General features: G+C 40.9%; 2 protein-coding genes and 1 long non-coding RNA gene across 6 annotated transcripts; 2 read left to right on the top strand and 1 right to left on the bottom strand.

The window, feature by feature from the left end:
- The first annotated feature begins 2,470 nt into the window (after positions 1–2,470).
- On the top strand, positions 2,471–36,507 carry FAM98B (family with sequence similarity 98 member B). Its single transcript, XM_004274016.3, has 8 exons — positions 2,471–2,625; positions 10,706–10,851; positions 12,002–12,136; positions 17,747–17,925; positions 21,042–21,122; positions 21,723–21,839; positions 33,274–33,441; positions 35,729–36,507. The coding sequence occupies exons 1-8, from the start codon at positions 2,555–2,557 to the stop codon at positions 36,077–36,079; spliced, it is 1,248 nt and encodes a 415-aa protein (XP_004274064.1). The 5' UTR covers positions 2,471–2,554; the 3' UTR covers positions 36,080–36,507.
- Positions 36,508–39,557: 3,050 nt separating this feature from the next.
- Positions 39,558–126,286, bottom strand: RASGRP1 (RAS guanyl releasing protein 1). 4 transcript variants are annotated; one of them, XM_004274014.4, is made up of 17 exons: positions 125,998–126,272; positions 121,366–121,550; positions 86,715–86,820; positions 70,617–70,679; positions 69,544–69,675; positions 67,465–67,618; positions 63,809–63,982; positions 62,694–62,810; positions 60,132–60,407; positions 58,562–58,642; positions 53,962–54,066; positions 53,035–53,144; positions 52,171–52,315; positions 51,408–51,444; positions 50,517–50,669; positions 49,298–49,683; positions 39,558–42,147 (listed from the first exon to the last, which is right to left on the bottom strand). In XM_004274014.4, the coding sequence occupies exons 1-17, from the start codon at positions 126,030–126,032 to the stop codon at positions 42,013–42,015; spliced, it is 2,394 nt and encodes a 797-aa protein (XP_004274062.1). In that variant the 5' UTR covers positions 126,033–126,272; the 3' UTR covers positions 39,558–42,012. The 4 variants fall into 4 exon arrangements, 3 of the variants coding, with proteins under 3 accessions (XP_004274062.1, XP_004274063.1, XP_049562877.1); XR_004485444.2 differs by lacking the exon at positions 39,558–42,147 and adding an exon at positions 50,154–50,324 and having other exon boundaries at positions 49,549–49,683; positions 125,998–126,286; XM_004274015.4 differs by lacking the exon at positions 53,962–54,066 and having other exon boundaries at positions 125,998–126,275.
- LOC117202912 (uncharacterized) lies at positions 92,808–99,081 on the top strand. The gene is made up of 2 exons (XR_004485445.2): positions 92,808–94,400; positions 95,062–99,081. It is a non-coding gene; the product is annotated as an uncharacterized LOC117202912 (long non-coding RNA).
- Positions 126,287–144,179: the final 17,893 nt, after the last annotated feature.

Here is a 144,179-nt window from a genome sequence, read left to right as displayed (position 1 = left end):
CTCGAGTGACTGTGTAAGTGCAGCTATCTGTTCATGAGAGGAATTGGTCAATAAATTCTTTTTAATAATGTCCTTATTGATGTTCATTTTAAGGTAATGTTCTCTTAAAAAGCATTGCAAACTACTACATGTTTTTCTAGTTTCTGGAAATGTTTGTATAAGGTTGGTGTTATCTCTTTCTTAAGGGTTTGGGGAAATTCATCAGGAAAACACTTTGGGCTTGGAGTGTTCTTTGTGGGTGATGTCTAATTTGTCATTCAATTTCTTTAATAGATGTAGAACTTTTCATATTTTAAATTTTCCTTGTATCATTTTTGTTAAATTGTGTTTCTCAAGGAATTTATCAATTTCATCTAAATTTTCAAATTTATTGGCATAAAATTATTCATGACATCCTCTTACTGTCCATTGGTACTGACCAGTACCAATGTCCCCCTTTTCATTCCTCATATTGGTTATTTGCTTCTTCTTTTGTACTTATTTTTTCTTGATCAGTTTGGCTAAAGGTTTGTCAATACTATTATCCTTGCAAAAAGACTCAAATTTGGCTTCATTTCTTTATTGTATTTTCCCTCATTTCGTTGATGTCTACTCTTTATTATTTCTATCTTTTTGTTTCTTTGAATTTAATTGGTTTGCTTTTTGGCTTCTTGAGATTGATACTTAGATAATTAATTTTCAATCTTTTATCATTTCTAATATTTGCATTTAATGCTATATATTTTCTTTTAAGAATGGGTCTACCTGCATCTTTCACATGTTGATGTGGTATTTTTTATCACCATTCAGTTCAAAAATATTTTCTTATATCCATTTGTTGTTTAATTTAATCCCTAGTTTAATTCTAGTTTAATCTGATTATTTAGAAGTGCATTGCTTAAATTCTGAACATCAAATATTTGGGGACTTTTTTAGTTTTCTTTTTTTTCTTATTGATTCCTTGTTTAATTCTAATGTGGTCAGAGAACATACTTTTTATGATTTCGGTCTTTGAAAGTGATGAAACTACTTTCAGTTACAGTATAAAGTCAATTTTATAAATTACATGTATGAACTTGAAAAAATTCATATTCTGAAGGTTTGGGGAGCAGTGATTCTTATATCACATTTGTAAATCATGTTTTCCAAGTCTTGTGTATGTCTATTGATTTCTTTCTTTCTTTTTTTTTTTTTTCACTGCTTATTACATCAGTTAATGTGTTTAAAATCTTCCTCTGTGATTGTGGATTTGCCTATTTCTCCTTCAAGTTTGTTAAATTTTTTATTTATATATTTTGAGGCTGGTTGGGTCCTATAACATTTAGGGTTGTTATAGCATTGTGTTGTCTTGACACATTTATCATTATGAAATGTCCTTATTGATGTCTCCTAAGGTTACTAAGAATAGTACTTTCTATGACTTCAACTCTTTGAGAGAGGCAATAACCACTTAGAACATACATTCTCTGCCTTTGGTTTAGAGATGAATTCAAATACATTAAGCTGCAAATAATTTTATACTTAAGCCTGGGTATATGGTAGAGGAGTCATTATTGATATTTGTTCAAATTTATGTGTAAGCTTCCCTCAGGGGATTTTACAAATTTATTGGTAAGCTTTTTATTTGTAACAGTGATTTGGGAGGTGAGAGCATTAGTGTCTTTAGTGCATTAGGGCCAGGGATGTTATGTATTCTGTGAGGCATGGGACAGTCCTTTACAAGGACCAATAGTTACTGTTTTGCACAACTTTCAATAGTTCATTTGGTTATTCATTTGGGTGATATAACTGTTAATAATTTTATGCTCTATGCTGACTCTTTTACATATGAACCCTAAAATATATCTTGTATTCTTTAGATAGACACTGAATTCTCCATAAATAGTACACAGAGGGACTACTGTGTTTTGTTTGTTTGGAGTTTTATGGAGAGTCAGTCACAATTTGGGGAAAGCACATCAGCTACCCTATTCTGCCCATGGAATTTTTGTTTTTTATACAACTCGCCTATATTTTGTCAGCAGTGCAACACATAGCCTGTATGTGTGTTGAAGAGGATTCTATAGATAGATGCAAGCATCTGATCACTTCATTGATCTTCTACATTTCATAATGAAACAATATTTTGTTATAAATTTCCTTCTCTATTTTTTCTTTAAAGTTGGAGCTTTGTTGTGTATATTCATTTAAAAATTATTTGTTTAGGTACATGATATTATGTACAACTTTAGCTCAAGATAATTAATATTTCATTTAGGGATTTTTGTTGTAAAAAGGGAAAGCCGGAATCTGATTGGTTGAGAACTTGGTAGAATCACGATGTTTGCTAAGACAACTCAAAGAAGTCTTTTTATTTCTACTATTTATTGTTATTATTATTTTTAAAAGTTAGCATTGTTACATAAGTTGGTTTTAGGCAGGAGAGCCAATTACCTCCGGGCCGGGAACGTTTTGTCCCCCAGTGCCAGAGGCACGCCTAGGCAGTCCAGGTTGAGAGCCGGCCGGAACCTTGGCGCCGCGACGCCAGTTTCCGGCGGGCTCCTTAGAGCGCGGAACAGCTTTGGGCCGAAGGACCATGAGAGGGCCGGAACCGGGTCCCGAAGCTACGATGGAGGGGGACGTGCTTGACACTCTAGAGGCACTGGGGTGAGTAGTCCTGGGGCCGCCTTTCCCCCGAAAACGTAAGCTGTACCTCCGATGGCTGCCTCAGTCTGCTCCCCGTGGGCCTTCGCTGAGCTCTTGAGCTCTTGCCGCTCGGTGCAGGCCTCCGTCCCTGCCTCGCTGTCTCCGGCGCGGACAGAGTTAAGAGAGAGGCGGGAGAGAAATCCGCTTGGGGGGTGGAGCAGGCCCGGAGAGCTGGGGCGCTTGTCCCCCTCTTCCGAACTACTTGCCTCGGAACTCCGCAGCCGGGACCCGCGGCGAAGGCGCGGAGGGGCCCGGCTGGCAGCACTCCTTTGGGGAATTAGTTGCTGCCCCGCGGGTGGTATTATTGTTGACGCTCCGGGGGAGAGGCGCTGGAAGCCGGAGCGCAGCTGTTGACTGTTGTCTCCTACCTTGTACAACCTGTGGATTAATTAGGGCGCGGGAGCGAATCTCCTGCTTCCTTGACCCGAGAAAGGGGTTTTAGTTCAGTGCAAGTCCATTCATTTCACCGTTTCTTCCATTCATTAACAACATATTAATTTGGTGTTAATCTGTATTTGTGTGCTAGGCCGAGGAGGAAGACAGTTTTCAGATTACTAGTAGGTTACCTAGTCGGGGACTATAAAGAGTCCACTGGTGTTTGCAATTCAGGATGGTTAAGTGCTATGAGAGCTCCTGGAATGATGTTAATACTTGCAGGCATGGGTATCAATACATGCAAAATAGTCTCTCCTTCAGCCTCATCCTGTTTTTCTTCACAGCCCTGGGGTCCCAATCCCAAATTATCTTGTCCTGAACATTTATTTATTGTCTCTTGAACATCCACCCTCCCCACCCTCCACCCGCTAATACACAAAAGTCAGCTCCAGGAGAACAGGTACCTTATCTGTCTTGTTCCCCAAAACATCCTACAACCAGATCTGCTACAATAAATAGTGGTTGGATGAATGGGTAAGTAAATGAAGAAAAGTTCAAAGCAGAGAGTGCACAGAGGTAAGCATAGGGCCAGATAGTTGCAAGTCAAAAAAATACACATTAATTAAAGACATTGGAGCCATCTGTAAAATTGTGTGCCCTGCCACATCTGGAGTTTCTTGGATAGGATAGGCTGTGCCTTTGCAGTACTATCGTGAAGCTTGAACCACCCTCTCGCCCCCCCTTTATTTTTCTTAAAACTGCACTTGCTCCTCTATCAATTGCTTCTTTGGGACCCTGATAGTACCTTCTTTGCAGTGACTCATTGTTACAGAGCCTTGCACTTACTAGATCCTGAATAAATATTTGTCAAGTGAAAGAACAGAGCCAGTGATTATTTAGGGGGCATTTTTACTTCTGTGAAATCCCGTGGAAATTTTCACGTAACTTGGTTAAGGAAGTAACCAACACAAAAAGTTAAAATAATTAAAGTGTTTCGGACCCAAACGGTTTGAGCTCCCAAGTATTCCAGATAAGACTAGTGGGATTCTATAAATAGTTTTTGAAAAATGGAAAGTCAGTGCTTTTTTTTTTCTTTCATTCTTTGAATTTGTTTATATTATAGGTGTTTTGAAAAATGAAGTTTGGTATAATCTTGGCTTTTATCAAGGAAAATTATTTCAGATTATTCACTATAGAAAGTAAAACAGTTTAGAACTGATTTAAAACATACTTTAGAACTGATTTTTCCTGGAATAATTAAGGACAAGATTTTGAAGTTTGAATTTTCCTATAATGATAATGAAAAGTGAAAAAAGTAATTGTTTATTTACAATATGTGTTGTAATTGAACATGCGTTTCAAAATCTCCATGTAGATTGTGAATAATGCATTTTCTGTTGTGATTAAAACACTTAGGATATCAGTGAAGGTACTTCAGTTTATCAGATAAAATAGGAAATTAAAGGGAGGAATTAAAAGGGAAAATCTATGTGAAAGAACAGTTTAGTGATGTAGTACGTTATAAACGAAAACAGTGTAGTAATAACTTAGTTTCCTAATCTGTGAAAGGAGCAGGCTGGATCAGATTTCAGAAGTCTCTTTTAGTTCTGACAATCTATGATTTTGTAGAACAGTGTATCTCAACCCTGGTAATACATCAAAATCATGTTTGGAGCTTGTAAAAAAATGTTTCAGTGTGGTATATACCACCAGCTGTGTGAAGCATGATCTTCAGGGGTGCGATATAGGCATGCATATTTTTAAAAAAGCTTCACAGCCTAGGTTGAGAAACCACCATTGTGGAGGGAAATTTATTTCACATATTTACTGAGCACAGCTCTGTATTGGATGCTGTTCTGAGAAGTCATTGGTGAGCAAAACAGACTTGGTTCCTGTCCCAATGGAGCTTGCAGTCTGGTGGAGAAAAAGACATGATCACACAAATATTTATAAACTAAAATAAGTGTTTCAAAGGAAAAGAACAGGGTGACATAATGTGGCAGGAGGACCTATGTAGTCTTAGGGGTTAGTGACAGATTACTGAGGAAGTGACATTTGAGTTGAAATAGGAAGGGTGAGTAGGAGTTAACTAGGTGAAGTTGGCTGGGAAAGGAGGACAAAGGTGTCCTTACAGTGAGGACAAAATATGAAAGACCTTAAAGTGGAAAGGATCTGCCATATTAGGAGAACTGGAAGGGGGCTGACGTAGCCGGAGGGCAGAGAGCAAGGACCAGTGTTAGAAGATTGGATCAGCGAGGAACAGGGCATGCAGCACCTTTCAGGCCATGTTGAGGATTTTGTTCTTTGTCATGACAGCAATACGACATGATTGAAGAATTTTAAATAAAAAAGGGAGTGATTAGATCAGGGGTCCCCAACCCCCCCGGGGCTGTGGGCCAGTAGTGGTCTGAGGCCTGTTAGGAACCAGGCTGCGCAGCAGGAGGTGAGTGTGGAGCGAGCAAAGCTTCATCTGCTGCTCCCCATGGCTCACATTACCGCCTGAACCAGCTCCCCTACTCCCCTCCCTCCGCCCCCTCTGTGGAAAAATTGTCTTCCACAAAACTGGTCCTTGGTGCCAAAAAGGTTGGGGACCGCTGGATTAGATGTCTAGTTTGAAAAGTTACCTCTGTCAGCAAGGTGGAAAATAGATTGGAGAATTAGTTAGTAGTCTAGGCAAGAAGTGATGGTTGCTCAGTGGCAGTGGATATAGAAAGAAGTATATTACTGGTCTCAGTGATTTGATTGGCTATTAGAGCTGAAGGAGATGACAGTATAAAGGATTCATTTCTTCAACAGGTGTTTATTGAGCAACAAAATAAAATGATACACTTTGGAATCTCAATTGGACAGGGAAGAAAGTGAAGACAGCCGGAAGCTAGGAAATGCAGAGAATGTGGAGGGACCATAGGAACTGAGGTAGAGATGATATTAAGTGTGGTCAAAAGAGCAAGCTGGAAGGATAGATAGTAGGCTATGGTCAGGGAGTGACATGTTCAAATTAGTGATTTCGGAGGTGACGTAGTTCCAGGTGATGGCATGATCTGGGTGTGGCTTACTTATGTGCAGTGGCAAAGGTTGGAAAAGAGGAGGTTAGGGAATTGAGAGCTCAGGGTATTGGAAAGGGTATACATATGGACTTCGAAGAAACTCAGTATAATTGAAAAAAATAGGAATGGAGAGGAAAAACTGAGCACAGGGAATGTTGAAGAGTGTCCAAGAGATTGATAGGTGAAAACCACGAGAGAAAGAGGGTGGCATATCTGACTGGCCTGAGCCTGGAGAGAGCGGGAGATATTTATAAGATAATGAGAGAGTCGATCAAAAAATGGGCAGAAGATCTAAATAGACATTTCTCCAAAGAAGACATACAGATGGCCAAAAAGCACATGAAAAGATGCTCAACATCTCTAATTATTAGAGAAATGCAAATCAAAACTACCATCACCTCACACTGGTCAGAATGACCATCTTCAAAAAGTCTACAAACAATAAATGCTGGAGAGGGTGTGGAGAAAAGGGAACCCTCCTACACTGTTGGTGGGAATGTAAATTGGTGCAGCCACTATGGAGAACAGTATGGAGGTTCCTTAAAAAACTAAAAGTAGAACTACCATATGAGCCTGCAGTCCCACTCCTGGGCATACATCTGGAGAAAACCGTAATTTGAAAAAATACATGCACTCCAATGTTCATTGCAGCACTATTTATAATAGCCAAGACATGAAAGCAACCTAAATGTCCATCGACGGAGGAATGGATAAAGAAGATGTGGTGTATTTATACAATGGAATATTAGTCATAAAAAAGAATGAAATAATGCCATTTGCAGCAACATGGATGGACTTAGAGATTATCATGCTAAATGAAGTAAGCCAGAGAAAGACAAATATCATATAATATCACTTATATGTGGAATCTAAAAAAAGAATGATACAAAAATGAACTTATATACAAAACAGAAATAGACCCACAGGACATAGAAAACAAACTTACGGTTACCAAAGGGGAAAGGGTGTGGGTGGGGAGGGGTAAACTAGGAGTTTGGGGTTAACATATACATGCTACTGTATATAAAATAGGTAAACAAGGACCTACTGTGTAGCTCAGGGAACTATACTCAGTATTTTTTAATAACCTATAAGGGAAAGGAGTCTGAAAAAAAAAGATATATATGTACGTATAACTGAATCACTTTGCTGTGCATCTGAAACTAACACAACATTGTAAATCAACTATATTTCAATTAAAAAAAAAGATGATGGGAGAGCAGTGATATGGATGCTGTATTTGGAAGCAAGGAGGACAAAAACCCCACCATTTGACCATCAGACACTTAAGAGTAAAATACCCAAAGCTAGAGGCAGTAGGGATAAATCTTTCTGAGAAGACATTAACAGAATAGGAGAGTTGTTTTTTATGGATGGAACATATGGAAGAGTTTGAGAAGCAGGAAGAAGTGGAGAGCTGGATCAGAGGCAAGCCAGTAGGGTGGGTAAATGACAAGGGGAAAGAAAGGGTCTTGTTGGCCAATGAAAATAGAAAACAGAAAGTAAGTTAGACCCCGGCTGTGTCTTTGTGAGGGTTTGCCAATGGCCCTACTGGACTGAAGGTTTGGTTCACCCAGCTTAGAGCAGTGTCAGATCAGCAACTATGGTTCAAGTGTGCATGGCCCTGGGGGAGTCTAGGCCTAGGGGAGGTGTCCCCAGTTACTACTAAGTTATTACTCTTTGGAGTTACTCTTTGGAGTAAGAGTAGCACTTTCCTAATTAAATAAGAATTTATAGAACAAACTAAGCATGATAATAATACCTACCTTATAGGATATTGTGACAATTAAATAAGGTAATATACATACAGCACATAGCATCTGGCCTAAGATTAGTTTATAAATGTTAGTTGCTATATGATTATGATTGTTATTAGATATTCAGGTTTGTTAAATGCATTTCTTTTTTTTTTTCTTTTTACCTATTTTGAGGAACTGAGGCATTAAAGCTTGTGTATTCAGGATTTAGTATTTTTGGTGATTTAGTAAATTTTTGCTGAATTTTAAAATTGGCATTTCAGTAAAAATAACTTACCAATAATATGAATTAGTTACATTTTTTCAGGAGCTTATGATTATTGCTTTATTGCAGAAGTGAAAGCAAGTAGGGGGAAATAAGATATTTACTGTTAAGTCTCAATGAGAGGTGCTGTAAGATATGGTTGAAAGGTAATACAGGGGAACCAGTCTTGGTTGGAGGAGCAGAGACTGGTTTAGTCCCAGCTGTCTTTACCTGGCTGCATTACCTGGCCAGGTTATTTACTTTGTTTCCTTATTAGTGTAGACAGAAGTTTGAGTTCACATGGAACATTTGGGGTCAAATCTGGATTTAAATCAGAGTGTCGTCATTTATCTTCTGATATTATCTTCTGTTCCTACAGAATTAGGATAATAATAACTTCAAATCATTGCTGTAAAGAGTAGATGAATTGGAATATTCATCTGGCCTGCTACTTAAGGCAGGTATCCTAACCTTGTTGAGCCTTAATTTCTTATCTGCAAAATGGGGCTTTGAAACTACTCACCCTTCGTGAAATATGACCAGAGAATTTAGAGAAAAAGAAACACAAATGGCCTTTAAACATATCAAAAGATGTACAGTCGTGCCATAAGAGAAATGTAAATTAAAACTATACTGAGATACCAGATGGTCAAAAATCCAGATGTTTGACATGAGTCAAATGTTTGGTAAGTTATGGGTAATGGATACTCTTCTACTTTAGTGGTACAACCCCTGTATAGGCAAATTTAACATTATCAGCAAAGTTGGATAGCCATTTACCCTTTGATCCAGTGATCCTACCTCTAGAAATCTATTCCAGATATACACTGACAAAAATTTGCCCAATTTTTTTAATAGCAAAGCATTACAAAAAACCAAAATGTCCTTCAGTGGGGGCATAGCAAATAAAATATGGTATATCCAGACAGTGTATACAACTATAAAAATGTTTGAATAGTATCTCTACAGATCTCTAGTATATATAAATATGTCTGTGCATGTGTATGTTTAAAAAAAGGAATAGAACAGTAGATAGTAGGCTGCCTTTTATCTAAAAAAGATACATTTATATATATATATATATATATTTTGTGTATATATATGTTTATATTTTAAAACATTATGGTTTGACAACCCCAAACTAATAAATACGGTTTCCTATGAGGAAGGGAGGAAACAGAGTACTAGATGGAACAGTATTAAGATTGCAAGCTAGAATTATCTGAATGTACCTTGTTTTGTTTTAGACTTTGAAACCGTATAAATGTTTTACATAATTGTAAAGCAAAATTAAAATGAAATCAAAACAAAAAAAGACAAATCCCTAAAAATTAAAAGCAAAATGAAAAAAATACCTATCAGTGTATTGAGTAGGAGGTTTGATCACATGGAAAGGAATTGTTTTTCTATACATCCTTACTGGAATCTATCCTAATGATAAAAATATAAATTGTTTTCATTAATTTTATTTTTAGTAATAATGCTGTTTTTTCTATTCTGAAACTATGTAATTTATGTTATTTTTATATTTACTAGGATTCTGTAAATGTCATAAAAAACAGAATTTTCATTGTAAGAGAAAAATAGATAAAAATGTAAAACAAAATAGGTAAAAACCCTATAATTCTAAATTTGAACTGGAAATAGCAGTGTGAACTCCTGATACAATTTCTTTTAAAAAGGTACAGATACAGTGATTAACCTTTACGACCAGATTGTGTATTCTAAATACCATTGAAGAGAATCAGGGCATCTTGGAGAAATGGTATAGGTATAGGGGAGGATTGATTACAGGTATAGGGGAGGAACATATTGTCATAGAAAGCAAGGAAAATATTCAAAGAATAATGGGGACAAATCAAAGGACTCATTGAGTAACATGAATGTGCTCCCACAAATCAGAGATAGGACAATTTGAGTATCAAAAGAAAAGTAAATGCAATGGATTAAAACCCATCAACTGTGCTAAAACTTACAAGTTTAATAATGTGGGGGAAAAAAAGGCTCAGTTACAGAAAGAACAGTAAAAGTAGAAAACTGGTATCAAATTCAATTAAGGTAATATATAAAAATGGTTTGAAAATTTAAGGTTCTACTCAAATACACTTTGTAGCAGGGTTTAAAAGTATAAAATTATAAAAGAAATGGTTAAGGTGAAAATCTCATGTCCTCAGTTTTAATTTTTTTAATTTAAATTTGCATCTGTTCTTTTTTCACTATATTACCTTTTTCTTATTCTTGTAAGAATAAGAAAAGTTATAGTTATTAGACTCTATTCTATTTGACTTTGTTATATGTAATATTTATCTTAAAATTGGTTGATAATTTTACTAAAAAATTTTAAAACAAAGTCAAATGTTAATTATACAGAGCAGAAATCAGCAAACTATTTCTGTAACAGACCAGATAGTAAAAACTTTAGGCTTTACTGGCCACACTGTCTCTGTCACAAATACAGGAAAACAGCCAGAGAGAGTTTGTGAATGGGTACAGTTGTTGGCTGTGTTCCAATAATATTTTATTTACAAAGACAGGCAGCAGACGTTGATTAAAAAGTATTAGGTGTATTAGGGTTTTGTTTGTTTGTTTGTTTTAACCTTTTATATCTTCCTTTCTAGGTATAAGGGACCACTGTTAGAAGAGCAAGCCCTTATAAAGGCAGCAGAGGGTGGACTATCTTCACCTGAATTTTCAGAGCTCTGTGTTTGGTTAGGCTCTCAAATAAAATCATTGTGCAACTTGGAAGAAAGTATCACTTCAGCTGGTATTGCTATTGTTTTATTTACTTTTCTGTTTACTAGTAAAATGAAATGATAGGTTATGATTTACAGTTTTATCTATAATGTGCTCACTGTACAAAGAAAAGTCATTACTACAAACAACTTCAATATGTGATTTAAATATCTTTGGATTAAATTTTATATTGACTAATCCAAAATTGGTTCTTAAATTTATATAAAATTATAAATAATTATTTATCTGCTGTCTTGAACTTAGTATTGTTCTTTAGAAAAAGAAGAGTCTGAATTTGGTTATTTAAAAAGTTTAAGTTTTGAATACTGCTTATTTTGAATTAAGGTGTTTTTTTTCCCTAAAGTATGCATATATTTAATCCCTAATTTAAGTTGTATTACCAAACCTATAACTCAGGACATGGATTCACATAGGAATACGTTTATAAAAAAACTCCTGTACTAGCTCACAAGGTTTATTTAATTCACTACTGTATTGGTAACTGGAGTTCTTGTGGGTCTTTGATTGGTAGAATTTCAGACATGTAATAAAATGAAAAATAAAATTTGTGGGGGCATTTGCTAGGAGACCAGTAGCCTTCCCTTCTGATGCTGTCCTTACTTTTAAATTGTTTTTTTCCTTGCCAAATCTAATAGAATTCACTTGAAGCTAAGTAAAATAAGCTGAATTCAGAACTTATGACACAAGTTCCCATATAATTAGATGATGAAAGAAAGATAAGCGCTGAGGCTTAATTTGATGATAGCATTTATTATCCAAATCCATAGAAATACAATAGAAATGGATCATTTGCTCTGAAGCCAATTAATAATTATAGCCATAATAATGCTTTTAATATTTCAGTTACTAACATAAAATATTTCCATTTTATCTGCTTTTATGGAAAGCCCATTGGAAGATATCAGAGATTTAAATATAAAAATATTTATAATTTCATGATTAGATACTTATGTTCTTGAATTTAAGTGTTGCTTTCCATATGTAGAAATATGTTTTGGTTACTTTGACCTAAGCTTTTGGGGTCACACATTTAAGGATTTAATGTCAAAGTGAAAATTTGGAATTGAATATAAAATTAAAATCAACTAGTGGTAGATTTGATAGTATCAGATTACATGGTAAATATTTAGTAAATGTTTTATACCTTTTCTTGTTTAAAGGGAAAGATGATCTAGAAAGCTTCCAGCTTGAGATAAGTGGCTTTTTAAAAGAAATGGCATGTCCATATTCTGTACTCGTATCAGGAGATATTAAAGACCGTTTAAAAAAGAAGGATGACTGTTTGAAACTTCTATGTAAGTTATGTTTCTTTGAACAATTTAAATGCATGTGTTTAATCTGGTTTGTGTTATTTTCAAGTCAAGATTTATGAACTTTAATTAATGAATCATTAGATATTTTGTGTATTAGAAAGTTTTTAATATTTGGCTTAAAATATGAAACTAACTCAGAGATTTTTATATAAATGTAGTATAAATTCTACTAAAGTACTCTTTAAGATTTCTAACACTTATGATTTATTTGGCCAATATAGAATGCCCAGTGTTTGTGACTTGTATGGTACTTCAGTAATTTTTCCTTCACCTAATTCATCTCTTTACATTTATGACTAATTGGCTAAAGTGGTGATCTCCAAACTGCTATTTAATCTTAAAACTCTCTGAAACTAGGCTGCTAAGCAGATGATAATGCTGCTAAGCAGATGATAGGCACTGAATGATGGTTCAAAAATATTCATTGATCCCTTTCTACTGTACCAGAAACTGCTCTAAGCATTAGGGATGTATCAGTTTAAAAAAAAAATTGTGCCCTTGTGCCACTTGAATTTTAGTGAGTGTGGCCTATTTTCATCAGGGGTGAATTTGGAGTACAGATTACCTATATCTAAACAATTACTATGAATAACATCCATTTATTTATATTGGCTCCCTTAAAATTTTTTTAAATTCAGTTAGTTTAATTTCATGCTATTTTGGAAGTTCTACAAGCGGTGACTATTTGAAAGAATTTTTCTAACATCTATTATTGAAGATTTCTATTTTAGGTTGTACCATTTATAAAAAGATGCATGTGATATATTCCTCTATGTTCTAGTGTTAAAATGTTAGTTTCATTAGAGCAGAAATCATGTTTATGTGTTTAACTACTGGTGGTGTTGGAAGTGTTGACATTTGAATTATCTTGTTTGTTTTGGGGAGGATAAAAATTATGTGCCCTTCCCCCATTTCTTACACTATTTCCTTGTCTTCCTCCCATTCAGTGTAAGTCACTGATTTAATGAACCATTGTTACTAATGGGAGGTCACAGTAACCCTTAGGTGTATTGGGACACAAAGGAAGGTAAGAAGCACTGGCCATGAGGAACTTGCATATAGATATAGGTAATCCTTAGATTACCTTATCCTTAACTTTAGATATAGGTAATCTGTAATTCTTTATGTTAGTCAGTGAGAACTGTGTAAATCATCATGTTTCCCTTTTTGCCTTTGCTTCTAAGAAGCTCAGCAATAACGGTAATATAAGTTTCTGGTCCAAATAAAAGTAAAGAGGAGATATAAGAGAGGTTGGTATAGTTTTTTCTGATTATAAACATACATGCTCAGGAGGTGTGGTGAAATGGGGAATTGTTAAATGAGTACAAAGTTTCAGTTGAGGAAGATGAAAATATTCTGGAGATGGATGGATGGATGGTGGTGATGGTTATACAACCGTGTGAATGCACTTAATGCCACTGTACACTTAAAAATAGAATGGTAAATTTTATGTTACATGTTGAGAAAATACATGCTCATCATAGAAATCTTACAAAGTAGATAAATATGAAAAGAAGAAAATAATTTATAATTTCACTCCCCAGAGAGGATCATGAATAACTTTTCAGTGTATTTCCTTTTCCTTCTCTTTTTCCTTTGTACACACATATTTAAATAAGATTTAGATCTGTTACAGATGTAGTTCCTGCTCTTCCTCTTCTTCATTTAATGTATTGTGAGCATTTTCCCATCACTTAGTATTTTTTGAAAAAATGATTTAAATTGGCTACATAACATTCTATGTTATGGGCATTTTTACTTAAGATTTCAAATTTGGGGGTATTTGGATTTTTCTAATTTATCTATCTATCTATCTATCTGTTTATGGCTATGTTGGGTCTTTGTTGCGTGTAGGCTTTCTCTAGTTGCGGTGAGCGGGGGCTACTCTTCGTTGCGGTGCGTGGGCTTCTTATTGTGGTGGCTTCTGTTGTTGCAGAGCATGGGCTCTAGGCATGTGGGCTCAGTAGTTGTGGCTTGCGGGCTCTAGAGCGCAGGCTCAGTAGTTGTGGCGCATGGGCTTAGTTGCTCCACTGCATGTCGAATCTTCCTGGACCAGGGCTTGAACCTGTGTCCCCTGCATTGGCAGGCAGATTCTTAACCACTGCGCCACCAGGGAAGTCCCAATTTTTCTATTTTAAATTAATTTTTTTGTTCATATTTTTGGTTACTTAGACAAAGATCATGAACATTTAAAAAAATTCTCTGGTCTAGATATATTGCCATAATTTGCTCCAGAAAGGTTATACCAATTCACAATCTTACTAGCATCTATTTCGGCTTTATCTTTAGTTTGACTACCTTTAAAACATACTGATATAATAAGCTTCTTCATGTTCTTTTAGAATTGTTTGCAACGTGTGTAAAATGAAAAGGGCCACATTCCTTACTATGTGGAGAGCTTTTATAGAGATAAAAACTCACTGGACTACTGAGCCTGCGCGTCTGGAGCCTGTGCTCCGCAAAAAGAGAGGCCACAACAGTGAGAGGCCCGCGCAACGCGATGAACAGTGGCCCCCGCTTGCCACAACTAGAGAAAGCCCTTGCACAGAAACGGAGACCCAACACAGCCAAAAAAATAAAAATAAATATAAATAAAAAAACTCACTGGAAAAATATGTAAAGTACATAAGGCATGAAAAGGCATTCTACAGAAAAAAGTTAAAAAAAAATTGCTTCTAAACATGAAAAGATGCACAGTTATACCCCAGAGTTAAAGAGTTACAAAAAAAAAAAAAAAAGGATACCATTTTTCACTTACCAGACTAGCAAATACCAGAAAAAAAAAAAGTCATAATACAAGTTTGGGGGGAGTAAGCCTTCTCATATACTACAGGCGTTGGAGTGTGGTGGGAGAGTAATTGGTACAATCTTTTGGAAAGGCAAATTTTCAATAACACAATTAAAATTCACCTGTCTTTTGACTTGGCAGTTCAATGACTAGGAGTTCATACTAACTGTACAAAAATATATGAAAAGAATGTTCATTATGGCATTGTTTGTAGTAGTTAAATAGAAATGGTACATCTTTGCAGTGATACCATTCTATAGCCATTAGAATGAGTAGATAAAATGTGTAAATATGGAATGATCTCTAAGATATATTGGTAAATAAAAAATATACAGAACATGTATCGTATGCTCTTGTTTCTCTAAAAGAAATAAAAGTGCATAGGTGGTAGAGACATATACTAAATATATATACACACACACACACACACACGCATGCCTAAAAATATGCCCAAGAAACTAACACTGCTGATTGCCTCTGGGGAGGGGGAATCTGAGGATCTGTGGTGGGAAGAAGACTTTTCACTGTATTATTTCCCATCTGTGAGGATTAGCATTTTAAATACTAGACTGAACTCTTGTTTGTACTGTTACATACAGCATGTTTCCATAGAACAAAGACAGACTTCAGCCATGATTGTGCACAAAATATAAATTTTTGAAGAACTGGTGATCTGCTTAATGAAGTTAAAAAATCAGAGGGACCTTGGCATAGTCCTCATGTGCAAAGTTTGATACATGTTGGTCTTAACTTTTTGTGGATTCTTTAGACTATCGTGTATAGATTACATGAAAAAATCTTAAATTAGTGGCTCTCGATCCTGCCTGCCCATGAGAGTCACCTTGGGTCTAAAACCACACAGATTCCTAGATCCTACTTCAGACCTACTGGTTCAGAATCTCTGAGGGTGGGACCCTGGTACTTGTACTTTTAAACAATTTCTCAGATATTTTTTCTGCTCAGCTGAAGTCGAAACTGTTGTATTAAATTGTGTGTGTGTATAACTTTAAACAAATAAAAACAAACCCCAATATCTTTACTGTTGTAAAAGTTAATTTTAAAAAAGACTGTAATGATTTAAGATAATTTTTTGCTTTCCAAAATGATATTTTTTAGGTTTTTTTTAATTGAAATAGAGTTCACATAAAATATTGTTAGTTTCAGGTGTACCACATAGTGATTTGACATCTGCATACATTATGAAATGGTCACCATGGTAAATCTAACCATCTGTCCCCATACGAGGTTATTACAGTATTATTGACCATATTTTATATTGTGTGTTACACCCCCGTGGCTGATTCCTTTTCTTTCTGGAGGTTTGTACCTCTTAAGCCCCTTCACCTATTCTACCCCACCCCCACACCCCTTCTTTCTGGCAACTACCTATTTGTTCTCTGTGTATATGAGTCTGTTTCCATTTTGTGTTGTTTGTTTTGTTTTTTCCATCTAAGATTTTTGAATGATTTTTTAAAATATGGCTGTTGAAAGGATGAAATAAAATGTTGACAGTGAAAGGACTTGTGAACAGCCTGGGGTGGTCTGTCTTAAAGGCAGTTTTTCAAATTGCTCAATCTGCTTAATAGATCAGTTAAAGCTATACATTCTCCCCTGGCTTGAGCTGTGCATATCAGAGAGAGAATATTTTATCAGTCTTACACATTCTTAAGCATTTTAAAATTGTTGAAGTACAGGTGGGTCTCTCCTACTAGGCTTTAAACTCTTTGCAAGTAGGCACTATTTAAAAAAAAAAATTCCTTCTGCCCTCTTTATTATTATTTCTTTTTGTGATAAGAATACTTAATGTAAGATTTACTGTCTTAGCAAATTTTTAAGTGTACAATATAGTATTGTTAACTATAGGCACTATGCTGTAAAGTAGATCTCTAGGACTTATTCATCTTATATAACCAGTATGTATCAAACTTTGCTTATGAGGACTATGCCAAGGTCCCTCTGATTTTTTAACGTATTTATTTTTTTTTGGCTGCGTTGGGTCTTAGTTACTGCGCGCGGGCTTTCTCTAGTTGTGGCGAGTGGGGACTACTCTTCGTTGTGTTGCACGGGCTTCTCATTGCGGTGGGTTCTCTTGTTGTGGAGGACAGACTCTAGGCGCATGGGCTTCAGTAGTTGTGGCTCGCGGGCTCTAGAGCGCAGGCTCAGTAGTTGTGGCGCACGGGCTTAGTTGCTCCGCGGCATGTGGGATCTTCCCAGACCAGGGATTGAACCTGTGTCCCCTGCATTGGCAGGCAGATTCTTAACCACTGCGCCACCAGGGAAGTCCTGGTCCCTCTGATTATAAAACTTCAATAAAACAGATCACCAGTTCTTCAGAAATTTATATTTAACCAATATAAAATTTATATTTAACTAAACGCCTTGTTTCCTCCTTCCCCGGCCTGGCAATCACCATTCTACTTTCTACTTTAGGAGTTTGACTGTTTTAGATTCCTCATAAAAGTGATATCATTAGTATTTGTCTTTCTGCGTCTGGCTTATTTCTCTTTGCACAGTGTCCTCCAGGTTCATCCATGTTGTCACAAATGGCTGGATTTTCTTCTTTTTTAAAGCTGGATAATAATTCCATTGTATACATATACCACATTTTCTTTATCCATTCATCTGTTGAAGGACACCTAGGTTGTTTCCAAATCTAGGCTGTTATGAACAGTACAGTAGTGCATATGGTAGTGAAGATCTCTTTGAGATCCTGATTTTCCCTTTGCATGTATACCCAGAAGTGGGATCTTTAAAGCATTCTTGTGCATTTTAACATTATTTGTTTTTCCCTTTTCTTATTATAGTATTTTTAAGTACAGAGCTTCAAGCTTTACAGATATTACAGAACAAGAAACGTAAAAGTTCTCAATTAGATAAAAATAGTGAAATTTTTCAGGAAGTTCAAGCTATCTGCGATACCCTTGGTATTCCCAAGTCAACAACTTCTGACATTCCACTTATGCTGAACCAAGTGGAATCAAAGGTATTGTATTTGTTTTATTTTTCATTTCCCCCAAATTCAGTTAAATGCTGATATGTAAATGTTGAATTAAAAATGAAAATACAGTTGACCCTTGAACAATGTGGGACTTAGGGGTGCTAACCCTCTGCAGAGTCGATAATTAACATACAACTTCACTGTTGTCCCCCTGTATCTGCAGTTCGCATTTGTGAATTCAACCACCTGTGGATCAGATAGTACTGTAATTTTATTTAGTGAAAAAAATTCACATATAAGTGGACCAGCACAGTTCAAACCCATGTTGTTCAAGGGTCAACTGTATTTCCTTTAAGTACAAGATATACATTCTATTTAAAGAAACATTTATCTTCGTGTAAACTAAATTTTGGATTTGGAGTTAATATGCATGTGACCTAATTTGACTATAAGTAATATTCGGGAATCAGATCTTAATGAGTGAGTGCTAGGCTTTGTGAAGGTTTGCCCTGATAGAAATCCTTTTGCAAATTTAAGGGTCCCTTTTCTAAACAAGGTTGTATTACGGTATAATGAAAGAAGTATAGTTATCCTATGAAGTCAAAGGCAAACTAAATTTCTTTTTAATGGATGTTGTTAATAGAATTGCAGTGTGGTTGTCTTTGGCAGTGAGCAAAGAAATGCACAATTTCTGGTGGATAAGTGTTTAGTAAATGTTTGTTGTATAGTGAATAAATGAATGAGTACCCTGATGGAGTAGTTAAAAACAACTAAAACCTGTGTACTTCTAGCTTTTTTTTTCCCAGTTATTAAACTATCCTTGTTCCCAGTCAAGCCATCGATTAGAGAGAATGATACTCTCACAGACTAAATTCTGGCTTAATTCCTAGGTTTTGTAGGAGTCCTCTAGGGGAATAATAGAAGATTCATTTTTAAGGAAAAGAAAATTCTCACCCTCAAGAATAGGTACTAAAACTCTGTTTTTAGACATGCTGTTTTAAACTAAATTCTTGAATAAAGTACTCTTTGCATTGATAATTTATGAACTGAAAAATAAAAAGATTTGTCTTACTGAATGTCAGAGAATTTTAGTATCATTAAGATGAAAACACAGTATAAAAACTTTTTTTTTCCCCCTAGAACTTGTAAACCAAAGAATAAGCCTATGAATCCCAGCTCAGAAACACTGGTTAGAGTGTAGAGTTAATAAGTTGCTCTTCAGAATTTGTTTCTCTGGATTAAGAATGATCTGGGGTTGGCTAAAATATCTGGGGCTATTTCAAATTGAGACAGATTTCTAGACTCTTCCTAATCTCCCAGTGCTTACACATATTGATCCCAGAGAGGTTTTTTCCTTTTATGAGTTTCAGTTAGAATTTAAAAATACCCCCAAACCTCTTTTCCCTGCTTAAAGCAGGCTGTAATGCCTGTGTTCAAGTGCTGGCAGGCTAATTATAAGGTAGTAGTTACTATGGCCATCATGGCTAAATATTTACCTATAATGACTTACTTCTCCATTCAGTTCCTATCAAAAGCAAAAATTTCCATATTTTCTTCTATGTACGATGTGTCCAGAAGACACTTCTCACCATTGGGGAGGAAATTTATCATTATCTTTTAGCTCGAAGCTGTTCAAATGTAAATCTAAAGTAATTATAGTAATATTAACAGCACACATACAGCATTTACTGTGCTAAATGTTTATATGTAATAACTCATTGCATTCTTACATCACCTATAATGAAGTAGTAATATTATTATTTACAACAGCCATTTGAGAAAATTGAGGTACTGAAAGATTTAATAAATTAGACAAGCAAGTTTCTAAGTAGTAGTAGTGGTAGACTGGAGTTTCAAACCCAGGTGGTCAACCTCAGAGTCTGCTCTTAACTCCCTCTTTATCACAAGTAATTCTCAAAGTTATTAAAACTGTTATCTAATGTTGAAATACAGGGAATGTGATTATATGTGAGAAACTTAAGCATGCATTCAGAGTCCCTCTTGAGTAAGGGGTTATGACTAAAACTTTTAGTAGTATATGAAATATCAAAATCGAAGGTACTTACAATAGTGAGGAATCTACAGAAATGGTATGTTTTAAGAAAATAATAATTCTTTTCAATGTGTAAGAGCAGTGTCAGTAATCACTGTTGTAGTGGTAGATTTACTGTGATGTAAAGCTTAAGCTTTGGGACCCCCTAATTTGCACAAGTTCTTTCTAAGCTCATTTTTCAAAAATAGCTTTCTCAAGATTTAATTTAAGTGCTATAAAATTCGCCCATTTAAAGTGTACAATTCAATGAATTTTAGTATATTTACAGAGTACAACATCATCAAAATCTAATTTTAGAACATTTCCATCATTCTCAGAAGAAACCATGTGCCCATTTACAGTCACTTCCCATTACCACCACCAGTTTCCAAGCTAATTTTGTGTTCATAATTTTTAATTCTTTTTAAAAGAGGTCCCCCAACATTAAATAAGGTTCATACTCCTCAAAATGTGAACTCTTCCTGATTATTTTCTCTAGTTACTTTATAACTAAGCAACTGTAAATATTTCATTCTGTTTGAATGACCTCTGATATTGCTGAAGCAAAAGCGAATGTCTAAATCTTGTTCACCAAAATAAAAATGTTTCAAGTAATTCAAATCAGTGGCTTTGCAAAAGTAATGAAATGTGTATGTGGCGACTAATTGAGAGGGCTTGCTCTCCTGTGTTGTCTTGCTGAACAATGGAATGTGTACAGAATATTTAAGGGAGTAAAACCAACATACTCAGCAAAGGTTTTAGTATCCCTTTTGAGAATTTGTCAGCATGTAAGAGCGTGCCATCTTAAGAAGAAACTCTGAATTTATTTCACATATAAATTATAGATTCTCATAATAAAACCTTTTAGTAGCTACTTCTTTAGTTGTCCATGTACATTATTTCTTACTCTGGAAAAGGTGTGCTATAGCTTGAATTAATGTAACTAATGCTTCTTTGAGAAAGATACTCTGCATTGTAGTGATATTCTTTCCTATTATGTGAAGGTATATTTTAACTATTTCTCTTTAACATTTTATTAATTCTCTAGCATTCAAAGCGTTTTAAGCAAGAATAAGGTCGTTTTAAATTAGGGATACACATTTTCACAATCTTTTATGTTTAATTTTAGGTGAAAGATATTCTCTCACATGTCCAGAAAAATCACGTGGGAAAACCACTGCTGAAAATTGATTTAAATCTGGAACAGGCGGTAAGTCACCCCCCCCACCTTTTTATTAGCTTTATGTAATTAAAGTAGTGAATATGACTTAATTTTATAGATGGACATCTAGATTTTACAGTGTGTAGCATGCATTTTTTATATTGGAGAATTAAAATGGAATGATATTCTACAACAGTAGGTCCTAACATTTCTTCACTCAGATTATTAATTAAAAAAAAAAAACCTGGGCAAAAGTATTTATAGTGCCTAATATGTTAGCATAGTTGTAATTTGAAAAGTGTAGTAGCTCAACGCCAACAAGATGGGAAGTTGTTGGTATTTTCTTTCCTTATTGGTCCAGACTACTTTGCAAGTAGACGTTTTACGTAAATTAACATGTTTGATTGAAGATCAGGTAAACTGTACCAATTGTAGAGTTTAATTTGTATGTTTAGTATCTTCCGAATATTTTATATGTTCTATCAAATATCTTTATCTAAATAATTTACTGTAAAGTCTCATGGGATCAGAAAATGACCATCAAGTACTACCTTTTGAATTAATAGGATGTATTGACCACAATTCTGAAATTTCTTTTCTGTGCATAATGAGTCTAAAGGTGATGATTTTTGTTTCCAAATTCCTTAGGAACAACTGGAAAGAATCAACGATGCCCTTTCCTGTGAATATGAGTGCCGTCGGCGGATGTTGATGAAACGATTAGATGTAACAGTGCAGTCCTTTGGATGGTCTGATAGAGCAAAGGTAAGGCTGTTTTTCCATTTGTGTCCTGTAGGTGGTACTCTGTGACAGCTCTTCAGGCTCTCTTGTCTGTTAGGTAACGATGCCACATTTGTACTTTATCACTCTGTCTGAAGCTCCTGCCCAGGCCAACTGCTGGTCTTAAATAATGATCCTGGTCTTGTATAAGTCCCTGTTTGCAAATATCTTAATTTCTCCCCATATCTTTCACATTTATTTAAAACTCATAGATGTTGTGATTTATGTAAGGATATATATAAAAGAAGGCATCATATGTGATAGTGAGATAGATATAGTGAGCAACTGGTCAAGAAAGAAGGATTTACTGCTAAACACCCTACAGTACACAGGATAGCCCTTCACAACAAGATCTGTCTGGTCCAAAAGATCAAAAGTAGTGGTTGACAAAATCTGTTTCTGATGATATGAGATCAGATTTTTCTTTATACATAATATATTGTTATTTTCATTCAACAAATAGTTGAATGCCTACTCTATTTCATGTACACATTAAAGGACATTTATTAAAACATATATTTGAACAGCAAGTGCAGTGTGGCACACTGTACACAAAAAGAGGTGACTCTTCTGTAAGCATCATGCCTGTCTGCTTATTGTGCTTACTGTCGCTTTGTTTATTTAACTAATGGTGAGGTTCACTATTCTTTTTCAGCTTTGCAATCTGGTTAAAGTAACGCATCACTCCTCAATGTTATCCTGTCTAAATCTTCTCTGATAAATAGCACCTGTCTGCAGAAAGCACCTGCTCAGAAGCAGTGTTAGACTCCCTGTTACTGTTAAGCTTGTGAGAGGTCACCCAGGCTGAGAGGAAAGAAATTAACAGACAAGCTGCTACTGTGTTCTGAAATTATGGGACTGAGGCCACGTATTCTTTGGTTTCTCTCCTCATGGTCTTTGCAGTCTTTCCAGTATAGTATGTCTCTCTTCCTATTCCACAGAGGGATTAAAACCCTTTTTTCCCATTTGATATATGTCTAAATCCTTTTATTCAACTGTCAAAAAAGTAAAATACTGATTTTTTTCTTCAGAAAAAAATAAAAAAGAAGGATTTAGGAATGAATCAGGTAGCACTGATGCCTGAACAAACCTTCTTAAAGGTGGCTTAAGGCTGTGGAGTGTGTTCCAGTTGAAGAGGGTGTTGGAGGGTGGGGGCATTCCCAAATATGGATCTCTTCAGGTAGTTTTCTAGAGAGCTGTCACCCATCATTCCCATTTTATGCCTGTAATCTGTACCCAGGCGGCATCTGGGATCCTCCACTCCAGACTGTAAGCTGGGACAATTATAGGAAAACATTTGCTTCCCCTGTTTGAGGGAGCATTGTGTCCTGTGCTCCTTGATGTCCAGTGTCTGAAAATCACTGGTTCACGTGGGTTGTCCAGTTTTATAGTTGTTTCAGGTAGGAGGGTAAATCTGTGCCTGTTACTCTCAGATATTATTATTACATTCTTTGGATTAACTGGGTAGTTGTCCTGCCCCCATATTGTATCAACTGGCGTCATTTATGCAGCTTCATTCAACTGATACCTGGGCTGGGTTGGGCTGGAACATCCAAGACGGTTGCCTCACATGTCTGGGTTTTGCTAACTGTTTCTTGGGGTGCTTCACTTGTCATCTTGGCCCTTAGGTGGTCTCTCTCTCCTGTGGTGCCCCACATTGGTTTCCTATGGCTGCTGTAATAAATTACCACAAACTTAGTGGTTTAAATAATACACATTTATTTTCTTACAGATCTAGAGATCAGAAGTCCTAAAATGAAGGTATTGGCAGGGTTGCATTCCTCCCGGACACTTCAGGGGAGAATCTGTTTCCTTGCATTTACTAGCTTCCAGATACCACCTGTGTACCTCGAGTCATGACCTCATCCTCCATCTTCAAAATCAATAGTGTAGGATCTTCCATTCTTTCTCCTTCTGCTTCCATTGTCACATGCCTTCTGCTGTCTCTCTCTTATCAGGAGCCTTGTGGTTACACTGGGCTTACCCAGATAATCCATCTCAAGATCCCTAACTTAACTCACATCTGTATCTTCAAGGTGACATAGTCACAGGTTCCAGGGATTAGGATGTGGAGATCTCGGGGGAGCCATTCTGTTTACCAGGTGTCTTCTAATTGGAGTTTATTTTTTTCCTGCATTGTATTTCGTTATCATATGCGGCTGCTGCTTTTTTCTTTTCTTTTTCTCTTTTTTAAATATACTTTTAAAAATCAAGTATTCTAATGAGTCCTCTTTTCTATACTTTCCCTCCTAAAAGCTTGTATCCTTCTACTGCAGTTTGGGCTGTTTGCGTGCCTATCCTTGGCTACTCCACTATTTCCTGGATTCCATGGCCTTCTCTTTCATTGTTTATTCCCTCAATCTGCCATAGTAAGTCCACAAATAACTTCCTAACAAAGGGTGCATAAGAGTGATTTTTCTGAACCCTTGAATTCTAAAAATGTTTATTCTGCTGCCACATTTGATTGATAGTTTGGGTAAATATAAAATTCTAGGTGGAAAACATTTTTCTCTAAGAATATTGAAGGCAAAAAAAAAAAAGAATATTGAAGGCATTGCTTCATTGTTTTCTAGCATATAGTGCTGCTGTTGAGAAACCCAGTGCCATTGCCTGTCCTTTTGGATGACCTTTTATTTTTCACTGGGAGCTTTTGGACCCTCTTCTTTTTTTGAGAGTTACATTTTATTTGACAGACTTGCTGAGGACTTAAGCCTGGAAGACAGCCTCTCAGATGACTCTGAGGGACTGCTCTGAAGAGAGGTAAGGGAGGAGTCAGGATATATAGGAGTTTTTGCAAGGAACGAGGTAGTAGGAACATCAAAAGATCATTGTTAAAAAAAAAAAAAAGAAAAAAAGATCATTGTTAATTAAAGAAAAACAGGGACTTCCCTGGTGGTTGGACTCTCTTCTTTATCCTTGGAGTTCTGAAATTTCACAGCATATGTCAGTCTGGGTCTTCCTGAATTCATTGTGCTAAACATTAGGTGGGCATTTCAATCTGTAGACTCTTAGCTTTTATATTTCTCTTTATTAATTTCTTCCCTTTTGTTTTCTCTTTCTGAAACTCTTGTTATTCAGATATTAGACCCCCTGGATAGATCCACTTGAGTTTCTTTATTTTTTTTCTCATTTTCTGTCTCTTCCTTTTTGATTGACTTTCTTGGAAATGTCCTCAATTTTATTTTGTGCTTGGCACTAAATTTTTGTTTCTGCCATCATTTTTTCATTTCCAGGAATTCTTTTTGCTTCTTGAGTTTTCCTTTTTCATGTTTTTTTTTTCTTGTTTTATGAACGTGCTATCTTCTTCAACGGGGATGAAAAATTTTTTTAAAAAAAGGTTGTTTTTTTTTTTTCCCCCTTTAATTATTTCTGTCTCTTCCAGGGCAATTTTTGGTTTGTTTTTCTTGGTCTCTCTCTCGTGGTGGCTTTCTTCAAATCATGATGGTCCTTTGTTGTCCATATTTAAGAGAAGACACTGAAAAACTGATTGGGAACTGTAGTCGTTGATCAGGATTGTTGATGTCAGACTCTGGAGCTGCCTCCTGTGCTGTGGAAATTCCTGATGCTCATTTGGAGAAGTCTTTTCTCTGTAGCTGCTCAGTGTTTCAAGAAGGGAAGCCTCATTTTTTTTTCTATACATTATTCTCTTTTGGCCAGAGGAGGAGGAGTGGCAACATGGCACCAGGGGTTGGAAGAATAGACTATTCCACAAATAGACAGTTAACCCCTATTTTTGGCTCCCAGTTTCATTTTCTGAGATGTTGGTTCCCTTCTTACCTGTATCCCCTTTTTCCATTCTGTTTATTGTAGTATATGTATATTTTTTGAAAAAAATAATTTAGTGTGTTTGAGAAAATACCTTTAGGAAATATCTTGATATCTTATCTTCTCATCTTGGTCTTTTTTCATCATGTTTTAGGACAAGGAGGTTGTGTTTTTGTTGTTTTTCCCTTAGTCTGGAAGATTTTTTAAATATCTTTTTTCTCAGAGTATAGGTCAAATTTTGGCCTTTCATGCCATCCTTTTCAATTGATTATGTGAGTATATACATTTATACCCTGAGTTTTCTTTTCTTGTTAAATTTAATATATCTTTATCTTATTCTCCCTATTTCATGTGTCTGATGTTGAATGACTCATCAAATATTGTTCTACAGCATTTAAAATCTTTTGCATACAGATATACTCTATTGATTGACATTGAGTTTTCCTTTAATTTTGTCTCCTTTGACCCTGTAATGAAATTTTTGGCAGCTAAATTTTTGTTCATGTCCATGATATATTCCTAAAAGTGGAATTCCTTGATCAAAGAATATGCATTATAATGCTTTTGATGCACACTCCAGAGTTGCCCTTCAAAAAGATTATACATGTTTATTAGTATGGTTAATCTGGTTTCTCTGTTACTTTGCTGGTATTGAAATAGGACTGAGTATACTTTTATAGTTTGCTTTTTTTTTTTTTTTTCCTGAATATATTGTGATCATGGTCCCATATCTCTAAAAGTTCTATTTCGGTGTCCTTTTAAAATTGATTTTTAATTTATTTCTTATTTTTTGAGTTATAATTCACCATCTTAAAGTGTACAGTTCAGTGGTTTTTAGTATATTCACTGTATTCTGTGCCATTATCTAATTCCACAACGTTTCCCTCACCGCCAAAAGAAACATGTAGCTATTAGTGGTCATTTGCTGTACCTTCAACTTCCTTTTCTGACACTCACTACTATAACCTACTTTCTGTCTCTTTGGATTTGCCTGTTCTGGATATTTCATATATATAAGGAGTCATACAATATGTGGCTTTTTATGTCTGGCTTCTTAGCATAATGCTTTCAAGTTTCATCCATGTTGTCCCATGTAACTGCACAATCAGCCCTCCATGTCTGCAGATGTGAAACCCATGGATTCCTAGGGATTCCTAAATGGAAATTTACTGTGTGAAAGGTTATGACTCTTAATGCTCTTGATTCACATCACCAAATTGTTTTTTTACAAAGTTTGTATGAATTTAAGCTCCTACAAGTAGGGTAAATGAAATTTTGCCTTCACTTTAGCTTCTTTAGTATTTAGAATATTATCAATTTTATGGCTAACTTGATGGTTAAAAAAGACTAAGTTGTTTTAACTTGTATATTTTTTATTAGTGGTACAGTTGAACATTTTTTCATAAGCTTATTAGTCATTTGAATTTCCTCTTTTTTGAAATTTCTATTTGTGTCTTGTCTTTTTTTCCCCTTAAGGTCTTCCTGTTTTCCTTCTGATTGAGCTTTTTATATATTAAGGAAGTTAGCTAGTTGCTTTATTTGTTGAAAATATTTTCCCCAGTGGTCTTTTGTTTTATGTCTTTTGCTGTGCAGAAATTTTAGTCTATAATATGGTTAAGTTTTTCAGTTTAAAATAAAACTTTAAACAGTGAACTCTTTTTAAAAATTTATAATTAATTTTTTTATTGGAGTGTAGTTGATTTACAGTGTTGTGTGAGTTTCTGCTGTACAGCAAAGTGAGTCAGTTATACATATACCTATATCCACTCTTTTGTAGATTCTATTCCCATATAGGTCATTACAGAGTATTGAATAGAGTTCCCTGTGCTATAAGGTAGGTTCTTATTAGTTATCTATTTTATATATAGTAGTATGTCTATGTCAGTCCGAATCTCCCAGTTTATCCCTCCCCCCTCCCTTTCCCCCTTGGTAACCATAAGTTTGTTTTCTACATCTGTGACTCGATTTCTGTTTTGTAAATAGGTTCTTTTGTACGATTTTTTTGGATTCCACATATAAGTGATATCATATGATACTTGTCTTTCTCTGTCTGACTTACTTACTATGATAAACTCTAGGTCCATCCATGTTGCTGCAGATGGCATTATTTCATTCTTTTTTATGGCTGAGTAATATTTCATTGTATATATGTACCACATCTTCGTTATCCATTCCTCTTTTGATGGACATTTAGGTTGCTTCCATGTCCTGGTTATTGTAAGTAGTGCTGCAGTGAACATTGGGGTGCATGTACCCTTTCTAATTATGGTTTTCTCCAGATATATGCCTATGAGTGGGATTGCTAGATCATATGTAGCTCTACTTTTAGTTTTTTAAGGAATCTCCATACTGTTCTCCATAGTGGCTGTACCAATTTACATTCCCACCAACAGTGTAGGAGGGTTCCCTTTTCTCCACTCCCTCTCCAACATTTATTGTTTGTAGATTTTTTGATGATGGCCATTCTAACAAGTGTGAGGTGATACCTCATTGTAGTTTTGATTTGCATTTCTCTAATAATTAGTGATATTGAGCATCTTTTCATGTGCTTTTTTTTTTTTTTTTGCATACAAATTCTTGACCTTATATATTCATTTTGTCATTTTTTTCCCTGCCTGTAATGGGTTTCTTAACACGAAGTCAGTCCATGCCCAGGATTTCTTTTTTTTTTGTTCATCAACATTAGACTATATTTTGCATTTATATAATAAAATATAGAAGACAATAAAAATAAGTGAGTATTGCTATAAGCAACAACAGAAATAAAACACATGAGCAATATTCAGCAAAACAAGGCAGACATAAAATGATATACATTGTATGGTTTCTTTTTAAAAAATTCAAAACTGGGCAAAACAAATTTATGGTGAAGGTAGTAGTGATTATGGGAACAGAAAGCAGGGGTCATGACCAGGAAATAGTATAAGGAAGGCTTCCGAGGTGCTGGGAAAGTTCTGTTTCTTGATCTGAGTAGTGGTTATACTAGTGGGAGTTCAGATAACTCACATAAGTCATAAGTTTATAGTTAAACTTACGACTTATACACTTTTCTCTGTGTTATAACTTATTAAAAAAGCTAAGACAAAAGCCTTATTTAGTTCATTAAGATCAGCAGTTGGCAAAGAATTACTGAATATTATTTTAGACACCTACAAAGTTCAAGGAAGTGTCTTAGGTGATCAAAGATTCCAAGTCCATTCCACTATCAAATATATATTTTTTTCTTATTAGTCATCCATATTATACACATCAGTGTATACATGTCAATCCCAATCTCCCAGTTCATCACACCACTCCCGCCCCACACCACTTACCCTCTTGGTGTCCATATGTTTTTTCTCTGCTTCTCTGTCTCAATTTCTGCTCAGCAAACTGGATCATCTGTACCATTTTCTAGGTTCCACATATATGCGTTAATATACAATATTTGTTTTTCTCTTTCTGACTTCACTCTGTATGACAGTCTCTAGATCCATCCACGTTTCAACAAATGACCCAATTTCGTTCCTTTTTATGGCTGAGTAATATTTCATTGTATATATGTACCACATCTTCTTTATCCATTCGTCTGTCGATGGGCATTTAGGTTGCTTCCATGACCTGGCTATTGTAAATAGTGCTGCAATGAACATTGGGGTGCATGTGTCTTTGAATCATGGTTTTCTCTGGCTATATGCCCGGGAGTGGGATTGCTGGGTCATGTGGTAATTCTATTTTTAGTTTCTTGAGGAACCTCCATACTGTTCTCAATAGTGGCTGTATCAATTTACATTCCCACCAACAGTGTAGGAGGGTTCCCTTTTCTCCACACCCTCTCCAGCATTTGTTGTATGTAGATTTTTTGATGATGGCCATAACAAGTGTGAGGTGATACCTCATTGTAGTTTTGATTTGCATTCTCTAATAATTAGTAATATTGAGCATCTTTTCATGTGCTTTTTAGCCATCTGTATGTCTTCTTTGGAGAAATGTCTATTTAGATCTTCTGCCCATTTGTTGATTGGGTTGTTTGTTTTTTTGATATTAGGCTGCATGAGCGGTTTGTATATTTTGGAGATTAATCCCTTGTCAGTCACTTTGTTTGCAAATATTTTCTCCCATTCTGTGGGTTTTCTTTTAGTTTTATTGATGATTTCCTTTGCCGTTCAAAAGCTTTTAAGTTTCATTAGGTCCCATTTGTTTTTATTTTCATTACTCTTGGAGGAGGATCAAAAAAGATCTTGCTGCAGTTTATGTCAGTGTTCTGCATATGTTTTCCTCTAAGAGTTTTATAGTATCTGGTCTTACATTTAAGTCTTTAATCCATTTTGAGTTTATTTTTGTGTATGGTGTTAGGGAATGTGCTAATTTCATTCTTTTACATGTAGCTGTCCAGTTTCCCCAGCACCTCTTATTGAAGAGACTGTCTTTTCTCCAGTATATAGTCTTGCCTCCTTTGTCGTAGATTAGGTGACCATGGGTATGTGAGTTTATCTCTGGGCTTTCTGTACTGTTCCATTAATCTATATTTCTGTTTCTGTGCCAGTACCATACTGTTTTGATTACTGTAGCTTTGTAGTATAGTCTGAAGTCAGGGAGCCTGATTCCTCCAGCTCCGTTTTTCTTTCTCAAGATTGCCTTGGCTATTCAGGATCTTTTGTGTCTCCATACAAATTGTAACATTTTCTTGTTCTAATTCTGTGAAAAATGCTATTGATAATTTGATAGGGATTGCATCGAATCTGTGGATTACTTTGGGTAGTATAGTCATTTTGACAATATTGATTCTTCCAATCCAAGAATATGGTATATCTTTGCATCTGTTTGTGTCATCTTTGATTTCTTTCATCAATATCTTATAGTTTTCTGAGTACAGGTCTTTTGCCTCCTGAGTACAGGTATTTTATGCGGTGGTAGATGGGATTGTTTCCCTAATTTCTCTTTCTGATCTTTAATTGTTAATGTATAGGAATGCAAGAAATATCTGTGTATTAATTTTATATCCTACAACTTTACCAAATTCATTGATGAGCTCTAGTAGTTTTCTGGTAGCATCTTTAGGATTTTCTATGTATAGTATCATGTCATCTGCAAACAGTGATAGTTTTACTTCTTTTCCTATTTGGATTCCTTTTATTTCTTTTTCTTCTCTGATTGCCATGCCTAGGACTTTTAAATCTATGTTGAATAAAAGTGGAGACAGTGGACATCCTTGTCTTGTTCTTGATCTTAGAGGAAATGCTTTCAGTTTTTCACCATTGAGAATGATGTTTGCTGTGGGTTTGTTGTATATGGCCTTTACTATGTTGAGATATGCTTCCTCTGTGTCCATTTTCTGGAGAGTTTGTATCATAGATGAGTGTTGATTTTTGTCAGAAGCTTTTTCTGCATCTATTGAGATGGTCATATGGTTTTTATTCAGTTTGTTAATGTCGTGTATCACATTGATTTATGTATGTTGAAGAATCCTTATATCCCTGGGATAAATCCCACTTGATCATTGTGTATGATTGTTTTAATGTGTTGTTGCATTTAGTTTACTAGTATTTTGTTGAGGATTTTTGCATCTATATTCATCAGTGATATTGGCCTGTAATTTTCTTTTTTTGTGATATCTTTGTCTGTTTTTGGTATCAGGGTGATGGTGGCCTTGTAGAATGAGCTTGGGGGTTGTTACTTTCTCTGCAAGTTTGAGAAGGATAGGTGTTAACCCTTCTCTAAATGTTTGACAGAATTCGCCTGTGAAGCCATCTGGTCCTGGACTTTTGTTTGTTGGAAGTTTTAAAATCACTGTTTTAATTTCAGTACTTGTGATTGATGTGTTCATATTTTCTATTTCTTCCTGGTTCAGTCTTGGAAGCTTGTATCTTTTTGAGAATTTGTCCATTTCTTCTAGGTTGTCCATTTTATTGGCATATAGTTGCTTGTAGTTAAACAATGAACTCTTTATTATATTTGGAATCCCCTTAGTTATATGTTGATTATTATTATTATTTTACAATTAGACAACAGTTCATTGCAGCACGATTTAAAAAATCTATTTCTTTTCTCATTGCTCTTTTTTAATGTTTTAATATTCTTCATTTTTAGAGCAGTTAAAGGTTCATAGCAATATTGAACAGAAGGTTTTGAGATTTCCATTTACCTCCTGCCCCCCCACACACATAACCCGCCCATCATCATCCCCCACGAGAGTAGTAAATTTTTGCAGCTGATGAACCTACATTGATACATCATTATTATCCAAAGTCCCATAGTTTATATTAGGTTTCACTCTTGGTGCTGCACATTCTATGGTTTTGAAAAAATACACAAAGACAGGTATCCACCATTATAGTATCGTACAGAATATTTTCACTGCCAGAAAAATCTTCTCTGCTTTGCCTATTCTTCCCTCCCTCCGCACAACCCCTGACAACCCATTTAATCTTTTTACTATCTCTATAGTTTTGCTTTTTCCAGAATGTCATATAGTTGAAGTCATACAGATTATTATTTTCAGATTAGCTTCTTTCACTTAATAATAGACATTTAAGTTTCCTTCATGCCTTTTTGTCTCACTGATCTTTGATGCCTCCTCTATCATTTATTGCATTCATGCATTTATGAGGCCCTGAATCTCAATTGCCTCTTTTGTTTCATCAATCTATTCCCCCTACCAGTTCCATTTAATTAGACCGAGGTAGGATAGTATAGTGTTATCTATACAACCCCTCTAAAAGGATGTTTTGAAGATTAAAGATATGATATTAGATGAAGAATAAATAGCTTGGCTCATTTAACAAGTAGTCAATGAATGTTAACTCTTAAGGCAATGATGATTTAGATATCCCCTACCTCCCTGCCCACCACTCTCCCCCAAAAAATATTCCAGTAGGACTGCAATAAATCTATAAGTTAATTTTGAGGGAAACCAACAATACTCAATGTCCCCATCCAGAAACTTGGTATTTCTGTTTATTCAAGTTTTACTTCTGTTTTTGTAGATTTACTAATGTTTTCTTCTTAAAGGTTCTGTGTGTGTTTTTGGTACAGCTATTTTTAGGTATTTTGCTTTTTGTTAATATGAATGAGATTTTTTTTTCGTTACTTTTTAAATGAGTTGTTACTGGTAGTTATGTAGCCTTTTAGCATCTGTTGGGCTTTTTTTTTTCTCATTCTACTTACAGATTATCAGATATTTGAATGTTTTGCTCCTCTGTTTCTTTGCTTGTGTTATTATCTCCTTTTTTTCTTTCTGAAGATTATGATTGCCATCGCCCTTTTTTAAAATTAATTAATTAATTTGGCTGCGTTGGGTCTTAGTTGTGGCACGCGGGATCTTTGCAGCATGCAGGATCTTTAGTTGCGGCATGCAGGATCTTTGTTATAGTACGTGGGATCTTTAGTTGTGACATGCAGGATCTTTAGTGTGGCATGCAGGATCTTTTGTTACTGCGTGCAGACTTCTCAGTTGTGGCGCACGGGCTCTAGAGCGTGTGGGCTGAGTAGTTGGGGTACGCAGGCTGAGTTGCCCCACGGCATGTGGGATCTTAGTTCCCTGACAAGGGATGGAACCCACGTCCCCTGCATTGGAAGGTGGAGTCTTAACCACTGGATCACCAGGGAAGTCCCACCATTGCTCTTTCATTGAAATGTTCTTTGGTTCCTTTTTTCCCTGAATTTTGTCATTTAGATAAAAACAGATGACATAGCAAGAATTTACCAGCCTAAGCGTTACGCTTTGTCACCCAAGACAACAATAACCTTGGCACATCTACTTGCTGCCCGTGAAGATCTATCCAAGATCATCAGGACAAGTAGTGGCTCCAGCCGGGAGAAGACAGCATGTGCCATTAATAAGGTTGGTCTTTCTTTCAGTAACAGCGGATAATGAATTTATAATATCCTTGTTTGATGTTTTTACAGATTTAATCCATTTTTCTTTTAATCCTAGTGAACTCCTAGAAAAGAGAGTGGTGGAGGGCCTTCAGTCAATTTAGGCTTAGTAATGTTTTCTGTGTGCATGTTTGTTTGAATTTCTGTATTCATAAATTAAACCACAGTTTTATCTGAATTAGAGGAATTAAGAATTATTTTTATGAATAGCATTAGCAAGAATTATTTGCCTTCTTTCGAATAATGTAATCATTTTTTGTCAGTAAAAATCTGTAGGAGTCATTTCGGGTACTCACATATTCCTTAGATCCTTGGTGTAAAGGGAGGAGTCCATGCTTTGGGTTCACATCCTAGCTCTATCATTTACTTAGAGCAGTCACCTTGGGCAAGTTGCGGAATCTCTTGGAGGTTCCATTTCCTGATTCAGAGTATAGATCCATTGCTCTGACAGTAGTCTTAAATAAGCTCAGAGTCTGAATTTTTTACTTTATGACATTAGCATTAACAATAAACTAATTTAGAATGTTTATATTAGCTTGATTAGCATATACTTTTTATTTAGATAGATCACTCTATGACAAACTACTACAAAAGAGCAAGAAATCAGAAGTAAGGGATTTGGGTAATTTTAAAACATCGTTTCTCACTCAATGCAGTGAGAAAGGTATCCTGTATCAAGGGATAGCTGTATGTAAAGTCAGTTTGCTAATTATTGCTAAGTTAGGCACCAGTGTTTGGGCCTTCCTGCTTCCATTTTAGACCAACCTCCTCTCTTCTTAAAGTGTTCTGTCTTTAAATATGTTACTTAATGTCTTGCATCAGGTTATAAGCTAGTCTTGATGGATCAAGAGTTCTATTTCTTTAAGTGACATTACCCATCTCTTTTCTGAGTTTGTAATTTATAGTCTGGTTATTTGAGGGCAATCTTATGAGATCTTGGAACAGCGTCCCTGTATATCCACCCACATAGCATGTTTGGTGGAGAGACCAATGAAGATAACAACCAAGAAAAAAGCTACTGATATTTTTTGGATTTGGTAATTAGGATGTTATTGCTGACTTTTAAAAGAAAGTTTGCTTCTTCGAACCTTGTCCCACAGTGAGGATGTTGTACTTTTTGTCTTTCATTTATGACATAAAGTAGTAAAACATGATTTTGATTAGAGAATCAAAGGAAGTAGAACACAACTGATTCATAGATCATTTTAGTTGAGGCACTTCTGGTTTACCTTCTTTCCTGAAAGAGACTAGCAGGAAGCTATTTGCTTCCTGTTGGTCTCTGTACACAGGCATATAAAGTAGTTCCTTTCTACAGAAAGTTGGGGACTTAAAGCAAACTCTTCCTTGGTTTATCCTTCAAAGCATTATAAAGCATGGTTAAGGAAGTGTATCAAGTCTCTCTTTTCTCTATAATATAGTAACTAGTATCATTGAAAGTTAGCTTAATTTCTCATAAAAAAGGAATAGTTCAGGCTTCCCTGGTGGCGCAGTGGTTGAGAGTCCGCCTGCCGATGCAGGGGACATGGGTTTGTGCCCCGGTCCGGGAAGATCCCACATGCCGTGGAGCGGCTGGGCCCGTGAGCCATGGCCGCTGAGCCTGCGCATCCAGAACCTGTGCTCCGCAACAGGAGAGGCCACAACAGTGAGAGGCCTGTGTGCCACAAAAAAAAAAAAAAAAAAAGGAATAGTTCATTGAAAATCCTTGTATCTCTTTACAGTGATAACCTTGGATTATAGCCATTATGTTCATCTCTGACTGCATTATACCCACATGTTATCATATATACTTCATACTCTGTTGAAATAAAATGTGCTCAGAAATAGTCTTTTATTGGATAATCTATTACCAAACCAATGGCAATAGAAAGTCCAGAGTTGTTGCATAAACGGATATGAAGTCATGTAAGGTATGTATTTTATGTATACTGTAAATGTTTTGCTAAAAAAATTTCTTAGTGTGATGGGTACTACATTTGTTATAAAATTTGCTGAACAAATTTAAACAAGTCGTTAAGTTTCAGAAATATTCCCCCACATTGCTTAAAAATAACAGCACATTGTGAGGAATTTGTCACACATCACATTTGTATTTTCAATATTAATTCATACTGCTGTGTCTGATACTTTCATGTCCTTAAATACTTGACTTCTGTTTCTTTATTAGAACAATAACTTCAATATTGCTTGTATCCTTTATGTAAATTTTAACTTTTAAAATATTGGAAACTGAAAGAAGATATTTCTTTACACAGGTGCTGATGGGAAGGGTGCCTGACAGGGGAGGACGGCCGAATGAAATTGAACCACCACCCCCTGAAATGCCCCCTTGGCAAAAGAGACAAGAAGGCGGCGGAAGGGGTGGTTGGGGTGGTGGAGGTGGAGGTAGAGGAGGTGGTGGGAGTGGAAGAGGCGGTTGGGGAGGGGGAGGGGGAGGGGGGTGGGGTGGAGGTGGAGGAGGGGGTGGTAGAGGAGGAGGTTTCCAAGGCAGGGGAGATTATGGTGGAAGAGGGGGCTATGGAGGAAGAGGGGGCTATGGAGGAAGAGGTTATGGAGATCCATATGGAGGAGGTGGAGGAGGTGGTGGTGGATATAGAAGATATTAAAAGCTAAGCATTTAGATAGCAGGCTTACTTCTTAATAGATAGATTAGGCATAGTGTTCTAAATAACTACTTGAATGTCATCTTTGAAGTAAACACCATGTTAGATTCCCTGATGATATCATTCTTGAATTGGGTTTAGTATGTAAAGAGCATTGTTTTATACTACTGTTTGATCTCTTAGACAGTGATGATTTTTTCTGTATTCTGTGTACTCTTGAGCATGTTATGTCTTTTTAAAAAACAAAAAAAAGAGCAAAAATTATTTTTAAAAGTGTAAATATATTATTACCATCAAACTTGGAAAATAGAAAGTATTTTATTGTCATGATTGAATTTAGATTGTTACCTGTATTTTATTCAGGTCTGAAACATAAACATAAATGACCCCACTTGTAGTGGAAAGGAATATAGACTATTGCCTCATCTGTATTCCTGTGGCTGTGTTTTGTGTTTGTTAATCCTACTTTACAAAATAGGGAAAGGGGCTGATTGATAGTTGTGTTCAGGAGGAAGATTTCTTGACTTTTTCTTTCTTTTATATGAGCAATTCCTCTGGCCAGGTTTGTGTTAAAATTCCATTAATTGAAGCTGAAGTCTGGTTTTTGCTATGCATATTTGATTTATTTTCCAACTGGATTTGAAATCTATATGGTTTTGTTTGACAGCAGAATTAAAGACTGAGGTCAGAATTACTCTAAAGGGACAAAGACATGTACTAATTTTACATGGTGGTGTGAAAAATATTTCTGTAAATTGGTTTCTTCATCATTTGTGCCATCACTTTAGGTCTCCGAATATTAAAAGGCAGGCTGCACTGTGCTACACAGGATTAGGACACTCATATCCAGTTTCAGTAGATCAGAGGCAGGGCCAGGGTATCCCGTGGTAATTCTGATTCTCAGCTAGATTTGGGAAACAAAGGGTTGGGGAATGATTAAATGTGGTTTGGTGTTTGGAGCAGTCGAAGGCTTGAGAATCAGGAGTTGTGAATTCAAATCATGGCACTAGTCCAGGGGTGCTATGGGTTGAAATGGCCATAGCTCTCAAGGATTAATTTGTCCTCATTTGTCAAATAAGGAATGTGATACTTGTACCTTCTCAGGTTGTTTTATAAAGACCTAAGTACAAGTCCAATTTGTTGAGAATTTATAAAGGCCTGTTGTGAATGGTTTAAGAGGTGGCCCAAGTAATGCATTTTTCTCTTAGTGTAGAGAGAGAAAAAGATAGTCACATAAATGTTTTCAATCCCACTTTAAAATCTGTAGGCTCCTGGTCAACTCTTGTGCATAACAACTTTCTGTGGTCTAACCAACTCAACAGATAGAAGGCTGAGTACCTGTGGACAAATGGTATTTGATATTTGGCAGTGTTATTCTTGTTGTTGTTTTGTTTTACAGTAAACCCTGTGGAGAAATCTAAAATAATGTTAAACCTTCACATATTGTGTACACCGCAGTCTCGGCCATGTATTTTTCAAGCTAACCCTTTGAGGAAATTTGTTCAGGATAGGAAAACATAAATTTTTTTGGTTATTCTTAAGCTTAGATTTTAAAAAAATTTTACATGTAATGAAGAGACTTAATTTCATTTGTGATAGTTGAGGAAAAGCCTTTCCCTATAAGGAAACACTTTTATCAGTAGCTATGAACTTGAAAAATAAATAATTATTAAAAATATATACGCAAAGACCACTGGAGTAAAATATTTCAAAAAAGTTATTACTTAAACTCTTCATTTAAAACCTTTACATTTCTGCTTCATTTCTTTTCAGGAGCTTTAGTTGCTGATACAGGACGGGTTTACAACTACTTTCAGCTTCTTTTATTACTAAAGGTTTATGGCTAATAATGGTAGAAACATTAGTTTATTAATTTCTGTAAGATTTCTTTGTACCTTCATAGGAGTGCTGTTGGGTTATCTGCTACTCACTGTAAATCTTATCCAAGTTTAGCACTTGCTCCTGGAATCTTGTTGGAGCCGGAACCACTCTTATTTACACATTCCTATAAACTTCACTTGAATGAAAAGCTGAGTGGTCTAGAACCTAATATCTTATTCTTTCCTAATATCTTATTCTTCTTTCAAGAAGATTTTCATGAAAATCTTCTTTCAGTAAAAATTTCTTTCATAGAAAAGTTTGCTAAGCAATATCTAGAATAGCAATAAGGCAATTTGGGGCCTTAATGTGAAAGGCCATAATGTGAAAATGCTTTTATAAATTGAATGCAATACAAATGCAGAGTATGATGAATGGCACTTCACTGCTTCCTAAAATCTAACACCTTCTTCTGTGCCACCTCTTCATCATTCTTTTTTGCCTAGTTCTTAATCTTATTTTTTCCTACTACCTCATTTTCCCTCCCCTTTTTTCTTCTCCCTGCCTTGGTCTATCCTGTGGTATCTAATAGCACCTATAGACATGATCTTACTGGGAGTTTCTGGATTAAAGAAGTAACTGACCTGTTACCTGGATTTGTCCATCCATACATAATTACCACAACATTACACATAAGCTCTCGGTAAAAGAAGAGATGAAGTATTTCCTTTTAACCTGTTCCCTTGTGTTCTGCAGATCAGGGAAATCTTGCCTCACTAAACAGAAAAAAACATCTTAAACCAAAAAGCATTTAATTACCTTTATGTGTGTCAAAAGAAGGTATGATAACCCCCAAAATATTTGTGATGGAGAATGTTCTGAGGAATGATACAATCTATACCTTGTAAGGGGCACAGGGTAGAGAGATTTGGAGTGGGAATTGTGGGTGGAGGAGAGTGTAGGTAGTTTAATCTCTCTTCTGGGGCCAAGTTGTCAGTGTGACTTCATTGTTTTGTATGAAGGACTATGAAATGCCAAAATGATAAATATACCACATCCAAGTGTACCAGAATACATTCTACCATGGAATTTGAGTGATTGGAATATGTCCCTGTTCTCCCCCCCCACCCCCCTTCATTAGTCTAGTTAAACAAAAGTTGGCTGATCATTAAGGAAAAATCACAGCTATCTCTAATCACTCTAGATAATCATGAGCATAAATGAATTGCTCTGGGTGATCTGTCCACTAGATTGAACCATCCTCTACCAATTCCATCCATAGCTTCAAAGTTTCTCTTCTTTACTTGCTAGTTTTCTTAGATAGAACTGTGGAATTAAAGCTGAAAGCCACAGGAATGACAACCTCAGATTTGTCTCCTTCAGTGTTAAGTATTTGTAGATATAATATTTGGGGATCACTGTAAGTCATTATGCAATAAGATGGGAAAAGGTTGAATATTTCTATATGTTACTACTTCATGTTATAGAAAGATTTAGAAAAATGTATACTGAATAATTAGTTGCTTTGCTTTTCCTTTCAGGAAGACTCAGTTTGGTTTGGTTAACAGAAGTAGGGAGTGGTCTCAGCTGTCGATTATAGTAAAAATTCAGGTGAGGCTTCTATATGTTCATGAACTAGAAGAAACACAGGACATCTATGCCGTAGGGATCCTAATGTCTTTTATCATACAAATATTACACAAAGAAAACTTACATTAGGTATCAAAAAAAAACCACCTTTACAATCTGTACATTTGTTTTTTCCTTGCAGTTCTTTTACATTATATATCTTTAAACAGAAATTCACATTTGGCCAGTAAAACAGCAAATCAATTACCAAAGAAAATAAGAAATGACACTGTTGTTAACAAGATTTGTCCTTGTTTCAGCAGATAAATATATGCCCAAATTTATTTCAAGTTGATACAAGACACAAATTTGTATCCTAGGCTTGATGAACAAAAAATTTGTTTCATATTATTTCTGTAGATTTCATTAATCCCATGTAGTTCAGAGCAAATAATATTAATTTATACACTATAGTTATTTGGCCCTTGCTGGACTGTAAAGACTTGTGATGAAACTACTGCTTCCTATCCATTTCAGTGATAAATTCTGGAATGCTTGAGACTTTCTAGCCATGTTAATTTGACTAATTAAGGAGACTGTGACCTTTTGAATTCCTCTAGATCACAAATTATTTACATAGAAACTAACCTGGGCTCTGTATTTTGGATCCTGGGTAACAAGAATGAAAAAAATTTAATTGTGTTTCATAACTATGCTTAAAGAAATTGCATTGTACCGTCTTTGGTCAGAGGAAAAGAATAGGTAAAGAATATGAATTTTAAGGATGATTATAAACTCATATTTGTTCCACATAAGGTAAATAAGTAGCAAAGTACTTCTTATAGGATTATATACCAAGTGGTGGACCTAAGCAGCCCTGCCATGGGGATTTCTGAGTTTGGATTTAGAAAAAAGTAGATTTGTGTGTAAAGTGATTCCTTAAATCACTAACTGAAAGCTAGTCACTAGCTTTTTCACTAAAGCTCAGTTCAGTACAAGGAGGTATGCAAATGGGAACTGGTCTTTCATCAAAGAAACTTCTTAAATGATATGAATTCTCCAAGGAAGCTTATACTATATATATAATTTGTTTCTGATTAAGACTTGGTGTTGTTGGCTTTAGGTTTGGAACTTTTGGTTGCTGAGATTATATGCTTGGCAGTTGGTCAACTTGTGTATGAACTTTAAGTCAGCTTGGTGTCAGGCTTTCCAAGCATGGAAGGTAAGTTCTCCCCACCAAAAGAAAATGATCATATGAATTTTTTTTTAGAGAAATAAAGAGTCTGACAAAGAAATTTGTGAATAGTTGCCCAGATAATTAAATGAGCCCATTTATCATTAACCTTAACAGAAAACTCACAGGACTCTTGTGATTTTGCCAAACAATACAATTTACATTCTGAGCAATTTCTTGATCTTGTAGCAAACTGAACTTCGTGAATTTGTGTACATGACCAAAAGTCGTTTAACTCACACATTTTACTAAAGAAGAAACAGAATTCCAAGCCACATGCATGACTGATGTTGTATATACATGATATGTACATATGTACATGCTGTCAGCTGTTATTGAAGCCTCTGATCCAATTAGCTTATTTCTAAATAGTATTAATAGTGAAGACAGTACAAGCACAAATTCAGTTCAGAAACTTCAAGAAAAAAAAAATAGGATGGCATATGAGAGTTAAACATTTTAAAAAAGCCATAAATTCTTCATTCTATCCAGTGTAGATTATATGAGGGACAAACATCATGTTTGCGTTATGTTTGTTTTAGCTAATTAGGCAGCCATGTGTGAGGTGCTAATAGCCACATTTCCAGGTACTTAACTTGGCTACTTCTTCTATGACTCAGACTAAAACTATGAGTTGACCTGTAATTGGATGATGTCATGTTGTTTAATAGTCCCTTCCTGCTCTCCCCAAATTTATGGCTACATCTCTAGAAGTTCTCTTCTAGGTAGATATCCTCATGTGTGTTAGAACGTAGTGAGGAAGAAGGGGAAAAGGCAAATTGATTAGATCTGAGGTAGTGAAGTGGGAACCAGATTTGTAAAGAATGCTGAAATATAGAGGAAGCGGTTCTACTTTTGGAATGTGAGTATTTTTCCACTATAAGCAAGCTTTGGATGGAACAAAATAAATGCCTCAGGAAAAAACGGGAAGGAAACAAATTCATTTTCCAGGGATTTTAGTTCTAAGGAAGCAGCAGCTGGGCAGGCCACATAGAAGCTATCTTGTCAGAAAACTATAGTCATGTTTTTTATCATGCTTTTGATATTAGTCCCGGTGGTGGGGGGGTAAATTCTGGTATGAATGGCAAATACTTTGCATTCTTCAGCTTTCCTCCCTTTGATTCAACTGGCTGGAAGAGAAAACCATACCACACAGTTGGAATCTTTTAAGTAACAAAAGAGTAACCAGCTTTCCTTCTTTAAAGTACCCTTTTGAAAGCCAGTCAGTCTAAGGTTTCCCAGGTCTTTGTGTTAAGAGGTTTAGTAAATGAGATCTCTGATACACTCTGCAGTTTGTGCTGCTTGAGTTTCTGGGCTAAGAACAGTCACCCTGCTCCATCTGAGCCAAGACATGATTGCTTCTTGCAAGGTGGAGGGTTTCTATCTTCTTCTGTGCATATTTCAGTTGGATCTTTAGAGCATTATTATCTGCTTTCAGGGTGTTTATTTCCTTTAAAAAAAAAAGAATGAGGTATGTTAATAAAGCAGCAACGAATGGCAAATCAGTTACAGTACTGGGAGTACTACACTTGATTGGCATCTATTCACTGTGGCTGAGAATTAAAAAGTGTTTTCAAGGCATGTATTTTGCCCTGAATAAAAAATAACACATTAAATATCAAATGAGCATGTGTAAACAACAATTAGTTTTGTTACATCAAAGATGTGAGTGGCTAGCAGGCAGAATAAACCATTCCTGGGCAATAGATGAATAATGAGAAAATCTTTGAATATTGTGTAACAGACCTAAACTTGGCAGAAATAGTCTTGGTCAGGTCTGAGGTATGAAAGCAGTGACTTGGAATTCTATGATATGTGATATTATAGTTCACATGCGATATTACATATATAATCATATTACATATTTTCTCCTCCAAATCATTGAAAACTAACAGACTCTTGAGAAAGATAAGAATTTTATCCCATCCCCGTAAACTGGGATTTATTTAATTTGCAGTGATTTAGTTATAGAGGCAGCTGTTGATTTCCAGTGTTGTAAGTGGCAGAATTTCATTCTTTGTTTATGGCTGAGTAATATTCCATTGCATGTATGTATATGCATATATATATACATACATCTTCTTTATCAATTCATCTGTTGATGGACACTTAAGTTGCTTCTATATCTTGGCTATTGTAAATAATGGTAAGAACATTGGGGTGTGTGTATCTTTTTGAATTAAGTGTTTTCATTTTCTTTGGATATATACGCAGGAGTGGAATTGCTGGATCATATAGTAGTTTTTTTCAGTCTTTTGAGAAATCTCCATAGTGTTTTCCATATTGGCTGCACCAATTTTCATTCCCCCCAGCAGTGCACGAGGGTTCCCTTTTCTGAACATCCTCATGAGCACTTGTTATCTTGTGTTCTTGATGATAGCCATCCTAATAGGTGTGAGATGATATCTCATTGTGGTTTTTTTTTTTCTTTTTTTTGCGGTACGTGGGCCTCTCACTGCTGTGGCCTCTCCCGTTGCGGAGCACAGGCTCCGGACGTGCAGGCTCAGCAGCCATGGCTCACGGGCCCAGCCGCTCTGCGGCATGTGGGATCTTCCCAGACTGGGGCACGAACCCACGTCCCCTGCATCGGCAGGCAGACTCTCAAACACTGCGCCACCAGGGAAGCCCTCATTGTGGTTTTGAATTGCACTTCTCTGATGATGGGTGATGTGGAGCATCTTTTCATGTACCTGTCGGCCATTTGTATGTTTTCTTTGGGGAAAAAGTCTATATAGTTCTTCTGTTTTGTAATCAGATTTTGTTGTTATTGAGTTGTATGAGTTCTTTACATATTTTAAATAACTCCTTACCAGATATATCATTTGCAAATATCTTCCCCCATTCAGTTGATTGCCTTTTCATTTTATTGATGGTTTCCTTGCTGTGCAAAAGCTTTTTAGTTAATGTAGTCCCATTTGATGATTTTTTGCTTTTGGTGTCATATCCAAAAATTCATTGCCAAAGACCAGTGACAAGGAGCTTCTTCCTTCGTTTTTTTCAAGGAGTTTCACGGTATCAGGCTTCATGTTTATCTCTTTGATCCATTTTGAGTGAATTTTTATCAGTGGTGTAAGATGGGGGTCGAATTTCGTTGCTCTGCATGTGCTTATCCAGTTTTCCCAACAACATTTGTGAAGAGACTTTCATTTCTGCTTGGGTGCTCTGGGCTCCCTTGTTGAATATATTAGTTGACTGTATATGCAGGGGTTTAATTCTGGGCTCTTTTCTGTTCCATTAGTTTATGTGTCTGTTTTTGTGCCAGTACCATACTGTTTTTATTACTGTAGCTTTGTAGTATAATTTGAAATTAAGTGTGGTACCTCCAGCTTTGTGCTCTTGCATCAGGATTACTTTGGTTATTCAGGATCTTTCATGGTTCCATATAAATTTTAGGACTTTTTTTTCTATTTCTGTAAAGAATTCCATTGGTATTTTGATGAGGATTGCATTGAAGCTATAGATTGCTTTGGATAGTATGGATATTTTAAGTCTTTTAAAAAAACTTATTTTGTTGAAGTCTAGTTGATTTACAATGTTGTGTTAGTTTCTGCTATACAGCAAAGTAATTCAGTTATAAACATATACATATTCTTTTTTCATATTCTTTTCCATTATGGTTTATCACAGGATATTGAATATAGTTCTCTGTGCTATACAGTAGGACCTTGTTGTTTATCCACTCTGTATGTTAATAGTTTGCATCTGCTAATCCCAAATTCCCAATCGACCCCTCCCCCACCCCTTCCCCCCTTGGCAACCACAAGTCTGTTCTCTGTGTCTGTGAGTCTGTTTCTGTTTCATGGATAAGTTCATTTAGGTCATATTTTAGATTCCACATACGGTAAGTGATATCATACAGTATTTTTCTACTGACTTCACTTAGTATGATAATCTCTAGGTCCATCCATGTTGCTACAAGTGGCATTATTTCATTCTTTTTTATGGCTGAGTAGTATTGCATTGTGTATATATATATATATACACCACTAAATCCATACTATATCTTTATCCATTCATCTGTTGATGGGCACTTAGGTTGCTTCTGTGTCTTGGCTGTTGTAAATAGTGCTGCTGTGAACAGTGGGGTTCATGTATCTTTTTGAATTATAGTTTTGTCCAGATATATGCCCAGGAATGGGATTGCTGGATCACACGGTAGTTCTACTTTTAGTTTTTTAAGGAACCCCCATACTGTTTTCCATAGTGGTTGTACCAATTTACATTCCCACCAACAGTGTAGGAGGGTTCCCTTTTCTCCACACCCTCTCCAGTGTTTATTATTTGTAGACTTTTTAATGATGGCCATTCTGACCAGTGTGAGGTGGTACCTCATTGTAGTTCTGATTTTCATTTCTCTAATAATTAGTGATGATGAGCATCTTTTCATGAGCCTTTTGGCCATCTGTATGTCTCCTCTGGAAGGAAAGAATTCAGGTCTTCTGCCAGACCTTTTAGCAATCTTAATTCTTCTGATCCATGAACACAGGATGTCTTTCTGCAAAGTCTTGTAGTTTTCATTGTAGAAATCTTTCATTTCCTTGATTAAATTTATTCCAATTTTATTGTTTCTGATGCTATTGTGAATGGGAAAGATTTCTTTTTCAGATGTTTCGTCCTTAGTGTATATAGAAATACAACTGATTCTATAAGTTGACTTTGTATACTGCAGCTTAACAAAAAATGTTTATTAGTTTCAACAGATTTTTTTGCTTAATCTTTAGGTTTTTCTATATACAGACTCATCATCTGCAAACAGTGACAGTTTTGCTATATCTTTCCTGATTTGGATGCTTTTTTACTTTCTTGTCTTGCCTAATCGCTGTAGCTGAGACTGTCAGTACTTTAGGTCATATTTTAGATTCCACATGTAAGTGATATTATATGGTATTTTTCTGACTGACTTCACTTAGTATGATAATCTCTAGGTCCCTCCATGTTGCTGCAAGTGGCATTATTTCACTCTATTTTATGGCTGAGTAGTATTGCATTGTATATATATACACCACTAAATCCATACCATATCTTTATCCGTTCATCTATTGATGGGCACTTAGTGGTGAGAGTGTTCTTGATCTTGGTGGAAAAGCTTTGAAATTTTCTCCATTGAGTATAATGTTAGCTGTGGGTTTGTCATATATGGCCCTTATTATGTTGAGGTTTATTCCTTTTATCCAGTCTGAGCAGGGTTTTTATCATGAAATTTTGTCAGATGTTTTTCTGCATCTGTTGAGATGACCACATGATTTTTATCTTTCATTTTACTAATGTGATGATTACATTTATTGATTTGCCTATGTTGAACTGTCTTTGCATGCTAGGGATAAACCCTACTTTTCATGGTGTATAAAAATCTTTTTGATGTGTTCTTGAGTTCAGTATGCTAATATTTTGTTGAGAATTTTTGCATGTATAGTCATCAGTGATACTGGTCTGTAGTTTGGTTTTCTTGTAGTTTCTTTATCTGGCTTCGGTATCAGGGTAAAACTGCCCTCGCAGAATGAGTTTGCAAATATTCCCTCTATTTTTTGGAAGGTTTTAAGAAGGACTGGTGTTAATTCTTTGAGTATTGGGTAGAATTTGCCAGTGAAGCCGTCTGATCCTGGGGTTTTCTGTGTTGGGAGGATTTTGATTACTGATTCAAAGACTTTGTTACTGGTCTGTTCAGATTTTCTGTATTTTTCTTGATTCAGTCGTTTGGTTGTATATTTCTGTAAACGTATTCATTTCTTCTAGGTTATCTAGTTTGTTGGCATATAATTACTCATAATAGTCTCTTATGGGCCTATGTATTTGTGTAGTAACACTTGTAATGTCTCCTTTTGTCATTTTAATTTTACATATTTGAACCTTCTCCCTCCCTTTCTTTCTCTCCCTCTCCCTCTCTTTCTGGCTGTGTCAGGTCTTAGTTGCAACACGTGGGATCTTCGTTGCAGCATGTGGGACCTTTCATTGCAGTGCATGGGCTCCAGAGCACATGGGCTTAGTTGCCCCACGGCATGTGGGAATCTTAGTTCCCTGACCAGGGATTGAACCTGCATCCCGTGCATTGGAAGGCAGATTCTTTACCACTGGACCACCAGGGAAGTCCCTCTTTTTTCTTAGTGTGAATAAAGGTTTGTCCATTTTGTTTATCTATCTTTTGTCAGTGTACATGAAGCTTTGGTTTGCTGTGGCGCAACTGGCTGTTTTAAGAGCAGTTACTGCTAAATGATTATCGATTTTATCTTTTTTGTCGATCCTTTCTATTTGTTTTTCTGGTCTCTATTTTATTTATTTCCAGTCTGATCTTTTTCCTCCTGATAGCAGCAAGTTGACGTGGGGCAGGCTCACCAACTCCCTTGGCTTCACAGCCCTCTCTGAGGTCCTGTGAAGCTATTCTCTTCTCTGAAGAACAGGTGGGTAGAAATCTACTGGGTGGTCTGGTGTAGAGTCACTTTTGTTTGTTTATGAATGACCAGTTTAGCTGTAAATAAAAGGAGAGAGAAAAAAGGAGCAACACATGCCACTGTGATGCTGATGTTGCTGGTCTTCAAGACTTTGAATCTCGTGTTTTTACCTTACTTATACCATACTGATTACCCCCCAAAATATGGGAGGGTAATTTGGGATACAGGAGTTGTTTCTCAACATAAATTACCTAGATAGCTGTCTGGTAGCTACTGTGTAATATTGAGTATTTGCTATGTGCCAGGTACTGTGTTACATGATTAATAGAGGTGGATATAGTATCAGACTGGGGATTTGAACCTAAGAGGCTTTGCATTTTCTTTTGTCCTGTGGTGGCTTAGAGGTATACACATACTTAAAATAATGTATAATATTTATTAATTATAATATGAATATTACATATTATTTTAAATACTCTAAAACATGCATAGTGAATTCTGGTCCTTAGGTCCCAATGACAAGGATAAAAGTAAAGAGGGTTTACCAGCTCTGGTATTACCGGGTAGGAATGAATACTGGACCTAACTAACTCAGTCACCTGAAATCTTTCTACCACCTACTTCTTGCAGCAAGAAGTCACTGTTGCCAACAACTACATTGCTCCTTTTACACGGCATGTAAAATGTCAGGATCTGAAGCAAGCTGTAGAGTGCATGGACTGTATTTTACAGAGGACCAAACAGGTCACAGAGTTTATCAGCAGGAGTAAGAAATATCTGGGACTAGAAGCACAGATCTTTGTCCCCAAGACTGAAGTTCTTTCTACTCTATCAAGTTCACTTTTCAAGGTTTCTTTCATTGTTCTTGAAAGTTGATGCTGGCTGCTTCTACCCCTAGAGAGGGCTTTGTGTCACCCGCATCGGAAGATGTTCTGATTGATTCTTAAAGCATGTCTTAAAATAGTCTGAGTGACTACTTTTAATCCAGAAAATCTGTTCTTTTCTTAAGCGTTCCTCCTAATATTATGTTTTTGTTCTAGGCACCAAACCAAGAGTTTCACGTACATTATCTAACATGTTTCTTCAATTCCTGGGGGTCTGACAGGGAAGGTACAACCCTGAGGACCAGGTAGGGAATCCTGAGAACCTCTTGGGCAGTTTTACTATGTAGTGTGTAGAATTATGTAAGGAATTCTAGCCAGTTAGATGTTGGTTTTGTGTTTGTACTGATTGATAGGCCTCCAAATGATGTTTTGGGGAAAAAAGGCAGACAGGCCTTACCCTATCTTTGGTAAGAAACTACTGGCCCATGACAAGAGGTCTGTCTAAACCAGCTCTCACCCTGAGCTTTGTACTCTAAACAAAAAGAAGTAATTAGTGATGACCCTATGGAATTGAGTATTTGGACAACTGCCTGTTGTCCCCAGTTGTCCTAGCTCCTACTTTCTTTTTTTCTATTCTTAACCTTATTATCCCCCTTCTCATCAAACCTTGGCATCATATTCTTCTTGGTAAACCTTATTTTGTCTTTTCTAACACCTCCATTAGATAACTTATGATTAGGACATTGTGAGCCTAACAGATAAAAAGCAATTCTGCTACCACAACTGTTACCATTTACTACATTATATTGCTATAGATTATAATCAATGGTGCATTTTCCAACTACTGTTGATTTAGCTGTGTGTGTATGTAAAATCAGCACATCCCCTGATGTTTTAGAGAAGAGTTCCCTCATTCTGTATTAAGAAGAAGGCTTTTTCTGCAGTGAGCTAAATAGCTTTTTTTTGATAGCATGGTGCTCACCTCCTTTTTTTTTGATGTCCAGGCAACCATGAAGGCCCCCAAAGACCTCTAGGGAGGGAGGATTTAGGCAACTTGCTTTTAAGTCTAGAAAAAGGGTGTGGTGTCACCACAGTAAAGCTGATCAATAGAAAGTGGTTTTTCTCAAGGAGCCTACTGTGCACAGAGCTTTGGGCCCTGGTACCAACACTTTGAGATTGTACCTTTATGGCAATAGGAGCCCTGTCTATCCTGTCCTAGTTACATAATGTGAACCAGGGCCCCCCACTGGTTTCTTTGAGACAAAGCAGAATCCTTTTTTTCCCCCTTTATCTTTCTAATAATCAACCTGGTCTGAATCTTCAGTTTACATGTTCTTCCCTGGTTGAGCCCCACTTTTCTCAGAGTCTGAAAAAAAGGAAAAGAGGGTACCTGTTCCAGCTCTTGGTAGGTTGGGAGTCTGAGGTGACGGAGCTCCTCCTTTGATTTTATGAGGGATTCTTTATTCTCCCACTTGACGAAAGCCCGCTTTCTGACCAAGACTGGGCTGGGGCATGGAGATGTAGTGCTGGGAAGTACATACAGAGTATCCTGGGCCGTCTTCCTTGGGGAAGATAGCACAAAGTGACTGGAAGGGCCCTCACTGCCAAGCCAAGACAGTGCTTCGGTCTGGGTGGCCTTGTGGGCAACAGTCCTCTTCAACCGAACAGAAATCTTCTGTGAGGACACTCCCATGAGCATGATGGTCCGATCCTTACTTTCTTCATTGTGTTCCACAGCCTCCCCATTAGGGAATGTGAAAGGTCCTTCCTCGGGTGCTGTAGGAAGGTACGTGACATGTTAGTACTTTGGCTCAGAAGAGCAGAGACTCAATGTTGACACATTAGTTTCAAATGAGACTTTTCTTATTGGTACAGGAGTTCCATAGGCCCAAAGTGGACTCATTTTCAAGCAGGCAGTTTAGGGGGTAAGGGGGCTGAAATCCAGGGGCCTTGCTGGCCAAGCTATGGCCACTGGTGTCAGGCTGCATCCACCCTGAGGAAAGGCCATCCTTAAAGGCTCCTTTTCTGTTGCTTTTTTCTATTTGCTTGCTTTCTTTTGCTCCCCAAAAGGTAGCGTGCCTAAGATTCCGTCCCGCGCTTTGTGTATGTCTAGGGTTTATATTTACCATTTAATAGATAACAGTGATAACCAGTAGTCGGTTTTTTCACTACAAGCAGACCTTGCCAAATAGCACTTCTACAGCAATTTTCATTTGTTTCCCATGATACACCTATGTTTAACCTACCTATTAGTCTACTTCCTGGCAGTCCTCCTCTTGTCACTATTGGGCAAAGCTCTGGGGACTGGGGAGAGATGGTCTGGAGAAGAGAAACCTCTAGGTGCAGCCCCTTTCCAGGCTTCACTCTGAGGCCTCAGACCTTCATGGTGCTCTCTGCCACTTTTCTCCCAAGAAAGTCTGCATTGTGTGTGACAGAATTGTGGTGTCCACAGGTGAAATGGAACTCTTAAAATACAGGGTGCATAATATACAGGCATGTCTGTGGTGGTTTTTATTACAAGTAGGAAGGATAAAGGTAATCTTTCCTCCCCAAATACCATATTCTTCTACCTTCACTTCCCAGGATGAACATTCCCAGTGCTTGCTTACCATGGTGCAGATCTTTGGCTCCCAGTGAGCAAGGGTTGGGCGTTGGCCCCACAGAGGTGCTGTTCTCTGTGGGGGCTGTTGAGGTCTTGGCTCGCTTCTTGCACTCGAACACAACCAGGTCTTTGCATTGTTTGTGGCAGTTCATCCCGCAGTCTGTGGACAAGACACCCTGATCAGGAAGTCTCTCACTTTCTCCTCCAGGGTCTCAAAACCACATGCATGCAGTGCTCTCGTCACACATGCCTGTCCTGTCTTCTGGAGCTAGGACACTTAACACTTCTATTGAACTTAGCATTCTTCTCACTGGGTCAACCCTGGATCTCACAACCCTGTCACAGCCCTTATGAGTCTGGGAATCAGAAGTGGCATCCTGCTCTCCTAGACAGACGTGGTGTTTTTCTTGGTCATCCTGCACATACTGCCTACTCTAAGGAGACCCTCTGGAGGCTCCCAGCTGTTAGGTCTTATTCTTTCTTCCTTGCAGTAAAAGGTCTTTTCTCCTTTACTCCTGAACTTTTCTAGTCATAAGGAAGGACAATTATCCTGGGATATCTACTGATAAAAGGAAAGCTGACAAGGGCCTTTGGTAATCACTTATCTTTTGTTTCAGAAGTGATTCTGTGCCTGTCTTTGGGGACCCATGACCATATGACAGCATAATCTACCAGTCATCCCTATTTCCAGGGCAAACAAGGCAAAGTGAGGCTCTTGTAATGAGCTGCATAACTAGTCACCCAGATTCCTCTCTTCTTTGTGGTGGCAATCACTCTCAGGGGTGCTCTAGGGAAGCCAGTTTGAAGATGAGGTTGTGAGGTGTGCTGAGAAGCTGTGGACTGAATGGACAACTACTATGGGTAGAGAGACAACACACTGGACAAAGCTGGGCCTTACCTTTACACCGATACCCTTGTTTGATCACTCCCCAGAGCTGTGGGACAAAGAAGAGACAGTTAGAATGCACCACAGGTCCTTCATCTACCTGGTAGGAGGCTAGACATCCATTCTTTGTTTTCCCTCATTCTACTCTACCTCAAGTGGGAAGGACACCTCATTTTTCTCTCATGTGTCTTAATCCCTCCTGGCCTTAAACTGAAAACAGGAAAAGTTTGTGCTGATCAGAGGTAAATGTTCTCAAGAAGCTTACTACAGTGGATTTATGACCCAGGCCTGAAGTGGATGAATCACAGGACAATAGGCTTCTTGAGACTCCAAACTAAAGAGCAAGTATACAGAATCCTGGGGTCACGAACTGAGTTTAGGAGGAAACTGTTGGTTGCGGTGGGACAGGGGAGGGGCAGAGCCCAAGTGACTTCTTAAAAGGCAGTTCCTTTTGAAGGGTTGAGGATGTCTCATATTTCTCTTTTCTAACAGCATATGGATATAATACTTTAAAAGTATATCCCAAATTCAACATTTCCTCACCATTTATCCCAGGCCCTTCTACCAGAGGAGAAAATAAACCAGGAAGAAACGGGAAAAGATGAGTGCAAGTAAAACCCATGCATTTGAGGACGAGGTTATTGTAGGTGTTTGCTTAGGCTCTAGGCAGGAAGAGTTGATAAAGGTGCATGAGGTCTGTACCTGGCTTAATCACTTTAAACTGTCTCATACCCCTCCCCACGTTCAACCCCAAAGCACTCTGAGAACAACTCACAAATCCAGCACAGTTGTCACAGAAAGTGGGCTTCAGGTAGGTTGTCTCTTGGAAGTTGTGAGGAAAGCCCAGGCCCAGCTTGGAGTAGATGGAGCTGGCCCTCATGAAGTAGGCAGTGATCTCTTCTCTGCTGATGAGACCTTCCCTGCCCGCAAATGAGAGAGAAGGATGTGAGTGGGGCTGGGTAGCAAGGCAGCTTCTAGCCTTAGAAACTCACTCTCTTTGTATCCTTGAGGGGTAGTACAGTATGTATTACCTGACACTTCCATGAGCCCTCCTTTTAATAAGGATGTCTGGGTAGCATGTGTAAGGAGGTGAGATGGCATTACTCATTTCCACAGAGTCACTCTTTGGCTAAACGAGGTTTTCCTAACTAACTTAACCACCATCCACAAGACTTGAAAAAGAAGTGATGGAAATGTGGGTATAGGGAAATATCTTATGCTGAGGTTTCTGACTTTAGACAGCACCTACTATATAACTGTAACCCACCAACCAAACATTTGGTTTCACACAGAGAACCAACTTCTTGAGAAAAGTAAATATGCAAAATATTAGTAAATATTAGTTGTTCCTCATAATCTGTAAGGACAAAGCAAGAAGGAAGACTAAACTTTTTCTTACTTACAGTTGACTAGATTGTTCCTAAACTGGCAGAATTATGGAGTCTTCGCATTTAAAACATGCATTTTTCATGGTGAAGCCGGACAGGCATCTGCTTGATAATGGCTCTCTTAGCACTGAGATTCATTAAGTGACCACATCAGCAACACATCTGAGTTTACAAATTCTTCTAGTAACGCACCCATAAAGCATTCTTACCAACAGGTTCACAGCCACATATTCCCATACACAAACCCTCACCTGTCTTTGTCCATCACACAGAAGGAAAATGGAAAACTCGCAGCAATCTTTTCAAATTCTTCCTGGGAAATGTATCCATCCTGGTCATGATCATAGTTCTTGAATACAGACTGTGAAAAAGGAGTTTCTTTGGTGATTACGAAAGAGAAACCAATCATAGCCAAATGACAAAGGGGCCAGAACACCTCAGTCTGAGTGAGAGGAACAAGGAAACCTGCTCCTTAAGCTGCTGCCGAGATTCAGTGGGTCACATCCCAGGTCTCTGCAGGTACCAGCATCTGGAGGGTGGCCAGATGCTTTCAATTCCATTAGCATGTCAATATGCCCTCACCCCAGCTGCTCTGTACTCCTAGCTCACTGCACAGCTCAGATTGCCACTTCTTTGTGTAGCTTCTTTGTGTAGCTTCTACTAACAGCCCAGTCGGAAGTGCTCCCTACCCCGTCTTAATCCTCTACCAATTGTTCTGTCACTTGCTGGCTTGTTCTTTTCTTGTTACACTGGAATGGTCCACAGGATAAATGTAGAAATATGAAGGTATGTACCCCTCCTCAGCATTTAGCACAGTGAATTGAATCAAGCAGTGTCACACTTTTCAGTTTTAGATTCTCATCACCCTTACTTACACTCAAATCTTTTCCAACCTCTCTCTGCCCCCAAATCAACTGACAACCTTTAAATACATGATCTCTTGCTAGGCCTTTAAGAGGTACACCTCCCCCCAGAAGAGGCCAAAGTGTGTTGGCAAAATGTAACTTCTGAACTGTTCTGCAGCCACAATATGAGAAGTAACTGGTTCCCTGTGCTCACATAGGAACGAGTTTCAAGTTTCTTACCTTTGTGTTTCTACCACTGTGCTCCCCTCTCCCCACACACACTAAGCCAGGCAATGCCTTGCTTTTCATCTGTGCAAACACAGCTGTACTTACATCCACCATCCTCTGGACGTGTTTGCTTATGGTCTTTGGATCAGGTTTGGGAGATACTCCAGAGGCCCAGTCCACAACTACTGGTGGCTTTGAAGGTGTTAGTGGCTAAAATGAAATATTCAGAGAAATCCCCATGACTATAATGCAATGCTATAACCTTAAGCTCCTTCCTTTCCCATTACCTCGTAGCTGCAGCTGTGGACAACCCTCAACTATGTGCAGTGGCAAGGAGCAGAGGGCCCGCACGTAACTGAAATCTAGAACAGTAACCTTGGCTAACACAAGTGTTGTGCTTTACAGTTTACAAAGAGCTCCTCACATACATTGTCTCCATCTAAGATAATTTAAAATTTTCAATATGCCTGGAGTTTCACTTCCCTCTCTATTAAAGCTTTTGTTGAAGCTATCGACAAAGAGTAAAGTAGATCATTTAAATTTTCTCTCTCTAAAGCAACTACAGAAAGAAGAACAAACAAAACCCAGTTAGTAGAAGAGAAATCATAAAGATCAGAGCAGAAATAAATGAAATAGAGATGAAGAAAACAATAGCAAAGATCAATGAAACTAAAAGCTGGTTCTTTGAAAAGATAGACAAAATTGATAAACCTTTAGCCAGACTCATCAAGAAAAAGAGGGAGAGGGCTCAAATCAATAAAATTAGAAATGAAAAAAGTTGCAACTGACACCACAGAAATACAGACTACTACAAACAACTCTGTGCCAATAAAATGGACAACCTAGAAGAAATGGACAAATTCTTAGAAAGATACAAGCTTCCAAGACTGAACCAGGAAGAAATAGAAAATATGAACAGACCAATCTTAAGTACTGAAATTGAAACAGTGATTTAAAAACTTCCAACAAACAAAAGTCCAGGACCAGATGGCTTCACAGGTGAATTCTATCAAACAAAAAAAAACAAAAAAAGAGTTTAACACCTGTCCTTCTCAAACTCCTCCAAAATATTGCAGTGGAAGGAACACTCCCAAGCTCATTCTAGGAGGCAACCATCACCCTGATACCAAAACCAGACAAAGATACCCACCCCCCCCCCCCGACCGCAAAAAAAAGAAAGAAATTACAGGCCAGTATCACTGATGAACATAGATGCAAAAGCTCAACAAAATATCAATACTAGCAAACCGAATCTAACAATACATTAAAAGGATCATATACCATGATCAAATAGGATTTATCCAGAGATACAAGGATTTTTCAATATCTGCAAATCAATCAGTGTGATACACCACATTAACAAACTAAAGAGTAAAAATCATACGATGATTTCAATAGATGCAGTTAAAAGCTTTTGACAAAATTCAACACCCATTTATGATAAAAACTCTCCAGAAAGTGGGCATAGAGGGGACCTACCTCAACATAATAAAGGCCATATATGACAAACCCACAGCTAACACCATTCTCAATGGTGAAAAGCTGAAAGCATTCCCTCTAAGATCAGGAACAAGACAAGGATGTCCACTGTCTCCAGTTTTATTCAACATAGTTTTGGAAGTTCTAGCCATGGGACTCAGAGAAGAAAAATAAAAGGAATCCAAATTGGAAAAGAAGTAAAACTATCACTGTTTGCAGATGACATGGTACTATACACAGAACATCCTAAAGATTCTACCAGAAAACTACTAGATCTCATCAGTGCATTTGGTAGTTTCAGGATACAAAATTAATACACAGAAATCTCTTGCATTCCTACACACTAACAATGAAAGATCAGAATGAGAAATAAAGGAAACAACCTAATTTACCATCGAATCAAAAGAATACCTAGGAATAAACCTACCTAAGGAGACAAAACACCTGTACTCCGAAAACTATAAGACACTGGTGAAAGCAACTGAGGATGACACAAACAGATGGAAAGATATACCATGTTCTTGGATTGGAAGAATAAATATTTTCAAAATGACTATACCACCCAGAGTAATCTACAGATTCAATGTAATCCCTATCAAATTACCAATGGCATTTTTCACAGAACTAGAACAAAAAATTTTTAAATTTGTATGGAAACACAAAAGACCCCAAATAGCCAAAGCAATCCTGAGAAAGAAAAACGGAGCTGGAGGAATCAGGCCCCCTGACTTCAGACTATACTACAAAGCTACAGTAATCAAAACAGTATGGTATTGGTGCAAAAACAGAAATATAGATCAATGGAACAGGATAGAAAACCCAGAAATAAACCTACACACCTATGGTCAATTAATCTATGATAAAGGAGACAAGAATATACAGTGGAGGAAAGACAGTCTCTTCAGTAAGTGGTGCTGGGAAAACTGGACAGCTATGTGTAAGAGAATGAAATTAGAACATTCTCTAACACCATACACAAAAATAAACTCAAAACAGATCAAGACCTAAATGTAAGGCTGGACACTATAAAACTCTTAGAAGGAAACACAGGCAGAACACTCTTTGACATAAATCGCAGCAAGATCTTTTTTGATCCACCTCCTAGAGTAATGAAAATTAAAAAAAATAAACAACTGGAACCTAATTAAACTTAAAGGCTTTTGCACAGCAAAGGAAACCATAAAAAACAAAAACACAGCCCACAGAATGGGAGAAAATATTTGCAAATGAAGTGGCTGACAAAGGATTAATCTCCAAAATAAACAACTCATGCAGCTCTATATCAAACAAAGCCACAAACGACCCAATCAAAAAATGGGCAGAAGATCTAAATAGACATTTCTCCGAAGAAGACATACAGATGGCCAAAATTCACATGAAAAGATGGTCAGCATCACTAATTATCAGAGAAATGCAAATCAAAACCACCATGAGGTATCACCTCACACTGGTCAGAATGGCCATCATCAAAATGTCTACAAACAATAAATGCTAGAGAGGGTGTGGAGAAAAGGGAACCCTCCTACACTGTTGGTGGGAATGTAAATTGGTACAACCACTATGGAGAACAGTTAAAAGCTAAAAATAGAGCTACCATATGATCCAGCAATCCCACTCCTGGGCATATATCTGGAGAAAACCATAATTCGAAAAGATACATGCACTCCAGTGTTCACTGCAGCACTATTTACAATAGCCAGGACATGGAAGCAACCTAAATGTCCATTGACAGAAGAAAGGATAAAGAAGATGTACATATATATGATGGATTACTCAGCCATAAAAAAGAATGATATAATGCCCTTTGCAACAACGTGGATAGACCTAGAGATTATCATACTAAGTCAGTCAAATATCATATATCACTCATATGTGGAATCTAATTTAAAAAATGATACAAATGAACTTATTTACAAAACAGAAACAGACTTACAGATATCAAAAACAAACTTATGGTTACCAAAGGGGAAATGTTGGGGGGAGGGATAAATCAGGAATTTGGGATTAACATACACACACTACTATATATAAAACAGATAACCAACAAGGACCTACTTTACTCAATATTCTGTGATAACCTATATGAGAAAAGAATCTGAAAAAGAATATATGTATACGTATAACTGAATCACTTTGCTGTACACCTGAACAGCAGGTACACTCCAGTAACATTAAAAAAATTTTTTCCTCTCTGTTCTCTACTTACTATTTAGTAGAGACAAGGATGAGGAGAAAAATAGCTAAAAGGCAGGAAGACACGCAAGAAAAAAAAAACAAGAAGTGAGGCCTAGACAAGCTGAGATGGAATCCATTCCTAAGTATCTGAGACTTGGCCCAAATTAAAATCTCTTCAAAAAATGAAAGAAGGTCCCCTTTTCGTTGGAATGCCCTCCAACACCCTGAAACCTGCCGAATGTGTTCAGTAAACATCTTTGGTTACAATAGTATGCTAGAACTTGGTCTTTCTGTATAGAAACAATGAAATTTAGCCATCTGAACAGATAAGCTGAATTTCTCATGTACAGGCAACTCTCTACCCTTGAGTACCACTTGCTTTGGAGCTGGGGAGCTGCCCAGGAGACTGTGGGAATTATTGGTTCTTCAGAAGGAAGACTGAAATTATTTCACCTGCCTGTAGGAAGCCAGGGCCAGATAACCTGTGAAGTCCCTACTGTGCAGCCAGGACTGTGCACAGGACTTCTCATCATAAGAGGTCAAAAGACCCAGCAGACTGCTCTTTCTGACCCACGTGAATACAAGATGTGGGGGCTTTTCTATCTACCAAGTTGAAAATCCTCTGAAGCTGAGCATCTGATTAATATACATATCATTATCATCAACAAATCATGAAGAGAAACAACTGCCTTGAGGACGCTTTATAATTAATAGGAGGGAGAGGTCACTCCAGCCTACCATGCTATATCCCTTCTCTAAGTAGTAAACCACTGGCTGATTCCCCCACTCCTTCTGACACTCATGGCATGTAGTTATTTACTGTTCACATATTAGTCTTATCCCCTCGAGTTGTGTACAAACTCTTTACGGTCAGGAACTATTCCTAATACATATGCTGAAGCTTTCCTTATTCCTAGCACAATGTTGGGCACATAGTAAAAAGATAATATGCTTTTTAACCTGAACTAAAGTCCATTCCCAGATGGATGACCTTGATGAGAGGCTTGTAAGGCACCTGTTACACATGGGCATCTTAATATGAAAAACTCACTGGGGCTTTGTGGTTCCTGGGTTCCCGGGCATAAGAAAGCTCGTAGATTTCGTCTTCAGTGTAGTAGAGATCTAGGGATAACTGCAGATCAAAGGAGAACAGAGTTAATTGCTAGGATGCTGTTTGCCTTTCCCAGGGCCGATGTGTTTCTTGGTTCTTCCTCTCTAGTGGTTTACCCTTTTAGGCTGTAAGTCATTTGTTTTTAAAAATTCACAAAATTTTGGGGGTATAACATCACTATTGCAGTAGGGCAAGCGTTAGTTTTTGTTAAGGTATTTTTAAACTTTGGAGAAGTCTCAAGATGCCCACTTTTAAACTATGGTTTAATAGCTAAGCTTCTAGGCAGAGCTTAGGCCAAAGGCCCTATCTAGTCAGATGGTCCACACCTCACGTGTTCTCTCCCAAAGCAGATGGATGATCTGAAAGGACAGTTTGCATGGCCTGATACCATTAAAATTTGATTCCAGCAACAGAACCCAGTTTAAATGATAACAGGTAATATCAAACAATATTTCTTATATTTCATATAAGAAAAACCTTAGAGGAGAGAGGTCTTAGAAATAATCTTGTTCTTAATCTGGATTCTGTGGATGGGCTTCAGGGGGTTCAGAACTCAAAAACATCCATATTTTTGAGTATATATGGCTTACGTATATTTTGGGAGGGAAATGCTTAGTTTTCCTCACAGAATTTGTGAACCAAGAAAGTTAAGGTTCAGTGCCTCTTTCCTCAGATGATGCGGTCTAAGGCTGAAACTAGCCAAGGTCACCTGGACAATTAGCAAAAGGGCTGGGATTAGACACCAGCTGGATGCAAAGCCTGAGGCACTATCAGAATAATCCTGTGAGGTAGGAAGAGGCTACAGTGATTATTCCATTCTACAAAAAAAGCAGATTAAAAATTGTCTAATTTTAGAACTGAAAGAGAAGGGAGAAGTCATCGCAGAGATGAATCCCTCTGATTTTACAGAGAAGGAAACAGAGAGAGTTATGTGCCCACAGTCAGTCACACAGCTGGTGAACTATAGAATCACAGGTCTGGAAGGGAGTTCATCTGATCTCACCCCCCACCCAAAGTGCAAATCCTGGTCTCCTGCATCACAAGTGTTCGCCTGCCCTTGGCTTAAATGTCTCTGGGATCCAAGCCAGTGGTAGCAGGACCCAAATAATGAACCTATTTTTTTCTTTTTTTTTAAACTCAATGCCTTGTCCTTTTTTTAAATGAAAGCCGACTGTCTCCAATCTCTTACCAAGCCTTGTATCCTGATTTGCTATCAGCTCCTCCCAGAGAGCTTAGGACTGGCTTTTGTAGGGGGAGGGGAACACTCCTAGAGGTCCAGAGGGCATGGTGCTTAAGAGCACAGCCCCGGAGTCCCACCACCCAGGTCTGAGCCCAGGATCTGCTGCTTAATAATGTGTGGCTTCTGGCAAGTTACGTCTTTGTGCCTCAGAATCCCCATCCATAAAATGGAGGTAATGATAGTATCCACTTCATAGAGTCCTTGTGAGGCTTAACTGAGCTGATCTTTGATGAGGTAGCGCTCAGTAATTTGTCTCCCATGGAGCCTCACCGTCAGCAGGTGCACCAGGTCCTTGTTGGCCTCCAGGGGTGGGGCCACCTCTTGCAGCTGGACCAGTTCATTGATATGATTGTAAAGGGCCAGCAGCTTGTGGACGTTCACCTTCCCCTCCTCCAGATAGTCGGGCATGGCTTCATACAGGGAGATGAGGTCCTTGAGGTGTACCCCCAGGATGGGGATCTTGAAGTGGGTGCACTCCCCGTAGGCACGCCGGTAGTTGTCATAGTTTCTGCAGGAGGACAGCAGCTCGGTCATCTCACCCAGAACCTACAAAGCAGAGGAAGGGAGCCAGTCACAGGTACCATCCAGGCAGGCTGCGTTTCTGCAGTGGCTGCCTTTTACTCTCAGCTCCTACCATAATTTCACCCCATCCCTGATTTGTCAGGCAGGGGGTGGTCCACCTAAAGGTGTAGATTCTGACTCCCCAGTTAAAACTCCAGCTTATGTCAAACATCGCAGAGTAGATTTAGAAAACGCAAGGTGTGCTTTACAACATAACTGGAAAATTCTAGATGAGGTTTTATTTACCATTTTTATGCTAAAATTGTTCTTTAAAAAAATAAGTAAGCACACGATAAAAAAGATTTTAAAAGTACAAGAGTATACAGTGCATAGTAAGTGTCTCTCTGACCTCTACCCCAAGCCACGCAGTCCCCTTCCCTAGTGTCTTCCGAATGATTCCAAAGACACTGCACCGCACAACACTTCAAGTGTGCTGCCCACGCAGCTGGCGCGGGGAAGCGTGTTTCCAGCGTGGGGCTTCAGTCACCTGTCAAGTGTTGTTATTCCTTATGCTGTGCTCTGTGGGCCTTGGCTCGGTGAGTCTCAAGATGGGCCTATGCCTAGGAAGCAGGCGACATTCCACCCATGGACCGAAACCCTGGGTAGGGAGACTGAACAGACTAGACCAATTCCCAGCAATGGACCTGAGAGAGGACGAGGCAGAGGCCGTGGGGAGCTCTGCGTTAGAGCCTGTGCTCTGCCGTGGCCAGAGGGCGCGTGGCCGCTCCCAGCACAGCAAGGGCACAGCCAGGTCTGCTGTTCCTTCCAGTGCACCTGCTTTAAGTCAGCACGCAGTTCACAGAACCCCACCCCCACGTGTGGTGACCAGCCTTCTCAGAAGCAAAGACAGGAAGGACAGACTCACGTCACAGCACAAAACAACCATTTTAAACACTGTGCCGGAAATTCCTGTAATAAAATCATGGCCTAAAGAAGTACCCTTTCTCCCGATGAAGAGCTTGAGGTCTGGGAGTCAGCCCCCGGCAGCCATGTGGCTGCCAAGAGAGCCTCCTCACACACCTCTAGGAAACAGGGCGCGCGAGTGTGGAGTGTGGGAAATGCTCACAAGACGAGAGACTAGCAGCAAAGATGAGAGGTATTTTTGTTCCCTTTGGAAGGTGACATAAACTACTGCAGGACACTAGCTTTAATTCTGGACTTAGGAATTCACTATGCAGACCACCCTGAAGGTCAAGCAGCTACAGACAGGGGGGGACAGGGGGACAGGGGGACCCCAAGCTGCAGAGCAGCAAGCTACATCTCGTAAACGAAATGACACGAAGGCCCTTGAAATTCTGTGATTCTCTCCCTCCGAGACACAGGCAGTCTTCAGTTGTTCTGCCTGCTCCCAGCCAGCACTATGAGGGAATTATAAGGTGACCAGACCACTGGGAGGTGGGGGTGGAGCGGTGTCCCCAGACCCCAGCATTGTCAGAGCAAGGATGATTAATAAGAGGCTTTCTGAAAGGAGGCTCAACACCTGGGAAAACGGATGTGGCAACGAGGCTCATACATCTCTCCCTAAGAAGAGAGCTCGCGAGGGGACTGGGGTTTGAGTTCAGTAAGGGAGGCCAAATGAGATGAAATACCCAGAGCAGCTGTTATCAAACCCACACCATAAATAGCTGCATTTATACCTGTACTATATCATAGTGGTTTACATGTGTGATAACAGCCGTAGGTATAAAGGATTAAAGTCCTTTCTATAAAATCTAATAACGTAGGAAAGTACATAGGACACTTAAGAAAAATGTTCCTCAATAAAATACCACCTATTAAAAAATGGTACCTGAAAAGCTCATTTCCAACTATCTGGCAAAATTCAGCTCTCCATAATGTCACTCTCCAAGGGTTCCAGCTAGCTAGGTTTCTAACGTGTCACTAAATAACCTCACTTGACATGCAGACTGAACTATGGTCACTGAACCACTCTTCCTTGCTAGAGCAAGTGAGTTCTCACTAAAGATGGTGACTCCAGATACTCAGTGGCATACGAACATGGGAAAGACACACACATTGTTTCAAATCACCAGCAGGAACGGGTGCAGTAACACTGCGGCCAGACTGAGTCACAGTCACCCTCAAATCTGTGACATCCCCGTTCCTGTCCTGTGGGTTTTCTTAGGGGTTGCTTCCTTGGTATTTTGCCTGGTTGGAAAGGGATGCTTTGGTTCGGAAATGCTCTCTGGGCTGCCCCTCAAGGAGGAAACGCTGACGCTAGTCCTAGGAATGCTGCTAAGGGGCCCGGGAGGAGACAGGAGGAGCACTGACCTTATTGATTTCATGCGGGACATGTGAACTTGTCTCCTTGAGCCTGGAGATTGAGCTGTGACAGAGCCCTCCTATCACAGCCATCAACGTATTGAAGTTCTGTAGTTGGTGGAGCTTCTGTGACACAGAAAACAGAGTCACTGTACATGTCACTTACATGGGAGCTTAGATGCTGCCTCTCATCTCTGTGTTATGAGTCTTCCTAATTCTGGCCAAAGGCTAGCAATCAGGTATTGCAATTTTCTGTCCATTTCTTTCCTAAGGCTTAATTCCAGACCAGGAGGTCCTAAATCTAGCAAAGCGTCATGTCTTCCTCCTTTAGTTTCAGCTGGTCTGTGGACCACCCTCTACAGCAGTGGCTTCTAACACCCAAAGTACTTGTTTAACCCAAAGATTTCTGGACTCAAGTACAGATGTTCTGATTCCCCGGATCTGGGGTTGAGCTTAGGGATCTGTGCTTTAGTTAACATCAGAGCAGGTGGTCCATGTACCACACTTTAAGAAACACTGGTCTAGAACATCTAGAGATGAAAAAATATATCGTTCAGCATAATCCTTTATATCCTTCACCCCAAAGTAACCAGACTTTTATTTCTGAGGGCAACGCCAATGCCTATATAGGACAGTAACTGGGACAGAGATGCTAGAATCTCTGTGAAATTTCAAATATGTGTTCACAGTATCTGCTTTTCTCTTATCAGATGCCTAAACTCTGCCCCTCAAACACTAAACCCAGCCATTCAACACAACATGGGCTCACAGACCTAAATCAGGCTGGTCCAGCTCCACTAAAACCTGAAATTGCCCTTTCCTTTGCCATGTGGGCCACATTTGGTAAAACAATATAGGCTGGTAAGCATCTTCTGAAAAATGTTAAAGATCTAAACAGATCTAACCATATCCTGACCTTGAAGGTGGCCTGTAGGGCCCTCTCCGTACGGCCCTTGTGTGGGATGTAGAAGAGTCACCGTATCTAGATCTGGGGGCAGCTAAAAGTGCACAAACCCCACCTGGAGGTTCATGATGAGAAAGCAGCTCTAATGGATAGACTAGGCTGGGGGAAGAGGGGATAATTTACCTCTTAGCCCAGGCGCTAAGTCAATCCAGTCACTCACCTGAGCCACCTGGATGAACTTGATGAAGACTTCAGCTCGGAGCTGGGGGGTGGGGCGGCTGAGAACCATCAGTTGTACCCACTGGGAGATGCCGTTACACAGGGCAATGGACCGCTCCATGGTAGGGTTCTCCTTCACGCAGCTATTCACGAGGTAATTCTGATAATCGGAGAACTGGGGAAAAAGAAACTCATCAGGACTGCCGCTCCAGTATTCTGGGAGACCCGAGGGGCTTATTACCTCTGCTGAGTTGATGGCTAGAATCTGCTAAGGGACAGATGAGCTCTTGGCTTTCCTCTCCTGCAGACAAGGATGGTAGGAAGGACATCTTTCTTATTCTACCCACAGCATGGTCCCTCTACATCAAACGTCGTTAGGCCTAAATGGATGTGTACACATACAAGTTAACCCCAATATTATGTTGAGTAGATAGGGATAGTGCCCCTTTTCAATTCTAAAGAATATAGTATACAAGAAAAATCTCAGTACTAGTTCCAGCTATGTTGCTGAAGGTAAGGGGGAAAAAAAAAGATCATCTCACAAAATCTACTGTGTTACACACTCTTTTTCTCTCTCTCCTAGCTGTTTTCTTAACTTAAAAATGGGATAGGGCTTCCCTGGTGGCGCAGTGGTTGAGAGACCACCTACCGATGCAGGGGACACGGGTTCGTGCCCCGGTCTGGGAAGATCCCACATGCTGCAGAGCGGCTGGGCCCGTGAGCCATGGCCACTGAGCCTGCGCATCCGGAGCCTGTGCTCCGCAAAGGGAGAGGCCACAACAGTGAGAGACCCGCGTACCGCAAAAACAAAAACAAAAACAAAACCGGGATAACATCTGTCCTATTTAGGACACGGAATTGTTAATAAGATCAAACATGATAACCTGTGAAAGCACTTTAACTTTTCAAAGTACTACATAAGTGTGAGGTGGTGCTAACAAGATATTATTAACCTCATGATCAAACAGCCCTGTCTGGATTTCCCTCTATTCGCCAACTCGAGCAGCGGCGAAGTGAGTGGGGTACGTGACACTGGTTAGCTATTATTTGGGGACCACAGCTTCCCATTCACCTGGGCAATGGCATTCACTATGGCTGACGCTGAAACAAACAGCAGATGTGAAGCTGGAAATGTCTCAGAAGATCAGTGTATAAGTCATGACTGCAGCTACTGTGTCCCTGTCACAAACAATCCTTCTGCTCAAATAGTATAACAGAGGGAGGAGAGTTTGCTCTGCTCCAGTGCTCCCATGGGAGTTTTCAGTGCTGTTCCCCAGCTATTTCCAGCTCTCCATTTCTCAACTCTGCCCTTTGAGATCAGGTGTGACCACATGACAGTTTAGCCAGGAGAATGTCAGTGGAAGTGACGTGATGACCTTTTTTTTTTTTTTTTTTGCAGAAACAAGGGAACTGTTTTAATAATGATGTTTTATATTAGTAATACGCACATTCCAGAAATAAAGAAAAATCCTCTCGCTGGGACTGTATTGGAAAGAATGCTTTTCAGGGAAATTCTTTTAGGAAGCTGAGCACACTATCATTTCATACCCTAAAGATCTTCAGATATTTAGGAGTTGCTGATAGACGTGACGACTTTTGAGATAGAAGAGCCAGTGAATGATTGGCTATGTTGCCTTTCCAGGCTGCAGAGATCGTGGAGATCTATGTCAAGATGAAGCCTCGCACACCCAGGCTCTGAGCACCTGTGGTCAGCAGAGGCCCCTGTGTAGCAAGAGTGAAAAATAAACTTTTGCTTTGTTAGGCCGCTGAGATTGGGTGGGAAGGGTTGAGGGGGTTGTCATCAGCGTACACACCTTAGTCCTGCCTGACTAGTAATACACTGATGAGAAGATCTCATAACCTGAATAAAATGAATGCAAATTAACTGAGCCCCATTTTTCTGTGCTGTTTGCTGATGGGTGGAAAAATATGAGTAGACCAAACCTAATCCTTAAGAGAGACATATACAGCACAAATCTTACCGGTTCTAAGAAAAAGTTCCCCAATTCACTCCAGTGAATACATTTATATACCCCTCCCATTCGAAATGTAACATATTGAATCCACTTGTTTTTTAAAAGAATTATCTCAGTATAATTCTTCCCCCCTCCAAAGTATTATAATAATAAGCAGAAAATATCAAATGTCACTCAATTCATAGCAGAGATAAATTTCCCTCCCACCCTACGTGAGGAAAACTGTTTAGAACTGTGTAGGTAAAACAAAAAGATCCCCCCAAAAGTCTTCTACGAGGTGACCGTGACATTCAAAAGAAATGAAGGTTCAAGCTGATGTCTTCATTTGCAGCTAGAACCCTGCACCGACACTGGGGGAGCACTGGCGCAGAGGCCTTGTTCTGCACTGACTCTTCCCTTCCACCTCCACTGATCTGAGCCCTGGCAGGGAGCAAACAGCCCACAGGCCTGACAGAGCAGTCCTACCAGTTGGGCCCCAGTACAGCTCAGATTTCCAGTGTGATAAATGGCTCTTTTCAGTGTCCTTCCCCCGTGACACGAGAGGCACTGCCAAATGGAAACCCCCCAGGGGGAGCGGTCCAACTGGGGCCTGTGGTTCTGTCTGAGGGGAGCCAGTGAGGAGACTGGAGGTCGCCATGCAGATGAATGCTTGGAGACGTATTTCCAAATTGGGCTGGAGGGGGTGGGGAGGTTCCTGGCTGATTGGCAAAAGAGCTGTGTGAAAACAGGGAGGCTGTCAACATTATGGGAGAAAAGCTATAATAACCCCTGTAACCTGGTTTGCAGCTCTCCTTCCAAACACAAGCAGCCTCAATTAATTGGTGCTGAGTGACCGAGAGAGGCTTGTGATCCTGGTCTCAGCTCTGACTCTAATAAACTGTGTGACCTGGTCCAAGCCACCCCTGGGCCTCCATCACCTCAGCAGGGAACAGGTACATCTAAGAAATGCATCCAGCAACTAGGTAGTCTCTACTTTTAGAGCAAAGCTCAGAACTGTATCTTTCCATAGCGGTGGGGGCTGAATGGAGTCGTTTCTCAGGAAATCATATCGGCCAGTGAGGCTCTGTTGGCAAGTTCTCTTGTGTGAAGCTGGTGTTCTTTGGTATCACATATGGAGTTTCAGTGAGCAAGGTTTGTGTCAGCACAGTTTCTCTCTAGAATCAGGGGAGACTGCTGGGCCATGTCAGCACCACCTCAAGGGTTTAGGTAAATTCTGGGCTAGACCAGTAGCATCTGATTTATTTTGAGAATTCCCACAGCCATCCAAAGCCTATTCTAGAATGAATTCAAGTCCTCTTACAGGACTTAGCCTCATTTTTTGGGAGGAAAATTAAAAAAAACCATTCTGGAAGCCTAATGATTATCAGGAATAAAATTGTGTGTGTGCGCATGCATGTTGTGTGTACACTCACGTGTGCAGGGTACCATGTGTGCCCACAGTATTGCCACTTGAGCGAGTGGTGGGCTGAGGGAGGTGGGCTTGGAGGATGGGAGCGTGCAGCAAAGCAGGAGCAACAAACAAGGCAGCGTGTCCTGATTTTCCCAATGACACAGAGTGATGGGAAAGCCTACCAGCGCTGAGGGGGCCTCTAGGGTTAGGAGGTGGATGGCCTGTTGAATTCCTCTGCTTATTTTCAGAGATATCCCAGGGAAGCTTTTCTCCGGCCCCTCGGGTACATACAGATATCCTCCGGAAGGACTTGAACTCCAGGTAGGTAAGGTGCTCGGAGAGCTCTTCTGGTTCCAGATGGTCAAAGAGCAGGGAGACTTTTCGTTTCTTGCTGGTGTTCGATTTTATCCTTTGAGTCAGTTTCCTGGACCAGTCACGGGCATTGCTTTTGTGGGTAAAAATGAAACGGAGAAGACAGGGAAAAAGAATAAATCAAAATTGCTTTTTAATGCAAATAAATCCATTAACGCTTCCCACAAGACTATGCAAAGCACCGTTACCTAACTTTCCTTGGTCAAAGCAATGCATTAACAGTTTCCCCACATCAGTTTTTCCTACGGTGGCGACTAGGAAGCTTTGATGGTTTTCCTTGAGCCTTCTGAACGTGCCATGGGAACTGGGTAAAATGCATTTGTCTTAAGTCTGTGGGAAGGACAGAGTCTCGGGCATTGTTCACAATGTCCTGGCTCCTCTGTGTAGCCCTGGCAGGTCTGCTCTCTCCATGCCTTCTGTGTGTTTCCTCATCTCATGAGGGTGATGGGGACTCTATGTGGTTGGAAATCTCAAGGTAGTGGGGCAGTTTTCATGCCAGAAAAGCACAGAGAACCACAGAGAGGAGATGCCATGCTGGGTAATCATGTGTAGGAACAGGTGGTCACTCTGGGCAGACTTGTGGCATTTTCCTCAAATGTCCCCAGCCACTGAAATGACCAAGGAAGTCTAGCTAACCCTAGAGTTAGCCCCCCACACATTTTCTTGTAATCAATCCACGTGTTTCTTACTCAGTTTCAATTTCCTACACTAAGGAAGCAAAGAGAAAGGTAGCAGGCTGCAGATCTGTGTTTCCCAAACCTGTATTCCTGAGAACCTTGTCTCTTGACAAAAGGGTTCTGTGGTCAAATGAGTTTGGGAAATGCTACAAATTCTGCAGCCCCCTTAGCCAAAGAGCATATTACACACTCTGAGATGCATTGCAAAAAGGAAGTTCGACTCTCTCTTTCTCAAGTATATCTGGTCGGGCAATATCCCACTGACTAATTCCTAAAGAATATACCGTGGAAAATATTGGTAGAGGAAAGTCAGCTAGGGGTGTATTGGGATAAGGAAATCAGGGTTTGAGAACTGCCCTGGGCCCTGTGTGCTGCATTTAAAAAATGAAGACACTGTTACTGTAAAACCTTCTTTTATCTCTCAAGTTATTATAATTCTAAACAAAGTACAGAGAGTCCAACCCACTATGTAGATTTAATTGGGACTCTGACATGTGATTTGGAAATCATTTCCACACGGCCACGGCACAGAGCACTGAGGGCTCTCACAGTCCAGATTCTGCTCTGCCATTAACTCAGCTAGCTGTGTGACCCCAGAGACACAAGCCTTGCTGAGCCTGTTTCCCAGGACGTTGGATAAAATCATCTTGAAAATATGTTTCAGTCCTAGAATTCTATGTCCTAGGGATCTGTATTATTCTAAAACAAAGGGGCCACATTGTGAAAACCTTAGCATATGATGAGTGTACTCTCCTCTCCCCAGATTAGGACAGGCATTCATTTTTCCAGAGTGGGACCATCTCATAAATAAGAAATCCAAGGAATAATATGCAGTATTCCTGAGATCCTTTCTATCTCTGCATAGGTCTAAGTGTCTCTTGCAGAACTTTTTCGCCTACCGAATATGTTATAAACCCTTTGCTCGATCCATTTTCCAGCAGTCCCTTCCCCATTTATAAGTGCAGGGGCCCTCCAGGCGTTAGCTGCTGAAGAGGCACCAATTTAGTCACCACACTTTCAGTCTATTGGGATTTATACAAATTTTAGTCAATATCTGGCTTCCTGATTTCTTTTTCACTGAGACTTCTTTTTTCCTACTCTTGGATATTAGTCACGTACACCGTTATCACCAGGGGGCTTCTCTGCTTTCCTGCTACATGTCAAGCTTTTCTCTTTCATGAGGCCACCTGAACCTGCCTGAGGGCTTCTTGGGGTGGGTAGAGCAGACGTCACAGCGGGACGCAGAGCCTTGCTGAGCGGCCTGGGTTGTAGTACAGGAGGGAGGTGGTTTCGAAAGAGGCGTCAAAACCATGATACTCACATTTGAGTTGTGTCAATCAGGCGGCAGTGCAGCTCCTCGCCGTTAGCTTTCACCAGTTCCTGAAACTCTTCCATAGTGCTTGCCAAGCTGGCATCTATTTTAAACATGATCCAGAATTCTGTTATCCAATACCTACATGGTGGGATTTAAAAAACACAAGCCAAAACTGAAGCCAAGGACTCACATTGTGGTGGGTTCTTCCCGCAAAAAGGATTCAGAAAAAGACAGGGGCTGGTTTGTTCTATATTCCTGGGAATATAGAATCTATATTCTCTACACAGAATATAAGGAACTGGAGTAGGGGTGGGGGGAAGAGAAGAAAACCACCCACTGACAATCCTCTGCGCCCCACATATTAAATGCTATGCTTTGACAAGATGAATCATAATGAAGGAAGCCACTGCAAAGATTTAGGCACAACCATGTGTATCAGAGAGAATGATAAATAAGACAATGGCAGACAAACCAAACGTCCGAAGATTGGACAATGCATCTGTAAATTACACTTTATTATACCTCAGGATATTACATGGCCATTAAAAATAATGTTTACAAAAAGTTTTTAATGACTAGAGAAGATTCCTATGATTTAAAGTTAAGTGAAAACTATAGGATACAAAATTTTGTATGTATTTTGATCTCTACTATGTTAAAAAACCTACTTGGAAAGAGACAAGGGAAATATACCAAAATAGGTAGTTGGATATAAGTGATTATTACTACAGTTATATTCTTCTCTATATTTTCAAAGTGCTCTAATATGAGCTACATTACTTCTATACTTGGGAATAAAAACAAACAAAATAACCTTTCCCTTATGTCACTTGATACCAAAATGCTGTAAGGTTGACAAAAACATTGGTATAAAATATTAAGCTCAGGCACATCAGAAAAAACCGACTATGCTCTTTGAGGAATTTCCAGTACTAACAATTGCCCTTTCTGGTCTGTCCAGAGGTGTTGTATAGATGGTCAGGAAGGGAAAGGCAGGGAGGACAAGGAAAGAGCTAGAGTCTCTGGCTCTTTCATTTCACCCCACTCCACAAAGTCCCAAATGCATGCAGAAATGTTACCTTACAAAATAGCAGATCTTCAGGCAAAGCCCTGGTGAATTCTTTGCCAAGGCATCCTTATAGGTATGGCTGTGGTTAAGGGAAATGGAAGCCTCTGTTATAGAAACCAAACAACCTTTCATCTTTGCAAGTATTGCTAAAACTACCCTCCCTCCAGCCCCACAAATAGTTTCTTTTAATGTTTCTTCTCTCCCTGGCCATAGGATAAAACCAACTCAATGTGTGCAGCTGTATGCTTATGAAGGGCAAAGATGGTGACTTTAGCCCATGCTGAAGTTGCTTATGGAAGAAGGCCACAGCATCTCCTCTGCAGAAGTAGGAAGTCAACAGCACAGCAATGTCCCCACACAGGTGACCTGTAAGAAGTAAAGAAGGGGCAAGTGACCTCTGCCCATGCCCAAGACTAGGAGTCTGCTGGAGACAAGCTAAAAAGAAGAGCTTGTTCTTATCTTTTCAGCAACTGATAAAAAATCTGTGCATTGAATTAGAAGGAAGGAATAAATATTCAGATATATTGTAATGATAATCAAGGCAATAATAGGAAAATGATAATACATGCCTAGAAAATGTCAGTAGATTGATCTTACAGGTTGTAATAGCAAGTCAGAAAAAGCCATGTGAATGACCCAAATACAACTGGAGAGCACATTAAGGATCAATACCATTCGGAATATTCCACGAGAATGATGCCATTCTAAGAACAAGAAAGAATAGCAAAGTTTCACCAAGTTCACGCATCTCTAGAGATATATGGAAAGAATAAGTGTTTACTGTAAAGGTCATAGAAATGCAAAATCCAATCCAGTGACGAACCTGGGGGGTCCTACCCTCTTCCATCAACATACTGAGGAATCAGGCTATGTGGGCTGTGTGCCCCGCAAGACACTGCCCTCTTTCTCCTCTAAAAACCATGTCAAATTAACCACAATCCAGGGCTCCGTGAATTTCAGCAGGGCCCCTGAGAGGAATCCACTGAGCAGCCAGCAGATGTCTCAATTAACTGGGGCTGTGCAGTCTTCTTTCAGTGGCTATGCATATTTTAACCCTTGGAAAACTCAGACTTAAATATAGCAAAGTAAAAAACAGGCCAAATCATATTACTGATTTTTTTATTAGAAAGGGATCTATGCCTTTTGAAATCTTATATACCTGTAATGTTTAAGAGCATATTAGAACGAGAGTCTTGAAACTTCAATCTGGAATATACAATTAAGGGATTTACACTTGTGATTTTAAATTCAAATCTTACTAAGTTTATGCATAGCTTTGGAACATCTAAGGTAATGTTAGCTTTACTGTTTATAATTTTAATTTACTGAAGTTATAAAAACTATTTAGAATTCAGAAAAGCCTCTGAAGTATTTAAAAAATCTAAGATTTAAAATTACAAGTACATACCTATCAATAATTACTTTAAATGTAAATGGACTAAATCTTTCAGTCAAAAGACATGGAGTGGCTGAATGGATACAAAACCAAGATCCATATGTATGCTGCCTACAAGAGATGCACTTCAGATCTAAATAGTTAGACTCTTCAAGAAAAAAAATGGGAGGGCCCAAATCAATAAAATCAGAAATAAAAAAGAAGTTACAATCAATACCACAGAAATATAAAAGAAAGTAAGAGATTACTACAACCAGTTACATGCCAATAAAATGGACAACCTAGAAGAAAGGTACAAATTCCTAGACATGTACAATCTTCCAAGACTGAGCCGGGAAGAAATAGAAAATATGAGCAGACCAATTACCAATAATGAAATTGAATCAGTAATTAAAAAAAAACAAAACAAAAACAAACTCGCAGCAAACAAAAGTCCAGGACTAGATGGCTTCACAGGTGAATTCTACCAAACATTTAGAAAAGAGTAAACACCTATCAAACTATTCCAAAAAACTGCAGAAGGACCACTTCCTAACTCATTCTACAAGGCCAGCATCGCCCTGCTACTAAAACCAGTCAAAGATATCACAAAAAAAGAAAATTACAGGCTAATATCAGTGATAAAAATATGATGAACATAGATTCAAACATTCTCAACAAAATATTAGCAAACCAAATACAACAATATATTAAAAGAATTATACACCATGATCAAGTGGAATTTATCCAATGAATGCAAGGATAGTTCAATATCCACAAATCAGTCAGTGGGATATACCTCATTGACAAATTGAAGAATATATAAATAAAGAATAAAAATCATATGATCATCTCAATAGATACAGAAAAGGATTTGAGAAAATTCAACAATTTATGATTAAAAAAAACTTTCCATGATGATGTATAGAGGGAACATACCTCAACATAGTAAATGCCATATATTATAAGCCCACAGCTAACATCATACTCAATGGTGAAAACTGAAAGAATTTCTTCTACGATCAGGAACAAGACAAGGATGCCCACTCTCACCACTTTTATTCCTAGCCAGAGCAATCAGACAAGAAAAAGAAATGAATCCAAATTGGAAAAGAAGAAGTAAAACTGTTACTGTTTGAAGATGACATGATACTATACATAGAAAATCCTAAATATACCACCAAAATACTACCAGAGTTCATCAAAATTCAGTAAAGTTGCAGGGTACAAGATTAATATATAAAAATCTGTTGCATTTCTATATACTAACAAGGAACTATCAGAAAGAGAAATTAAGAAAACAATCCCATTTAAATCACATCGAAAAGGACAGAATATCCAGGAATAAATCCAACTAGGTAAGTAAAAGACCCACAGTCAGAAAACTTTAAGACACTGATGAAAAATATTGAAGATGACAGAACAGATGGAAAGATATACCATATTCATGGATTAGAAGAATACCGTTAAAATGACCATACTACCCAAGGCAACCTGCTGATTCAATGCAATCCTATCAAAACACCAATGGCATTTTTCACAGAACTAAAACAAATAATTCTAAAATTCTATGGAAAGAAAAGTCCCCAAAGAGCAAAACAATCTTGAGAAAGAAGAACAGAGCTGGAGGTATCACACTCCCGGACTTCAGACTATACTACAAAGCTACAGTCATCAAAACTGTATGGTACTGGCACAAAAACAAACAAGTAGATCAATGGCACAGAATAAAGAGCCCAGAAATTAATCCACACACTTATGGTTAATTAATCTAAAACAAAGGAGGCAAGAACATACAATGGAGAAAAGACAGTCTCTTAAATAAATGGTATTGTGGAAACTGGACAGTTACATGCAAAAGAATCAAACTGGACTATTCTGGACACTATGCAAACTGGACACTATGCACAAAAATGAATTCAAAACTGATTACGAACTTAAATGTAAGACCTGAGCTGCCTGGAAGCAGAGAGGCAGCATATCCAAAGGGCTGCCTCCATAGTGTGGAGTTCAGGAGTTTGGAGAGCCCTTTGGGGGTCCCAGTTTTACCTAAGAGATGTCAACTTGAGAGTGTGCTGAACTTCACCTTATGCTCCCATATCACGTGTAGTCATCAAAGTGTTTTCTCTGTGGTTTGGCAGACATTCTCAGAGGGGAATCAGGAAGATGGTGGAAGAGTAAGAGGTGGAGATCACCTTCCTCCCCACAGATACACCAGAAATACATCTACACGTGGAACAACTCCTACAGAACACCTACTGAACGCTGGCAGAAGACCCCAGACCTCCCAAAAGGCAAGAAATTCCAGACATACCTGGGTAGGGCAAAAGAAAAAAGAATAAACAGAGACAAAAGAATAGGGACGGGACCTGCACCTCTGGAAGGGAGCTGTGAAGGAGGAAAGGTTTCCACACACTAGGAAGCCCCTTTGCGGGTGGAGACTGCGGGTGGTGGAGGGGAAAAGCTTCAGAGCCACGGAGGAGAGCATAGCAACAGGGGTGCGCAGGGCAAAGCGGAGAGATCCCGTCACAGAGGATTGGTGCCCACCGGCACTCACCAGCCCGAGAGGCTTGTCTGCTCACCCGCCGGGGCAGGCAGGGCTGGGAGTTGAGGCTCGGGCTTCGGTTGGAGCGCAGGGAGAGGACTGGGGTTGGCGGCGTGAACACAGCCTGCAGGGGGTTAGTGCACCACGGCTAGCTGGGAGGGAGTCTGGGGAAAAGTATGGACCTGCCGAAGAGGCAAGAGACTTTCTCTTCCCTCTTTGTTTCCTGGTGCGCGAGGAGAGGGGATTAAGAGCTCTGCTTAAAGAAGCTCCAGAGACGGGCGTGAGCCGCGGCTAACAGTGTGGACCCCAGAGACAGGCATGGGATGCTACGGCTGCTGCTGCCGCCACCAAGAAGCCTGTGTGTGAGCACAGGTCACTATCCACACCTGCCCTCCCGGGAGCCTGTGCAGCCCGTCACTGCCAGGGTCCTGGGATCCAGGGACAACTTCCCCGGGAGAACACGTGGCACACCTCAGGTTGGTGCAACGTCCCGCCGGCCTCTGCCACTGCAGGCTCTCCCGCATTCATACCCCTCCCTCCCCCTGGCCTGAGTGAGGCAGAGCCCCCGAAGCAGCTGCTCCTTTAACCCTGTCCTGAGCGAAAAACAGACGCCCTCCAGCAACCTACACGCAGAGGCAGGGCCAAATCCAAAGCTGAGCCCCAGGAGCTGTGCAAACAAAGAAGAGAAAGGGAAATCTCTCCCAGCAGCCTCAGAAGCAGCAGATTAAAGCTTCACAATCAACTCGATGTACCCTGCATCTGTAGAATACATGAATAGACAACGAATCATCCCAAATCAGTCCAAATTGAGGAGGTGGACTTTAAGAGCAAGGTTTATGATTTTTTCCCCCCTTTTCCTCTTTTTGTGAGTGTGTGTGTGTATGCTTCAGTGTGAGATTTTGTCTGTATAGCTTTGCTTTCACCATTTGTCCTAGGGTTCTATCTGTCTGGTTTTTTTTTCTTTTTTAAAAAAATTTCTTAATTATTTTTTATTTTAATAACTTTATTTTATTTTATCCTACTTTATTTTATTTTATCCCCTTCCTTCCTCCCTCCCTATTTCTTTTTCTTCCTTCCTTCCTTCCTTCCACTTTCTTTCTTTCTACTTTTTCTCCCTTTTATTCTGAGCCGTGTGGATGAAAGGCTCTTGGTGCTGCAGCCAGTAGTCAGTGCTGTGCCTCTGAGGTGGGAGAGCCAACTTCAGGACACTGGTCCACAAGAGACCTCCCAGCTCCACATAATATCAAATGGTGAAAATCTCCCAGAGATCTCCATCTCAACACCAGCACCCAGCTTCACTCAACGACCAGCAAGCTACAGTGCTGGACACCCTATGACAAACAACTAGCAACACAGGAACACAACCCCACCCATTAGCAGAGAGGCTGCCTAAAATCATAATACGTCCACAGACACCCCAAAACACACCACCAGATGTGGACCTGCCCACCAGAAAGACAAGATCCAGCCTCATCCACCAGAACACAGGCACTAGTCCCCTCCACCAGGAAGCCTACACAACCCACTGAACCAACTTTAGCCACTGGGGACAGACACCAAAAACAACGGGAACTACAAACCTGCAGCCTGCAAAAAGGAGACCCCAAACACAGTAAGATAAGCAAAATGAGAAGACAGAAAAACACACAGCAGATGAAGGAGCAAGATGAAAACCCACCAGACCTCACAAATGAAGAGGAAATAGGCAGTCTACCTGAAAAAGAATTAAGAATAATGACAGTAAAGATGATCCAAGATCTTGGAAACAGAATAGAGAAAATGCAAGAAACATTTAACAAGGACCTAGAAGAACTAAAGATGAAAGAAGCAACAATGAACAACACAATAAATGAAATTAAAAATACTCTAGAGATGGGATCAATAGCAGAATAACTGAGGCAGAAGAACGGATAAGTGACCTGGAAGATAAAATAGTGGAAATAACTACTGCAGAGCAGAATAAAGGAAAAAGAATGAAAAGAACTGAGGACAGTCTCAGAGACCTCTGGGACAACATTAAATGCACCAACATTCGAATTATAGGGGTTCCAGAAGAAGAAGAGAAAAAGAAAGGGACTGAGAAAATATTTGAAGAGATTATAGTTGAAAACTTCCCTAACATGGGAAAGGAAATAGTTAATCAAGTCCAGGAAGCACAGTGAGTCCCATACAGGATAAATCCAAGGAGAAACATGCCAAGACACATATTAATCAAACTATCAAAAATTAAATACAAAGAAAACATATTAAAAGTAGCAAGGGAAAAACAACAAATAACACACAAGGGAATCCCCATAAGGTTAACAGCGGATCTTTCACCAGAAACTCTGCAAGCCAGTAGGGACTGGCAGGACATATTTAAAGTGATGAAGGAGAAAAATCTACAACCAAGATTACTCTACCCAGCAAGGATCTCATTCAAACTCGATGGAGAAATTAAAACCTTTACAGACAAGCAAAAGCTGAGAGAGTTCAGCACCACCAAACCAGCTTTACAACAAATGCTAAAGGAACTTCTCTAGGCAGGAAAAACAAGAGAAGGAAAAGACCTACAAAAACAAACCCCAAACAATTAAGAAAATGGTAATAGGAACATACCTATCGATAATTACCTTAAATGTAAATGGATTAAATGCTCCCACCAAAAGACACAGACTGGCTGAATGGATACGAAAACAAAACCCATATATATGCTGTCTACAAGAGACCCACTTCAGACCTAGAGACACATACAGACTGAAAGTGAGGGGATGGAAAAAGATATTCCATGCAAATGGAAACCAAAAGAAAGCCGGAGTAGCAATTCTCATATCAGAGAAAATAGACTTTAAGATAAAGACTATAAGAGACAAAGAAGGACACTACATAATGATCAAGGGATCGATCCAAGAAGAAGATATAACAATTGTAAATATTTCTGCACCCAACATAGGAGCACCTCAATACATAAAGCAAATACTAACAGCCATAAAAGGGGAAAGAGACAGTAACATATTCATAGTAGGGGACTTTAACACCCCACTTTCACCCATGGACAGATCATCCAAAATGAAAATTAATAAGGAAACACAAGTTTTAAATGATACATTAAACAAGATGGACTTAATTGATATTTATAGGACATTCCATCCAAAAACAACAGAATACAAATTTCTCTAAAGTGCTCATGGAATATTCTCCAGGATAGATCATATCTTGGGTCACAAATCAAGCCTTGGTAAATTTAAGAAAATTGAAATTGTATCAAGTACCTTTTCCGACCACAAAGCTGTGAGACTAGACATCAATTACAGGAAAAGATCTGTAAAAAATACAAACACATGGAGGCTAAACAATACATTACTTAATAACGAAGTGATCACTGAAGAAATAAAAGAGGAAATAAAAAAATACCTAGAAACAAATGACAATGGAGACATGATGACCCAAAACCTATGGGATGCAGCAAAAGCAGTTCTAAGAGTGAAGTTTATAGCAATACAATCCTACCTTAAGAAACAGGAAACATCTCGAATAAACAACCTAGCCTTTCACCTAAAGCAATCACAGAAAGAAGAACAAAAAAACTCCAAAGTTAGCAGAAGGAAAGAAATAAAGATCAGATCAGAAATAAATGAAAAAGAAATGAAGGAAACGATAGCAAATATCAATAAAACTAAAAGCTGGTTCTTCGAGAAGATAAACAAAATTGATAAACCAGTAGCCAGACTCATCAAGAAAAAAAGGGAGAAGACTCAAATCAATAGAATTAGAAATGAAAAAGGAGAAGTAACAACTGACACTGCAGAAATACAAAAGATCATGAGAGATTACTACAAGCAACTCTATGACAATAAAATGGACAACCTGGAAGAAACGGACAAATTCTTAGAAATGCACAACTGCCAAGACTGAATCAGGAAGAAATAGAAAATATGAACAGACCAATCACAAGCACTGAAATTGAAACTGTGATTAAAAATCTTCCAACAAACAAAAGCCCAGGACCAGATGGCTTCACAGGCGAATTCTATCAAACATTTAGAGAAGAGCTATCACCTATCCTCCTCAAACTCTTCCAAAATATAGCAGAGGGAGGAACACTCCCAAACTCATTCTACGAGGCCACCATCACCCTGATACCAAAACCAGACAAGGATGTCACAAAGAAAGAAAACTACAGGCCAATATCACTGATGAACATAGATGCCAAAATCCTCAACAAAATACTAGCAAACAGAATCCAACAGCACATTAAACGGATCATACACCATGATCAAGTGGGGTTTATTCCAGGAATGCAAGGATTCTTCAATATACACAAATCAATCAACGTGATACACCATATTAACAAATTGAAGGAGAAAAACCATATGATCATCTCAATAGATGCAGAGAAAGCTTTTGACAAAATTCAACACCGATTTATGATAAAAACCCTGCAGAAAGTAGGCATAGAGGGAACTTTCCTCAACATAATAAAGGCCATATATGACAAACCCACAGCCAACATCATCCTCAATGGTGAAAAACTGAAAGCATTTCCACTAAGATCACGAACAAGACAAGGTTGCCCACTCTCATCACTCTTATTCAACATAGTTTTGGAAGTTTTAGCCACAGCAATCAGAGAAGAAAAGGAAATAAAAGGAATCCAAATCAGAAAATAAGAAGTAAAGCTGTCACTGTTTGCAGATGACATGATACTATACACAGAGAATCCTAAAGATGCTACCAGAAAACTACTAGAGCTAATCAATGAATTTGGTAAAGTAGCAGGATACAAAATTAATGCACAGAAATCTCTGGCATTCGTATACACTAACGATGAAAAATCTGAAAATGAAATCAAGAAAACACTCCCATTTACCATTGCAGCAAAAATAATATCTAGGAATAAACCTACCTAAGGAGACAAAACACGTGTATGCAGAAAATTATAAGACACTGATGAAAGAAATTAAAGATGATACAAATAGATGGAGAGATATACCATGTTCTTGGATTGGAAGAATCAACATTGTGAAAATGACTCTACTACCCAAAGCAATCTATAGATTCAATGCAATCCCTATCAAACTACCACTGGCAGTTTTCACAGAATTAGAACAAAAAATTTCACAATTTGTATGGAAACATAAAAGACCCCGAATAGCCAAAGCAATCTTGAGAATGAAAAACAGAGTTGGAGGAATCAGGCTCCCTGACTTCAGACTATACTAGAAAGCTACAGTCATCAAGACAGTATGGTACTGGTACAAAAACAGAAATATAGATCGATGGAAAAGGACAGAAAACCCAGAGATAAACCCACGCACATACGGTCACCTTATCTTTGATAAAGGAGGCAGGAATGTACAGTGGAGAAAGGAGAGCCTCTTCAATAAGTGGTGCTGGGAAAACTGGACAGGTACATGTAAAAGTATGAGATTAGATCACTCCCTAACACCATACACAAAAATAAGCTCCAAATGGATTAAAGACCTAAATGTAAGGCCAGAAACTATCAAACTCTTAGAGGAAAACATAGGCAGAACACTCTGTGACATAAATCACAGCAAGATCCTTTTTGACCCACCTCCTAGAGAAATGGAAATAAAAACAAAAATAAACAAGTAGTACCTCATGAAACTTCAAAGCTTTTGCACAGCAAAGGAAACCATAAACAAGACCAAAAGACAACCCTCAGAATGTAGAAAATATTTGCAAATGAAGCAACTGACAAAGGATTAATCTCCAAAATTTACAAGCAGCTCATGCAGCTCCGTAACAAAAAAACAAACAGCCCAATCCAAAAATGGGCAGAAGACCTAAATAGACATTTCTCCAAAGAAGATATACAGACTGCCAAGTAACACATGAAAGAATGCTCAACATCGTTAATCATTAGAGAAATGCAAATCAAAACTACAATGAGATATCATCTCACACCAGTCAGAATCGCCATCATCAAAAAATCTAGAAACAATAAATGCTGGAGAGGGTGTGGAGAAAAGGGAACCCTCTTACACTGTTGGTGGGAAAGTAACCTGATACAGCCACTATGGAGAACAGTATGGAGATTCCTTAAAAAAGTAAATATAGAACTACCATATGACCCAGCAATCCCACTACTGGGCATATACCCTGAGAAAACCATAATTCAAAAAGAGTCATGTACCAAAATGTTCATTGCAGCTCTATTTACAATAGCTCAGAGATGGAAACAACCTAAGTGTCCATCATCAGATGAATGGATAAAGATGTGGCACATATATACAATGGAATATTACTCAGCCATAAAAAGAAATGAAATTGAGCTATTTGTAATGAGGTGGATGGACCTAAATTCTGTCATACAGAGTGAAGTAAGTCAGAAAGAGAAAGACAAATACCGTATACTAACACACATATATGGAATTTAAGAAAAAAAATGTCATGAAGAACCTAGGGGTAAGACAGGAATAAAGACACAGACCTACTAGAGAATGGACTTGAGGATATGGGGAGGGGGAAGGGTAAGCTGTGAGAAAGCGAGAGAGTGGCATGGGCATATATACACTACCAAATGTAAAATAGATAGCTAGTGGGAAGCAGCCACAGAGCACAAGGGAGATCAGCTCGGTGCTTTGTGACCACCTAGAGGGGTGGGATAGGGAGGGTGGGAGGGAGGGAGATGCAAGAGGGAAGAGATATGGGAACATATGTATATGTATAACTGATTCAGTTTGTTATAAAGCAGCAACTAACACACCATTGTAAAGCAATTATACTCCAATAAAGATGTAAAAGAAAAAAAAAAAAGTAAGACCTGAAACCATAAAACTTATAGAAGAAAACATAGGTATATGATCTTTGACATCAGTCTTCATAACACTGTTTTTGGATATGTCTCCTCAGGCAAGGGAAACAAAAGCAAAAATAAACAAATGGGACTAGGGCTTCCCTGATAGGACAGTGGTTAAGAATTCTCTTGCTGGTGCAGGGGACACAGATTCGAGCCCTGGGCTGGGAAGATCCCACATGCTGCAGAGCAACTAAGCCTGTGTGCCACAACTACTGAGCCTGCACTCTAGAGCCCACGAGCCACAACTACTGAGCCCGCATGCCACAACTACTGAAGTTTGCGCACCTAGAGCCCATGCTCCGCAACAAGAGAAGTCACTGTAATAAGAAGCCTGCACACTGCAACAAGGAGTAGCCCCTGCTCGCTACAACTAGAGAAAGCCCGTGTACAGCAACGAAGACCCAAGACAGCCAAAAATAAATAAATAAATTTATTAAAAAAAACAACCAAATGGGACTATATCTAACTAAAGCTTTCGCACAGTGAAGGAAAAGAAACCACCAACAAAATGAAAAGGCCACCTACTAAATGGTGAAGATATTTGCAAATGATATATCCAATAAGGGGTTAATATCCAAAACATACAAAGAACTCATACAACTCAACATCAAAAAACCAACGTGATTAAAAAACTGGCAGAGGATCTGTACATACATTTTCCCCAAGGAAGACAAATGGCCAAAAGCCACATGAGAAGATGCTCAACATTACTAATCATCAGGAAAATGCAAATCAAAACCTCAACGAGGTATCATCTCACACTTGTTAGAATGGCTGTTATCAAAAAGACAACAAATGACAAGTGTTGGTGAAGATGTGGAGAAAACAGAACCCTTGCACACTGTTGCTGTGAACATAAATTGGTGCAGCCACTATGGAAAACAGTATGGAGGTTCCTCAAAAAATTAAAAATAGAACTACCATATGGTCCAGAATTTCCACTCCTGCGTATTTATCTGAAGAAAACAAAAACATTAATTAGAAGAGATATATGCAGCCATGTGTTCAATGCAGCATTATTCACAATAGCTAAGATATGGAAGCAACCTAAGTGTCCATCAAGAGACGAAAGTATAAAGAAGATGTGGTACATACATATATACACATACACATACACACACACACACACACACACACACACACTGGAATATTACTCAGCCATAAAAAAGAATGAAATCTTGCCATTTGAGACAACATGGATAGACTCAGAGGGTATATGCTAAGTGAAATAAGTCAGATAGAGAAAGACAAATACTGTATGATTTTATTTATATGTGGAATGTGAAAAAACAAATGCACAAACATAACAAAACAGAGTTATAGGTACAGAGAACAAACAGGTGTTTGCCAGAGGGGAGGGAAGTAGGGGGAAGAAAGAAATAAGTGAGGAAGATTAAGAGGTACGAACTTCCATTTGCAAAATAAATGAGACATGGGTAAGAAATGCACCGTATGGGGAATACAGTTAATAACTATGTAATATCTTTGTAGGGTGACATATCCGTAACTAGACTCATTGTGGTGACCAGTTTGACATGTATAGACATATCAAATCACTGTTATGTAACAGAAACTAACAGTGTTGTAGGTCAATTATACTTCAAAAACGGACAAAGAAACAACAAACATAGAAAAACAGATCAGATCTGTGGTAACCAGAGGCAGGGGATGGGAAAAAGGGGGATTGTATGAAGGCAGTCAAAAGATACAAACTTATAAGATGAATAAGTACTAGGGATGTAACGTACAACATGATAAAAATATAATGAACACTGCTCGACGTTATACATGAAAGTTGCTAAGAGGGAAAATTCTAAGTTCTCATCACAAGAAAAGAAATTTAAATTTCTTTAATTTTGTATCTATATGAGATGATAGATGTTCACTAAGCTTATCATGAATCACACTTCAAACCTTAAACTTACACAGTATTTTATGTCGGTTATATCTCAATAAAACTGGAAGAAGAAATAAAATTCATAATTATAGTTTAAAACCATTATTCCAATTAACCAAACATTTTTCAAGGTTCCTTAAAAGTGCCTGGTGGGACATTCTAGACTTATAGGAAGAACAGTAAGATTTGCAAGCTAAACTTGAACCCCTAAAGAAAAACTATGGCTGTGAAATTCGTACGTTTCATAAAATGACTTTAACTTAAAAAACCTAAATTTTGATATATTTACTGTTATAAAATCTGTCCCTGAGAGCACCAAAATCAAACAGAAACACAAAACACAAAACACAAAACACACACACACACACACACCCCCAAGAACAAAGGTAATCAATCCAAAAAATAAGCCCAGGCAACTGGCAAATTTCATGAAGTGAATGGTTCCAATGCTTGCCTTTCTTTGGACATAAAAGGGAGGAGTGAGAATGACATGACTTTACATTTCTCTTTACATTTCTTTATACCACATGGGTAAGAAAATGCATCCCTTTGGTGCAAAGAGATTCAAGCATAAGGCACATTCTAGATAAATACGTCTTAGAGTCTATATTTTTATTATTTGATCTAGTTGTTGAAAGATTTAACTTCTTCCTTATTTATGAGGAAGGCACACACACACACAAAAAACCCACTTTTCTTTTAAGACAACTGGGTGGACATAAGAATTAACATGGTGCCTTTCATCGTGGAGTTTATCTTCCTTCTGTTTGCTCCCTACCCTTCTCTTCACACGTCCGTTCCCCAGCACACAGTGCCAGGTGCCATCCAGGAAGGCAGAGCTTCTCAAGGTCGCAGAGCCCTTGTGCCACAGCGGAGGCAGCCTCGAGCAAGGCAGGCACTGCTTTCTCACGTGAGGAGATGAAGCAAACAGCAGCACACGCAGGCCAGTAATCAGGGGCTCAGGCATCTGCTGACCTGGGGTAATCGTCATTGTTTGCTGCAAGCTTCAGGCTCCACATCCTCATGGGCAGTGCTGTGGCCATGAAGTACCAGGGCAGTTCTGGCTGTACTTCTCAGGCATCTGAACTATTCAAAGCATGTTGTTAAATTTTTTTTCTCTCTCTAACAATGGAAAAACAGGAAACAAAAGGAAGCCATCCGAGCTTCTTTAACTGACAGGTAAAAGGAGCCATTCCAGTCTGGTATGTTGAGACGTTCACCGTGGAGGGGAAAAGGTTTCTGAGGGAGCTGAGGATAGAGCAGGAGGGGCACACTGGGCCAGCCTGTGGAGGGCCATTTCCTGGCAACCGAGGAGCTGCCATTACCCTCTATTTGCAGAGGCTCTGGAGCATGGCCTGCCTGATTCGCTTCTCAGGAAAGTAACTGCAGAGGTGGATAAACGAGGGAGAGGGTAGCTGTGAAGATGAGAAGCCCAGGATGGGACAGAGGCTGGGGAGAGAGACCGTGAGGGCCCAAACAAAGGCAGAGACATGGGAATGGAGAGAAAAGAGTCATTTCTGATGCAGGAACCCTGAGATTGGGTGACAGACTCTGTAGGTGAAAGACAGGGAGGACTGTGAGTGCTTTGATGTTGCCGCTTTAAGACCATCGGATGGGCAGCAATACCATGAACTGAAACTGAAAATACAGGTATCAAAGCAGAACTCATAGTAGTAGTAGTTGAGGTGGTGAGTTAATGAGTTAAGTTTTAGGCATATTAGATTGCAGTGTCTGCAGGATAAAGTGGTACAAACGTTAAAAAAAAAATGGTTTGGGTTAGAGAAATATGGACTTGAAAGACCTCAGAGGAATGGTGGTGGAAATCCTGGTGGGAAATCACCCAGGGGAAGTGCAGCGAGAAGAAACCAGGATGTTATCCCCATCTCGAGGAGGCACGCAAAGAAGAGGCTGGATGGAGAGGTGGAGGATGGCAGCCCAGGAGGAGGGAGAGCCGGGAAGGTGCAGTTCCCAGGGCCCTGGAGGGAGTCTGGAGAGGCAGGGGGTGTCAACAAGGCCTCTACACGGACATCGCTGTAAACAAGGGTGGAAAGAAAAGCCACCAGGCTTGGCAGCTAGGAGGTCACTGGTGACATCAGAGGAAAGTCTGAGTACAGGGGTGGGGCCCACAGTCGGGTTAAGGACTGAGTGGGAGTTGAGCGATGGGAGAGAGTGAGTGCGGACTATTTTAAGAAGTCTGTGCATCACATTTCTAACCCTATCAATGGAATGAAGGGGAGGCAGGGTTGAGAGTTTATTTTTAGGTTGGGGAGACTTGAATGTGTTTTAGGCTGAGAGGCAGGTGCCCCTGAAGAGGCAGGGTTTAGAAGGACAGGAGAGAGGGGAGATAACTGATAGAAAAAGATTCTGTGAGAGTGGAAGGGAGGATGGGGAGGAAGAGGGCTCTGCTGTCACCATGGGGGCAGGTACCCGGCGGGGCACCAAGACAGGCGCCCCAGGTACAGCTCAGTCCTTAGAGCAACAAAATTTTTTCAGCGAGGAGTATTTAATCACTGACATTGTTTAGAATTGCTGGTACGTGGAGTTAATAAAAAGTAGACCAACTCTGAGTCTGTTTTATTACGGTTTTAAAATTCTCTGCAGGCCAGACATCCAATTATTACCTGCACCTCTCATCACGTGGACCCCTCCCAAGGTTGCACCCTTGGAATGCCACTGAAAACACCTCCTCTGAGATGAGAGGTAAAGGTTTATGAGTCACTTTAGAGAAGAGATTCAGTCTTTACGTTTTTTTCTGTGTGCCATGAGATGAAAAGGAATGGCTGAGGAGAGTGGTAAAGGATTAGAACAGCTACAAAGCATGACTCAGTGCCAGGGACCTGGGCTTCAAGGTGCTAAACAGTCTCAGCCCACCTACAGCCCACAGTGTCATCAGTCATCAGGGAGAGGGAGAAGGCAGCCGTTTTCTCCACCCAACTCCATTCACACCCCCAAGAGAAGGTTAGAATCCGGCAGGGTTTGCTTGGCACGTAGCCAGTGCCTCTGCCTAAGCAAAAAGGCACCAGCAGACTCTCCAGATGCTCTGGCATCAGAAAGCGCTCTTCAGAACCTGAGGCAGGCTGAAGAATTGGACAGGAAAGCCACAGTGCAGTTTATCACTTGAGTCATGCTTGCACCCTTGTCATTTTGCATGGGATAAATATGAATTTTGATTAATCTACAGGAAAACGATTTTTCACTAGCAAGAACTAACAAAGAAGACTATGTTTGCATGTTGATTTCTTTGGCCTCTTCCCAGAGCAATCAGCATCAATAACATTGCCTCGCCCAACAGAAGATACACACACATACATATGCGCACACACACACATGCACACAGACACGCACACCGTGCCATGAAAGGACATATGAACCCATTAACCACTCAGGGTTATGCCAAAGCAACCAAAGTGAAAGCATCCTTCCAATTTCAAGACACTGCTGAACGAATCCCACGTGGGGACCGCCAGGCACTGTGCTAAAGGATATAGAGTGATAACTTTTTGGAGCAGTTCAGCAGAGGAAATGAGAATTCGGTGCATGGTCAGCAGGACTTGCAACAGTTGGTTACTTCGACACAGGTTTCCGTCTGCATCTGAAAACATAAAGAGCAGCTTCTGAGCGAGGCCCCAGAGAGGAATTAGTTACCTGGTGGGACACCTGCCAGCCCCCCATCACTCCCGGTGGAAGACCAGAGGACGGGCTCTGCAGGCCCAGCGCCCTGCCCCCACTGACTCTGACACCACACATCCATCCCTCCGTTCTTTGCTTTTCTTTATCCTCCAGCTGCATCCTCCCCAACCCCAAGTGTCCGTTTTGAGGCTCATTAACCACGCTGCCAGAAAGGTGGTAGAATCGTGGGGAAAGGATAACATTTGCACCAGTACATGCGAGTCTCTGTTGAAAGCAGAAGCAGATCCAGGCTTTGTGATGCCTGAAAGGCATATAACGGGGGAAGGAGGAAGTCCTTTCTGGGGTCAGAGGGAAAAAAGTTATAGTCTTACCAGATTACAGTTAAAATACCTTATTCTTGCAAGTTTTACAAAAACATATGACCACATGAATACATTTCTAGGGCTGCCCCATGGCCTTGGAAGTGGGCTCATGCACACGAGGGGCCCTGAAATGGAAGCTTCCTTAGTTTTATGGGCAGTGCGCTCTGGATGGGAATAAAGGAGGAAGACTATGGGCAAACATGACTTTTGGAGATTATGGGTGGGTTACAAGTACCCATGATGATTTGTATCAAAGATCATGGTTAGCTCCTTACTTGGGTTTTGCAAATCCTGCTGGTACCACATAACAAGATGCATTCCATACAATGGCATTGGGTGCAAAGATTCCCCATGGAGTGGTTTTCAAAATCTTTTCACATTTACGGCATGAAGTGTTAGGGGCTGTGCTGGTTATTCACTGCAGATCTAGTCTCTGTCCTTCACCATGGACTGCATCACCAGGCTCCTTGCTAGCCAGCTTCCAGTTGGGTTCAGCCATTGGGATGTATCGGCAAGAGATGGGAGGAGAGAGAAGTAGGTACTTCTTTCTCCTTCCCTCTCTGCTTGGCACTACTTCCCTGTAGCTACAGGTCTCTTCAATGAGTGATCACGCTGCTTGGTCCCTCTTTGAGGGCTCTAGCGCTCACTGGGATCTAATACTATATACTAATCTCCCTTTTGACCCTTTGCTGCTGAGGGTGGTAACGACTTCTGGCTGTTGATAGTCTCTGGGTGCAGCATCTCTTAATTCCACTCTCATCTCTGTAAGTAGGCCCCCATCATTAAAGTGTCTTCACTTAAACAAACCATGTGAATTCTGTTCCCTGCTGGGAACTTGAATGATTCAGGGGAAAATACCTAATGAAAGAATATACATGGATTCTTGTATCATTTGCTAGCTCTTTAAAGCACATTATACAAAAGGGGTTATCATTTTCATTCTTTCCAAGTATACCAAATGGTAAATGAAGGACATAGTGCATTTGGGCTCAGGATTCAGAAGTTCTGGCTCACTCGCAGATGATGAGTTAAAGTCATAGCTCATTGAGAAAATATAAGCAAACGCGACAAGATCGCTCACCTTCCCACCGCCAAATCCACCAATTTACCCACATTCTATTACTCTTACTGCCTGCCTTCCTCTATTACCATGGAAGGTACTTCACAGGTCAATGCTTCCACTGAGCTCTGGGTCTCCTTTTTCTCAAGGACACTGACACTGTCTTTGTCCACGTTCTCTCCTCCAGTATCAACTTTCCTCTTTCTCTCGCCTGGTTTACTTCCACTGGCATTTAAGCACACCCCAGAATCTCCTATTTAAAACGAAATGAAATAAAACAAAACCTGAAACTCTAGGCACCTCTCCATTCTGTTCCCCTTTTCAGCAAAACCTCAGTCATCAATTTCTCATCTCCCATTCCCTTTCATCCATACCATTTTTGACTCCTACCTCTCTTTCTTTTGTTGTTTTTTTTTGCGGTACGCGGGCCTCTCACTGTTGTGGCCTCTCCCGTTGCGGAGCACAGGCTCTGGACACGCAGGCTCAGCGGCCATGGCTCACGGGCCCAGCCGCTCCGTGGCATGTGGAATCTTCCCGGACCGGGGCACGAACCCGTGTCCCCTGCATCGGCAGGCGGACTCTCAACCACTGCGCCACCAGGGAAGCCCTCTCCTACCTTTCTTATTCCACAAAATCTTTTATTTTCAAGGTCTCCAATCTTTTATTTTCAAGGTCCACATTGCCAAATCCAAGGGTTCATGCCTCTGTCCTCATCTTACTTTATGACTTGAGTTGCATTCAACCCAACCCAACCCAAGCTGACAACTCTCTCCTCCTTCCTGGAGCATTTTCTTCACTTGGCTTCCACAACATCACACTCTCTCAGCTTCCCTCTCCAGCTCTTGTTCTGTCTCCTCTTCGTTTGCTGAGCTTTTAAATGTTACTGTGCTCTGTGGCTTAGTCCTCCCACTTCTTTTTTTTTCTAACAATTTTCAAAGTCTAAAACTTTTTAAGTTTTAAATTAAAAAAATTTAACTTCTTTCTTCTAGGTAGGGGAATTAATCTAGTCGTTTGGCGAAAATACCATTGATATGCTCATGACTGCCCAACAGACATCTTCAGCCCTGAGTACCGAATTCTTATGTCCCACATCCTACTTGGCGAATCCACATAGATGTGTAATTTCTGACTTAACTCATACAAACAAAATTCATGACCTCTGCGTCCCCTAATTCACTTCTCCTCCATTTTTCCTCATCTCAGGAAATGGTACCACCAGCCATCCTCTCAGTTACCCAAACAAAAAACCTAGTGGTCATCCTTCATTTCTCATTTTTCCTCACATCCAATACATTAGCAAGTCTTGATTCTACTTTCAAAATACGCCTCAAACCTCTCCATGTTTCCCCATCCTTGCCATCATGCTGTGTAGCCATTACCACGATGACCTAATTGACCTCCCTGTTTTCACTCTTATCCACTTACCCACAAACTGCTCTTCACACAGCAGCCAGGAGTGAGCTCCTAAAACCCATAAATCAGGTCATGTGCTTAATACGCTTCAATGGGTTCCATTATACTTGTAATAACACATGGACTCCTTGCTACAGCCAACAGAGCTCTACATGTTCTGGCCCCTGTTAGCCTCCCACTTCATTTCATACCATATTACTCCTCTCTATACCACTGTTTATACCTCGAACGCTCCAAGCTTATTCCTACTTTGCATTTGTTATTTCCGTCAGTGTGGCCTTTCTTCCCTTGGCCCATTCATGTCATTTATGTCTCAGTTTCAAGGTCACATTCTCAGAAAGGTATTCCTTAAACTACGTAAGGTAGCCATGGTCCTGCCTGAGTTTCTTCACAACACTTACCAGTGATCTGAAGTTCTCTTTTTTTATTTGATTTTTATTTTCTGAGTCTCTGCTAGAATATAAGCTTCATGAGACCTGACCTTGTCTGTTTTTTCCACAACCATATCTCTAGGGTCTACAACAGTGCTGATACATGACAGTTACTCATTAAACACTTCTTGAGTAAATGAGTGAACTACACCAAATAGGAGACCCCTTAACTCTTCATGTATCTTTGGATATTGAGTTTGCTTTTTTCATTAGCTATTTCATTAATGATATATAATATACACACATTTTCTTCTTGGCCACAGTTTATAAAAGAAACAAAGTTACAATTTGATAAATCATTTTTAAGAAGTATTCATCTAGCCTGTTATAGTTTTATACATCGTTCATTACTTATTCTAAGCTTACACTCTGGTGAGGTGGGGTTAGTACTGCTATCTGTTTTCTGGCCCACATAATTTCTGTAATATTTATCTCCTGCCACAAAAATTCTGCATAACAAAACACCCCAAAATTCAGTGCCTGAAAACAGTAATCTTTTTTTTTTTTTCCTCAAGAGTCTGTAAGTTGGCTAGGGGTTGGCTGATATAGGCTGGGCTTTGCTAGGGCTCCTATCCTACATGCGCCCCCAACTTCCCTGGACCAGTGGGCTAGCCAGGGTATGCTCTTCTCATGGTGATGGCAGGGTGCTGTAGGACAACTGGAAGTATCCAAGGCCTCTTAGGCCTAGGCTTAGAACTGGCATGCTGTCACTTCTGCTTTAGTCTGTTGGCCGAAGAAAGTCACTGCTGAATCTCAAGTCAAAGGGCAGGAACCTCAAAGTCATATGGAAAAGATCACTGACACAGAGAAGGTAAAGTTGGGCGAGGAGGCAATAACACAATCAAATCTACCACAATTATACGGACGTAAGTTTTCAAGTCAGCATCTGACAATATAGTTTTTATAAGGCACCTTTCCTCACAGAATTATATAGTAGTGCTTCTATTCCTGTACGTTATGGTACAAAGCAGGAGAAACTGAAATATATTTGTAGGGTATGCATTAGAATGTTCCTGGAGTTATGGACACAGTCGCAGACTTATTCAGTATGAATAAAATCTAAGACTTGCTATCTCAATTGTTCTTTGTGGCTGGCTAGCATCCTTCCTGGATGCTCATATATTAGGGAAAGGGGCTTAGCAGTGTCCTGGGTGAGATGAAAACCAAGTCACATACAGAAAGATTCAAGGACCCAAATAGGTTTACCATGGAGAAGACTCAGTAGAGATATTAAAATTATCTTCAAATATTTGTAACGTTAACTGTGGGAGAATGTTTAGACTTGTTCTGTGGGGCCACAAATGGCAGAACCAGAGAGGATGAATAGAAAAAGTTATGGGAAAGAGAACTGGGCACAACACGCGGCAGAAAATTCTAACCATTAAGCCTGCCCAACAATGGAAGCATTTGCATCACAGACCTCTGTATTCAAGAGGAGGCTGGGGAGGGACACTTTATTCAATTATTGTAATTGGCATTGAACCTATTATTTACTGAAGTCCTACTCAATACCAGGAGCTATGCTCAGCACTTTGATGTTATTTCTAATTCTCACAACACCTCTGCAGTGTTGATACTGCTCACAATTTACAGCTGAGGAAATGAAAGCACAGAGAGATTAGGTCGTTTGTTCTAGGTCAAAGAGACAATGGGTGGAGGAGCTCAGGATCTGGCTCCTGGTCTGTTTGATTCCAGATCCCCAGCTCTTTCCAAGACACTGCATGACCATTTGTCAGGATAGGGAATTCAAGTATTAAGTGGGGGAAGGGGGCTAGAGTAGATGAGCTTTAAGATCTCTTCCAGTCCCTAGGGCTACAGGTCTAAGAGACGCCACTGGAATATTGGATTGGAACCAATTAATGCACATTTGAAAGGATAGCTTTTTGCATCTGATGATTTCTGAAAAACTCTCACGTGCCTTGGCGGATTGACAGTGATCATTCAAGTTGGCTTTAAAATAAGAAGGGTGCTGTGCCTAAGATTCACAGTCACAGTCATTCTCCACTTTTGCCTCACACCCCCTCTTCCACAGAGTCCTGTGATGGTCCCCCACTACGGCGTGTTAATCCCCACACGCTCTGTGGGAGGGCAGGCTGGCATACGGTAAGGCCAGGAGGGCATCTCTTGGCACCTTGTTTCACAACCCCCTCGTAGGTGCCCCTTCTTCCACAGAACTTCCTGGCATGTTCACTTGCCCTCATTCCCGCCACCACCTCTCCCCAACGCGACCATCGACCTCCCTACAACCTCATCAAGGATGCACTCCCCTCCCGCCCTCATCTCACGGAGCAGCACTTCTCCCTTCTTGAGGGGAAGAGCCACCCTCTGAAAGTCAGATTTCAAAGTGGCTGGTCAAGGGGAATCTACCTTCTAGACTGCTGGATTTTATTTTGATAATTTGATATAATTGCTGTAAGCTGATTTAAACATTTCAGTGAATAATTTAATTTTGTTTGCAGCTTTAGGCTTCTGAAAAATGCAGGGTGTCATACTAAAAATTCTAATAAGTAAAATGTGCAATGCATAATAAAATGTGCATATTTTCTCATTACCATCTGCTTCTCCTTCTACTTCAGGGGGAGACTTCTTTAAAGGGTTGAAACCTCAGTGGGACATAAATTGCCCATCTTACATACTCCATCACTCAACCTGGGGAGCAATGTGTGCTGCTAGGGAAGTATGCTAGTCAAAGATCCACCCGACCTGTGGACCATTTGCTCTACAGAGCAAACAGAAAAGCCATGTGGAGAGTCATCTCTCTGGGAGCCAGCAACTGGTTTTCCATCATCAGACTCAGTGCTGGCGTTAGCTATGCTTCATGGAATCACAGACTCTCACGGTGGAAAAGACTTTAGCTGTCTTCCACCTCAACCTTCTAGCTGTTGCATTACTTCCTCCTAAAGGCATCACAGGTAACTGGCTGACTAGGCTCTACTTACACCCTTCCAACGAGAGGATACAGCTCTCTAACTACTCTGTAGAGCAACTTTCATTCTACTTCAATTAAAAACATTTTATAATTAATCGACTCTGTGCAAGGCACTGTCCTAGGTACCAAAGGAGATATGAAGAGCTATAAGAAAACTCTTGTCTAGTTGGAGAATAAGACACACACCCAACATACTTCATAATATCAGGCAGTCAATGTTAGAAGTGAAACCCATGGAGATCATGCTGAATGGTGGCAAAGTTCAGGGGAAGGAGAGATCCTATCCAGTCGTGGTGATTCAGGAAGCATCTCTTGCCATCTGCAGTGAGGTGACCCAACGCTTCAGGATTCAAGAGGCCATCTGGTCTAGCCCTCTATCTCTCAACCTGCCCATAGCCTCTTTTCTTCCTTTCTGTGGTTTAATCTTAAATAAGCTGCTTGCCTAGAGTGATGCCCTGCTCCCTGATGATATGACTCCTGTGAGAACAAACTTGCAAACGGCTGCATTCGAGGCACTGCTTCTTGCTGACAAGGGGTGGGGGCAACTTTCCTACAGTGAAGGCTTGTCTGGGGGATGAGGCAGGAATGACTCGCAGCAAAATGGACATAAAGCATGTCCAACACCAGAGAAACTCCAGTACAGAGTCCCTTCTTCCCCTATGTTTCGGTTTCCATGGAAATCCCTTGATGTGCGAAGGGATTTATGTACCAAAGACAGAATATCAGAAATTGGTATATTGAGGGTAAGCAAGCTATCAGCATTGGGAGGGAATCACACAAAAGAACAGGTGTGTTGAAAACGGGGGCCAGAAAATGGTAATGGGAAAGCTAGTATCAGAAAGCCACGGGGCAGGTTTGGATCCAGAGCCTAGAGCAGGGCTGCAGCTGCTAATGCAGGTCAGTATCTCCAGTAACAGGAGAGACTGGATCTAGGCAGAACCTGACAGATACACACAGAGTTCTGAACGCATTACCACACGGTAAATGTTCCAAAGAAATAAACTCTACTTGACAGCAAGACTATTACACTCATTAGATCCTGTTTGGAGAGTGCAGAAAAACTGACAAGCTGAAAATAAGTTTACTGGTTTGTTGTGTGTTTGTTGGTCTGGTTTTTTAGGGCCGACAGCTGCAGCTGGGGTAGGAAGTGCATGCGAAGAAAGAATGTGGTGACGCACACATACTTTGAGCCCTCAGAGCTTTTACTACCTGAGCAACTTACAACATGTATCGGCAGCACCTTAATCTTTTCTCCAACCAGGAGAAAGCAAGTGATTTGCTAAGGACGGAGTCTCGCTTCATAGGGCAAGCGTGAGAACCCGCGTGGCTGCCACTGGGGGAGCGCTGGTAAGAGTTTCAACAACAGCTCTCCTGGGGGGTGAGGGGGACCCTGATTTGTGGTGCATGCAGATTTCTGTGGTATTAATACCCCCACTGTGGCCGATTCCAAGCCACCAATATGAAGTCAGACGGTGGAGCTGGGAGGAGATGCTTGCAGTCAGCTCTCAGCACCACGGGCTGCCGCTCTCATCCACGGACCCGGGGTCGGAAGGGCGGTGCCCGCTCAGCTTCCGCCCTACCTGGCACCTCGTTCCCAGGTGCTCCCAAACCCACTTTCCTCCTCACCTCACTCCTGATCTCATGCCCTCTGGGCCTTGCCTGGTGACTGCTCACCAGTTAATCCTGATGAGCACATTCCTCGGGGAGGAGGGGAGGACGCATGGGTGGATCCTCTCAGATGTCTGCATAGCAACAGCGACTTCTTGGAGTACTTGGTGCTCTAACCCAAGGAAGAACATTTTAACGCAGGGTGAGAATGCGGGAGAAGGGAAGCTCCCAGCCCTCATAAATCTAAGCCCCGCTCTGGTTCCCTCTGGGATAACCTGGTATATCATACCCAGACAAAACGTGCGCGTGCACACACAGCTGTCCTTGAAGCCCCCAGCAGCAGGAGAGCCACTGCTCTCCCTGGATGGGAACACCTGAGGGCAAGACTTTGTTTTCACAGCACTGAGGCTCAAGGGACAGAACCACCTGGGCTGAGCACCTGAGTCGTACCGCTCTGCGAGCAGCTGGCACCGTGGGCACACTTTTAAAGAGGAGGACACCGAGGTGTCGTGCATTGGCCATGGTCTAGGGCTGGTGAGTGGAAGTTCCTGGACAGGATCGGCCCTCTGGCCCCCAGCCCAGGGCTCCTTCCTTGGCATCTACCTCTCCTCGGGGGATTGCTGGGAGGTGAGCGGGGTAAGGCCTAGGTATACTGGGAAGAGCTCTGACTTCCAGCTGTGCATGCTACAAGGCTAAACCTCTTACACCCATATCTCTTTTTCTCCCCCAAAAGCCCTACATCCACATACCAACCCTGCCCTTCTCACTGCAGTCATGGTACAGACTAAAAATCTTCCTGGAGACCCGAACCCTTAAACCCACCACTTCTCATGACATCAGCACAAAGGCTGTTACTGGCACCATTTAGCTAGGATGACGAGACCCCAGAGAGCCCGTGGCCACGTGGGTGAAAACACCAGTGCCCTGAGAGCTCACAGCCCCTGAGTGGCCCACCTCTCCCTCTTCCTGCAACAGCAGCTCCACTCCCTCGGCCAAAGCAGACGGCAACGGGGACGGTCCTCCCCGCGCACGGCTTTGCTTCCGAAGCGTGAAGCTCTATGTAAAGGATGACCTAGATTTTTTGGATGAGCAACTGCAATCTATAAATGTCTAATCATGCGCACGAATTGCCTAAAGTGAAGAAGAGCTTTCAGCTCTATTGCCTCTGCTGAGCAAGGCCGTGGCCTTCCTTGGGGACTGCAGCCTCCATCCGGACCTGTCACGTCTCAAGAATCAGGGGTCTGAGAAGTCGTGAGGGAAGCTGTCCTCTTCAGTTCTGCAAATTGGACACAGTCCCGAGTGTGGAGGTCAGGGGGCTGGGCCGGCACTAAAAGACAAGGGGCGGGAGGAGGCGTGATGGGTACGGGGTAGGCCCGGTGATGGGGTCTGCGACCCGGTGATGGGGTCTGCGACCCGGTGATGGGGTCTGCGACCCGGTGATGGAGTCTGCGACCCAGTGATAGAGTCTGTGACACTGTGATGGAGTCTGCGACCCGGTGATGGACTCTGCAACCCGGTGATGGACTCTGGGACGAAGCCATGACCTCAAATTCTAAGAGCCGTTGTTGGAAGGCGGCACCAACTGAACACCCTGGGCAGGTGGCCGCTTCTCCGAGGCCCATCTAAGTCCCTGGGAACAATCGAATTGTCCAGCTGGGTAGAGAAGCTGTGATTTGAGTCCTTGGTGAGCTGCTGTCAACGCAGCCTACTTGGCTCACACAGTGATCGTCCCCCGCACAGCACCACAAGAATGTGCCCGGCGGGGGGCGGACAGGCAGCAGGGCCCAGGCTCAGCTTCCCGAGGACATAGAGAGCTGCCTGCAGGTGGCTGGAGGGAGGCCAGCGGACCCAAGACAAAGACACAACACAACAGGGAAGGGAATCTGGGGCAGCCCTCCCTCTGCTCTCTCCTTGCTTGCTGGAGCGCGTTCCTATCACTTCAATCTTGTCTGTTAAATCCTGGGCCTTTTTTAGCGTATTTGTTGACAGGCTGGGTAGGTATTAAGAAGCAGCTCAGGGAACTTTCCAAACACTGACCTAGTGAAATAACACAAGGCCTGTCTGAGACTTACTGGTTAGCCACGAACTCAGCCTTCTTCAGAAAGTTTTTCTCAGTATTGATTTGATCCTAACAGACCTAGACGCCTAGTTAATCTCGTTCCAGTGCACGACAGGGCTGAAGCAATCGGTGTACGTTGCCATAAAATGGCACTGCCCCCAACACTGTCTCACCACAAACTGTGCTTTCACCGTACAAACTGTCCTTGACTCATAATTCTCTGCAATGAACAGGCCTGGACAAAAAACATCATCACACCATCACGTATGGTAAAAGGACTGAGTAAAATCTTTTGTAATCAGACAGAAGTTATTCTGAAAGCCTCCTCGCCCCTTCTTTGGTTGTGGTGAGGATTAGATTACCTTTGATTAAAGACAGAGAAACGCTTAGTAAACTGGGAAGCACTGTCACGGTGGCGACCTGTTCTTATTTCTCTTGCTGGATTTGGAACACTACTTTGCTCCTGCTAGGCTTTCGTTATTCCGGAGTGGAACAGTGATTTTTCATGAAATACTTCATTTTAACCACAACCCAAAGAGGAGCTGTCCATGCTGGTCTGTCACACTGTCCGTGCCCATGAGACCAGATGTGGTTTCCTGCAAGCATGGTTCCAATCCATGGCAGAGTAAGTAGGGGCCTTCCAAACTTCTTTCCAGTTCTACGTTCTAAGTGCAACCCGCCCCTCGGGCCCTCAAGACAGAAGGATTTCTTAGGGTTTACTGAGGTGCTAGAGAGAAATCTGCATGAGGACCCAGGAATGACTCTGAAAGAGAGAACTTCACAGGTGGGTGAGGAATCTCTTATTCACTGAAGGAAAGAAAAAACTGCTCTCTACTCAGGAGCCAAGAAGGGGTTTCAAAACAGCTCACGTCATGAACTGGCGCTGTGTCGCCATCTCACAGAAATAGCCAAAATGCAACGGAAACTCACAAAGCGGATACCAATCGGAAGATGGGAAGGCCGGGAGCACTAGCTGGTGTTCTGCCGGAGGAAATACAGCATCTGACCGGAACAAGTGAACTACATTCAAAGTCCAGCCTGACTTTCTCTCCCTCTCCCTCTCCCACTGGCGGTCTCTGTTGCTCTCCAGCTGTTAAACATACATGGGGCGCAGTACCAGGCCCTGTTCCAAGAGGGTCTTCACATGTATTAACTCTACGAGGTAGGTGGTATTGTCATGATAGATGAAGAAACCGAGGTTAAGAAAGGGGTAAGGCAACGTGCCCAAGTCTAGCTAGTCAATGGCAGTCCTGGGATCTGAACCCAGGCTACCAAGCCCTGGGATAGCGCTGTCATTTCCATGCCTCAATTTGCTCGTTTGCAGAATAAAAGCTTGATAATATCTTGCCTCCATCCCTCCCAGCACAGAGATAATCAGGAGATCAGTCAAGATAAGGAAAGCACTTTGATATCTTTTGGGGAGAACAAGGTCCTGCGCTAAGTCCAAACCACCGTGATATCTGGTTGACTGGTGGGTCCTAAATATCTAGGCTGCCTGACAGTACAGTAGTCACGTAGCACACGAAACCTCGCGCCACTGCTGAAGTACAAACAACATGCATTTATTAGGGCCTTCTCTCCTTGCACGTTAGCTTATTTGAACCTCACACCAACTCTGCAGGATGGGTATTATTTTTATTATTTTACAGACGAGGAAACAGAGTAAGGTGAGGTGAGCTGCTTAAAGTCACGTGCGTGGTGAGTGCCTGACCTGAGTCCAGGTCTTTCAACTCAAGCCCGGCCCTTTCCACTGTATCCCACTGCTGCTCATTCTGGGTTGAGAAGATTAAAGGCACATCCTTTCCATCTCAGCTCTGGAGGGTTTCTGGTGCCAGCCTACCTGGAAAGGTACTGAGCATCCCTGGTGCTTGGGTGGGCTAGGCTATTGTGGTGATAGTTGTATTTGTTTTTTCTGTTTTGTAGCACAAGTGCCTGACCTAAGCTTTGATTGCTGAGGCATCCATTTCAAAGAGGCATCCTTCAAAGACGGCTATCTCTCAAATACACACACTGCCAGCCACAAGACTAGATAAAGGGCCAGGCCACCTCCCTGCACTGAGGCTCCTTGGTTTTAGACATTGTGGTTGATTTCAATAACTGACCATTGGGCTACTTGTTTTTTCCTCTCCTCATACTTTAGAAACTCCTGCCCTTATGTCTTAATTTCACCAATAAAGACTGAGCCCATCAAACATTAGACCCACCCTCGACCCCAATATATTCAGAACCCCTGGCCTGCGTGCCCTTTCTCTTTCTTTCTCTCCTCTCTCCCTCCCCCCACCCCAACCTTGCTGTGTGGCCCTAGGTATGCTGTGTAATTTCCAGGTCTTGTAAGCAATAAACTTTTATTTTTTCAAAGTTTCCTGAGGGTTATTGCTGAACAGTGTCTTGTAATCATAATAAGAACCATCTCCTTTTGAGATGGGCACAAAAGAGCCCTGCTATAGGCATTCTAATTTTCGCCACAGCTCTGCAGGGTAGACGTTGCTGTTTCACACATGAAGAAACAGACACAAGGGAGGTAAAATTACTCATCCTTACCACTCATTTGTAGTCCCACAGCTAGGAAGTGGCAGGAAGGGACTACAAATTATTGTGCTGGTTATTTTCTCATTCTGAGTCCAGAGCTGTAGTCTCTGGGGTACATTCCAACATCCCCAGTGGATGCCTGCAACCAAAGATAGTACCAAACCCTATACTATATACACCATGTATGTTTTTTCCTATACCAGTGAGTGGGTAGAGTCTACAGTGTGGATCTGCTGGACAAAGGGATGACTCATGTCCTGGGCAGGATGAAGCAGGACGGTGTGAGATTTCATCATCATACTCGGAATGCCATGCAATTAAAAAACTAAAAATAGAGTTACCATATGATCCTGCAATCCCACTATATATATCTAGAGAAAACTCTAATTCGAAAAGATACATGCACCTCATTGTTCACTGCAGCACTATTTACGATAGCCAAGACATGGAAGCAACCTAGATGTCCACTGACAGATGAATGGATAAAGAAGATGTGGAGTGTGTGTGTGTGTGTGCGTGTGTGTGTACACACACACACACACAAACGGAATATTACTTGGCCATAAAAAGAATGAAATAATGCCATTTGCAGCAACATGGATGGACCTGGAGATTACCATACTAAGTGAAGTAAGCCGGACAAAGACAAATACCCTATGACGTCACTTATACGTGGAATCTAAAAATTAGTACAAACGAACTTATTTACAAAACAGAAACAGTCTCACAGACATAGAAAACAAACTTATGGTTACCAAAGGGGAAAGGGGAGGAGGGATAAATTAGGAATTTGGGATTAACAGATACACACCACTATATATAAAATAGATAAACAATGAGGATTTACTGTATAGCACAGGGAACTGTACTGAATATTTTGTAATAAGCTATAAGGGAAAAGAATCTGAAAAAGAATATATATATATATATATGTATACACACACATATATATACACACATATATATGTATATATACACACACATACATATATACATATATATATCTGAATCACTTTGCTGTACACCTGAAACTAACATGATATTGTAAATCAACTCTACTTCAATAAAAAAATAAAAATAAAAAACAGATTTAAAAATATCCCATAAAAAATAAGAAAATGAAACCTATGAATTATTTACTTCTGGAATTTTCCATTTAATATTTTCAGACTGCAGTTGACCATGGGTAACAAACTTCAGAAAGCAAAGCCTCAGATAAGGGGAGACTGCTCTGTATAAGAACAGATACTGACTAGTAGCCAGTGATAAACACAAAACAGTAGCTGTGTACTTATTGAAAGAGTTAAATGTCTTTGGAAGAAAGGTGTATGTAGAAAGGATTTTTATGCCTGAGATGTGAGGGGATGCAAGGAGGTGATGGTAAAGGAATAATCACAGTTTTTAAGAAGAAAGGGTAAAAAGATGGATCAACAAACGATAAGGACATAAAGCAGGACCTAATGTTCAGGCTCTTCTTTCAACCTGTGTTAATGCCACTGGCATTTAATTCCATTTACAGATCTAGACAGAGCATCCCCTTGACACAGTGACAATCAGAGATTCCCAGATATCTTTAAGGGTCCGGAAATTTAACGTCATTGTGCAATAGAACAATTCTCCTCAAGTGAGAAAAGCTTAGACTACAGTTCAAAAAGCCTTCCTGGGCTTGCGATCTAGATAAGAATTGCCAAAGTATATCCACTGAAAAACTGACATTTTCAGGACTGAAAGGGTAGAGGGAGATGCCTGAAGAAGCTGATATCCTGAGTTTCTGTGGGATCTAATAGGTTGATGCCAAGATTTCTTCGACTTGTGTCCTCAACTGATCAGCAAGTCCTTGGTCAGCTCTGGAGCCTGCTCTGAGCAGAGCAGAGTAGGAGGGGATGCCGAGGGCAGGGCCACCAACCCCACATGGCACTGAAAATAACACTAAACAGCTGGACACGCCTGAGCACAGCACTTTTCACCTTACACAGTACTTCCACATGCTTGGTCTCATTTGACCATCACATCCACCTTGTGAGGTGGGTAGGGACACAGTCACTTTGCAGATGAAAAAGGCACAAAAACAGGGCTGATGTTCAGTCTGTCCAAGTGGCATCCGTGTGGACTGATGGGGCCTGTGCCGTGCCAGTTACTAAGTATTTTGAATATCACCCTGGATGAACAACTGGCCCATGGTTAATACCACCACCAGTGGCAGGGATGGTGTTCCGGGCTTGGATGTTCTCATAACAAGTCCAGGGTCTTTGTTCTAAGAGAGCTGTGCCTAGTAGTGTGGGGAATGCAGAGATAACCAGGGTCCTGTCCCAGCAACTGTCTAGAAGCTGCCAGCTATAATATGGTACAGAACACAGAAGGGCCTGGAGGGAGGTACAAACAAAACACTAAGGCAGTGTGGGGAAAGGGGAAGGCTAGATTTGACTAGAAGAAATGGCTCAACCTTTATGAATAGGTGGCATGAGGTGGGTCTTGAAGGAGGGGTCAAATATTGACAGACTAAGGTGGAGGTAAAGACATTCTGGGTGAGGGAAGAAATGGTTTCTACTCTTGGAGATCAGAGAGTTAAAAGTATATTCAGGAAAGGATGCGAAGTCCAGTTTGGCTTAATTAGAAAGCATTTGTAGACAGGAAGTATGAAAATGCGGATATGGGTCACAGTGTTGGGGACCTCATATACCAAACTGGGGAGGTGCCCTTACTCAGATCTTTACTTTAAAATGCTGCAAAAGCAGATGGTCTGTCCACAGAAAGGGGAGAGCAGCACCCTCTCACCCAGCAATCTTTTAAAACTGGTTATACCTTACAACCCGAGCCCTAAAGGCTCTTTTCCAGGTGGATCATTTCTAAAGAACCTAGTACCTTATTTTAATTTCTACTTGCATCTTTTCCCTAACTGCATAGCTACTAAGGGAAGGTTACAGAGTGTGTGAGTGTGTGTGTGTGTGTATGTGGGCATGCGTGTACACTTACTGCTACAGTGAGATCATATCAGAGCATGAAATAAAGGTTGGTTTTTGCCTAACATGACTAGTTTTGCTGTTATTCAGGAAGCTCAGTTACTTGAATTGATTATTTTTCCTCCCACACTTGGTCAGCATTAGTATCTTAACTCTCAGTTTCCTTCCCTGTCAACATCCTTCCCCACTGCTTTAAAAGCCAAGGAGCCATACAGATGGCCATCTATGATTACAAGAGAGCAATGACTCTAGGGCTTCCCCGATCTGTCACAGGGATGCTGGATCATCCACTTGCAAAAAAATTCAGACCCCAAAATATACAAGAAGTCAGCAAGGATGGGGCTGAACGTTGGCAAGGCCTTGGCTTCATCTGCTTGCTCAGAGTTTGGTCACAGTGGGTCAATATCGTTATTTCATCTTTGGCCTCTCATGTGCACCAGCTGGCACATGTGTCCCTCCCTGATCCGTGCTAGCGATTTAGGCAAAATGAGGATGCTGTAGCCAGTCTGAATAGGTATAGAGCAGGCTGTGTAGTAGGAAGCACTTCAATACTTTCCCCACGTAGTGTGTTTTCCCCCTTTACCTCTCACCTTTCCACACACCTGGTCACCTGTGGAAACCATAGGAAAGATCTTCCTGTGTTAAGGTGTTGCAGACTTCAGTATTCCTCTGGTCATATTTGTATAATAATTGTCACTCTGAGAGGAGATAACATAATGAAAAAAAATTCACAATTGGTAAATTTGGGGGCTTTAGTGGGTGATTTTTTTTTTTCTTTTTCTAGTGAGGTGGTCTTAATTTAATGGAGAGTTTCAGGAGAAAAAAATCAAATGTTTTCTATCCTAGGGTGCACATGTTCAGGCTTACCCAGAAGTAAATGAACATATTAAACCTGACTGACTTTTCAAGACCTGCTGGTTAGCTTAAAAATAAGACGAGACAAAAAATAAACCAAACGACCTTCCCCCCAAATAGATCCCAAGGCTTTATCTCATACCTATTGCATCAAAATATTCAAGGATGGACACAGAATTTGTATTTTTAAAAATCTCTCCAATGATATGATGGTCAGTCAAGTTTGATTAGACTGCTTTAGACCACTTAGTTTATTCCTTGCCCTGGGGTAGGTCTATAAGCTACTAAATGACCTCATGAAGACATCTCCAATTTCAGAAATCAGTGGTGAGGTCTTTCAGTTGTTTTCAGGGCTAGACACAAGGGAAGTACTTAACAAACAGGTGATTTGGTGCCAACGTTACAGACTCCTGGGTGGGGACTCAGGAAGCACAACCAGAAGCACATCAGAAAGCAATGTGGGCTGAGCCAGAGGACCATGATCAAAGGTAACTGATCTGGGCCACAGGGAGTTTCCCGTCGTACATTAGTAAAGCTCCCCTCTCCCTCGGGCCTGCACAGCCATATTCTGAGGGGATATTTTATCCCTGAAGCCGGAGACCAGGGTCCTTCACACCCTCCAACATAAAGATGTCAGTTCTCCCGGGGCCTTCACAGGCTCTGCTGATTAAGGGTCTTTGCCTGTGGTGTCTGGGCAGTCTTCTCTCTCCCCTCTTCCCTGGAACCCTGGGAAGTGTCCACTGGGGTCTATCACTTTCCAGGCATTAATGAAGGGGCACCGAAAGCTCAATCCCAGGGATGACCCTGCTGTACTTTGTCTGGCCAGGGGCATTTTATGCAGGATATGAAAACATCATTTTCCCTTTCCCACCATCCAACTCTTGGGCCTTTTACCACTCACAATATTTCTGCCAGAGAGAGGAACCAGAAGGGAATGGAACATCAGTCATTTTATAGTATTTCAGCAACTCTGGTAAAACAACTGGAACAGACTCACAAGTAGGATTAAAATGAAATGTGTGGGTTCTTGGTAAATTTCAATGAACCCCTCTTCTACAATGGCATGGTCTCATGAGTTAACTTTCAAGGAGTCTGCCATTTCACCTCTGTAGTTCGTGGGGTGTTACAAAGAGTATTTCACTAGCAGCAGGTCAACTGATTAAATACGGATGTTCTTGGCAGGGTTTTATTTATCTCCCCACCCCTGCCCAGTGATCATCAGAAGGGGACTCTGGTTTCTGAGTCACTAGACATTTGTCCCTCAGATCTTGGCCCTCACATATTTGATCACACACAATCATAGAGGAACCCAAAGGAGTAAACCAGAGATGAAATAAAAGTTAGTCATCTTCACTTGCTATCTGGTAGGCCTTGAAAATCTTGGCTTTACCTTCTAGCAAGCTCTACCACATGGGAATAGATTGTGAAAAGATGTCCTCTCACTCAAAGTTCCTACAGAAGAAATTTCTACCAGTTTTCTGCTAGCCAGTTTTGGTGTTTGTTTTTTGAAAAAAATTTTTCTATCTTACTGAGGTACAGTGGAAAGCACAAATTTTAACATATAGTTTGATGTCTTCTGACAAATACATACATCCTTATAACCCAAACCCTCTCAAGATTTAGCATATTTCTATGACCCAGTAAGTTCCCTTATCTTCCCAGTCAGTTCCTCCAACTCAGCCCGCCATAAAGCCATTTTCCTTATTTTTTTTAAATCATAAATTAGTTTTACCTATTTTAGAACTTCATATATTGGAATCATACAGTATGTATTTTTTGTGTGTAATGCTTCTTTCATGAAGCAAAACATTTTTGAGATTAATCAATGTTGACTACATCAGCAGTGCATTCCTTTTTATTGGTGAGTAGGTATTCCATTGTATACATAGCGTATTGTTTATTCTTTCTCATGTTGAGTGATATTTGGGTTGTTCCCAGTTTTGGATCTGTATGGCAAAAGCTGCTATGGACATTCTTGTATAAGTCATATCATGGGCATGTTTTCCTTCCTCCTGTATAAGTGCCTAGGAGTACAACTGATGGGACACAGGGTAGGTGTATATTTATAAGAAACTGCTGAACAGTTTTCCGAAGTGATTATATCATTTTACAATCCCATTCATAATGTTTAAGAGTTCGAGATGCTCCACATCCTCACCAACAGCTGGTGCTGTCAGTCTTCTGATTTTATTGTTTCCATTTATCTGTTGAGTTACTCTTCTGTTTACCTTCCTCTGAGTCCTTCAACATATTTATGATCGCTGTTTTAAATTCCCTTGTTACTAATTCCAACATCTGTGTCAACTCTGAGTCTATTTCTCTTAACTTTTTTTCCTTCTGGTTATGGGTCACATTTTCCTGCTTTTTAAAATGTCTTGTAATTTTATATTACATGCTGGGCATTGTGGATACAATGTTTAGAATTTGGATCATGTTAATTTATAGACACATTTAATTTACTGGAGTTTTAAACTCATCCTGTCAAGGCCTGGATTTAGGCTTTGTTAGGGTGGCTCAAGAGTAGCTCTTACTCTAGGGCTCTAGTACTCCTATTCCTGTGGTGTGGTCTTTTTCATGTCTCAGCTGAATGCCTCAGGTGTTATATCTTTCCATTCTGGCTGGTTCCAAACTGCAATATTTCCCAGACTATAAGACTTCCTCTGACTCACAGACCCCCAGTAACAATTTGGTGGCATGGAGTCTTACCATATTTGTACACAGTTTAGCACTTGGCCAAAGACAAGAGATCCCTTCTTTCCAATACCCTAATCCACAAATTCCAGCCATCCCAGAAGCCCTGAACGCAAACTCTGTTTCTTCTGCCAGGCAAGATGCTGCTCTCTGAGTTCTAGTCCTCTGTACAACAATTTGTACAGTGCCAGGAGAAAGCCAAGATAAGTTTTGAGGTTACCTTATATCTTTTCATTTTATCCATAATCACAAGTCTGTCCTGTTTTCTAATACCTAAAAATAGTTGCTTCAGACTTCCCCAGTGGTCCAGTGGGTAAGACTCTGCCCTCCCAATGCAGGGGGTCCGAGTTCGATCCCTGGTGGGGGAACGAGATCCCACATGCATGCTGCAACTAAGAAGTCCACATGCTGCAACTAAGAAGTCCACATGCCACAACTAAGAGTCCACATGCCGCAACTAAGAAATCCGCAAGCTGCAACTAAGAAGTCCGCATGCCCCAACTAAAGATCCCACATGCCGCAACTAAGCCCGGCTCAACCAAAATAAATAAATAAATTTTAAAAATGCATGTTAAAAAAAATAGTTGCTTCACATGTTATGTCCAGTTTTATAGTTGTTTACAGCAGGAAAATAATTCCAATACCCAATAATCTATCATGGCCAGAACTGGGAGTTTGTGTTTTGATATTTAATATGTGTATAAATGGGAAGTCCATTTACTCTGTATCTGTCCTCTGGGAGGACATATACATACTAACTCTTCTATGCATAACATTATCAAGACATACATACACTTAATACTGTTAAGACTAAGAAAAAAGAAAACACTAATTTGTCATCTTTTCAGGTGCTGCCATCTTATATCCTCATAGATTTTATTTCTATATCATTCCTTAACTATTTATCTCCTCTGTACTCTTTCTAGCCTTCTATTCCTGTCTTAAAACCCAGAGACTAAACCTAAATTTAATAATGCCCTGCACTCTAGTGCTCGGTCTGATCTTGGTGTAATAGACAGATGTTGTTTTTTTTCCTTCTTTCATCACACCACCACCACCTCCCACCCCTGCTTTCCCCACCTTGGTGTCCATACGTTTGTTGTTTGTTCTCTACATCTGTGTCTCTATTTCTGTCTTGCAAACCAGTTCATCTGTACCAGTTTTCTAGATCCCACATATATGCGTTAATATACGAAATTTGTTTTTCTTTCTGACTTACTTCACTCTGTATGACAGTCTCTAGGTCCATCCACGTCTCTACAAATGACCCAATTTCGTTCCTTGTTATGGCTGAGTAATATTCCATTGTATAAATGTACCACATTTTCTTTATCCATTCGTCTGTCGATGGGCATTTACACTGCTTCCATGACCTGGCTATTGTAAATAGTGCTGCAATGAACACTGGGGTGCATGTGTCTTTTTGAATTATGGTTTTCTCTGGGTATATGTCCAGTAGTGGGATTGCTGGGTCATATGGTAATTCTATTTTTAGTTTTTTGAGGAACCTCCATACTGTTCTCCATAGTGGCTGTATCAATTTACATTCCTACCAACAGTGCAAGAGGGTTCCCTTTTCTCCACACCCTCTCCAGCATTTGTTGTTTGTAGATTTTCTGATGATGCCCATTCTGACTGGTGTGAGGTGATACCTCACTGTAGTTTTGATTTGCATTTCTCTAATAATGATGTTGAGCAGCTTTTCATGTGCCTCTTGGCCATCTGTATGTCTCTTCTGGGACATTGTTGTTTTAATGTGGCCAGAACATCAGCATTCCTTTGGGAAAAATTTCTTCCCCAAATTCAGTAATGTGGTTCTAGAGAGAAATGCTCCATTCTTAAATTACTCCACCCCTGTGGCCATAGTTGATTGGTTCAAGCAGTAGCCATCTACCCCAACTTGAACCAACCAAAGTTCTTCCCTGGCAATTTTTTCACTGAACTTGAGGAAAAAAATATTAAATCTCTAATGGTTAGAGATACAGGATTTGCAGTTGTTAGCGCCATATTCCCTGTCCAGGGAGGAAACAAATCTTCAGTGAAAGAAAATGATTAGCTGACAAGCAGAGAAGCAAGTCAGAGAAAGAAGAAAGAGACAGAAATACATGCTGGTATCTCCTGATGGTGTTCTAGTCCCTAATTTCAGATGTTTCCAAGGCCTACAGGTATCTTGTACTCCTTCTGTGCTTCAGTTATATGAAATACCTGTTTTCCTTCAATAAATTCTGTAAGATAGTTCATGTTGGATTTCTGTCATTGTCCTAATATTTTGAAAAATGAGGGAATTACGTTTTGGGGTCTTATTCACTAAACGCCTATTAATATAGCTCATATTCATGTAAAATTTAAAATTACAGTACTACGTACTAGGTTCATACCTGCCTGTGTCTATTATGACAACATCCGGTAATTCTTTTGACACAGGCATTTCAACCAGATACCTCCATCTTGTATCTCCAAGATGCAATTATGCACCCTTTGGCAGTTTGCATTATTAATCTGGGAGGATGATACACTAACATTCAAGTCTATAACCTAACCCTAAACCCTAAATCCTAACCCTAACATTCTGATTATCTACTATTTTTGATTTATCTATTTTTGATTATCTACTATAATGGTATTTTGATAAAATTTTACATAAATGATTTCTTTCTACCAAGATTCCACTTCACAACAATATAGAGGATATGTATTAACTTTCATGTTGATAGAAACTGAGTCTCAGAAATGTTAAGAAACTCGCTAAGGGCAAAAAGTTCTAGCATTAGGACTAGACCTTATAATTCAATCAGGGTATTAGTCCCTTAACCTGGAAAGTCTATTTCGATTAAGGCAATCCCAGATTACTTTAACTTTTTGAGAAGTCACATGGCACTATAGGCTCATATTGAATTTAAAATCTACTAATAGCCTTTGGTATTTTTCATAAGATGGCAAGTACCCTAGTTTTTCTCCATCCAGAATATATATAAAGCAATATTATTACATTTCAGTGCAAGACATTTATTCCTATTGAAGTGCTGTCCAAGTTCTCTGCTCTTCCTTATTGATCTTCCTGAACTTTGATTTTCATCTAATGTACTTATTTCCATCAGTGTGTCTAACAAAAACATAGATTGTGTTTAAGTCTGATGAAAATGTCCAGAGCGACCCGTAAGTGTTTACACCTGCAGAACGACATCCATCCATACCCATGTCTGTATGTATACACTTTGAGTATGATTATTAACCAGCTCTGAATTTATCTGGACCTATATGTAGCCTATATTTGCCCATCCAACATTTACTGAGCATTTACTTTGTAGCAGAGCTGTCAGTACCCCCACCCACATATTCTCAGGCCCTCCTATTATAGTGTATGCCCACCCAACTTCGACCTGCCTGAGGGCTTCCTTTGGAGGTCCTTCCCATCCCCACCTGTGTGCACGGCAGCCCAGACATGCTGGAGAAAACATGCTGGAGAATTAACACCTAGAAGCAGCCCTTAACCAATGACTGGAGGTATTTGCCATATAAATACCCCAGCTCCTTTGCCTTCGGTAGGATAGTTCTGAAGTCGTCTACCTTGATTCTAGAGTAATAACCCACTTGACAATGCACCCTTTATAAGCCGCCTTCCCAGTTTTTTCCTAGGATCATTTTCCAAAGTAAACTATTTGTATTCAAATCCTTGTCTCAGGATCTGCTTCTGAGGAAACCTACCTAAGACAAACATTTAATTTTCACCCAAACTAAAATGACCTTTAAAACCTTTCACCATTATTATGTGTGTGTGTGTGTGTGTGTGTGTGTGTGTGTGTGTGTGTGTGTGTGTGAGAGAGAGAGAGAGAGAGAGAGAGAGAGAGAGAGAGAGAGAGAGAAGGAGGGAAGGAGGGAGGGAGGGAGGGAGGGAGGGAGGGAGGGAGAGGGAGAGGTGGGGTGGGGAGGAGAGTATTACATTCTCTCAGTCACTTAACTCCAAGTCCTGCCTCTGATAGTAGGGTTGAAGATTAAAGTCTGCAGTTTTTTTTGTTTTGTTTTGGTCTTTCTGGATACCGGGAGTTCAACATCTCAGTGCTGAAGCAGGGAGTGGGCTGAATGTGATGTGGGGTGTCAAGTACAGGACACGAATAAGGTATTTCAGTGCTGTGCAACCAAAGTACCCTATGTTTATTCTTGACTTTCCTCTTCCCTCTTTAAGACAGACATAGCACTCTGTTTCATCACCCAAGAAAATTAGACTAGATTCCTTTGAATTTTCTGGAATTTGTAATCATATATTTTTCTTAGGTTTGAGAATATTTTTCTTTTTAAGATCTCAATAGGGAAAATTATAAGCATATACCATAGTAGGCAAAAACAATGTAAGGGACCTCTATGGACCTATCTGGCTTCAACAATGATCAGAACATGGCCAATTCATCTATACTCCACTCACTTTTCCCTCCCATATTATTTAAAAGCAAATACCAAACATGATATTTCATCAGTAACTATTTCAGTATGTATTTTAAAAAATAAGAACTCCTAAGAAAAAGAAAACCCAATGCGTCATTAACATGCCTCAAATAAAATCGATAGTAATTCCTTAATATCATTAAATATCCATTCAGCATACAAATTTCCAAGTACATATAATTATATAATAATTATGAATATGTGTGTGTGTACATTTAGAAAAAAGGTTAACATGTTATGACTGGTTGAAATGTCCCTTAAATCTCTTTTAGTCCAGAGAATCCTCCTCTATCTTTCTTGCAATTTTCAGGGCACACTTTCTCAGTTAACTGAAGCTAAGTCCATCTCGGGCAGATGTTGGTGGTTGCTGACCAGGTAACAGGACTCTGAGCCACTGAGGGCAGAGACGGTGGGGAAACCACAGGCACAGTAATTGTGGGGAATAGGTCCTTCCGGGTTTATTTAAAGCGGTGCCAAACAGTCAGGTGGACCCCAGTCACCACACACTCAGCTCATCCTTGGCAATAACTGAAGACAAAGTCCAGCAGCCAGGAGTGTGGCAACTACAGCTGTCTTCTGGAAAGCAACACATCAGAAGCCTGAGTGACTCACTGTGTGTCTTGAACTACCTGGGAGTGGAGGGAAATGGTGAACCCACCAAAGGAGGTTTGGGTGGAGTAAATCTGGAACCCAGGATGCAAGTGAGCTGGGGAGGAAGAAGGGGGGAAGGGAGCATGAAAACATCCCTATGCACCTGGCATTAAATAAGTGAATGCAAAATTAACCAAAAGGATTAACTGCTCACCAGACTTAAGGATGCTCTGTAGGCTGTAACTACATTCTAACAAGACAGACTCATAAATCATAATGCTGGGACATTTCTTGGCTTCCTAAATGTCCTGGGTGCCTCCTTTAAATGGGGCTCTTCACAAGATGACAAAAACAAGTCCTGGGGGAACAGCGGTTCACAGACATCCGTGAAGGGAAGCCAGCCAAAGCTACCTTTGCTCCCCTACCCCAGAAATTCCCAAGTGACTTCATCCTTGACTGCCTTACTACTCCGGTTACTCCACTCTCTCCTTCACCCTAAAACTGCCAGTCTCTGCTTCCCCTCCCCCATCAAGAACAGTACCTCTCGTCCCTACTCCCTTTGTTCATTTCAACTAATTGCTGGTGTCCCTCTAATCCAAGCTCCATCCTGGCAGCATCTTCTGCCTGAAGATTTTAATAAGAACCTCAGCAGTCTCTCCAGGGCCCTTGACCACTCTTTGGAAAAAACCAAAGCAGACAACATGTCCTCCCTCACACCACTGCCCACCATCTCCGCAGAAGAATCACAAACGTACCAAACTGTAGCATCTTTGTGCTTCTGCTACGTATCTTTCCCAGTTGCTACTTCTTAAGATTCTCTTAGAAAGTTAACAGAGACACAAGATTTTTCCACTGTTTCTGTTTCCCTTCAGCAAAACCCTGCTGACTTTCCCTATACATAAAAGAAAAAAAAAAACAACTCACCTCTAGACTTTTAAGTTAATGGGAGCATTTTTTGTTTCCTTCATTTATTACAACTATAATCAGTCATGTTTATCATAATTCACATTTAGCATTGGAAAGAAATGAGTAACTACTTTTCTTTTCTTGTAATGTTTTTAAGTCCTCATTAGAATCATTTTAGTTGCCAAGCAACCTTCACTTTTATGCCTCATATGTGAAGAGATTAGGCCAGAATTATTTTTTAAAATCAATTTTAGGATGGAATAGCAACTTTGTGTGCTAGCACACCTCTTTATAAATGCTAATACTGATTTTAAGATCATAATTGTTTAAAATGTGAATTATGAAAAGCAAAGAGGTAATTGTAGTCAATCTACCATAAAAAAGTTAATATGATTGCAGTACATGAACATGCATAGAAGAGAATCTAGTACACCCGACTGTGTCGACAGTGCTTATCTTGCTTTTGGTGGTAGAATGGATGAATGCAATTTTCTTCTTTTTGCTAGTCTGTATTTTATAAGCTTTCTATAGTGAACATAAATAATTTAAAAAGTTATTAAAATGTTAGCAATTATACTCCAATAAAGATGTTTTAAAAAAGCTATTAAAATTTAAAAAGTAAGACAGGAGAGCTGAGTTACAATTAGATCTTTGTAAATACAAATATGAGAAGATGGATGTTAGCTGAACTTACTGTGGTAATCATTTCATAATATGTCAATCAAACCATTATGCTGTACACCTTAAACTTATACAGTGATGTATGTCAATTATGTCTCAAAAAAAAACTGGAAAAAAAGTAAGTATGTGAGCTGAGTTATAGTTAGATCTTTGTAAATACAAGAACTTATAAAGTAGTGGGAATTAAATGAGAATATGTATATAAAAATATTAATATAAACACTGTGCTGTTCATAGTAAATACTCAAAAGGTAACTATTACTAGAAAAAATTTCAAAGTCTACGTACGTGGTATATTTTATGTTATGTACATTTTACCACAATAAAAAAGTCTATGTAAGTACAATATAGATTCAGTCTATACTAATAATTTAGGGAAAAAATCTGTTTAAATTTGGTTGGTCTTTTAAGTCTTCACCCTAAGGATACTGGCTCTTCTAATAATCAAAAGTACTTGCTTTAAAAAAAAGACAAATTCCCAAAGGACTTACAAGTTCACAGTCAACATCATGATTGAGACCCCATTACGCCTTCTCCCAGACATTTTCAGTCTCAGAAATCATTTCAGGAGTCTGACAGTGAGGGGAAATTGAGGCTCTGAGTTACAAAGTGACAGTCCAAGTGCTCTGGGTTTAAGCCAATGACAACCTCAAAAACAAGACTGAAGGCTTCTTTTTTTTTTTTTCCAGCAAAAACTGTTGACAAAGTTTTTCTGATCATCCACAATAGTGGAATATGGAATTATATCATACAATAGATTTAATAAAACTTTTATTAAAATGACGATGGAATAGTCACAAAGTCTTTGGAATAGGGATTCTTTTTTCAAGTTCAGAGTTAATAAAGGAAAAGATAAAGAAAACATGAAAAATTTAACTACATAAAAATGTAATATTTCATTAATGTCCCCAAAACAACATAAAAACTGAAACGAGAGTGAGGAAAAAAAATGCCTGTAGCAAATGCCAATCAAAGAGTTAACAGGCTTTTTTTTTTTTAACCATAAAAAGCTTTCATAACCTCTAATAATAAAAACATTAAACAAGTGATAAATAGGCAAAGATATGGACAGCTCACAAAGTTAGAAACATAGTTAGCAAACAAACTTATGAAAACACACTCAACAAAAGCTTGGTTTTATGTATCAATAGTGCCTGTTACCAGATAGAGAGAAATGAAGGCAAACGATTAAACAGATGGAATCAGAAACGAAGAGAGACAGCGTATAATGTTAGCATTTATGAAGAACAGAAGTCACAAAACTGAGGTTTAGTTGATCAGAAATAAGGGAAAGTTTCATCAGGGAGAATTTTTAGAGGAGGTAAATTAAAAAAACAAAAACACAGAATAACTTCGACTCCAAAATGAGAATCTCTCAGTCTTAAATTTCCACTGTGACATTTTTTTTCTTTTTACTGTTACATAAGTTTCAGGTGTACAACACTATAATTCAATATTTGTATATACACTACACAGTGATCACCCCCAAAAGTCTACTTACCATCTGTCACCATACAATTGGCCCTCTTCACCCCTTTCACCCACCCCCCCGGCCCCCTTCCCCTCTTGTGACCACAGATCTGACACTTCAAAAAAATTTCTCAACTTCACTGACATGTGACTCCTTATCGGTAAGAGATATGGTTCCTTTTCTTTGAAGAACACATGGAGAGTTGTTTATAAGATAATTAGATGAAAGTAGCAAAACAATGGCAAATAATACTTTCCCCTAAACAGGTAACACAAAGTAAAATTTCCAGTTTTCAGCTTCCCGCCTTTGCCCTTTGCCGTGTAAGCATCCTCTGTAGCTGGGGGAAGGTGCTGGTAAAAGCTTAACGATGGCCTCTCCAGGGGTGGGGTCGAGACAAACCCGATTGGTAGTGTTTGCCCATTTCCCTGGAATAAATACTTCCAACACAGGGAACGTCAAGCTCCTGGCGTGACTTTCATGGACCACGGAGCTGGGAAGAGACGCAGCTATCTCCACACCACTATGTGTATATGTATGATACGTATGTGCTATACGTGTATAGCATATCACTATATAGCATTTGTACCATACAGACACAGTGGCCATCTCAAGAAGATGGATGACAGTAAAATGTGGTAATACACTAGGAAATGATGAGTTTTGAGGGTTTATTTTTATTTTTAATATAACTGTAAGTTTATATAATTTAATTTTTATTGATGCCTGTATTTAGCAATTGGCCTGCTAAACTCCTGATAACGTAACAACCTGCTCTCACAGAGTAAGACTTTCAAGATTGTGACAGCATCCCGTCAAGTGTGGTGCCCTGTGCATCTGCGTAGGACGTGCGTAGCTGACCCTGCTTCTTCTCTCGCTCTTTCCCTGCTGTCTTCCTCATAACCACTCTAGGACAACCCCAACTAGCTGGTAGCCCAAACTACCTGCAGACCAAGGCACCAAGTCCAGCAGCTGTAACAGCTCCAGGCAGAAGCAGGCAGGTCCTACCAACAGGAGGTGGGCCAGGGGTGGGTCTGCACTTCAGATAACCTTCCCTGGTGGTCTCACTGCCAACCACAGCCAACAAGTGAACACATCATTTTTGCTTTCACGTTATTTCCTAATGTGTTTCCATCACGGACTTAACAACCGTCATGTCAATAGAGGGCCTTAAAAAGTCTGCTGCAAAAGCAGCACTTTTGAAGAAGTGCTCAGAGGAGCACCTCTCCAGTTCCCTCAGCTAAGCCACTACTTCTGGGTCTCTGACCCACGGGGAACTGGCATACACTAGGGAGCCAGGCCCCCAGCATCACACGAAACGGGTCTGAGTGTGGCTTAAAGGTGGAAATGCACATTGGTAATGCTGCCTTTGAGTGCAAGGAACCAAATCATAGTAATAATAGACCACCACTTTCCGTTTATTTCCACGGCCAAAAGACTGACAGGCGGGAAGTTTTCAAAAGAGTTCCTGCATTTGAAAAGGGATAGAAATTCAGGAAAATCTGGGCTTCCCTGGTGGTGCAGTGGTTGAGAGTCCGCCTGCCGATGCAGGGGACACGGGTTCGTGCCCTGGTCTGGGAAGATCCCACATGCCGCGGAGCGGCTGGGCCCGTGAGCCATGGCCGCTGAGCCTGCGCGTCCAGAGCCTGTGCTACACAACGGGAGAGGCCACAACAGTGAGAGGCCCGTGTACCGCAAAAAAAAAAAAAAAAAAAAAATACAGGAAAATCTGACAGCAGTGGGACCAGAGTTGCAAACCTGCTCAAAGGCAGGCCTCTCTCTAGTTAGATTGCTTTAGAGATGGCCAGGACACTGGCTTCGCCTCGTGATTGTCTAGTTCATATAGTTGAAAACCTATTTGCTCTATCGTTTTTCAAAGGATTTGTATTCTTTAAGTTTTCCGTGTTTCCCTAGAAAGCCTGAGAAAATGCTCTGGGATGTCCAAGAAGCAAGTGTGCTATAGGATGGTATTTCTCAAAATCAGTTTGTGGGGTCACCTCCTTCAAAACCACGAGACTGAATGAAAAGCTCTGGAGTTGACCCTCAGGAACCTGAAAGTTGAACACACCCCACAATGATGACTATTCATGCTGAAGCTGGAGAACCTCTGGTAGAGTGGAGAGAACAGGAGTGTCAGAGTTCAGATCTCAGCGGCTCTCCCACTAATGAGTTTGGCCACTTTCCACAGGTTACTAACATTCCTGAGCTTCAATTACCTGTTAATTAAAAGAGCAAAATAATATCCACCTCACAGAGTTGTTGTGAAGATGAATGGGGCCAATTCAGGTAAAGGCCCAGCCCGCCAGGCCTAAGAAAGGAGCAGATGGGAAATTCCCTCTAGTCACTGTACCTCACACCTGGAGAGGGCAGACATGCCAGCCTATCAAAGACGCAGCAAGGAGGCTCCTTGCCAATATACAGCATCCCAATCAGAGAATACGAATTCACTCCAGAGGGCTAAGAACAGTCACGCCCGCGAGCTGCTCTGATGCCCAGGAGCCTCAGGACGTGGGTGCCCAAAGGACCATCCTCTACATATGAAATCTTGCAACCGTGACTCCCAGAGATGGGAGATTCCACTGAGGAGGCTGCTGGGACAGCTGTGGTCTTCTTCCCAAAGAGCCTGTCTTCACAATGGCCAGCTTTCCTGACCCTACACTTGGCTTTGTTCCTTGGAGTTGCCGGTTCCTGGGTCCGACCGCCCTTCAACATCATGGCCCTTGGCGCCTGGTCTTGTGCTTTTGTTGCCTCTGGGCACTCGGCTTTGGTGCACAGACAAAGTTGCAGAGGGGTGAGGAACACTGAATCTTCCCTCTGCCACGGAGGGAACAACAGTCCCAACGAGTGTGTGTTTGCCTTTTTTGGATCTAACTTTAAAAATAGATGTAGTGTTTTACCCTTAATAAGCTGAGGTCTATACAATGCTTTTAACATCCAACTGCAGGAAATACATTAGGGGTACGGGAAATATACCTATTAGTCTGGAGGTTTCTTTCGTTTGGGAGATACAATGCACACACTAATTTAAATTAATTCAGAATTTGTTTGAGAATTCCAAGCAGATATCTGGTATATAGATGGGGGCCAATAAATGTTTCCTACATTGAATGGAGTTTAATTTCTAATCTGGGAGACACCAGGCCTGCAGACTGTGGGCACAGAGTGCAGACTTGTCCTGTGGGGCATGCAGGTCCCCCCGAGTGAAGGGAGCTTGCCCTAGGAGAAGGACCTAAGCATGGCCCAGCTCAGCTTTCCAGAGGCTTCTGGGAGCGTGTTTTCTCTTTAGACTGGGCTGGGGGCATGAGGCAAGTTGTTTCAGTTCTCACAGGCTCCACTTATCGTCTCCTCTGTCCATAGAGACACTAATACCTGCCCTATTTCAGAGTTGTTTTGAGTTTCAAAGAAAATGGATACATATAGCCCTCCAAGGAAGAAATAAACAACACGCCATAAATAAGACACTAGCGAAGCTGTGTTTCCTTTCTCGCTGTCGGGTAAGACAAAGATGTGGAGTTTCTTCCCACACTCGACCTGGGAGCAGGAGAGCTGCGTGCTGAGGGTCCCTTGCTGGGACATGTCTGCCGTTTACTTTCTGAGGCTGTCAGAAGTTGTCCTGCATTCAGAGGGGGCCAGAATTGGGACATCTGAAGCCTTCCATTCGGCCCTCAAAGCTGGCAGCCCTCTTACAAAGTGAAAACGTTATAAAAAGCCCGGATGATCTCATAGGTCTTTCCTACCTCTGAAACAGATGGTGTGATTCACATACATTTGACATAAACGTACCCGCGTTGTGATGATTTGCCTCATTATGCTCAGTGGAAGAGTGGATTAATGAGCAATGATACGGTGACAATGTAAAGCATGACCTCTGATTAAAACAGAAGGTGGGAGTGGGTTGTTTCATGGTGAAAGCAACACACTATGACTCAAGGCTCTGAATTTCTAATCAGAGATCTGTAACCTTGTATGTGGCGTCGGGAGGCTTGCTAGAGGCCTTAATTTGTACGTGCCGGCCACCCATGCCTCACAGCCTTGTAATAAGTCCTTCCTCTGAAATGAATGGTTAATAATACTAAAGAGAGAGCCGTCGGTAAGGACTGCCAAATGCCCAGGATGCCTTAGACAGGAGTCAGACTATTAGCTGGAACTGCTAGAAAAATGCAAATCCCACACTGCTTTTGCCCTTCCGGTCAACCATCTACCCAGGCCAGTGCTATCCCATGGACTTTCTGCAAAGAAGGGAGTATTTTCTACTTACTCTGTCCAGCAGCAGGTACCACTTGTGGCTATTGAGCACTTGAACCATGGCTGGTGAAGCTTAGGAACTAAATTTTACATTTGATTTAATTTTAATTAAGCAAAATGTCTACATAAATAGCCACAGGTGGGTAGTGGCTGCCATACTGGTCAGCACAGCTGTAGCCAGTTCAAACCTCTTCAAGGCATCTGCATCAAGGTGAGGTTGAGACAGTAGTAAAAAGTAGATGGACTAATTAGTCAGTCTTTGTGTTCAAAAGAGGTTTTATTTCCTCCCTTTTTTTTTTTCAAGTTGTTGGGAGGAGTGGCTGAAACCTGAGTCTGAAGGGAGATATGACCCCCCCGCACCACTCCCCCTGATAAAAAAAACTTTCCCCACACTTTGGTAGTGCTATTTCCCTCGCTTTCCATGGGTATTCAAATGAGAAGACTTCTAAACTCATGAGCAAAAAACTAAGCTCGATTGTTTTACTCTAAAGCAAAAACTCTTCTTTACGAACCAGAGAAAATAACCAGAAAGGTAAGTTTCAAGAGAAGCATCAGCCTCGCGTTACTGTTCTCGGATCACGTCTGAGGAAACCTCCAGAAGCACAAGCAACGTCCTACCGTGGATAGCTGCCTGTCACGATCCAGCTTTGGCTCCCCGGCCCCCAGCTCTAGCTCCACACCCCCGCCCCACTAGACACGTCCACTGATTCGCAGACAATTCGCAGACAAAAGGGTCATCTCCCATTCCCTCCAGACATAGGGTGTCTTTTCTTTTTTGCCTCTTTCATGTAAATTCTGTGGCAGGAAACCCTGCAGGACCTCAGGTGCAAACCCTTGCCTCTGATGGCTCCTTGCTGCCTTCTGGCAGCATTCCCACGCCCTGCACGAGAGGGGTTTGAACAGACCGCGGCTGCTCTCCCTAGTCTACGCCCTCACCTTTGGTGTGAACTCGCTCAGAGTCTACATGGTTTAAAGAATTTATTCTTCCTGCACACCTTACCTTAACATTGCCCTGGCTTTGGTACATTTTTTCTTTCCCCGAACGGTGCATTCCTCAGGTATTCTAAGCTTGAATAATGGAATAGAGGTTCGGTCACTGTAATTCTCTCATGCAATGCCCAGCCAAGTGTCAGATGCAATTAGGGGCTCAATTAGGGGCTACTGAGACTTCATGATAATGGATAAAAGACTGTTAGACTCAATGGCTTTTTTTTTAAAATAGCTTTGGGATTTTAAGGTACTTTTCAGTTCAACATAATTCAGGAAACAGTATCTTTAGCCCTGCTAGGATTCACTGAGGGGAGTGGGTCAGGCTTGGTCATTTTTTATTTTGCAGGACCTCAGAATCGGTCATGTATTTTTCAGGTTGAGGTCATGATGATTTGAAGGTTAGGGCAACAGCCTTGAACTGAGTGGGCAGCTAAATGACTGGCAGGGGAGGAAGAAAGATGGCATGATAAAACTATTGTTGGACCTTGTTTTCTCAACAGTGAAATGGAAAGAGAATAAAAATGCTTATTCATGAAATAGTCACAGTGCCCTGCTAAAGACCAGTAAATAAGACTATCACGACTGTATGAGGAACTTTGCAGCTTATCAAGTCGGGAACCAGGTGAAAGTAAAGTGCATAATGAATAATGGCTCGTTACAGCCATGCTTCCACCCATCCCCCCATCTTCTAGCTTATCTCCTTGCATGGATATTTTCCACAGAGATTATTTTGAAATAGAAAACCATTCATTCTGCTCCCAAATTCATCCCAGCTGAAAGACTAAAGTGTAACTAAATTGAAATTTAATTAAAATTTAATGCTAAACTAGTAAAAATACTCCCTCTTTTCCAAGTTAAAAAAAATCGATAATAAACAAGAAAGCAGTGATTCTCAAAGTGAGGTTCTCGGAGCAGCTGCAGCAGCATCACCCGGGAAAATGACAGAAATGTAAATTCTCGGGCCCTACCCCAGACCTGCTAGAGCAGCCAGCCTGCGGGTGGGGCCCAGCAATCTGTTTTACAAAAAACCTCTGTGTGATTTCGCAGAACATTTGAGAACCGCTGCTTTAAACCAAATGGTGGAATCACCAAAACTATTCTTTTTTTTTTTAACATCTTTATTGGAGTATAATTGTTTTACAGTGGTGTGTTAACTTCTGCTGTATAACAAAGTGAATCAGCTATACATATACATATATCCCCCCAAAAACTATTCAATGTTTTGCTAAATTGTACTAAATGAGAATCTCCAAAATGTCAGTTTTTTCTGAATTCTACAAATAAGGTTTGACTGAGCACTAAACAGGTCCAGCCAATGAATAATCCCTAGCTCTGAGCTCTAACAGCCCGGCATGTTGTGCTACCTGGGATCTGACCAAGCCTCCCCTATACTCCCTGGGAGGCACCAGGGCAGGGCCGGCTGGTGGTGCTTCTGTGCTGAGACACACATGCTCATCTGCTTCCGGTGGGAGATGGAGGGGTTTCTAAAGGGGCAAGGAGGGGGACCGATGATATTGAAACTCTATGAATCTTCCATCATTTCTTTTTGGGAACGGGAACAAACACTTAGTACTTTTCAATCACTACTTCACATATAACAATCAAAAGAAAGACAGTGCCTACAAAATTTTTTTAAAAAAGGGCATCTTTGTTGATAATTGCTTGTCAGCTGCGCTAAGTTGCTCATCCCTCACTGTGAGTACGGGTGATGACAGAGTGCACGCCTAGATAACTCCCTGCCCCTGTGTCTGTCTGCTCATTTTATAGATCCTCAATCCTCAATCACACTGCTCATTTGCCAGTACCTTTCAGGCACAGACATCTGGCTTTGCCTGGTCCTTTCCTATTGCTCCACAACCACCCTCAAGATTGTGAGGGGAATTATTAAGACTTTATTTTCCAAATGATCCAAAGGCTTTCGAATTTCTATTTGATAACAGCGTTTGCTTCGTGTGCCCCAAGAAGCGTTTGCTCACGTAACCTAGTCTTCGTGTGCCCCACTGCATTTTATCATATTTTTCATCACAAGAAAAACCTCCATCGTGAGAAAATTGGAAATGCAAACTCTCCTCAGTAACTTTTCTTGCTTTAAATCGCGCTTCTCATCACGACCTATTACACCCACATAGTCATGTGCCATAGGCACTGCACAGCCTCCAACATTTCAAAGGCTCAAGAGCTATTTTTAAACCCCCAATGCAATCTAGGTTGCTATTCTATAACGCACTTTTTAAGGAAGAACAAAGTAAGAGAGCGATTTTTATGCATGTGGGCAGTTTGCCAACTCACCGAAAGATTGAACACAGCTGTCGATGAGATCGTCCAGGCTGGCTCCTTTGGCTAAATGTCCCAGAGACACCATCATTCGGAACTGGGTGATCTGGGCCAGGCTGGGATGGGAGGGGAGGGGGCTGCTGGAGGGCTTCCCCTCTAGTCTTGCTTTAGGGGCTGCTCTGCAGCCATGAGAAGGTTTCCTGGGGAAAGAGAAAAGGCAGGGAGAGTAGAGCAGCCAGAGGACGACCACACTGACAGCTCTGCGCTCTGCAGGCAGATTGAAGAGGAAAGGAGTAGAGATACGACAATTAATCCCGGGAGTTGGGCTGATAAGACATACCCCTCCCACTTGGTAAGGGCACCAAACGGACTGGTTAGCTGTTAAAGAGACATCTCTCACACTAATAGCAAGGTGAGACTTCAGGTTGCAAACAGGGCTCCTCAGCCTGGGGTTAGGATTGCTTTGGCCTGCTTTCTCCAGCTCCTGAAAGGAAGAGGCAGACGCAAGACTATTCTTGGCAGTTTTTAGCTCCTAGCAATACATTTTTATTTTAGCCCTGAGACCACTGACTTGGGTCTTAAGAATTATTTAAGTTTGGTCTCATCTTCAGCTAAATTCATTCGTCTTGAGCAACATCAGAGTTACTGTAGAAAGTCAGGTGGCCTCAGAAACATCTTTAAGGATTTTGGGGGAGAAGGCAAAGACCGAGGACCCGTGTGCAGGGGGTGAGGGTTATGGCGGTGGTGTTTAGATGTTAATCTAGCCCTTTTTCACAAATCTTGGTTGGTTCTAAGATTCTGTTTTTCATTACTGATAATCATTCTGAGTCATTTTTATCATTAAACATTATTCTATCAAGTCCTTACTGATTATGAGAGCTTTATTCCAGAAGTGAATACAAAAAGACAAGTCTGAATCTGGAAGTGGCTTTAGAGCCCAAGAGGTCACCTTCCTCCACTTTCACTTAGCTTTATCTTTGGTCATGACCTCAACAGTATAAGTCAAGTTGTTTGCAAAATGATATCAGTAGGTTAATTAAGCATTTTATTTTTCCTTCCATTAAAAAAATAAACATAACATACAGAGACATATCTATCGTCTTTGAAGGTTTACTAGTGATACGTGTTGTTGCTGATAACTCCTTTGAGTATATTCTCCTCTCCTTACTGTGGCTTTGGCTATTTCATGTTTATTACCAAAGAGGAGATGAAGAAAAGAAATATATCGGAGATCCATAACTTTAACCACTATATATTTGATAAACACATGATGGCATTAATTAATCAATAAGTACTTAGCCTATGAGCAACACATGTGTGATAGGCCAGAGAGGACCAGTGAGATGGTCTGTGAAAGTACTTTGCAAACTGTAAAACATACTCATTATGTGTTAGTTGTTGTAGTATGAAGGTGATCTGGAAGTTCCTTAATACAAAAATCTAGTTGGAGAATCAGAACCAGACCAAGAAAAGATAACTCTATAAATCTTAAATAACTGTCCTGTGAGTGTCAAGGGCAAAAAGTGTGATGTTCTCAGAGGAGGGAAAACCAGTTCTAGGTGGAGTGTTGAGGAAAGCTTCTTGATAAGATGTAACCTCACCCAGAAGGGACTGAAGAAGTACTCAGATCAAAATAAAATGCTGGGGCACACATGGATTTTGGGAAACCACCCTGTTAAAAAGACAGTGGGACCACTCAGTACAAAGCCAGACTCGTGAAGGGAACACACTGACCTTCGAGTTCCCTTTCAAAGTAGCTCCAGAATGCTGGTCTGGCATTGGCTGCTGCCACCTGTTCCAACCTAGGATGGGCTCAGTGAAATCCAATCAGAAACTGGCGCTTGGGAATCTGCTAACCCAAGGCAGTGATTTCTGAAAGATCAGGTTGGTGTTACAGGACTTGATCAAGTTTCTGGTCATTACTGATTTTTACCCAGGCCCTGTGATAGCCCCAAGATCAGATCAGCATCTGAAAATGAAAGAAAATAATGGCCACTCTGAATTGAGTACCTTTGATAGGGCAGGCTCTGGGCTGGGGATTTACATGGTCTTCAAAGCTTACAGCCCAGAGAGATGTTATCTCCATTTCACGATGCTGAAACTGAGTCTAAAAGAGGCTGAATGACATAGACAAGGTTGTAGAACTCATATGTACTTGATCTGGGATTTGTACTTGGCACCTCTCTGGTTTGGTTTAATAAATATTTACTGTGCCTGGGACTATGCACCTTTCACTACATCAGAATTAGCAAGAGGAACTGAAAGGTTCAATTCAACTTAAGACAAAAGTAAAAACCTCCAAAAGCATAGCTGATAACATAAAGGCTGAATCTTGGGTCCTACTTCTTTTTCAGGTCCCCCAAAGTCCTCAGACCCCAGAGCTGGATGGCCCCTCCATGGTCATTCTCCAAGCCCTTCACCCATACATGTGGGGGTCTGGGCTCGGAAGGGCAATGTGACTGGGCACCAGTGCAGAGCCAGGCAGAAGCCAAGCCTCCTGTGTCCATGCCATGCTCCCTTCCCTCCGCAGAAGCAGTGATGTCTCTCTAAACCTGGCACTTGTTGTGCAGTGTTGGGATAAGTCAGCTTTTGGCCTTAGCTGCTGCCTCTTCACCATTAAGACCTCTACCCAAGGCAGACTTGGGAAAGATGAAAACAAAGTCCTTGTTAGAAGCCTCTTTTTCTCTTAGGCCTTCCATATTACTTCTCCTTAGCCCCAAGAGAAGAGGCCACGGCAACTGGAGGCTGTCTCCACACACAGCTCTTCCCACTGGGGCCGGGATGTGGGTGTCTACCTCTGTCTCTCATCTGGCCAGTCCAGGAAAAATTCTATTTTCTCCCTCAGTTGGTAGCATCAACAATTCAGGACTCCAAAAACTGCCCTGGCTCTAATTCTGGCAATGTTTCCTAGTGTCACCTGTAGGGGAAACTACTTTGGTGCAGGAGGTGATTCTCAGAGGTAGATGCTTTTTATCAGAACTAGGAGGGACTGGTACAATACAAGCAGAAAGAATGAACTTGAAGGGAGTATTTAGGGGACGGGGAAGGGAGGGTGAGATGCAGTCGGGGGGAGGCCGCTGAGACTCAGAGGGCTTGGGCAGGAGAAACCAGGGAGAAGAGAAACTGCTAAAACCCAAATGGCATCCTGAGAGGTCCGGAAGATGGGGGTTATGTGCACCATAAACTAGGAAACTGGGCAATTTTGCTGTGAAAGTCTCTTGACTGACTGCTACGTGACAAACCTTCAAAGTGTTCTCTTCTGGTGAAATGGCCATAGATAAGGATTTATAAAATGCTTTATTTTGGACATAGAATGCATTCGCCTCTAAGTCTGCAAAGGCATATGTATTTTTAAAGGAAAGTAGGCAAATGTCTCCTCACCAGCTCCCTCAAGTATTAAGAAAAAAAAAGAAAGAAAAAAAAAGCGCCCTAGAGAAACAACTTGAAAGTGTTTCCTGAGGCTAAAACTGGCTAAGGCCCCATCCAGTTTGCCGAAGGAGACTGTCAAAACTCTGAAGTGGTTCAGGTGCAATCCATTCCAGCCTCAGGTATCTCAGTGGGGGTCACAATTTCGGGTTGAACTTTTCATGAAATTCAGCCCAGAAGAGTAAGGGATGAAATGGACAAGGAGAACGAACGGAAGCTTCCACAACTTTCTTTGCAGTGGAAGATGGCTTTGATTGACTTCTAGTGAGGATTTCTTCCAGTCCTGTCCTCTCCCCATTCCCATAATACAGACTCAGTTGAATGTACTTAAGCTCCTCCTCTCAGTCCGGTGCAAGGCAAAGCGCTGGACCTTCACGGTGCAGGACGGGGTGGGGGAGGGCATAAAGGACCAAGAACTTTTAGATCGTAAGGTCCAGCAGGGCAACACTTCCTGCCTCGACTGGGCACGGCCAGGAGCAACAGAGTCTGCATGGATGGAGGTGGAAAGAGCACAGCTTTCCCGGCCCTATGCTGAGCCCAGGCTGTCGCCAGGCAGTTGTCTAGTTCTGGCCCTTTGGGGGACAAACTCAAAGTTGCCCGGCCCCTCCAGGCCTCCTTCTCCTGCCAATAGCTTTTTCACTCACGGTCACTTTTCCTTCATCTTCTGTCACCCCCAAGACACTCCTAAAACATGTCTCTAGGATCACGGTGGGTGGAGGGGAGTGCAGGTTTCCACCCAGGTGGTTATGTGGCTCACTGACCCCTGTGCACTCCTGGCAAAGGCAGTTAGTGGGCCTTCTGGGTCCGGCCCCACGTTCGCAGGGCAGGACGGGCCGCCAGGTGGCGCTGCAGGAGCTGCGGCAGATGCAAGGGGCGCGTAAAGTCGGTGAGTGGGAGTTTCAGGGGTCCGGCGCCGGGGGACCAGGTCGCTAAGCGCGATTCCGGGGCTCGCCGGGCCAACTCTGGCCGCGCGTCCGCACAACCCGGCTCCCTCCCCAGTCCATCGGGCGAGACGCGCAGGGCGCTCCGGGTTCGTCCGTCCCTCGAGCCCGTCTCCCCCGACTTCGGCCGAGACCCCGACCGTCCGCACCCCGGGCCCGCAACTTCCCGGAGGAGGCAGCGCCGTGCTGGCCCCCACCCCACTTCCCATCCCGGCGAGGTCCTGGGGCCGCGCGCGCTGTGGCCCCCGCCCCAAGAAAGGAAACGGGCGCCCCTACTCACCGCGGAGCTTCTCTCGCTTTGCCCAGGGTGCCCATGGCCGCGGCCGCGCTCCAGGAGCCACCTCACCCAGCGCGGCGGGACAGGCTCGGCGGGGTGCGGCGCATCGCCACCACCCCCTGCCGGGCCCCTCCGCCCCGGCCTCCTCTCCCAGGACGCCCGACCGCGGCGAACCCGCAGGCACAAACTTTGTGTGAGCGCGCCCCTCGTCCTCCTCCTTGCGCGCGCGCGCGCACACACGCCCGCTCCAACCACCTGACAAGCGCTGATGTTATCGCCGAGGAAATGTGTGGCGCTGTTCAGCTCTTCCCCGAAAACTGCCCCCATTACTCGGTAGTCCCCGGAGGCCTGCGCCTTCCTCCAATCTCGCCTTTTACCCCTGGCGGCTGCTTCTCCCGGCCCGAGGCTGAAGTCGGAAGCGGAGCTGGAAGGGCGGGGAGGCTCCAGGTGCCCTCGACATCACCAAACCAGCGCCAGGAGAGGGGTTGGGAGCCGGGGGAAACCGGCTTCACCTGGTGGCTCTCGGGGCAACGCCCCCTCCCCCGCCCCCACCTTCCAGAATTTCAGTCCAGTTTCCCGAAGACCCCTCGTCCCCTCGCAGGCTTCTCTGGTATATATCAGAGCGTAGAGTTGGGGGTGGGGTAAAGAACGAATACACGGTTGTGGGTCCGCCTTAGCCTGTGCCTTTGGGTGTCTTCTTGGTAGCAATTAACAAGACTGGTCTGGAGATACGTGCTCGGCACCCTGCGGGAGGCAGCGAGTGTGCAGGTGCGCTGCAGGTCAGGCGGGACACAGCTGCCTGGCGTCTGTGGATATGGCAGAGAGGGGGTCAGGGCTGGGGAGGACTTTCTGACGGCAGATCTGGTCAGAAATGGCTGCCTACCCCTGCTTGCCGAAAAGATAGTGATGACAGCAATAGCTAATGTTAACTAAGTGCCTTGTGCTAAGTGCTTTCTGTACGTTCCTCATGTACGCCGTCTCCCCCAAATACCAAGAGGTCACTGTTTTAAAGATGAAAAAAACGAAGGGTTAGAGAATAATATGCTTCCCATCACACAACTAGTATACAACAGAGAGAACCACGACCTGGGCTGAGATCCGGCTGACTCCCTGTAATCGCTGTGGGGTTGTCCTAATAACATACCCATTATCAGTGTCACATGCCCTAACTCTAGTCACATTAATAAGTCCCTTCCCAGCCATAATGTTCTGGACCTTAAAGCCTCATATGTATGTGCCACCTTATCCTAAACACAACAAATAGTTCAAGATAGCTTACAAAGATGTGTAACTCACAAAAAGAAGTGTATGAAATGAAATGAAAAGTGAAAATTAAAGTACATGAAATGGAGCCAGAAATGAATTTTTTTATTAATGCATCCCATGGAGTCCAAAACACTTGCTACAAGTGGGACCAAAGATTTGTCTCCTGGATTTCTAGCAGTCATGTTCAAAAGGGAAGCCTTGTCTAAAATTCAATCTCTGTCACATGCAAGACAAAAAAAAAAAATTGCTCAAGAGAAGATCAACTCCTTTGATCCTGAGCAGTAAGAAATTTCTCCAGAGAATCCTCATGAACATTGTGTAATAGAACCAAGTCCTCAGTCACAGCCATACACACAGAAGGAACATTTGGATATTTAATAAATATTAAATTATGACAGTCTTCCAGAATTACACTGTATATGCATATGTATACATGCCAAATGGATAAACACGTACCTTTATATAAATGCATAAATATATGTAAATGTGTTTAGATAGGCTACTGGGTGTATACACACACTACTGAACACAGTTGCAGGCAGTTGTATGCAGCTATACACCTGCAGTTCATTATGTAATAAGTACAGAAATGATTAGCTATTAGTTCATTCAAGAAACAAGTCTTGTGAGTCTTGCTGAGTTTTCTAAAGAAAGAGGCCTGCTTCTACCTAGGAGGCTGCTTCTGCTCGGGCTTCCTGAGAGCTCTGCATTCCACTTGCACCTGATTGGGTTTCTGGGCCCAGCTGAGCTCTTTGAAGAGGCTTTCTGGCTGTTCCTACTTGAGCAACTTGTCTCTTCCAAACACCTAAAAAATTAGAAGTTAGCTCCATCTCTTTCTTCATCTTCTGCCATGTGGTTAGTCTCCATGGTGCTGAGACACCTCTGACCTCAGGAACAAAGTGCTCCTTCTTTTCTCTTGTTCTCTTATCCTCTTTTCTGCATCTCCAAACTCTTTGATAGGCAGTAGTCAATGTCTCTGTAACAGTTGAGAAAGGTTGGGGACCACTGTTGTCTTCTGCTCACCCTTTGGGTAAGGTCATTCCTTGGGACCCTTTCTCTGTTATTCTTTCTTCTTTCAACCAGGGACTCTTAACTGATATCCCCAGACCTTTTACTTGGCTTTTTGGTGAGTATCTGCGAAGCCTCTGAAACTAAAAACACCTGTTTTCATCAGATTTTCTAAACGATCCACTACTCAAATCCGGTGGGTTTTTTTTTCAAATTAGGTGTTTTTAATTTCTTCCATGACTTCAACAGGACCCAAATGACTCCCATGTCTGAATATCTAACCTTGATATCTAACATCCCAAACCATATTTCCAACTGGTCGCCTCCCCAAATTGTCCCCCAGGGCTTCCTCTCCATCTCCACAGCCACATGTCTTGGCCCCAGTTATCTCTGAACCTGAACATGTGTCATAGCCTCATAAATGGCCTCCCTAGTTATAGAACCTCCTCTTCTCTGATCCTTTTTTCATGTTGTTTTCAGAATTACCTGATCATGTCATTTCTTTGCTTCCAAACTGCCAAGGAATTCTCCAGTTGCCTACAGAATAAACTACAAACTTCTTAATGCTGCTCACCTTCACAACTAACCTTACCTGTCCAGCCTGGCCTCCAGCCATGCCCTCCCAGGCACCTGACCTCTTAGGTTGTGACTTGGTCACTGCTGGTAACTGCTGTGCCCTGTGCCCTCACAAGCCTCAGTGCTCTTGCTTGTGTATTTCCTTCCGCCTGCCACCTCTTTTCACCTAGATCACAAAGGCACAGTTATACGAAATGCATAGCAGGCTGGCAAGTCGCCCCAGAGGGCACATGCAGGGCTGCCTTCCGGAGGCAGGGGGTGCAAACCCATCTTGCAGAATCTGCCTGATGACTGGTTATGCTTGGAGTACTTACTGGCCACCACAGCTTCCACTCTGTGGTCTAACATTTTTTCATCCATTTGAGATACATTCACTGCGTGCCTACTTAGTGTCAGATGTTGTCCTTGGCATTGAGAATCTGACAGAGAACATGACAGACAAGAGCCTTGTTCGCATGAGCTTACGTGTCTAATAAACAGACAAGTCCAAATATGCTAGGATGTTATACACTGATTTCCAGGAGCTGCCACCGCAGAGTTGGGTTACCCCCGCCCTCATGGGGACACCATGGGGTATTCCGGTTAAGGCACCCATATGGACCAATGAGGACAAAGCTGCCACATTTAGGGACACACAGCTCCACGGGAGAGTGAAGAGAGATGGAGAGAGAAAAGGAGGGAGGGGATGTGGCACCATCCTTTCCTCTCCTGCCGAGTGTTGCTTCTGTTTCTGAGACAGGGAGAATTGGCCTCATTATTTTATTATTGTGACTGGCCATCCCACGCTGAACACTGTACATCCCTGCTGCTGCTCACCTTGGACCAAAGCTAGAGAAACTGCCCACGTGAGAAGCAGCCACTTTTACTCCGGACCTGTAGTTTGGGGGCTTCTGGTTGGACTCCTGCATGTTTCTTTGTCCTCGGCATCTTCTTATGGAAGCAGCCCACGCCTCTTTGGGAGTCTCTCTGTCCATGGGCCAGCTCTTCTGGAGAGCGTTCTACCTCCTTAAGGTACCCCCAGGATTCTCTAAAGGGAATTTGATGAATGTCATATAGATGGTATTTTAAGATATCCATTCTTGTTTTCAGCTGAAGGATGCTGCTCGTCTCTGTTGAAGCCCCTTCTCAGGGACCCTCTCCCCACAACAGGTCATGTTTCTTTACATCATGCAGCCCATATGTTTTATTTGATTTTGGAATTGTTTTAGGATATTAACAAACAAACAGAAATATATGTTGTCTCATGGCTTTTGCTCTCAGTGAGATGGGGGTCCCTGGAAGAGTTTGAACAGAGGAGGGAGGGGATCTGACTTCTGCTTTACAGGGTCCGGCTGCTGAGTTCCAGAGTGACTCATGGGAAGTAAGGGTGGGAGGTTCTCTGTGGAAGCGGCCTTCATAATGTCCAACTTCTGGGTCTGCCCGGTCGGTGGCCTTCCAACAGCTTTGAATATTACTCCGTGGTGAGAAGTGTAACATCACTCTGTGACTCAGATGTACATTTGTGTTACACGTCAAACTGAAACACAAGCTGTGTGAAACATGATCCTTTCAAATCTTTTTTTTTTTAATGACATTAAAAAACAAATGCTGCTCAGGACCCTCAAAATCGATCCATTAGTAGGCTGGGATCATAGTTTACAAAATACATCTCTAGGGCTGCCTCTCATGATGATAATAGATCTCAGTAGTTATCTCTGGAAAAGGGGAGCTAGGTGGCTCTGAGTAGGGGGAATCTTGCTTTTCATTGTTTCTCCTTTTGTAACTTTTATTTTTGTATCGTGTGCGAGAATTTAGTCCATCAATGAATCCTATTTTGAATCATTCTGGCATAGAACTTCTTGCTTTCTGATTCTGGCCCAAATAGCTTAAAAAAACCAGAAGCTGGGGCCAGAAAAGGTTAAGTTGTCGGTGAATCTGCTTTGTTCAAGTTTATCAAAAAATATCAAACAATATGTTTTTCAGAAATATTTGGGAGGCAGAATGGCACAGTAATTCAAAGTGTGAGCTCTGGAGTTAGACTGATTTTGAATTTCAGCCCTCATGCTTCCTAGTAATGTGACCCTGAGCAAGTTAATTTTTCTAAGCCTCAGTTTCCATGTCTGTAAAAATGGGTACAAACAAGGCCTACCTCATGCAACTTTGCTAATGACTATATGACATGGTCTATGCCTAGCACGTAGCAACCACTGTGGACACACTAATGTTTTGAGTGCCAGGTTGAGGTGAATGTTTTGGTAACCTAGTAAGTGCTATGCAATCACATCCAAGGGACACCTACACTAGTCTTGGTTGGGGGAGCCGACTTCTCAGAGGAAGTGAGGTGGGGGTTAAGATGTAAAGGATGACATGAACAGCTCACTAGCCAAAGAAAAGTGAGGGAAGAGGAGAGGCGAGGCCCGTGTTTCAGAGATGAGGAAGATGCAGAGGTAAAGAAGCAGCAGGGCAGAGTGCTTTGCTGAACTACACACAGGAACTTTGATTCTCCCCACCCCCTGCCAATACATAAACAAGGTTCTCAAGTCTGACTTAATCTTATTGCCTTTGCAGAATCTGAGAGGCTTCTCACTTTGAAGGGTCCCCCATGAGCGCCTTGAGTCCCTCACTCCACTTTGGACGTGATTCAATTAACGCCGCTTCCCAAGTTAGCCTCTGGGTGCTTGGGTTGAGCGCTGCTGGAAAGAGGGCTGAGTTAATTACCATCCAACACTGAGCTTTTCAAATGGCTGCGCTGCAGTCAGAACTGCAACAATTTAAAAGCTAAAACTAGTTTAGTAATGCAACCGCTATTTTTAAAACTCCGATTGTGCACCTGAGCACCACCCTAGCACTAATACTACTTAATCATTTAACACCTACAAAGACACGGGTAGAAGCTCGAAAAAAACCCAGTTAATAGAAAGATTCAAGTGGCCTGGACCAGTCAAAGGATGTGGTTTTCTGAGTACAAAAACTGTTTAATATGCATTCAAAAAAGTACTGTGATAAGCATAGTATTAAAATGAAAACTCCTGAGTATTAATAAAGACACTTGCATGTGAGCGATGGAGAAAATCATTGTAAATTAATATGGGTAGGTGCTTCTCACACGGGTATCACCAGCAGACACATCCTTAAGGGTCTAGAAGAAATTTTTTTCCCCCTTAAAAGGGGTCATATTTTACTCATATTTAAGAAATACTGAAGTAGGCCATTTCACACAACTCACAAGCATTTTACTTCTTGATTTGACAGTGGAGTTCTAACACCCCAGCCCACTCCCCTGTGCCAAAGCCCAGTTTTCCACCCCACGTGGGATGTTAAGTATCTTTTTCTTCAGTCTGATTCTTTGTGGTGGGAATAGAGAGTGAAACTCTCATGGGCAGATAGCAGGCTTAGAAAGTATACATTGGGATGGAATAATCTGTCTTGCCTGTTCCTCTGGATTTGGAGGTGGGAAGTGAGCCCGACTAAAAGGGTGTGACTTAACCCTGTAGGTAGCTGTGTTCCCTTGGTACAGAGACTGTTTTTCACAAATAATAGTCACACCCAAGACAGCATCATTAAAATAAGAAATTCACTGATTAAAAAACAAAGCCGAAGGCTTAAGTTTGCTGCAAGTATTGATCAAGATTGATCTGCCTCCCTGTCTCACTGGTAAGAGACTCAACACATTTTGGTTGAAGAAATTTCTTGGCATTCATCCAAATGATAGCCAGCATTTACTGTAAAAGAAAACTGTCTTTTTTTGTCTTGTCTTGTTTTGTTTTGTTTCTGCACCTTGCATCAAACTTGCCTCTGAACAAAGTGTACATCTGGAGTAGTCTACATGATGGCTTCATAAGTATGGATGGAGACCCAACCAAGTGTTCAGCTGAACTGACTTTTCAATTAAATCAATCAGTGAAAAGTATCGCCATATGTTGTGATAAATCCAATCAGTGCCCATTTATATATGATTTTCAAGTGCCCCAGAAATGAGGCTTTGTTTCCTGAGGAAGGTCACCTCATGCTGGCCCTTAACCTGGCTCATGCAGGTGTGATCCTGATGTTGTGTTAGTGCTTTGGCATCGTTCGTATTTGGGTGGAGGTGTGAAGAAGTCTGGGTTAGACATATGATGGAAACAGACAAGTTCTATATAATCAATGTTGGCAGTTGTTTAAAACATCCTCTTTTTTAAAAAACTGAAGTATAGTTGATTTACAATGTTGTGTTAGTTTCAGGTATACAGCAAGGTGATTCGGTTATACATATATATGATTCGGTTATATGTATATATATGTATATATATTTTTTTCAGATTCTTTTCCCTTACAGGTTATTACAAAATACTCAGTACAGTTCCCTGTGCTATATAAAAAATCCTCTTAAAAATCTGAGTCGCTGTGACTTTTTGTCCTGTACCAGACAGAGGAAATAAATGGGTCACGTAGGAGGCAGGGTCCAGGTGGGTGAGTTTGCCTCCGGTTCTCCCCACATAGGACCATTCTCAACTCAGCAGGAGTGGCAGGGCCACAGTGTATTTGTGAGCCCCTTCCTCCGTAAAAATATATTTTAAAGTATATTTTATGATTGTGTTGGCATAAAGATGAATAGAATTTGGAATGGATTCAATGATTATACATACGTTCTTATCACCTTCATTTTTTTCTTTGGTTTTAAAAAGAAATTCGAACCTCTTTGTGGGCCCCTCTAGGTACTGTGGGCTCTTGGCCCCAAGCCTCCTGAGTCCGCCCTCAGCGTGAGCCTGGCTCCTTCAAGAAAGACAAAGTGCTCTTTTCTGGCTGTGAGAGAGTACTGTCTTCTGGCTGTTGAGAAATGTTGGTATAAATATAAGGGGAAAGGTGAGTTTCAAGGAGGGGCTCCCTCTGTCCCTTTTGAACACCCGGTAGGGAGGCATATGAAAGGTGACCTGGAGGGCAGTGAGGTGAGAAATTGCATGAAAAGTGGAGGTTTGCCTGGGGAGGCGAGATAAAACTAGGGGCGCTGGAGGGTCATTCAAGGCCAGAGGGCCCGGCTTGGAGGAGCTAAGAAAGCAGTACTTACTGACCAACTGGCGGTCGGTATAGGGAATAAGGAATACTAGCTCTGTGCCAGGGAGTGAGTAAGTACCTACTGCTTCCATGTCAGACTTGAACTTGAAACTATAGTACCCAGAGGCCTAGCCAGAAAAGACCTGGCAGCCCCTGGGCTATTGCAGAAAGTAGGCTAGACTGTTGGGCGCAGTTGGTAGGCAGCAAAAACAACCAACCAACCAAACAGAAAAGGGCCGACTTACATGTTAAGCTATGCTGAGCTAGATTCTACGATCAAACAGAATGCTTTTTACTTTTTTGTCTGTATTTTCTGTTTACCCTAGGTTCCTCACGATGATGCTATGAGCTGACATATTGAGCACTTCCTACATGTCAAGCACTGTGCCAAGAAATAAGTACACATTATTTCACGTCACCCTTACAAAAAGAATTTATGATTTACCCTTGTTGTCCTCTCTTTATAGGTGGTGGGGTTTAAGGCTCAAAAAGGTTAAGTGACCCATGCAAGGACACACAGCTAGTGAAATGTGAAGCTGGGTTTCAATTCAGTGTGATTCTGAAGCCCAAGCTTATCACCATTTTGTTACACCTCCCACTCATAATATATTAGATTTTGTGCCCAAAACAGTTGATCTCATTGGCTGTAGCGTATTAGAAAATTCTGGGTGAGGTAAAGAGGATCAGTAAACCAGCACTAACCATATTGTTCATGGTCTCAATGAAGTGCTGAGGTTTTAGCTGTCTTATCAACCACAGCCAGAGAATCAAATGGTCAGAATTTTGGTCTAGTTACACTGATAGTCGGCCCAGCTCAAACCAGAATTGCCTCTGAAAAGACTTGGCCATTGGTTTGGGGAGGGAGAGCCACTGACTTAAGATTTCTTTAGGCCCAAGTTTTCACTTTCAGTTATTTGAAAAGTGAAAGTATAACTGTTGTCAATGTGCTATGAATACGTTGGTCGGGGCCTTGTTACCTTATTATGTCACTTCTCGTATAACATGTATCATACCTCTCGTGTGTGTCTGTGTGTGTGTGTGCCTACGCCTGTGAATGTTTCCTTAGCAGATTGGGCTAAAAATGCAGTTCCTACTGTAATTTCTTCTCCATGACTCGTTTTTTAGGGGCTTTGGTCTTCTCTTTAAAAATGGGGAATTATTATATCAAGTGATCCCAGCATTATTCCTTAGGGCTTCTTTACTACAACCCAAGAGTGTTGATTTGTTTGTGTGTTTATTCATTTGTGTGAAGAGAGTTTTAGCTCATCATTATACTTCAAAAAAATTCTCATGACTGTACTCCAATCTTAAAATCTACCCTCAACAGGTGTGAATATTTTTCTGAGGTGCCAATGTAAGTTCAGTCTTTTGGTCTAACCTGGTCAAATTAGGAGTTAAGTCTGATTTTGACTTCTGGTGTTTATTTTGCCTAGTCCCTCAATTTCCCATTTGGACCATCCTTTCCTGGAACATCCCAGAAACCCAGTGTTCTCAGTATCCCCCTACCTTGTGGTCCCACCCAATGTGCTTACAGCTTCTGATACAGATCTGGGCACTGAAGAAAAAGGGTCCCTCGTTTGCCTTGCTTTCAACACAGAGCAAATCACATGCTGGGAAGTTCCTGACTCAGCGGTGCTGCTTCTCTTCCTGGTTCCCAGCCTCTCTAAAAGACTCACAGATGACATGTCAACTTCCATTTCTTGCTATTTCCATCAGTGTCTCGCCTTTCCTTTTTCTCTTCCAGGACATTTGAGGACCACTTTTTATTTTATCTTCTGTTTAATGTGATGTCTGGCATCTCTGCCAGCCCCAAGAGTACATGACAAAACCTGTCCTTACAGACACTGGAATACATGAAGGAAGGGCAAGATGGCCAACTATCCAAGATGCCTATAAAATGGGGGGCTAGAGATAAGGAAATACATGGATATGCAGTAAGCAGGAAGGCTTGCCTACTTTCTAGCTTCTGCTACAGAGAAGCATGATAGGTCCAGGTTCCTGAGAACTTAACTATGTCCTGTCCTATTTCATCCTCTGGGAAAGATTTTTTTCCTTTGAACAGTCTTGTGTTTTTTGCCCTCGTCACTTGGAGGCAGGGGGTTGGGCTGCCTGAGACTGACAACAGTCTTAATATTTGTTGCACCGTAACTTTACTAATGTTGTGGATATCCCAAACCTAGGATAGGCTTCTGAGAGTCAGGGATGGCTTTTGATTCAGACTCTCAAGACCCAATGTTTTTGGCAGATGGAGCTCCTTCTGAACAGTAAGTCATTGTTGAGTGACACGAATAGGACCAGAGCTAAAGGAAATTAGGCTTTAAAAAGATGGCCTAAAACAAAAGTCCTTTCAGTCCCTGGTATTCCTGATTTCATCCCTGACTGAACCAAGGTTGCTCATTTTTGCAGGGAGAAAGCACACGAAACTGTGCAGTCTGGAATCCAAGCACACTTTGATTGGCAGGTCAGTCGCCATTTACAGATAGGAAGTGCTCATTGCTTGGCATTAAGTTTCATCTGGAAGAGGAAGAAACAGCTAACCCTTTCCTGTCCTACCTATACTTATTCTCATCTTGTATTTCATGAGGGGCATGGCTGTCATTACAGGTACGAATCAAACAGAAAACACCATCATTCCAGCAGATAAAAGAACTCAGGGAAATGGTTGCCAGTTTGCCAGGTTCCTTCTTCCCTATGTCTTTTTTTTCCCCCATTTTTCTTGAAAGCTGCTGGGGTCTAGTTGTTCCCTAAGGAGGTTTAACTCAGATCTCAGCCAGTGCTGATCTAGAGGACTCAGGAAGGTCTCATCAATTGTGGTGTCAAACAAAGCAAATCCTGTTCTGGGCATAACTAGAAGGACCCAGAACTCTGAGACCTGTAAGAACCCTATTTATGGACACTTAACGAGGGACTTGTTTGCTGAGGGAGAGTTAGGGTTGTGAGAGTCCCCTGGAAACATGCCAGACTGAGACTTCATGACTGGGGACTAGACTTTCAGGGCTGAGGGGTGGGGAACTGCAAACCTTCCTGAGTTTTTCCTGAGATTTTGGTAGACAGATGGTTCCTCTTAGTTCACAGAGGACTTTCCATCCCTGTTCTTTGCTCATTATGCACAAGAGTCTGTGCCGTGGCACAGAGCTAAGTGACTCGGTTTGGGCCACAAGGTGAACCAATTAACTAATTGAGAATTGCATCATGTCTTCAAAGTCTAGCTTGGCCTCTTGACCAAAACAGCATCGAGTCTTTCTAGAAAAGATTATGTCACAGGTGGTAAGGCATTTGTCTTTGTCTTTCTTCATCTCATTTCTGTTTCGTGGTGTCTAGCACGTATTACCTGAAGAGTCTGGTTAGCTTCATAATTGATTCATATTATACAATTTGATTTTTATATGCTCCCCCTCTGTTGAGTTCTTTTGTTTCATTAAAAAGAGGAGAAATCTATGTAATAAAAACAATAAACTGGTATGTCAAAATTGTCTCTGTCCCTGAAATCATCTCCATTGCGACACTTGCTCTGTGCTGCACCTGGTCTTGTAGTTTAGGAAAGCAAGTACTCAGCTCAATCCCTAAAAGCAGTTTTAGTCTTGACCTTAAATATGTCATTTGGGGATTTTTTTTTTTTTTTTTTTTTTTTTTGCGGTACTCAGGCCTCTCACTGTTGTGGCCTCTCCCGTTGTGGAGCACAGGCTCTGGACGTGCAGGCTCAGCGGCCACGGCTCACAGGCCCAGCCGCTCCGCGGCACGTGGGATCTTCCCAGACCGGGGCACGAACCCGTGTCCCCTGCAACGGCAGGTGGACTCTCAACCACTGCGCCACCAGGGAAGCCCCAAAACAAATATTTTTGTGTATGTCAAGTGTTCTTCGTCCATGGGGATGACTCCTTCTCACATAATTTGGATTTTTCTACTTCCAGATATTATTTGGGATTTCATGGTTTCAAAGTCATTTCTGGCCATATGCCCATATGTCCCTTGCTGGTGGTTCTGGTTGTCAACTCTGGAGAAGTGGTGCTGACACCTGCACAGAGCAAAGGCTTCCTCATCACAGCTCAGGAGTGTGTGGCCAGGGACAGAGGCTTTGGAGAGCCTCTTTCCAGGTGGACAGATAACAAAATGATATCATCAGGGTTCGTTCAACAAAAACAGCTTCCTCACTCGCTGGCTCCTAAGCTTGAGATTCCTGTAGAGTCTTTACCATTCATAGTTCCCTTTAAAAGGCCATACTAGATGTCCTTTGTGTAACAATTAAGGCTATAGTCTGTCTGATTATCTATCTATCTTCATATTATTATATAGTAATAATAAGTATATAAAATACATATAATTATAAATTTATATATATTACATATATTATATATTAATATGTGATATAATATTTATATATAAAATATTTTATATAATTATATGTAATAAGGAAATTGAAGCTTTCTAAGAAAGGGCTACTCAAGTTACATAACTAGTAAATGGAACCTTGATCTTTTGTCTTCAAATTTTGTGTTCTTATTACTAACAATGTTGCTTCCTCTATAAAATATTCTACCATAAAAAATATTTTAACACAATTAGTTCAGCAGATTAAGAGCCTCCAACAGATAAATTTTCCCTGTTTGGAATGGAGTCTAGGGCAGGAGTGTGTGTGTGTGTGTGTGTGTGTGTGTGTGTGTGTGTGTGTGTGTGTGTGTGTGTGCGTGTGTGCGTGTGTGTGTGTGTGTGTGTGTGTGTCTTTTACCCAAGTTTTTATTATCAATTTCAAACATAGAGGGAAGTTGAAAAAATAGTACATAGGACATCCATCTGCCTTCAACCTAGATTCAATAATGATTAACAGTTTGCCATATTTGCTTTCTTTCAAGAACATTCTTTTCAAAAATAATTTTCAACATCATGACATTTTATCCCTGAACACTTCAGCCTAAAACTCCTAAGTATAAAGACACTCTCTCACATACCCATAGTATTTCACTTATAACTAATAATAGTTCTATAATAGTATCTAATAACTAGTCCACAGTCAATTTTTTTTCCATTTGTGCAGTCCCTATTCAAATGTTCTCAATTGCCCTAAGAATGTCTTTTATAGAACTAGATTCCAGATTAGAATCACCCACTGATTTTGGTCATTGGGTCACTTTATTTCTTTTAATAGAGAACCACACTCTCCTGTGCCATAGCTACTAGCCAGATGTGGCTTTTGGGCACTTGAAGTGTGGCTACTCCAAATTGAGATGTGCTTTAAGTGCAAAATATACGGCAGATTCTGAAGACTCAGCATGAAATAAAGAGCATAAAATATCTCATTAGTGTAATTTTAATATTGACTACATGCTGAAATAATACTTTGGCTATATTGAGTTAAATAAAATATATTATAAAAATTAGTTTCATCTGTTTCTTTTTATTGTTTTTTTTAATGTGACCACTCAGGGATTAAAAATGACATGGCTTGCATTGTCTACCAGACAGAGCTATTCTAGAAAGAGCGTCCTTCCTTTTTTCCCCCATGACATTGACTGAATTAAGTGTATATGACAGTCATCTTTAGAATGAGTCAGGTATATTTTGGTGGGAAAAAAGGGGGCTAGGAAAAATCTGCAGGAAGGGCTGCTTCCTGGGAGGAACCCTAAGGAACCTGCTGGAAGGTTGCTATAAACCTCCACTGTCATGTGTCTGCTCAGTGTGGGCCAGCCTGTTGAGCTTTGCTCTGTCTGCCTCCTTCATACAGATTTGTAAAGTGTCTGAGGATTCCCCTTCGTGTTAATATTTTGGTTTTTCCTTTTTTGCCTAAAGAATTTTTTCTCATTTTTTCCCCTTCTTCTTCTTGTGCCTGCTCACTTCTCAATTCATTCTCTCAGTTCACTTTGGGGGAAGCCCGGTGTTCCTGAGTTCTACTCTACCCATCCCTCAAGAGTCCCTGGACATTATCACCCTGGGTAAGTTAATGGGTATTAGAGACATTCCAGACCACACGCTGTATCTCCCGTTGACACCCGTTGACCCTTCCCCTCCCACTAAGCTGCAGATGCCTGACTCCTAGCTGGCTCTCTTTTAGGACTTTGATGAAATGTCCTAAAACTCAAGAAGAGTTCTCTTCTTGAAAATAATAACTTCTCATTTTTATTACAAAAGTTATATGTGTTCAATTTGGTAAAGATAAGAAACATAGATAAGCAAAAAAATTCTTACCCCCCCCCCAACCATTATACAATAGGATCGTTCAGCTGCTCCGAGCACAACAGCAATATTCCCACCCTCCTCTATTCGTTTCCTAGTTCTGCTGTAACAATTACTCTGAATTTAGTGACTTAACACAACACAAATATATAACCTCACTGTTCAGCAAGTCAGAAGTCTGAAAGGATACCCAAACCAGACAAAGCCACTACCAAAAAAGAAAATTACAGGCCAGTATCTCTGATGAATATAGATGCAAAAATTCTCAACAAAATATTAACAAAGAGAATTCAACAACACATAAAAAAGATCGTACACCATGACCAAGCTGGATTCATGCCAGGGACACAAGCATGATTCAACATACACAAATCAATCAACGTGATACACCACATCAACAAAAGAAAAGACAAAAACTATATGATCATCTCAATAGATGCAGAAAAAGCATTCAATAAAATTCAACAACCATTCATGATAAAAACTCGTACCAAGGTGGGTATAGAGGGAACATATCTCAACATAATAAAAGCTATTTATGACAAACCCACAGCCACTATAATACTCAATGGTGAAAAACTGAAAGCCGTCCTGCTAAAATCTGGAACAAGACAGGGATGCCCATTCTCACCACTTCTCTTCAACACAGTATGGGAAGTCTTAGCCACAGCAATCAGACAAGAAAAAGAAATAAGAGGTATTCAAATTGGTAGGGAAGAGGTAAAGGTGTCATTAAATGAAGAACACATGATACTATATATATAAAACCCTAAATACTCCACACAAAAACTACTAGAACTGATAAATGAATTCAGCAAGGTGGCAGGATACAAGATTAACACACAGAAATCAATTGCATTTCTTTACACTAACAATGAAATATCAGAAAGGGAATGTAAAAAAAATCCCTTTTATAATCACATAGAAAAAATACTTCAGAATAAACCTCACCAAGGAGGCGAATGACTTATATGCTGAGAAAGAAATGGAAAGATATCCCATGCTCTTGGATTAGAAGAATTAATATTGTTAAAATGGTCACACTACTTAAAGCAATCTATAGCTTTAATGTGATCCCTATCAAATTACCCATGACATTTTTCACAGAACCAGAACAAGTAATCCTAAAATTTACATGGTAACCCTCTGCCGAAAACTGGGAAGTGAATGAATCAGAGGTGAACCCACTCTGGTGAGAAGGGGCCCATCTGTTGCTGCCTCCTCGGCCCTCAGCTGCCAGGGGCACTGAGGAATCTCCAGGTCCCTGAGGCACACAGTTTGCAAACCACAGAGTGAGGTGACCTCACATTCCCTCCCACTGACATCTCACCATCAGGTGTTTTGCTGTCAATGAACTGCTGGCTGTCTAGACGGGTCTGAGATCACTATTGCTGGGGCCTGCCGTGCCTGCTCCCTAAGTGGTCAGCAGGTCCTTGTTAGTCTTAGATAACAGCCATTTCACAACAGGTATGAGGCAGGAAGGACCCTGCAGGCCAAGCTGAATGGGAAGAAACTGGGCCACACCCACTTGGGGGAGATGAGTCTGGAGCCTAGATGAGACAGATGAATCAGGGGAATTCCTGTGACTCTGAACTTGGGGAATGTACACAGTATATAATAAACATATCATCTTAAACATACAGGTGACTCTGAATATTGACTCTAACCTCCTCTTTTTGTAGATGAGAAAATGGAGCCAGAGAAGGTAAAGGTCTCACACCAGGGCACACAGCAACTTAGTGGCATAATCAGGCATCCTAAAAACTACACACAGGTTCTTTTGCTTTTACTACATTTGAACATTCCTCCCTACCCCCTATAAAGGGAAAAGGACAGAAGGGAGGAAGAAACTAACATTTAAAACACCAATTATATGCCAGACAATGATCTAGATGCCCTCCTTATACTTTGCTTACCGTCGGGATGGGGCAATGTACTGTTGTGCATGTGTGGTCTTTGCTTCACAAAGACCTGGGGTCCAGAGGCACCCAGCGGTGAGTGGTCGTGCTGCGAATTGAGCTCAATCTCTCACTCCAAAGACTAACCTTTCCCAACTTGGATCTATTTTATTAACCTAGAAAGGTACCTGTTGCCTAAATATCAGGTTGCAGAGGAATTTGGGAAGTAATTTTAAGACTAAATAAGGTAAAAGGTGATAAACCAGAAAATGATAATAGGTAAGACTCTAAATAGGATGTAGACACAGTGATTTGATTCAAAAACATCGACTTAGGAGAACATGACCTGAAACCCTGCCCAGAACATGTCCTTGAGGCATGTTCTTGGCATGAAGGTTGGTGCTGCAGGAAGTGGTGTAAGATATAGAGAGAAATCCTCTCCCTCGAGTCAGATTCCTCTGGGAAATTCCATCTAGAGGATGGAATTCCATCAACATTCTAATGTCCTCTCTGCCTGGAAAACTTAGGGTACTCTTCATAAGAATGTGAGGTTTGGGTATAGATCTCTAGTCACTCAGAAGGCTTGGGTACCCAAAATGCAGGCACAGGGATTAATCCTTGGGGAGATGAGGGGCTGTGGAGGCCAGGATAGGTGCACAACTACCTTAAGTTTGAACTCTAGCACCACCTTTGGTCCAGTCCAACTCTACAGCAGAAACTGTGGCTGGAGCCCTGCTCTGCTTCTCCATCTCTGAAGAGTGGATTCCAAAGCCACTGCTCTTTGCCCAAGTCATGTAAGAGTGGCCTTTTATTCCTGAAAACTCCAAGCTGCTACAGCAGTCTGGAATGCTCTCCATTGCCTCTCAAACTCACACCTCCATGGAGGCCCATCCCCTGTTGCCTTCCTGGCAGCATCACCCTCTACTGTCTTCCCTATGTACATTGGTTACATCTTTCCTCTCTTAAACCACAGAGATTGTCACTAGCTGCTACATTGTATTGCTCTCCGATTTTTCATGTGTGCGAATCCCATTGAACTCAAAATTTACACATTTCCTGAGATTAAGGCAGAGATGGGGTAATGAATTTGACTACCATTTCAGTGCAGTAAATCTTAGAGAATGAATGCATGAGAGCAGGACTTTAAGTCAGAGTGCCTGAGTTTCAATGCAGACTCTGCCTCGATCAAGTTACTTAACTGACCTGTGCTCCAGTCTCCTCATCCATAAAATGGGCATAAAAATGGCACCTACCTCACAGGGCACTAATTAAATCAGAGAATTCATATAAAGTGCCTGGCACATTAGAAGTCCTCAAAAATGTCAGCTATTAGTATGCCCACGTGCCGAGCACTGCGTGAGCCATTTTCATTCACCCTCTCATCTGCTCATCACGAGAGTTTCATGGGGTGGTGTAGTGAACATCATTGGTTGCTGCATCAGCCACCTACTGCTTCTTCCTCGTCCACAAAGCCCTGCTATTATTTAGGTTTTTGTCCTCCTATCATCCTGTCTTTGGGGAAGCTGATTCTGCCCTCAGCCTAGGGGTAAGTGCTGAATACTTTAAACCAATCGTGGCCTCTGTCGCCAGTGACTGGGTCACAGGTGGTCGTGTGAACCATTCAAGCCAGTGAGGTATGAGGGAAGCCTGGCCGGTGGGGGGTGGGAGTTTGGGAAGCCTTCCTCATTGATGAAAAAGAGGCATTTAGGGAGAGATATCCCTTCTCCCTGCTCTGGACCTTGTGGTGTCTGGATGTTTGCCTGGCGCTTCTATGTAAAGGAAGCCAACACGGATGGAGGAGGTCAGAGCCAAGCAAAGCAGAGGCAGGCCCCAACCCCTGGCATAGCTGTGCACTGGCTGATATGTGAGACGGGACTGACCATTATTGTTAAAGCACTTGAGTCATGCTTTTTCTGTAACCTACACCCCCGAAAAAGCATCCTAACTAATACACTTAAGTATTTTGCTCCTTATGTCTCAGACAAGGAAACTGAAGTTCAAAGGGATTTGCATTATTTACTCAGAGTCAGACAGACAGCAAGTGGTCCTGCAGAGCAGTGTCCTATGTCCCCTGTAGCCTCCAGTGCCCAGGACATCACAGGACAAATAATTGCTGTTTAATAAGTAGGTAGCATCTCGGAGACTCCTGATGCTCTTACCTGCCTTACCTGCGGGTGTTCCAAGACTTCTGTGGCCAGGAGTGCTGAACGTGACATGCTTCAGCAGTTTTAATGACTTTCCAATGCAGTGTGCACAGCG

Source organism: Orcinus orca, chromosome 2, assembly GCF_937001465.1.
Source record: "Orcinus orca chromosome 2, mOrcOrc1.1, whole genome shotgun sequence".
Classification (NCBI taxonomy): Eukaryota; Metazoa; Chordata; class Mammalia; order Artiodactyla; family Delphinidae; genus Orcinus; species Orcinus orca.
Note: the sequence above shows the minus strand (reverse complement) of the source record. Positions and strands in the feature narration are given on the sequence as shown.

Excerpts from the sequence above, each read along its gene's own strand:
- FAM98B (XM_004274016.3), top strand. The coding sequence starts at position 2,555 with ATGAGAGGGCCGGAACCGGGTCCCGAAGCTACGATGGAGGGGGACGTG. Across the intron at positions 10,852-12,001 it reads AGAAAGTATCACTTCAGCTG|GGAAAGATGATCTAGAAAGC; the intron begins GTATTGCTATTG and ends TCTTGTTTAAAG. Across the intron at positions 33,442-35,728 it reads CAGCATGTGCCATTAATAAG|GTGCTGATGGGAAGGGTGCC; the intron begins GTTGGTCTTTCT and ends TTCTTTACACAG.
- RASGRP1 (XM_004274014.4), bottom strand. The coding sequence starts at position 126,032 with ATGGGCACCCTGGGCAAAGCGAGAGAAGCTCCGCG. Across the intron at positions 62,811-63,808 it reads AGTTCATCCAGGTGGCTCAG|AAGCTCCACCAACTACAGAA; the intron begins GTGAGTGACTGG and ends TCTGTGTCACAG. Across the intron at positions 51,445-52,170 it reads GTGACAACTGTGCTGGATTT|CTCTGGGGAGTGATCAAACA; the intron begins GTGAGTTGTTCT and ends TTTGTCCCACAG.